Here is a 136,021-nt window from a genome sequence, read left to right as displayed (position 1 = left end):
CCCGTTGCATAAGCAGAGCTGAGTTCAAACCCTTCTCCTACCGCAGAAAATCAGCTCACCCAAAGCTGTCAGCAGGGAAGCGTGCAAAACCAGGGCTACTCTACCTAAACCGCAGGGATCTCAGCCCAGTGCCCATCATCGGTGGCAGGATGCTGGGGCAGCACCTCTGGCAGCACTGGGTCCTGGTGGGCATGGGAGCAGGAGCAGGAGCATGCCCAGCATGGCTGGAATGGAGCCGTGGTCTTTCTTCCATTCTGCCTTTCCTGCTGGTTTTCCTGCCCAGCTCCCTCCTTGCAGCCGTGCGAAGTGCCCCGGCCAGGGACAACCAGAAAGACTTCTCTTGCTCCAGGCTTAGGGCTGTTCCCTCCCCTCCCCAACACCCCTTTTCAGGCATAAAATAGAAAAAAAGAAGGGGAAAGAAATGAGTTTGAAAATCCCGAAGCTGCCTTGTCAAAGCTGTTACCTAGGCAGAGAGCCACGAGCACACAAAGCATGCTGAAGGAAGAGGATTTCAACTTTTTTTTTTCCAAACCCCAGTTAAAATCGATGTTTCCAACCCCAGGCCTGGCACGCCACTGCCCGCTGAGTGTCCCAGACCGGCTGTCAGGAAGGTTGCTCCCCGGCCAGCGGCATGGTACAGGGGAGGAGGGCGAGGAAGGAGATGCAAGAAGGCTACTGGGCTGGTGGAAGGCAAGGGAGGAAGGGAGGTTGGTGAGGAAGAGGCAGAGGATGGGGTGTCCCGAGGGACTGCCAGACACCTGCCTTGGACTGTTCATTCCAGCAGGAGGCCGAGCTGAGCTCCCTCTTGAGCCTGCACCCCCAGCAACCTCTCCACAGCCACCCCACGCACCCCCTGGTGCATGCCTGGGTGATGGGGACCACCAGAGGTTTGACCCATGTGAAACCCCTGATGGCAGCAAGGAGGTGCTCTGGCAGGGCCGGGGGCCAGTGGGACGCCGGTTCTCATAGCCAGCGGGAGAGACTCCAGCCCACGAGCGGAGCGTGCATCTCTCCCACGCCCACTGCTTCTGAGCGAGGTGCTGCAGCCAAGCGCCTGGTAGGGAGAAACCAAAACAAATGATTCACTGCTTTTAAACTGCTCCTGGGATCGCATGGGGCCGGGAGCAGGCAGCGGCGGCGGCTTGCAAAACCTCACCTGCCTCCTAAAGCTGGGAGCTAACCCTGTTTAGATCCCAACCCTGTTCAACCTGAATTTCTGGCATTCGGGTGCAGACTCATGGCTACCTGGAGGGAGACTGACGGGGGGCAGCACCACGAGCATGCCCGGCCGGCTCTGGGTGGCTCGGGTGCACTGACCAGGCGAGCAGCATCCCTGTTTTTCCCGGAGGAAATTAAGCGGGAGAGCTGGGGCAATGCTGTTGTGGTCAGGCAGGCAGAACAAAGCAGCCTCACGCTCTAAGCTCCCATCTACCAGATGTGAATCTATTGTCTCAGCCCCAAGGCCGGCATCCCCCCCCCCTCCCCATCGCAACCATCCTGAGCCAAGCAAAAATTATTTAGCAAGTTGGTTATTGCTAAAGGAAAGCACTTTATTTCAGGTAAAGCACTTAAAAAATAATTCACTCCACTCTGTTTTTTCCTATTTCCCAGATTTCAGGCGCATCCAAAGATGGATTGCATCCCAGCTCTGTGTTTTGAATGCGAGTTACGCTTGTACGCTCAATAGTTCTTGCTAAAATGTTTTCCAGGCCCCCTAATTGCCATGGCAGGCCGAGTGCAGAAGAGCACAGAGAAGCCTTCTGCATCCTACAGGGATTAAAATCAGAACCTGATCACGAAGGAAACTAAGACTAGGAAAAAGAAATTGCTGCCGAACCAACTTTCTTACCCATCAAAAAGGAGAGACTTTTTGCCCACCTGCAATTACTTTCAATGGCAGAATAATTTTTATTTTGAGCCCTGCCCGGTGGTCAGACGCAGTTCCTCGCGCCGCCGGCTGAGCCAGCCTCCCGCCCCCCCGAGCCGGCAGTGGCGCAGGGGGCTGCTGCATTCCCACCACAGCAGGTATCGCCACCCCCAAAACTGCGCTGATGGCTGATGCTGGAGCCAACCCTCAGGCTGCCCTGGCTCTGCTTCTGCCAAGGGTGGTTGTTCCCACCACACGTGTGCCCGTCACCCTGGCCGCGCTGTCCCGGCGTGGGGCACGGCAAGCTGCTGGACGAAGGGGCTTGCCGGGTGCCGTGTCACCCTGTTTGGTAAAGGAACAGATTGGCTGCGGTGAGCTGTGCGTCCTGCTGTAGGAAGGGCATCACCGCTCCCCTCTTTGGCTCCTGTGCTCTCTGGGAGCAGGTCTCCAGCTCTCCCACCCCATGGCTGGGATGGAGCCCAGCAGATTCCCGGTGAATCCCAGCACACCATCTTCCTCCTGCAAAGCCCAGAATGGTGTCACTCCTTTAGTGAAGCGAGCTGACATGCTCGAGCAGGCAAAAGGCACTTCCAGCATCACCAGGCAGCTGCGTTTCTCACACAGTGGGCTGTCCTGGATTGGTCTCCATTTTTCTGATAGAAATATCTGCCCGTGCACAGCGTGGCTCAGCGCTTGCAGGGTGCGGAGCTGCGCGTGCATGTCGCAAAAGCAGCTACCGCGCAATTAATTGCAGAAGTAGCAGGCTGGAGGGTTGCGTGCTGTGCCATTCAGCTCAGCGCATGCTGCAGAAGCATTCATTCTGCGGCTCTGACTGTGCCGCGGGGCGCTCCTGCCAAAGGGAAAAGGGGAAAAACCCCATCATATGTTGAATAAATTCCCTCTGATTCCCTCCACCCCGGACATGTCTGAGAAAAGCCGGGCAGGAGTGTGCGGATGTGCCAAATGCAGGGCACAGTTGCTGGGTACTGGCATGACGGGTCGAAGTCAAGGGATGGGAGGGGCAGAGGAGCAGGACCTTTGCACCGGCCGCAGGAGCAGCAGCCAAGCCGTGCAGAGGCTTTGTTTGCACTAACACCCCTCAGGTGTGGGAAGCATGCCTGCTCCTTGGACCCCAGTGCCAAAACAGCGTGGCATGTTGGCACAGACGGGCTTGTCCCAGGCAGTGAGGGCGAGCGAACGGCTTTGGTGTGCCTAGAGCCATCTGGGGTCAGATTTGCTTTGCTGAAGGCAGTGGGAGGGGGTGGAGAGAGAGGACTGGGGAAGGGGAGAGACACCAACCGGTTTCATTTCAGTATATCTGAGTCTTAAATAATAATCACTGCCCAGTGCTCCGGGACAGGGCATGGGTTTTCTTCGCCATATGTGAATGGGGGGTGGGAAAAACAGAAAAACATTACCCCGGGCCAGAAGGCAGCATGGAGTTAGGTTCTGTGCAAGGGTCCATCAGGTCTGGACCCTTTTTCTCTACCCCTGTGCTGATTTTTGTTAGGCTGCTCACCAGTTGCTAGGGTTTTTTGTTTTGTGTTTTGCTTCAATCATTTTCACTGATGAGAGCATCTGCTGCCATCTGTGCCTCCCGCTCCTCCCCCCGGCAGACCCTCGCTCACCGCCGTGGTCTGCCTGCAGAGCTGGGTGCTCCTCGCTGCCCGCCACCGCACGTGTCCTGCACAGCCTGCCGGCACCCAGTGATGCAGTGGAAGGAAGGGGCAGCTCCATCAGCCCCCTGCTCTTTCCCTGGGACCGCCGCCCGTGTCTGGGCACTGCTGCAATTGCAGCGGTCGCAGGACACCTGCGGTGCCAAGGTCCCAAGCGAGCCCAGGACCTGTTGGCGTTAAGCAAGACTTCGGTTCCTCTTCTGAGAAGCCAATGGCCAATGAGATGGTGTCGGAGGGGAAAACAGAGAGGTGAAGAGACTTTACTAAGGTAACCCAGGACATCAGCACACAGCTGGGAAAAAAGGCAGAAGCTGCTACTCACTGGCAGCGTGACTCTGCCTCCCGGCCCCCGCAGCGCCTGGGAAGCAGGGTTATGATGCTACAGCTCCATGCTGGGTTTGCTGGTGGCTTACACACCCTGCCGAAGGATGGAGCTTGCCGTTCGCATCTCTCTGACTGTTAATTTGGGTATCCAGGCTGAGGGCTGCTCCAGCCCTGACTCGCAGCGCTTTGCCCGCACGCCTGGCAGCTCGCCACCGGTGTGGGAACCGGCGGATGCCGGCGCGGGGCTGGAAGGTCGTTAACAGAACTAGCTCCACCTCGCCGTGTTTATTCCCACCAGCCCCTAGACCTAGGAGACCTGTGGGGTCACATTGACTGACCAAACCCAAACCCGTCCACCCCAGCTGGGATCCGATGCCAACCGGCTCGGCAGCATTTGTGCAGGGGCGGCATCACCGAGCCCTGCGTGGCAGCTGGGGCAGAGCTGTGGGTGAGCACGGTGGGGTTTGCTCACAGGCGGGTGGGACGCCCACCCCTGGTGCTGCTGGCCCCCCAGCCACCTCCCCCTGCCAGCGTGGAGGGTGACGGCAGGTGGGCCCTTGTGTCACACGTGTCCCGGCTGGCACCAAGGGGCTCATCCCTACGGGGAGCTGGGGCTGCCACGGGGGCTCGCATCGACCCGGCGGCGGGGCTTGGGGCGGGGGGCGCGTCCCTGGGCTGCTTGGGATGGGAGGGGATGGACCCGGGCTCCCTACCGGGGGCCAAAGGGCCCGAGGGCTGCTGGGCGCCCAGAGGCGGCGGGGATGGGCGGGCGGCCGGCGGCGGAGCGCGGGGGCCCTCTGCCTGCCTCCCGCAGCACGGCTCCGGCGGGGCAGCCCCGGCCCGGCTGCCTCCCGCCGTGACCCGCCCCGGGGTGCGGGGCTGCCGTCAGCCGCCCCCCCCCCAGCCATTGCACCCCCCAGGCAAGCGCCCCCCCCGCCCCCGCCTCGGTGCGCTTTGCCCAAACGCCTTTCGTGTACCGGGGGCACAAACCCGGCAGCCGTATTTTAAGCACAATCTCACAATGTCGGCTAAAAGGAACAATCACCCCCCCCCGCCCCCTTCCCCATTTTCCCCCTCGAACTAAAGAAAAAGTGAAGAGAGATCCTCATCAAGCTGTCAAGCTCAGTTTCCTGAAGGAACGCAATTAAATCTCTATATGGCAGCGTGGCCGTCAGTTCTTCCCCATCTCAAAAGATGCTTCTCAAGCATCATTCGGCTGCTCCTCTCCCACCCCCTCTCAGCTTCCCTTTGCCGCCGAGTGCAACAGAGGCTGCAGCTTCGCAGCCAAGAAAAGGTGCGATTTGGAGAGTGCGGTGCAACGCTGTGAGTGGCAGAAGTGAAAAGGCAGAGAAGCAACCCTCGAAAGCCTGCCTTCTGCTGCAGCGGGTGTCAGCCTTGGCAAACCTGAACTTCCAGAATTTTCTTGCAAAATTTAAAAAAAAAAAAAAAAAATGAGGAAAAATAAAAGGCAATTAGAGGACCTGTCAGATTTGGCGGCTGCTTTTCTTTCCCTCGTTCCTTCAAAATGAAAAGAAGTTCGTTCTTTTGCTTAACAGCACAGTTGGTGTAATCTGGGGTGTACTTGCCTGCCAGTATATGGGGGTGCAGCTCTGCCACCTCAGTTTGGGGTTCCCGACACCGGCAAGGTGAAATGAATGCTAAGCACCTTGATGCTGCTGCACTTGGAAGACCTCTGCATGAATAAATTACTTTTATTTTCCTAAAGAAGCTTGGAAATCTATGTGTTCCCCTCATTTTTCCCATCTGGGGAGTGCTTTCCTACTGCCATGAGTTTGGAGGGGCTCTGCCAAAATGAAGGGAGGCACCAGGAATGAGGAGGGGAGAGCGCGGGGGCTTTGCAGCTCCCAGCCCAGAGCTGCAGGTGGGGCCGAGGGAGGGCTGTGGCAGAGCTGAGCATCTGCCTGGGGTCCATCACCCCATCCTCCAGCCACGGGGTTACTGCATCCTCCTCCGCTACCCTGGTCTTGTCCGAGGCAGGTCTGGGTGGACCTCCAATCTGCTGCAGCACAGCAATTTCAGTCTTCACACCTCCTACAACGTGGGCAACAAATAATAAATATGATGATTACTAATGACAGCCAACCCTCTCCATCCCTGATGGTTTACACATGCAAAAATGCTGCAGAGTCAGTTCAATATCCCCCTGGTTCATTAAACCAGCATCCATTTTCCTGCAGATAAGACGGTCCGTCAGGGGAAAGGATGATGGTAACTCATTTGTCACACTTGTTAAATGTAGGAAAGGCTGGCTTTGGGTCACTTCCAATTTTGTGTCAGCTCTGCCTTTTATCTGAGCAGCCCCATGCCTGCATGCCAAGCAGGCAGCTCTCTCCCACGTGGCAAGGGAGATGGGGACAGCAGCACTGTCCTCGCAAGATTTCAGAGTCAGGGGGGTCTCTGAGTGCAAAAGCACCTGCTACATGGCTCCGATGGGTCCCAGCTCATAGAAAGGGACACAATTGTTATTGCAAGATGTGCCAGGCTCGTTGTTCCCACAGTGACCTAAACCCGGGACTCTGAGCCCTGGGCAGTGCAAGTGGGGTCACCCTGCATGAGTTACACCCGGGCCCATCCTGCTGGGCTTGTGTTTGGGCTGCAAAGCTTGAGAGGGCACCGGGTGGGGAAGGGTATGGAGCCACGACCTGGCTAGCGGCCAGCGGGAGCTTGGTGCAGGTGCAGGGGAGGGAAAAGTGATGCAACCCCACCTCTGCGCTCCTCCTAACCCTCGGAGGATTTTGGGGTGACTGGTCCAGGTCTTGACTAAACTAGCACCATCCCAGCCAGCTTTAATTTGCTGCAATTATCAGGTGCCAGCTCAGGGTGGCTGCAACGCGAGTCATTGTGGCTGCACCCTCTTTGGAGGCATTGCCACTGTGACAGGCCACCTCCTTCCTGTGCCAGGGACAGGGACCGGGTACAGCCCCTAGGTATGTTGGGGTGGAAATGCAGATGGCTGTGACCCCTCAGAACTTGCTTCAGGGGAGGGAGCAAGAACAAAGGTTGGGAGGAATCTTGCCCTCTGGATAGGTGACTGCGGTGCAGTTCACGGCTGAGATACCTCCCAGGGCAGGAGGTACTGCACCACCAGTGGACACTTCAGCGCAGAACAGACCGCTCATCTGGTCTGGTGTGGAAATGGGGCAGGTCCTTCCACCCACAGCTTCCCCCACAAATGAAGCCCAGGCTGGGGTTAAGGCGTGGAGACCTGGGAAAGAAGGAGGAGACATCTCATGAGGCTTGCAGGGAAGCATCCTCATGGTCTGTCCCCGTGGCTCGCTATGGCACAACCCTCACTGAGCACAGCCCAGAGACAGCACGCTGACTTAACCATGCACTCAGCAGTAGATGAAGTGTCCTACCATGGCCTGCCTTCATTCCCCATCTCTTGCTGCATCTCTGCTGTCGTGGTGGGCACAAAGGTGGGTGCTGATCCCTCCTCCCGGCTCCATGGCTGGTCTGCAGAGACTGGTTTCCCTCTGCCTGAGGTCATCTTACAGCTGGAAAAAGGTGAGACGGTTGTGGCATATGAGACGAGACAAAGTGTCAGAGGGGCTAAAACTATCTTTCAGTCCTGGTCTTGCCATTAATTTGTGGTGTTTCCAAGCCAGGGTGCGTTGATTTGCAGCACTGCAGGCAGCCACGGGCAGCTCTCAGGAAGGGCTCCAAGCTTCTGCCTCATTCAGCAGCAAACGTGCAGCGTCTCCAAAATCTGGCTCTTGGTGATGACCCTGGGAAGCGCCGTGGTAGCAGCAGGTTCAGACTGCGGCGATTTATTTCTGTCTTCGGCGTTGGTCCTATGAGGGGAGGGGGGACCTGCCTGCTCAGCTGCCTTTGCCTGCTTGCCATTGATCGACCATCACGGGAGTTGCTGAGGTTTCTGCTCTTAAATCTGGACCTGTGCCCTCCTTCACGGCCGCATGCGGCCCCGACCTGCAGCAGCATCCCTCACTCTGCTTTAAATCCCTCCCAAGCAGCTGCTGGTGACACTAGCATTTTCTCTTGCCAGCCCATAGGGACTAGGAGCCCAGCCGTCCTAAGGAAGGAATTAACCCAGCAGTGTCTGATATCAGAGGTATCTTTTATTGACCATTTACAGAAATACAGTAGCACTCAGTTTAGGGGACTTAGGCGAGTTCTCCAGAAGGTGCCTTCCTTCTCCACTCTGCCGGGAGATCCCGAGGAGAAACCTGCCCTTTACGCTTTGGGGTGTCTCTGGAGGCTTTGGGGCTTCCTAGCATGAACATCCTAACACCCTCAGCTCCCCGGGGGTTGGGAGTTGTTTGAACCAGGGGATGAAATCCAAAAGAGGAAAAGAAACCCCCTCAGCACTGGGGGGCAGTGGGACGGTCTGAACACACCTGATATGTTGTGAGCCAGCCCTGCCGTGGTCCCCAGTGGTCCCCATCCATCACCGCATGTGCCTGCCGCTCAGCAGGACCCCACCGCTCCTCCAGGCAGAGCTCAGCTGCCGGCCGCTAGCTGCGCCTCGCTCTGTGCTTTGCACACTCTTGTCACACGCCTTGTTGGCCATAAAATAAATATTTCTTAGTCTATTTTTCTCCCTGTACATGTGTACGAGTAAGACCCTTTCCTACAGCAGTTCACGTACTGTTTGGGGGCAGGCAGGGTATGCTCAGCTGGGCTGATAAAACTCATTTAATTTTTATTTATGTACTTTTTTTTTTTTTTGCAATCAAGATGGAGTGTTTGTTTTTTGGATCTTGTTTGTTTGGTGGGTTTTTTTTTTTGCGTCCTTGCTACAAGAAACAACCGCAGACACTTCTGGCATAGAGGCATTTTGGCGGTGGCCACTGCTGTTGGCCTCACTCTAGTAGTCAGTGAGGGGGTATCGCAGGAAGATGAAGATAAGGATGATACAGAATGTGGCAAGGGCTGAGCTGGTGATGTTAAAAAGCCGGGCTGTCTTGGCATCTTCGACTGCCCCATTTAAGTCATTGAGGAGTTTCTTATCCCGGACCTGAGACCAAGAAAAAAAAAAAAAACCAACAAAAAAAAGAGAGAAATAAAATAACTGGGAGATGTATAGAAGACATAACTTCTTTCAAGCAACACCCGCAAAGCCCAATGCACTCGTAGGGTACCTGTACAGCGGATGAGGGCTGGGCTGGGCCTCTTTGCACTTGAACACTTGGGGTGCTGTAAGACACCCCCAGGTGAGGTTTGCATCCCGGCTCCGCTATGGGCTGAGCTTGCAAAGCCAAGCACTGTAATGCCGGCAGGCTGTAAACCCCTGGCAGTGGAGGACACCTGGAAGAGTGACCCGTTGCTGTTGCCAACCAAGCAAACCAGGTCCCGGTGACCCCTGGGATGGGGCAGTGTCGTTTGGAGCTCGAGGGCGCACGAGGGAATGGAGGTGCCGTGGTGCACCCCATGCACGTGGGCACTAAAGCATCCTTCCCACAGCGTCACAGCCCCCTGGCCCTGCAGCACCGGGCTTTGGGCCGCCCGGCCCGCGAGCCAGAGGGCTGGCTGTGGTTTTGGTGTGCAACCCCCCCACCCACCTCCATCTGCGCCGAGGGGCTGCGCGGGTGAAACCTGGCACAGCATCCTACTGCAGCTCCAGGGCTGTGCACCAGCCTCCAGCATATTAAGCAGTCCTGGGTTAATGAGTTCCTTTTGCAGGTCTGATGCGGCTCATGTAGCGTCTCTGCCGCTGGCAGTTTTCAATCCTGACAGTGTGGTCTGCTCTCTTCATTATCCTGCGGGCTGGGACTTACGTGTGCTTGCCTTGGGACAGCTCTGCAGTGGGTAAGGACTGTGCATGTCCATGTCGCTGACCTGTCCCCACCTCCTCCAGGCTGCCAGGCAGCGGTGGCACCAGCAGGCAGTTGATGGCAGAGGATGTGATGGCGTTATGAAGCAGCAGATGGCACAGCCAGGCAGTGCGTGGCACTGCGAGGCAGTGATGCCACTAGCAGGAGGGGATGGCACTACCAGGCAGTGGGTGGCACAGCCAGGCAGTGCACGGCACTACCAGGCAGCAGGTGGCATCGCCAGGCAGCGAATGCCACTAGCAGGCAGCAATGGCACTTCCAGGCAGCAATGGCATCATCAGGCAGCAGATGGCACAGCCAGGCAGCGATGGCACTGCCCGCCAGCAGCAGCTCTGCAGTTCGAGCCCAGCAGATGGGGGGTCAGGCTCCATCCCTTCCTAGCAGGGATGTGTCCCTGTCCTCGCACTGCCCCTTCAGCCAGCCCTCAGCAGAGCCGGGCAGCTGGAGCTGCGAGAATGTGGGAAGAAAGGACCAGGAGACTTTACCCCTCCTCCCTTCCTGTACCCGCGTGGGGTATCCAGGGTGGCCAGAGGGTCGCAGGCCGTGGGGCTGCGCATCCCTCGTGTGTCCTTTGCTGCGGCCGCGTGAGCCCTGCCCGGTCACTGCCGGCCCAACACTAGATGTCGGTGGAAGGCTGCGAAACCCAGCCCCAGGGTCCTGCCTGGGAAGATGAAACAGCTTTTATCAACTTGGAGCTTTCCAAAGAGACCCTGTGATGGATTCAGACCACATCTGAGTGACTTTTCTCTCTTCCTCCTGCAGTGCTTACCCGCAGGGCTGTCTCAAAAGCCTTCTGCGACTTGCCTGCGTGTGGGGAAGGGTTGCTGAACCCCTCATGCCCACGGAGCCATGCTGGTTCATGGGGCCTTCAAAACCACATCTCAGACCCTCCAGCAACGTCCCCTCCTCCGTCACACCAGCAGGGACCTCTCTGCACACATACCCCTTGCTCTTCATTGATCCTGGACCATCGGTAGGGCAGCTGCTGCTGGCATTGGGCTGGCAGGAGCCGGCGCCAGCAGGCACTCAGGTGAGAATGAGAGCGCCGTTTTCCTCCTTGTATTAAATCCTGCGGTGCCATGTCCTCAGCCTCTGTTGTACCCGGCTCCTGGGAGCCTGCAGCTGAAGCTGGGGCCATCGACCCATCACCCCGCGGCTGGGCACTCAGCAGCCGCAGGGCATCCTTCTGGGAGCAGGGACAGAGGACAGCCACCGACGGTGGGTGGCTCTGTGGCATACTTGGCTGGTGCCCCCAGTAGCGGAGATGACCTCTGGGAGGGCAGCAAGCCGGCAGCCTGGGAGCCTGCACACCTTTTTGTGTCAGCTGTGTGGCCGGGATGACTCACCTTTGAAATTATTCAGTAGGTTTAGCATCCTGCCAAAAACCCGTGGGCACAGCAGCACCAGGCGGCTGGCACCTTCTCATCCACCGGTGAGAAGCGTGGAGGTCCCTGCAGCCCCAGCCCCAGGAGCACTGCATTCGGGCCAGAAATCCCGCCTGCTGCTCCCACAGGTTCTTTGAAGCTCTCACCTGCTCTCCTTGTCCCAGCAGCAGGGAGGCAAACCCTGCTCAGGGAGCAAACGCCTTTTGCCCCTTCCTCCGCCATAACCCAGCTGCAGCTGGGAGCGGCCGCACTGCCGCGGGCGAGCCAGTGTTTGCTGCTGGTGTTCGCCAGGCAGACGGAGGTTTCTCCAGCAGACGAGGTTTGTCCAGCAGACCGGCGCGGCCGGCACGCTGAGCTCTGCACCCTTCCCGCGGCCAAACTGCTTGCTTTGCCTTTGTGGGGCCAGTTCCTCTTGGGCCCAGGAACACTTTCCCACTCCTCACCTCCTGCTCCTCCTGTCCCCGGGGCCCTGTCACCCTAATTTCCATGCCCAGCCCTCTCCCAGTGCCCCCAGCGGCCTCTCCCTCCTGACACCACCTCACACTCAGGAGCGGTGCTTAGCTCTTTCCCAGGGTACGCTTCAGTGGCACCTGCTCTTGACTTCCCAAGGCTCTTCCTTTGGCCCTGCTCCAGTCCTGCTGCTGCTGAGCATCCCTGGCCAGGGGTACCCAGGGCTGCCCTCTCCCTGGTGCCACTCCTCCCTCCCAGTTCCTCTTTTTGTCCTTCACATCTCTTTTCTTTCCCGCTCTTTGGGCTCAAACGATGGTAGGACAGCCACCTTCGACTCCTGCCAAAGGGCACCCAGCTGCCTCCTCCCCATGCCCCCCCCCGTCCGGTTCCACCCCTCTGCTCCCACACACCCCTGTGGCACACAGCTCCTTGCCCCATCCTCACCGAGTCCTCAGTCCCTTTCCTCTTCTCCCTTTTTATTTCCGCACACCCCCTGTGGCTTCAGCGGTCACCCTCATGCAAATGATCCCTCATTGCCCGTTCTCATTTATATTGCAATGGAGCCTCTAAGCCAGGGACAAGTGCCAGGGCCCCTGCGGCACACAAGCCGATGGAAAGGTGTTTCTGGCATTTCTCCTCCCAAAGCACTCACAGCCCTGGCCTCCCGCATCTCTCCAGGGCGGCCTTGCCTCCTTCTGCCTGGCCTTGCACCCCCAGATGTTTCCAGATGTCTCCCTTTAATGTCCTGCTGCGGCATCCAAGCCTGGCTTTGGAGGAGGACCTCTCCCGGAGAGCGGGCAAGTGTTTCGGCTCCTTCCCCACTTTGTCCTCAAGGAGATGCAGGTGTCTTTCTTATAGCCCAGCCTCAGCTTTTCTTATTCCCATGCTGCTGTGGCCACCACCGCTGTAACGTGCTGGCAGCGGGTGCCCCAGCTTCTGGGAGCCCTGGAAGCTGCTTCCTCCCACAGCCGAAGAGGTGAAGCAGGGTGAGGGACAAGGCCCCAGGGTCACAAGGCTGAACCCCCTCCAGACCCAGGTGTGGTGCTTCCTTAGTCACACACCCTTTTCTCATCATCACTTGGACTCTTCTCCCCTCGCCTAAAACAAGACAGGGATTTTTGGCCCTGCTTTGCACCGAGATGCCTGGCGTGTAAGGAGAATTACATCTGCTGACTGCAGGGTGCCCCCAGGTACCCCAAAGTACCGCGTGGTGGCCCCTTTGGAGATCCCACCCTGGCCAAGGCAGACCTCACCTCTGGTCTGGCTTGCCAATTTATACGGTTCCTTTTCCTCTTCCGTGCCTGGCCTTCCACAAAACACAGCCTGCTTTTGTGTGTTAACAAAATTAACAGTGTAAACCTTCCTCCTTTCCTCTCCCACCAGCAAAAGGCAGTGGTGGCCTTTCCCTCCATGCCTGCTTGCCTGTCACCTCCCTGCTGCTCACCTTGTCCTCCACCATCTCCAGCTCACCTTCTCCTCCAGTGCCTCCAGTGTGCCAGTGCCCAAAGGCTCTTTCCTCCCTCTGACCACCATCCCCTGCCTTTCCTCCCCTTGGGGTTTCACCTTCAGCTTCCTCTCCAAGCATCCCCCTTGGCTCCTACCGCCCCACTCTTTCCCCAGCCCCCCAGCGGGACCTCCCCTCGCTCTGTGCTGGGGCTCAGCCCCTCCTGTTTTTGGGAGCAGGGAACTTGCTGCATGAGTACAAAGTGCTGCCTCAGCTTGCAGGAGGAGACAAACGGTTTGTTGGTGATGAGCCTAATGAGGCTGTATTTAAGGCAGCCTGGCTTTTAGCATGCAGCCTGCAGCTGGTTGTCTGTGAACCCATGTCTGTGAAGAGCTCTGCATCCCTACACACGAGCTCTGGGGGGGATCCTTGGATTGATTTGTTCTGTGAATTGGCCAAGAGCTCTCCAGCCCACATACCTCTACCACGCCGGCACCAGCGCCATGGGACTGTCACCCCTGTCTCACCCACCTCCAGAAACCGTTGCTGCTCCTGAAAAGCAGGCTGAGAGCCTGCCTGAGGGGCTGGGTGCCGCAGCCTCCCTGCTTCTTTGGGTTACCAAATAGCTACGGATTTGTGCTGGCCTGCTTCCACTCGAAACGGGGCAGCTCAACAGGCGGTGAGGGGGGAAGGCAAGGAGCTGTGCCCGAGCTGCGTGCTAGGGGCCAGGCAGAGAGCGGGCAGGACGGCTCCGCTCTCCGGGGCTGCTACCGCACTGCATATTTTGGTGGGCTTGGGGGGGCAGGAAAACTCTGAGCAACCCCATGGGCTGCTGGTGGGACTTAAAAAGCCAGCAGGGCTTCTTGCCATCTTCGTCTCTATACAGGCTCAAGGAGGCATCTGTACCACGGCTCGTATCGGATGCCGGCTCCTCCGAGGTACCACCTCTTGGTGTGATGGGTATTGAGCAGGTCTTGGCTTGCCCAGCAGTCCCCAGAGAATGACCTAATGCCTGGAGCGAGGTCTCCTGCCACCGGGTGCTGATGCATCATGCGTTACCACTTGGAGCTGGGAAAGAGGGAGGGAGGGAGCTGCCAAATACCGGGCCACGGCATTTGCTCGTGACCAAAACCAAGGGAATCCAAAGCATTGCTGTCGGAGCGATCCTCGCAGCTGTGCTGAGCTGGGGTTAAGGTTACTCCAGGGTTTCTAACTTCCCTCGTCCTGCTTTTTATCTCTTCTTCCCCAGCACCAACACACACTTACAGTTACGTGCGAGCGCCTTGCTTGCGCTTGGGAGGCTGACCTTGAGAAGCCTGGGATGCTAGAAACAACACCCCAAGGGATACGTGGGTCGGTGTGACTCCGTTGCAGCCCAGTAAGCTGTGTCTGCTGAGGATCTGGCCCGCTATGGGTGTAAATAAAGATGAGGCATGCCATCACGCTCTTACTCAGAGCGCTTGGCTGGGATGTCTGTCACACAGAGTACTTGGCTTGGACGTCACAGTCTCTGCCTTCACCTGACTTCAAGTGTTTCTTTCAGTAAGAGCATAAACTCTTTGGTGCTGGAGTGGGTTTTTAGCATTTTTTTAGTAAATGGTGGTCACCACGAAATCGCATTTCCCTGCAGGAAGAAACCTAGAAGGCTGTAGCTCACATGCAAAAGGCCAGGCAGGCGTGGAGGTACTGTTCTCCCAGCTGTAGCTGAAGCCAATAAAAGTGGGCATGGGGAAGGAGACAGATTCACGGCAATATTCAAGTGTACCTAAGCATACATCTAGCTTCCAGTGTGGGCATTATGCTGCTGAAACCACTGGAAATATTAGGGTGTGCTAAGGTATGTAATGAAACATCTCATGGACTTGGGGTACAACGGCACTACTGCTTTATTAACAGCATGAATCTGGCAAAAGCGATGACGGTTATGGCAGGGTATTGAAAATGCCATTTCTGGTAATGAAAATGATAATTCCTGAGATGGCTAGACGCTGCTTAAAGGAAATGTAAAAACGGTAACCCAGGAATCATTTAATGCCATCAGTGCACTGATAGCCCTTCAGCCAGGAAACCTGTGCTCCACTGGCTGAGGGCTCTGCCCTCCAAGGTCCCAGAACAGGCTCAGGGAGGGGAAGGTGCTCCCCCCTCAACTTGGTCTCTGCAGAGCAGAGACATCCTAGATATCTGCGGCATCCTAGTATCTGCTGCTCAATTGTCCTTACATTTAATTGCAGAGGAACAAGAGAAGTCTGTTTAAAGGGACATCTGTCCCCAGGGCATTTCTTGCTTCTGCTTTCTCTGAACTTCTGGGAAAAACCTTATTGACTGTAGAAGAGATGAAAACAACAAGCTTCTGGAGAAATAACCCCAACATCCAGCCTGTCCGGGGTGTTCTGGAGGGCTCTGCAGCAGCTGCGCGTGAGGAAGGATTCTGTCTTTCTTAACATCCCAGTAGTCTTTCCCAGGACAGACCTTCTGCTACTGCCCCAGTGTCCCTGTGGCCTCTCACCGCCTATCCCGACAGCAGCCTGCGAGGACACCCACCATCCCTGCGGCCACCGTGCCTCTGAGGGATGTTTTCCCCCTGCCAGAGCCACAGCCGGTGCGGAGCTCCAAACCCGAGCAGGGTTATTTCTACCCGCTCAGGTCCACGTCCGTTTGGGTGCCATCATTACACCCGAACAGCTCCTGCCTCCGCAGTCCGGAAGCCAAGGCTGGCTTTTGACAGCCATCTTCTATTTTCCTTCCCCTGATCTGGAGCAAGTTTGCCCGTTTGCCTTCCCCCCCCACTGCTTCTTTTTTTTCACACTGGAGTTTATGTCCTCTAGATCTTTGCAGGCAGGTGCTGAGCCCACACTTCTGCCTCGGCACGAGGCTCCAGCCCCGGGTTACTTCTGGGCTTTGCCCTTCCTTCCACCTCGTGTCAAGGATAGTGAAGAGTCCAGCCTCTAAAAACTTTGTAGGTGGCAGACCCTACTCCATCCTGTCCCCTGGGGATGGGTCAGCCTGCTCCTCAGGCTGTCCTGACCCCACTGTTTGCTGCCCACATCTACCCAGATACCCGCTGCAGCTACCGCCGTGTCCTGGTGATGTGACAGCCTCTCTTAGTCTGCTGTGACAAGCCTCTTGCACGGAGAAGACACCGATTGTGAAAGGCAAATTCAGATGAGCAAAGACATGAAAAATAGGGAGGAAGCCACTTTCTTACCTCGCTGGCTAAAACAGCGGGGGGCGTTAAGGGACTCCTTCCCCCACTAGTGTTAGGCTGCTGCTGCCTGGATTTGCCCTTCGATCAGTCTCGCTTGTAGTGATGCTCAGCCCTGGTGTGATATAAGCCATTAAGTGCCTTGCCCAGGCAGCAGCGAAGCCGGCTGCACGGGTGGTGGGTGGGCGCTCACCTTCCACCTCAGGGAAGGGGAAACGGAGGCAGGCACCGCAGTGCCAGTGCTGGGGGAGCCCAGGGCATGGGTGGCTGAGCCTCTCTGCCAGAGACCCCGAGGGGCTGGCGCGGTCCAGTTGGAGCTGGATGGGGTTAAATGACCTGCTTCTGTGAGGAAGCCCATGGAGCCCTGGCCTTCCTCTAAATGCTGCCTGCCAAAACAAATCAGCAGCTCCTCTCCAGGGCCACCCAGCGCCCCGGGCTCCCTGCACATCCATTCAGGCAGTTCTGCGTCTGGCAGGCTCCGGCTGAGGGGCTGCCTGTGTGCTGGGCCCCATCCCTGCCCTGCAGCGGCCCGCTGCCATCCCCACCGTGGGCCACGCTCCACGCCATCGCCCCCCCCCCCCCCCAGCAGCACAGCTCTATCCCCCCAGCCCCGATGCTGTGTGAAGCCCCCCTGCACTCGCTTCCACCTCGTCAGCTCCCTGGCGCTCGTTCAGTGAAGCTGGCAGGTCTCCAGGGCTTGCCTGGGAATTTATAGGGCTCGGGGCGGGGGGAGCCGGCCACCAGCATTAGTGTTTTAATTAGGGAGAGGGCAAGAAGGAAACAGCAGGGTTGCCCTGCACTTTGGCAGCCTCTCCCCCCCCAGCCAGATGCCAGCTGATCCTGGCTGGCTGCTTCTTACTGCTCCTGCCCCACCATCCGATGCTGCTGGATCCTATCCTGATGATCTCTAACCAACAGGATCCCGAAGAACAGACCGAATGCCGGGGTGCCTGCGGGCACAGCACGAGCCAAGCCAGCCCCACGTTTTCTGCCCATCACCCTCCACCTCCGAGGGCACCGGAGCAAGCCAAAGCACCTCTTCCCCACCTGAAACAACATCCCCCGCTCCCAACCACACCGCGTCTCTCCCCATCGCCAGCAGCTGCAACCTTTCATTTGGGTGGCAAAGATGTGATTTACACCAGGCGCGACCCCCAGGCACCCCCCTCCCCCCTCCGGCCACCCCAAACCCCGCGCCTCGCACTCCGTACTCACTTTCAATGAATAGGCCAAGGCGATGAAGCCGAGGCAGCAGAAGTTGAGGTATACAAAGTTGAAGATGGACCAGAGATAGTAGTCGTTCACCTCGGTGGTGTCGGGGTAGATTTCGATGACGGTGGTGGGGTTGGTCATTGTCTTCTTCTCCACCGAGTGCTTGCACGGGACTGCCGGCCGCAGACTGTCCCCTTTGCAGCTCTTGCTCTCCATGAGATAAACGGCAGAAGAAGGGGACAGGATGGGCGAAGCTTGCCGGAGAGCGGGGGGCTTGGCGATGCAGGCAAAGCAGCCCTGGGGGGGGCCCTGGGGGGGTCTCGGGCTCCAGGCCACCCCCTCGAAGGGGCACGGTGGGCCCAGGGGGGGGTCCTGTGTCCTCTCCGTGGTGGCTGCCGCGGCGTCACCGCGCTCTGCCCTGGCAAAGCGAAAGTCCCCCCGTGAAAAATGGGGGTGAGAGGATGGAGGGGGCGGGGGGGGGGGGGGAGAAGAAATAGGGGGAAGGAGCGGGAAAGAGGAACCGCGGGGGAAGGCAGGAGAGGGACCGGGAGCCCGAGGGGAGAGCGGGGAGAGGAGCGGCAGCGGGCAGGAGCGGGAGGAGAGGCGGGAGGCGGCGGGGGAGGGGGCAGCGCGGAGCCCCGGCCGGGCGCGGAGCTGCCGGCGGCCCCGGCCCCGCGGCGGGAGCAGCGGCACGTCCCGCCCCCCCGCCTGACCCGCCCCGGCACGGGGGGTGAACACAAAATAACGCCGATGAGGGAATAAATAAAGGCAGACAGAAACGCTCGGGAGGAGGCGGGGGGTCCGGGCTGCGCCCCCGCCGCCCTCCCCGCCCGCTGTCGCTCTGTCGCTGCCTGTCGCGGCCCCTGTCCCATGTCGGGACGGCAGCGGGTGGCTGGGCTGGGGGCGGCGGGGGAGCGGCCCCCCCGGGGCGGCAGAGCAGCCCGGCCCCTCGCCCTCCTACCTCCTGGGGGGGTGGCTTTTTCGGGGGGATTTTTTAAAATGTATTTATTTATTTTTTCTTTGGCTGAGCCCTCGTCTCTGCGGGATTCCCAGTGGGATTGCATTGCCAGATTCCTTCCACCTGCCAGCAGGTTCCCCCCTTCCCCCCTCCCCCCCTCCCCTTTTTTTTTTTTTCGGGGGGTGGGGAGAGAATATCGTGTCCGGAGAGGAGGAGGAGGGGAAAGAGGGGATGAAGGCAGAGGATGGGGAAGGGTATGAGGGGACGGGGAAGGGGTGAGTGGGAAGAGGAGGTGAAGGCGGAGGATGGGGAAGGGGGTGAGGGGATGGGAAAGGGATGAGTGGGGAGAGGAGATGAAGGTGGAGGACGGGGAAGGGGATGAGGGGATGGGAAAGGGATGAGTGGGGAGAGGGTCCCCCATCCCCCAGCTTTGCAAATAGGAGAGACTGGTCCACCTCTGGCTGCCCGTCCGTCCGTCCATCCGGCTCCCGCGAAGGCATCAGGAGGAGCGGCCGGCTCGCGCGGAGGGCTGCGGGGAGCCGCTGCGCATCCGGCTCAGCGCTGCCTCCGGCTCGGCGTCCTCGGCGCGGGAGGAGGGGGGGGGGGCACCCATGGGCTGGGGGGGGCAAGGGGGGACTTCGGGGATGGGAAGGTCAACCTGCAGCCCCCTCCCTCCCCCCCCGAACATGCCCCGCGCAGGAGAGCTCCTCCGTGTCTCAGCCCTTCTCCCGTGTCTCCCCCTCCCCGGGGACGTCACCTCCTGCTTGGAGCATCCTGGTACTGCTCAGCCGGAGAAGGGCATCTCCTGGGGGCCGGCCGAGGGGCTCCCCGGCCCCCGCAGGGGATGCTCGGCCCGACTGTCCCCAGCATCACCCACAGAGCCCCCGTGGTGGGGGCTCGCTGCAGCCAGGGTTGCGTGTTTGCTCCCACGGGCCTGGGGGAAACCTAAAGCGCGACAGGGGCTGTGGGGGCAGCTGGTACTGCGGGGGGGTGGTGGTGGTGTGGGGGAGCAGCAATGCAGTGCCGGGGCGGGGGGGGGGGGGGTTGGGGAAGTGGTCCGGTCGTGGGGGATGAATGAAAAGGGGATAAATCCCGCCTGTGGGGCGATAAATCTTGCCGGCACTGAGCAAATCTCAGTGCGGGCAGGGGCGGGAGCAGCCGGCAGCAGGACGCAGGGCATGTGGCTGCTTCAGGGGAGGGAGGTGGGGATGTCACGAAGGATGGACGAGCCAGGGAGGATGTGGCCGTGCCCAGGCTTGGCACAGGATCAAGGAAATGCTTGCTGTCTCCCGTTGCCAACTGCCCGGGGAGCTGCCTGGAAACCTGATTCTGGGGTGCTGCGGTAGCATCCCCCCGGGGATGCGATGCCCGAGAGCAGCTGGTGCCGTGCAGGGACAGCTTGAAGGTCATTTGGGAGGACACAGCTGTGGCATGGCAGGGGGTGAGGACATGAAGACATGCCATGTCACCCCACAGTGGCAAAGTCTGGCCCGGCGCAGGTGGCCTTGAGGCAGCAGCCAGCTCAGCTGGGGCGCTGGGAGCAGAGAAATCCCAGAATACTGGGAACAGGCTGGGTAAAACAAAAGTTCATGTGAGCAGTACCTGCAGGGGAAGGGAAATCCTCTGGAAATGCCTTAAGCCTCCCCACAAAGTGCTGAGCTAAGAAATAAGGATGGTAATTCACTCGCTGTTCACAGGCGGGTTTGGCTCCCGTGTAGGGACACCCACACTGGTCCGTCCCTGTGGGTCAGCACGATGCAAGGGGACTTCTTGCGTGCCCGCAGCGCTCCCAGCCCAAAGGGGGTCCCATTTCCATGAGGCTGGTTTAAGCCCTCTGAAGGGGCCTACGCTGGTCAAAAAAGGACAAATTGCCCTCTGGTTGGGGATTTATCACTGCTGGAGTGGTATTGGGTCTTGCCAAAGCAAAGGGGGGTTTATTAGTGCTACCGCCGCCTGCGACGAGACCCAGGTCTCCCTCCAAGAAACTGCTGAGAAGCAGAAGCAGCGCCAGGGTAAAAGCGATGTTCCTGTGGGATTAAGAGGTTTGCAGGGAAGGCAGAGCTGCGGCCAGCTGTCGTCAGCTTTTCTGGAGGGCTCGGACAAACCTAGGCAACCCGCAGCTGTGCAGAGGATCCTTCCCGTAGGCTCAGGAGGAGCAACGAAACCCCTTGGGTGCAGCTTGCTGCCCGCCACAGGAGCTGCTGTTCATTGCCTGTGGAAAGCCACGTAGGCAGGGCTGCTCCTCAACGGCAGGCAGGGACGGCGGGCGAGCAGGGAAAAAGGTCAAAGAGGGGGTCTGAAGGGGGCAGGAGGAGGCAGTAGGGTGGTGCTGGGGCATGTGGGATCCACAGAAGCAGGCACATTCCCCGGTAGGGAGAGTGTTGAAAGGTCAGGGAGGTTGGATGGCTGCTTTTTCTCTTCTCCAGGTACCAGGTCAACCCTACAGTTTGTCGAGCATGTTTGGGTTTTTGGGATGGTAACTCATCATCTTTCTCAACGCCAAGTGTGAGCTGTGAAAGGTTTATTACTGTGGATCACAATGGCATACATGCGGCATCACTGATTCAAAAACCGTTCGTGTGACCCTTCAAAATCAGGGAACGGGCTTAAAAAATAATGACTCAAGGAATAATAAACCTCAGCATTCTGCACTCATTTTAACACTCCTCCAGTTTTCTGGGGGTCTTTGAAGGTCATCAGCGCAAGTCCTCAACTGTAAGGTCTAGAACCACCTTCCTTTCAGATAAAAGCTGGGGTGAGTATGAATAATCAATCGTCAGTATTACTGTGGCATCAAGGCCCGCAACCCCTTGTGCTAAGCAGGGGACAATGAGAACAGAAAGATGTTTCCTGGCCTAAAGCAATTCTCCTGTAATCGTGTTAGAGACATGTCGGCTGTAGCATAATCAAGCGCTGTAAGACCCGTGAGAAAGTCTTCCATCTCAAATCCTACTCCAGCTCCCTAGAAAACCATTAGCAGGACCTGTCCCTGCCTTTTTCTGAAGGGAAAACCCCCAGCCTCCTGAATGCTTTTTCCTGTTCCCCCTATAAAATTCCTCAGTGGGTTGCTAAGCCCCATGAGTAGTAAGGCAGCCTGAGGCTTGGAGGGGTAAATCCCATCTCCCCACTCTCCCGTGATCTCCGTCTCCTGTCCTCTAAGCCTTCAGTCTGCACTCCACTTCTTTTCCCTCCCAAAGGAACCTAAAAATAAATAAATCCAAGAAAGAGCAGAAAAAGCCACCAGCCCCCAAAACAACGTGCTTAGTCATTCTTGATGAGTAAAAATAGTTTCGCAACTGAACAAACTGCTGAGCCAACCAGATGAGCAAGTCCTCTCCCATAAATGAGGGGTCTCATCCTCCCTCTCCCTGGGCAGCTCCTTGTCTGAACGGGCTCTTGGCACAGCCCTGAGCAGAGCTGGCTGGGGAAGGATCAGACCCGTAAAGACAGCCCTGAGGGTCAGCGCCAAGCGCCCTGCTGCTCAAGGGGATGTGTAATGAAAATTTTTATCTTCTTTGCATCAGTGGAGACGTTTAATAAAGAGTGAGTTAGCAAATTGTCACGTGCACGGAGTCCTGCAGAGACGGTGCAGTAAACGGAGGGTCTGGTGCAAACTGGGGCTTTGCTGGGCAGCACAGCAGGGGCCATGAGCAGGCTGCTCACGGGGTAGGTGTGCTCTGCTCCCTGCTGGAAAACCACGGGTGGACAATCCTGGCTCTTGGCTTCTCCAGCTTCTGGCCAAGATCAAGCCTGCGATTGTTCCCGCTGAGGTGTAACGTTCAGTACTGACAGCACGATTAAAGGCTTAGGCACAATCCCCCCAGCAGAAACAACGCCCTCGTATTCCTGTCGATAAGTATTTGGCAGCGGATGGCTTGTTCTCCCCTTGGGCCATGGAGGAATGGTGGGCTGCATGATTGATTTTCAGGACCCAGCCAGCCCTTTTGGGTTAAATCCATCGCTTTAACGGAGGAGAACAGCTGATTGGGGTATTAAGGCATCCTTGGGGGAACAGAGGCTCGGGACGTGCCAGTGGGGAAATCAGTTAAGCTCTCCGTGTGCTTAGATCTGCTCTTGGAAGATGGGATGGGACTTGGCTGCATCCATCTTGCTTATGTAGATGATGCTTTTTTCAAAGTAGGGATTAGCTCTTATCTTCCACCTGGCACATGGGGCCTTCACTCTGCATTGGAGTCTCCAGCTCCTCTACAGCAGCGCTAGGACTAAAAATCGCACAGCCAGGCAAGAGGGATGGATTTTTCCTATGTTTTGAACTCCCCCCCTCCCCACCATGTTCCTCATCACCGGGCTCTGGGAGCATAACTCCACATCCTAGTGGGTTTCAGGCTGGACTTAGAAACTGGAGTCCCGCTTTAGCTGCTACAGGCCCCCTGTGTCCCAAGCTGAAAAGGAGCTTGTAGCTGGCGCAGAGGACCAGGGGACAGCGTGAGCATCCTGTTGGAGGACTACCCTTGGCAATACTCGGCCAGGGAGATGTGGCCCCAGAAGGCTGTAGGATAGGAGAGATGCTGGGTCAGATGGGTGACTGTCACGTCACCCTGCAGAGGCTGGGTTATGTTTTAATACATTGAAAAAGACAAACCCAGCAAGCTGCCAGCGTGTTTCCTTACCAGAGAGCAGGGAAGGAGCCTATGAGTTCACACGAGTGGGTGACCAGACGTACTGGGAAAACAGGTCAGGGAGGCACAGTCTCTGGACACCAAGAAAGAGTTTGGCATCTCAGCCTGCTTAAGGAAAGACACCCTCAGAGTTAAGGGGGGAAATACTGTATTTTCTTTTCAATTTTCTATGATGAGACAGTAATTCTGACAGCAGATTAGATTAAAAAACCCACACAGTTAAGAGTTTGGTTTGAAAATGCAAATAAAAGAACAAGGGGAGGAGGCTCATTCAGGGAAGACTATGATGAACCGCTCCTCTGACCCATCCGAAGGTCTGTCACTCAGGGCATTGCTTTGGGCTGTGCCGTCTCCTGACTGCCCAAGGACAGACACGGGCCCAGCCTCGAGCTACCACGGAGGCTACAACACAGCCGATGTACGGCATCGCACACCCAGCAGAAGCATGGCCTGAGGGCTTGATCAGGGGCTGCGATGCACATCCTGCTTCAGCCTGATGCTGGAGGTGTTCAAAACCTGCTGCCAGCTCCATGTCAGGCTTCCCCCCTCCCTGCATCACGTCTGGTTAGCAGGTACCCAAAGGGCTGTCTCTGTCTTGCTGTGCTGAAGAAATCCTGCAGTTGGGAAATGATGTAGCAGGACTCGGAGGAGCTCTGGGCACTTAATTGGTGTGAAACTGGGGCTCTCCGGAGAGGTGCTGGGTATCTTCTGGTTTTGGAGTACCTACTGATGATTTGGGTTTTTTTGGTAAGATGCTACTGTTCTCTAGCCAGTCTGCAACAGATGTCCTTAGGCGTCCAGATGCAGGGTTGCAGGTGGAGATTTACAAGCAGGCAGAAGCAAGCTTTGGAAGCAGCACTGGTCACGTCTGGGGTTGTGGGGGACAGTGAATGTGTCCCAAGTGTGCCCGGGCCTGTCCCCACTGCCCATGCCAGACCCCTCCAAGGCACGAGGCACAGTTAGAAAGCCAAACGGATCAGCTGCAGCAGGTGGGGACAGGGCATCTGCAGGCTGTGTCCTCACTGCTCTCCCACAGCTCACCTTGGGACCTCTTCCCCACCTGTGCCTCTGATGCTCGTGGTGAATTCAGCACAGGGGATGACGCGTATGCATTTCACTGGGCATAACCATCCATTCACCCACTACCCAAAGACCCTTCTCGGGAACTTCCTTGGCCCCACCTGTACTGCTGGCAAGTTTTTCAGTGAATTTTGGGGAGCCAGGATTTTACCCTCTATTTTGCCTGGTCTGGGGTCACGGCTGGTGCTGATCTCGCCCCCTTACCACCCTTAGCTTTGCCCTCCACCTGCTGCCACTCCCTAACTGGAGGACCTGTTCCAGCGCGCTGGGAAAGTGAAGAGTCTTCTACTCCCAGCACGGGCTGGGACTCTTGGCAAACTCTCTTCTGCTTTCCAGTACTGCTTGTAACACTTCATCGTCCTCCTGGCTCCACCAGTATTTGCCTATTGACGTCAGCCCAGTGAAGCAAAAGGCTCCATATGCACTCATCTGGCCCTCCGGGAGGATCTGCAAGCACAGCTGAATCAGCTACAACCCCTCCAAAGCAGCACTGCGCCTCACTCCATCCGCAGCATGGGGTGGACATGAACAGAGCTCTCACCAGTGTTAGTAAGGTGGAAAGCAGGTAAGGAGGGTGTTAAGGGCAGCTGGGTTTCAGAACGGGGCAGCAGGGAAAGCGAACCCAAGTCCAGCAGCTGCCACAGCACCCTCCTGCCCAGGAGGCACGCTGGCTTTCTCAACTGTCTCTTGAGTTTTGGCCAGTTCGAAATGTTGCAAATGATGTTTCCAAAAGGTCTCAGGTGGCTGACAAACACCTACAGATTTTATTGGTGTGACGTCAGCTTGAAGATCACTTAGTTGCTTTAAGAAACATTATTCTCAACTCACTGGCTGTGGATGAAGCTGGGAAGATCTGCGGTTTGGGGAACCTGGGAGAAGTTCACTAAACTTGAGGGAACCTGCGTCAAGTGACTTTGCTCAGCAGAAAGATGGGTCTTCACGGCCACAAATTCAAGTGACCTCTTTTAAAGCCTATCCTGACCCCCTTTTATATTCATACTCCCCGAAGAGTCCTGCTGGCTGGAGCTCCCCTACAAATCCCCGTCCTGTTAGGTCAGGCACGCAGATGTCATGCCTCCAGCTCTCTCACTAGTACCCTCACTACACAAAAACACAGCACCAGAGCCCTTGGGCTCTGAAACTCAACCCTTGGGGCACACTACTGCAACCCCCCCCGTCTCTCCAGCCTGGGATACAATCTCCTAGCACCCAGCCAGCGCAAACCCGCTGAGAAGTGACCTAGCAGTCTGCACCAACCCGCTGTAGAGGGGTGATGAAGACAGGCTCTCCCCTGCCTCCCCGCTCCCCCACTTCATCAGTGAAAAAGCAAGTAGTAAACATGCTGGACAGCCTTCCCCGTCCCCTCTCCAAAGCCCAAACCCAAGAGCAGCTGTACAGCTTCTCTGCAGAAACAGAGGTGCTGGGTGCTGGCACCAGCCAGCTGTCCCCCCAGAAAGGAGACCAGGGCTGGGAGACGTGAGAGGGTCTTGTTCAGCTCTGAGAATCATTCTTAAAAACAAATACTGGAAGACCTAGCAGTAAAGCAAGGGGCTACTCCTGCTGGAGATGTCAAATAGAGACCTCCCAGCACCACTTACTCAACAGAGGGGAAAAAGTAGCTAGCAGGGCCCTAATGACTATTTTCCATGTAATTTAAAATCTAGTTCCGTTTCTTTTTCTTTTTTTTTTTTTGTTTTCCTTTCCACTCACTGGATTTCTAATCCTCGTAATCTTTCTCTACAGCTCCCGTGCATGTGTGTAAGTGTGTGTGTGCAGCAGAGGCAGTGGGGGTCAGGCGCTTAGACACATTTGGCAAAGCCAACAGAGTCATTATCACGGTCAAAGACGGTGTAGTAGGGACCGATGAAGACATCTCCCAGGATCCAGAGTGGGCCCCCGGGGGGTGGGATGTCCAGGCCTGAAAAGCCGCTCAGGCAGATGGTCTCTCCTTGTACAGAAACCTAGACAGAAGAGTGAGAGCTTCAATCCGAGGAGGGCCTCCCCTTCCTTCAACCCTGTAAGCTTGGGAGGAACACCTGCCAGTGCCGGCTGCGCTTCAGCCTCTCCCAGCCTGAGCTCCGCAGCTTGCAAAAGTAATTCCCAACCTGCTGCTCCCATGGCTCCAAACCCAGCTTCCCTTCCCAGAACCTGTATGCAGCGAAGGGTCAAGTAAAGCCACACCTGCCCATAAACCTCCCAGTCCACACAGCTCTTGAATTACAGCCACTGTTGAAATTCTGCACAAGATGGTCCTGCAAGTTGACTCTGGTGGCTTAAATGCCAGGCTGGTGGCCTCTGCTATGATAAGGCTGGACTCGCAGCACCAGAATCCAGCAAGAAAGGGCAAAATATCTGTATAAAAAGTGATGCAAAAGCCTGCCCGCCCTTCCTCTCCCATCCTGCTATCCCTCATGAGCATCAGGCAGTGGGTCTCATTCCTGCAGGACCTTTGGTGAGGTTGCCTGGGTCCACCAGCAGTGCCACCACCCTGTCACCTCAGCCCCTCAGGCTTTTTCCCAAGTGACAGCTCCAGCCCTGCTTTTGCTGCTCTTGCCTTTTGGGTTTTGTGGTTGAGGTTTGAGTGGAGGAGGCAAAAGTCAGGCCTTGGGGGAGAAGCACAGGGCTGGCAAAAGCTGCCTGGGCATACCTTGAAGACATACTGCTCGCCGGTGAGCTGGTAGGGCTTCCCTCCTAGCGTTAGCGTGACGACAGGCAGAGATGACACCTTATCACAGGGGATCACGTACTGAAACAGCAACAGTAAAGGCTTTAGATGGCAGGTCCCACACCCTCAGGAAAGGACACAGTCTCCCCCAGGCGCAATCACATCTTTGCTGTGGTCTTCCCCAAAAAAAGCTCATCTCAGGGTGCAGAAGAGGCTTGAGGTGGGGTAAACGGGTTGCTCCCTGCCCAGGGCTGCAAACTGAGGGACCTGAGGGTTTTATGGATACGGGTGGAGCCAAAGGATGCTGGGCTTAGCTTTTGGCTCTGCTGAGCCCTAGGGCACAGCACCCTATGCAGCAGGGCTGAGGTCTTTGTCACTGGAGGGGGAGACGTGGCTCAGTACAGCCTAGAGACATAGACAGGGCCTTGCAGTGTGATGAATCGACAAGGATGATTTAGTTAACACTGGCAAGTCTTGCGGAGGGTGGCAGGTCTAAGCCAGCTGTTGCTGCAGCCCACGGCCTTGTAACACTGCAGAAAAGTCCTAGAAGTGTTCATGGCTCTGTGATTTGGGAGGGCTTTCAGAACAGAGCATCATTCCTAGAGGGTCTTTATATCCCTGTCCCTCCACAGTTTCCGGGAGGACAGATGACCTTGTGAGGTTAGCTACAATGGTTAAAAACTTGGCAGGGAAGGGTTGTTACTTGCATTAAATATATTTGTATTAAAGTGCCTCTGGACTCACATTAATGTGAGTCCTTGGCCTCAGCTGCAACTCACACCCCTTCCCCTCCACCTCCCAGAGACAGTGTCAGAGGTGACCCAAAGCCTCCTGAAGTTCCCAAGACCTGGCCCTCTCCTGAGAGCATGAGCGGGGCGGTGAATGCTACCCGGGGTCAAAAGACTGCGGGGTCCCTGCTATACCAGGGGCTTTTCCAGGAGCACAGGCTGGGAATGGAGAGCAGAGGGAACAGAAGACCGGGGTCTCTAGAAGCATCTGGGTGCAAAGCAGGGCATCAGTGCAGATGCCGCAATGGCCACGGACTCCCACTTTCCCAGCCCAGCCTCACCTGGCCTTTGATGAGTGGTTTTGCGCCGATGGCTGTCTGCAGCTCCTTCACCTCCTTGGTGGGGCCGGTGATGAGTGAGGTTCCTGTGTCCACAATAGCCTCGCAGCCCCCTTTGCACAGAGTCAGCCCATTCGCAACATCCACCCTGGGGAGAGATGCCCAAACAGAAGACAACCCTTAGAGGCCTCCCAGCGAAGGCTGCAGGAAAGCGGCAGGCAAAGAGCTGAAGATGGGTGCGCCTGGGCAGCAGGCAGGCACAGAAGGGAGGGCTGTGACAGATACCTGAGAAAGACAGGTGCCTAGAAATAGATGCAGTGCAGACCTCCCAGCTCTCCCTCATCTGCTTCTGACTGAGTGGGTGCCTTGAGGTGTTGCTGTGGTTCTACAGAGAGCCTGGACCACTGCCTGCCTACCCTGCCTGCGACCTGCACCCCAGAGCAAGCACTGCAGCTAACCTGAGCAAGCCAGGGGCAATGCACGAGGGACTCTCGGGACCTGTGCTTCTGCAAAAAGCAAAGGGTTAAAGGGGTGGTGTGACAGCTGAGAGGGTCGTGGGCCAAGGAAGGGTGCGTGCACCTCAAAGAGGCGTGACAGGAGCTGCCATCACCCACAGCACGTCTGACAGCAGTGCAGACGGATAAAGCCTTCCAGCCAAGGGTCTGCCACGCTTTGCCAACGCGGCAGGGCTGGGGGAAGATGAGAACTAAAACCCTGCACTGGGGAGGAGATGCAATCCCCGAGAAAAGGATACACTCTGATCACACGCCGCTTTTAAGTTCCCATCACGTGGCAGAGCTCAGAATAGACCGCAGGGCTGGCGGCCGGCAGCTCAGCCTGTTCTCCTCCCCTCTGCCTCCAACAATGCACGCTGATTGCCACGCCATGCCCTTCAGTCAAGGGCTGGCTTCCTGGGGCCTCATCCTGCGCCTCCGGAGCTGCGTGCAGGGGAGCCACGCAGCCTGGGCCTTGCTGAGAGCTCAGCAAAGCCGGGGTTTAATCCATGGGGTTCGCCCTGCCTGCAAGGAGGGCACACCAGCATTTTTACCCGCTTGGCAAGGGTGCAGCAGGCATTTTCAAGGGTCAAGCCATAAACAAGAGGAAAGGATTTTGCAGAACATCTCCTGCAGTTTTCTGCCTCTCCTCCCTTTCCAGCAACAAACAACCCAGATTTCCAGCCTTAGGGTGGGAATTTAGTCTGCTTTTTTTTGGCGTGATGTGTTGCAGGGATAGATACGATTCTTTTTCGAGGAGGGTCTCAGCCCAGCCCCAGGTGTGAGCTGTCTGCATGTGTGTCCCCATGCACGTAGTCAGGTGGAGGGGGAACTTACGCATCCATGTGGACCTGCCAGTACGCCTTGCGTGTGACGTTGACCCAGCTGAAGTCACCGCTGTAATACTTGGGGTCGGTCCCTCCCAAAAGCAGCTCACCACCAGGCTGAGCAGTGGGGTCTCTGAAAAAAAAAACCCAACAAACCCACAACCAATCATCCAACCTGTTAACATCAGGGGCAGGACAAGCACACACCCCTCCAAGTGCCCCCAAAATACACGCCGGGGTGCCTGGGGGTGAAGCACGGCATTAGCAGCATTGGAGACAAATGACTTGCATCACGCTACAGTATGTCAATGTAAGGAGAGCTATTGTGAGATAGAACGGGGTGGGGAAATGGGACTATTTTAGCCCAGCCAAAGCATCCTGCCCTGCAGCTTTTCGCCTGGTGCTTTCTCACGGGCACCTGGAGAAACTCGCTGCATAGAAAGGGGATGGCAAAGGGGAAACGAGCACTGACACAAGGACTCCCCCAATAATTAGCTCGTAACACATATCTGTGCAGGGTCGGACACGGCTGATGCAGCGTTAGGTTATCTGCACTCGACTCCGCGCCAGCCAGCAGCCTCCGAGCCGAATCCTCAAGGTTATTGTCAGATACAAGCTCACTGCCGAGCAGATGGGAAGAAATATGGTGATGGGGGAGGGCTGGTGCTTGAACGGCCAGCAGCAGCCCTCTCTGCCCTCCCCACTCCCGGCGCACTACTTTTTGGGCTGAAGTAGTTCAGAGTCTCCCCTGCGGTACCAGGAGGGTGATGGGGTGTCCTGGTGGGAGCAGCAGTGGGTGGGAAGGTGCTGGGAGCCACAGAGGAGGATCTCCCCAAGAGGTGAGGGAGTGATAGCCCCATCATTACTGGTGACTGGTGGGGGCATGCTTGCCTGGGGGGTGACATGGTGGTGGCCACGTGGCTTGTGTATTTTGGCAACAGGCCAGGGCTGTGTTTACCCCCACAACGGGGACAGCACTAGCAGCATGTAATCTCATGATCGCAACCCTGTTGTTACTTCTCTTTCCTCTGGACACATCTTCTGTCTCTTCATCATTTAAGAAATCCAGTGGCAGATCTACCCAGCTTTTTATCAATAAAACGGCTGCCCTTCTACTTCCCTTCTTCTTACTTCACAGCAGTTAAAGGAAGAGATTCTGGCCTGACATCTCCAGCAAGGAGACCTTGCTGAGACCTCCCCAAAGGTGCTGGTCAAGGGTGTAAACCAGCACACAGCAAGAGATGCTATGGGGAGACACAGAGAAATCCCTAGCTGGGCTTGCCCTTGAAACGAGAAGTGTGCCACCAAAGCCAACACTACCTGTTCAGGTAGAAAGAGAAGATGTTTTTCTCAATCAGCTTCTGTTGCATGATGTTATCGAAGAAAGGGGTGACCTTGTCCACTGAGATCTTCGGGAATGCCATGCCCAGGATGCCGTCGAATTTGGCAGCGATGAATGTGATGCCTGGCTGCTTCACGGCCTCCCCGAAGATCTGGTTCTTGATTTTCAAGTTACCGAGCTGAGGGGAGATTGGGAGGGAAGGGAAAAGCAGATTGTAAAGAACACTGACTCGGGACCAGGGTGCAAACTGAACCCAGTCAGTTCCTCAACATGCTGCCACACTCCTGCCTGCTTTCACTCTTGCATTTGTGGGCAGCTTCAGAAACCAGATACCCTGGTGCCACTCTCCTCAGGTGGCAGGGGGGTGGTGGGACGGACGCAACGAGACAGTCCGCTCTGTCAGCACAGTGGCACCTCCCGAGTCCCTGCAAAGCTCAGCGCACTCCTAAGGGCAGGAGCCCCCTTTGCTCTTTGGCCACCTCACTCTGGCATTTCAGCCTTTTGCAGGCTCCTGGCACTGGCCATGACATTTTGCAGCCCCTCCTCTTTGCACAAAGGGCCCTTTATCACTTTGTCCCCGCTGCATCCCTTCCCCTATCACCTACCTCACCCTTTCCTCCCAGTCTGAAAAGCTTTGTGCTGCACCTTTAATCCTCTCCCCCACCCCGTACATCTAAGTTATCTCTGTGTCCTGCCTTCTTGGGCACTGCACCCGTTCCCAGCTGAGAGCACAAATCCCTCTCACCTCTGCCAATAACCCCTGTGATCTCCCCTACATCAGAAACATCCCCAGGATATTGCTGCATCTCCCAGAAGAGCCACAAGCCTGCAGAGACCTCCCATGGGAGGGGAGAAGATCCAGCCAGGGAAGCAAGGTTGAGCCCGAAGCACAAAAATAGCAAGCGGAGTACTGTGAATGCAAAGGTCACCTCTCTTGCCAGCCATCAGAGGGACCGGCGTTCCCTGCTGGAAAGCTGAAACGCCTTGCAAGGGCAGATCCCCGGAAAGAAGGAGATCGCAAAAAGCAGGATAGCTCTGCTGACAGGGAGCAGGATGTGTCTGCTGGCTCTAGCAGTTCAGGAGGTTTCTGAGCTTCTGGCTGACCACAGGCAATTTCAGCATCCGTGCTAGGACAGTTTCAGCCTCTCAGCCTGCAGCTAGCAGCCCTGTAGTGAACCGGGCTGGACTGAAAAGCTGGCCTCTCCTACCTGATGGCAGATAACGATCCCTGTAAATTACTAATATCCCCCCAGGGTTAGACAGTACAAGGCTGGGACTGGCGGTGCTGGCTTTAATGGTATCAAAGGCTTGTGCTAGGAAAGGGCTATCGAGCCTTGCAAAAGCGAAAAGCCACAGGGCAGGATGTGGGGCGAAACAGCTCACAGCAACGCATCCGCGCGCTGCTGCATGGCGAGCGCCCCAGTTGTACGCCGCAGGTTTACGAAAGCCACCGCTCTACCACTTGGCACAGCTGGTCCTGCACCTCAGAAAGTTCGATAAAGCTTCCACTTAAAAAAAAACACAGTAAAATGCGATGGACTGATACAACGGAGCACTAGGTTCGTCTGACTATTGACCTGGCTGCACAGCCCAGGAGGAAGGCATTTATCTGCCCGGTGCTGGAGCTCCAGCAGACCCTGCCCGCGCTTGGCCCGCAGCAGGACTGAAACGCAGTATTTTCTTCAGCAGAGTGCTGGAGCCAGGTGACAGGTCCTTTGTCTCTGTTCCTCGGCTGGCTCTCGCCCAAACACAGTGACCAAAAATCATTACCAGTGGATGGCTGTGTGGTGGCTGCCCTCCAGCACTGTGCAGACAAGTGTCAGCACCCTGCAGCTCGCCTGGCCTCCTTGTTGGTGGCCCCAGCCAAGCAGGCAAGCGCTGGATGGCGAAGGCAGACTAGAGGTGAGGGCCTCCATGGCACAGTTTGGCACCAGGGCTCAGGGCTCCCTCTGCAAAGGCACAGAGGAGAGGTGAGGAGGGGCATTTCCTCCGTGGCGTATCTGTACAGCAGCCCCAGGAGTGACTTCATGCCCCATGGCCAGCAAGGTTTCCTCTGCTGTCCTTGACAGACATCCCAAGGTCAGGCTGTGATAAAGGGACGAGATGTCTGAGCAACAGGGGGCTGGCTAAGCCCACTGCTCTTCGGACAGCAAGCAGCACCAGGGAATGTGGTGCTACAGTGCATCATTCCTCCACAAAAGGAGAAATGATGTTCCATATGAGCTTGTCACCCCCTCCAAAAAAAAATTCAGGGCTGAGGGACTCTGGGCCACCTGCCAATTAGTGCCTTTCAGTCGGATGTCAGTGCTACCACAGGCTGCTGTGGCTGCTTCCACCCATCAGGATGGCTGGAGCTGAGAGGGTCACCCTGAAGGCTGTTGCAGTGTCTGAATTTCCAGACTACACCTGACTGGGAGCTTGTCTACAGGATGCTGTGCATCAGAGGAAGCATCTTGGTGCTCAAGCTGAAGGTCCCTGACCTGCTGAGTTGGCCCTGCTCCAGCATACTGCAAGCGTGACACGGCTCAGGCTCCATGCATGAGGTTTCTCTTGCTTCTGCCCAGACCGAAACCAAATGCTACAAGCTGTGCTGGCTGTTAAGAGCCATCTCCACTTCACGAACAAGCTCAGGCACAAAATCCTTCCTCTGAGCCGCCGGGAAGTGGAGAGCTAATTAGCAAGCTGGCATTAGGGTGATAATTACAAACCATGAAAAAAAAGAAAAAGCTGCAATTTTACTTCTGACTCACTTCAGCCCCTGCTTTAAGCGAGAAAGTGCCTAAACCAGCCCACACGTTCACAGGACAATGAAGTTCACTGTTTGCCTTGCTGCCCCACTCCATTACTGAGATGAACGCAGATGCCTCTGCCTGCTCCGTATTTTGCAAACCTAATGTATGAGAACCCATTAATGCTCCATACACAGTGCCTTCATTTGGCGAGAGCTGTGGGAAGGCTCAGATGGGTGGAGGTTTTTTTCTTTTTTTTTTTTCTCTCTTTTTTTTTTTGCAGTGGGGTGTTTCTAAGAGAACCAAGGGATGCAGGAAATAAACTGCATGAAACAAAAGCCAAATGGTCCCAAGGCTGGGTGGGCTGCAGGAGGCAGAGAGTAAAACCAGAGGTGCAAAGCTGCTGGCAGCCCCTGTGGCTCTCCCCTCCAGCCTTGCCTGCACTGATTTTCAGGATTCATTGAGCCTGTCAAAGGCCCTCTCCCCCAAAGAGGGTCCCGCACCCAGCCTGAGCTGTTGGTACCGTTGGATGCAGCACAGAGGCAACAGCTACTGCTTCTATGCTAGCCTGAAATTTTCCTGCTGTAAGAATGGGCCAAAGAGTGCTCCTTGCATAAGCCACCCACTTTGGGCTCCTCTCAGATATTTTTCTCTTGACGTTGATGAAATTGGTAAGCCAATACTTTTCAGCTGAACCTAACATGGAAAACCCTAAATCCTTAGATTTACGTGCTTATTCAAAACTTTTGCTTTGTCTCCCGCCAGCAAAGCAAACTTATGCTCTTATACCTGCCAAGAGACCAAGTAATCTGGGGGCACGTGCGCTGCAGTTTGGCAGCTGGCAGACTCTCACGAGCATCTGTACCTGGGGGGCAGTCGTGAAAGGTGCCCACCCTTCACAGGACAGAAAGCTCACCAGCAAGCAGGGCCCACCTCAAGCTGGCAACCCCCCCTCCAACGTGTCACGCAGCTTTTGCAAACATAAGCACTGGTTCTCGACACCAGGATGGGGCAGGGAAGAGCCCATTTCTCACCAGTGTTTGCACAGCTGCCCTGCGTGGATGTTGGCCAGGAACAAGCTGGGCACCACCAGCAGCCTGTGCAGCGGCGCTGGCATGTTCCTGGGCTGGGAAATTCCAGAGTCAAGAGGAAGAGGGTTGGAGGGATGGCCAGAGACCATGCTCCTAGCCTGCTGACCTGCTGATTAATACCTTCCCCCTTCTCTGCCTGCCTTGGTCACTGTCACTGCCTCATTTCAAAGCACTTGGAAACACGGTGCTATGCAAGTAGGACACTCAAGAAGGGGGACCCATGGAAATCAAACGGCTTGGAGCGTTCTGCCGAAAGCGGGGTGGGGCCTGTGGGGGCAAGGGCAGCTGTTACTCACCGTGACGGTGTCCTGGCTGAGGTACCCAGAGAGGCTGCCTGTCCCGTAGTGGATGGCAAACTCTGTGCCGTTCTCCACGTAGGTGCTAGACTTAGAGGCATCGTACTTGTGGTGCAGCACTGCAGCCAGGGAAGGGGACACAGAGGGACAGAAAACATTAGTGCTCCTTGATACCTAGGGCTCCCCAGTACCTAACTCCACACCCCCTAGCTCATCTGGACAAACGGACACTCAGGGATGTGAAGGTGGGTCTGAATCCAGCATCTGCCAAGTCCAGACTGCTTAACAAAGCACTTCCAACATCTGGGGAATTAGGTGGGCAGATCCAATTTGGCTGTGAAATCGGATTTGGCCACTGGGTATTAAAAGGCTAGAGGCTGCATCGTTGGTGTGTCAAGGTGCATTAGCCAGCAGAGCAAAATGTTCCCCCCTGTGCCATGGAGTACCAGGGTGGCTTTAAATATAGCCTGTGCATTCTTGTTACTTTTGCCAAAACTGGCTAGAAATTGTTTTTTAGATGGTCATTGCTTTTTGCACAGAGAGGGCTCAAAATATTTTTTTATTTGCAGAGAAGGGCTTTCCCCTAGTCTAAGCTGCTTTTCCCCTTGGAAGGGTTTGGAACTGTACGATATGCCTGGTTTTATCGCTGGGCAGATTCCTCCTCCACAGATTCCTCCCCAGTCATGAGCTGGGCAGCGGAGTGTGGCGAGCTCAGCCAGCCCAGCCCCATGGCTGCTGGCTGAGCAGGGCAGACAGTGGCTGAGGACCAACCAGCCAAGCCCTACAGAAACCCACATGCTGTACAGGGACTTCCCTGGCTGGGCTGTCTGGATGCTGCTCTGGCAGGAGGTTAAGCCCGCTGCATACTCACAAAACGAGTCCTTTGCTCCCAGCACCTCCCATGCCACTGCCTTGAGAAACCAGCTCCCTGCTACAAATCAGGAACCTCCAAGACAGCCCAGATCTGGATCTCACCACCTTGCCAGTATCCTAAATCTCATTTCACATATGCAGGAAGGTGGTCCGCCTCCTCTCTGGGCACTACCAGGGCCATACAAGGAAGTCCAAATTTCCTCTTTACCCCCAGTGCTCACTGCGGGGCTGCCTTTCATGGTCGCATTTGTTGGCTCCCACAGGTTTCTCCATTCTGCTTAAGCAACACTGCTGGTGGCCTTCTAAATGGCATTTTGCCATAACTGGGTTTGACACCTTCAACAGCGGAGGCTGATTGCATAGGAATGCCACTGAGCAAAAAACCTTGTAGTCCCCAAGATGTTTCATCTCACCGTGCCTACCTGTCTTTTGTTAATTATAAATCCGTAAGCATGCACGCACATGCTCCATGCATTAATAAACCAAGACTAGGCCAGTTTGTATCAGATCTGGCAAGAGGCTGATTTTTTTTTTCACTAGCCTTACGCAATGGGGCAACAGCAGCATCGGTCTATAATTTGGGGAGAAACATCACAACCTGCAACGCTGCTCCCCAGCTGCAGGGCTGAGGCTGTTGGGGAAGGTTCGAAGCTGTGCGTGGGTGACGCGGCACGGAAAAAACAGGGATGGGAGTAATGAAGGATGGATGGAGGAGGTTGGGATCCTATTTTCAAGCTCTGACCCTAAAGAGTCCATCAGCCTTTGGCAAGCCCTTTCAGGCTGCTGCCTCAGTTTCTCTTGCCATGCCAGGACCTGCCTTCTGCAGGGAAGAAGCTGTTGAGCCATGGCTGGCACTGGTGACACTTACAAGGCAGGCGATGTCTAGCAGGTGACAATGCACAGATGGCACCCAGAGGTTGGAGGAGCCAGTGTCAAAGACCACAGTGAACTTCTGTGGGGGGAGTTCCGATACCAATCTCACCATAATACTGGGCCTGCAAAGGAGGAAAAGGGAGCCAGGAGCAGAGGTAGCTGGCTAAAAGCTGGGATTAAAGACCAAAAAATCTTAGGACTGAAAAAGGGGACCAGCTTCTTATCTAGACACTGCCCTCCTCTTGTTTTTGGCAGTGATGGGCCTCCCAGCCTTCCTCCTCTTGTAAGGGAGGCTCCCCTTTGGTGTTCAAACCTCATTACAGCAGGTGTGAAAAGATAGGCTGGGGTGGAGAAGAGGGAAAGGTGCTTGCAGGGAAGGACTTTTCAGGCAGGGAGACAGGACAGAAGAGAAGGGGGAAGGTCTGCAGGCTGGCATGCAGTTCAATATACGAAGAGAAAAAGGATGGGGAGGAAGCCAAGCAGAACACCTGCGTTATTGAAAAGCTGAAACTGGCTGGGAAGCTGCTTTGCTGGCAGGTTTGCCGAGAAACTGTGGGTTGCAGCGAGCAGCAGCCCTACTCACTGCAGGTGGAGGTATAACTGCTGGGGCATTTGGTGCATGCCGGAGAGCCCCTGGGGTGGCAAGGAATAAACAAATGCTCAGTCACGGGTGTGGAAAGACTTTGGAGGAGCTGGAGGGAGAAAAGGGCATCAGCAGCACCACCACTAGAAAGGTATTCAGGGCTACAGGGTGAGAGCTTGAGTGAAAGGGATAACCCTCTGCCCTGCAAGCCCATCTTTGCTGGGACTAGAAGAAACCCGAGTGGCTGAGATGTTTGTAGGGCATTCCCTCTATCCAGAGGGGAGGGGATGAATGGGGAAGATGCTTGGCAGGTCCTGGACGAACCTGTTTTTCCCCAGCCCTCCCGAAGAGGCAGAGAGCTGTGTCTTGCTTGACGAGCAGCTGGATCAGGGGCCCTGGAGAGAAGGCTGCTAGCAAGGGAAGTCAGCCTGTGGCCTTTCCAACCCCCCCCCCCCCTCCCCCCCGTGTACTTAATTAAGGGGGGGGGGGGGGGGGCAGAAAAAAATAAGGTTATCAAAAGCGGCTCACCTCCTGTGAGCTTACTTTGCAAGCCTTGCTCGCTGAGTAATTTATAATCCATTGCGATTAGGCGTAATAGGGAGGCAGCACTTCTTTCAGCGATTCTGCAATTATTGCTGGGGCTTGAAAATTAACCACTGGTGCAGGGGCCCTATGTATCAGATACACAGACCCACAAGGGGTCCCAGGGGCGTGGTGGGACCGTACAGGGCAGTCTAGGTTGTGCTTTCATCTCAGCGGCTCCTCTGGCAGCAGGAGCCTTTTCAGCCAGGCTAGGAGGGACCCAGCAATCCCTTATCTCCCACACCGCAGGTTGGGCCGGTCCCCCTGTGACAAGGGAGCAGAAGCCTTCCCCGGGCGGTGGCCTGAGCTGTGGTCTCAAGAGACAACACTGTGGCACAATGACTAGCGTGCTGGCTTTTGACACCACTGATTAAAACAACGGTGGCCCCTTCCAGCACAGCCCCAGCAGGACAGTGCTGGCTGGATGACAAGAGCCCCTACAGGAGGGGAGCAGGGGGGAATATTCTGAATTAACACCCAAATTCCGGCACCAGATTTATTCTGTCGGCCAGTGTTTACATGCTATCCCTGCAAGAGCCATGAAGGTACCCAGCGGGGAACCCAGAAATAGGAACCCCCATGTGTATCTGGCAGGCTGGGTGAGGGCAAACCTCACATCCTTTATCGGGCTTTTCCTTTTATTGCTGCTTCCACCACAAAGCTCCCTTTTGCTCCCTAAGCTGCTTGAGAAGGTGGTGGCCGGTGCACAGCGTCGTTTCCCCGAGGCTGTGCAGAAAATGAAGGCTAGAGAGAGGAAGGGTCCTGCATCCCCCATCCCATGGCAAGCTGGTGCCCAGTGTGAGCCCTCTTCCCCTGCCCCATGCTTGCTCTTTTATGCCCCAAGGAGCGGACCATGATTTTTATGCCAGTCCTTGCAGAAAGTGGAGCCGAAACAGACCAGAAGATGCTAGGAAAGACCGCCAGTGAGCAGGTCCCTATTTATGATTGTTAATTAGTGACAAATGGGAAAGGACATAGGTCACAGAAGCTGCAAAGCTCCCGCTTGGATAGCAGTGGGTTGTTTGTTATTACTATACAATTATTATTAGTAGTATTTTTGGTTTAGCAATGATGGCAAGCAAACTTTCAGCAACCACCCATCAAGCCGTGGGGGTGCACAAATCTGTCCTTACGGGATCAACATCTCTCCCTCCTTCACCATCCCAGCTGGGCGGGAGGAGGATGGCACGTCCCACCCCCCCCGGGATGGGCACCCCCCAGAAGTGACAGCCACCCGGCCAATATCAAACTGGGGTCTGCTGGGTGGTGTTGGGGGGTTGCAGTGGGGCATTACTCACATCCATGTAGTTCTTCAGGATCTCCGGATGGGCTCATCCACGTCGGCAAAGCCCAGCTTGAACTTGAGGAGCTGGGTGAGGGCGTTCATGTCCGGATCTCGCTGCCCACCTCGCTCAGGGACCCGCCGCATGGAGGGGAACTTGGTCAGGGGGATCCTGCGAGGGGAGGGCAAACGCCCACCTCTTAATAGGGGGTGGGGGGGTTCACCCAGGGATGGGGGTAGCACAGCTACACCGAAACCAGGGGACCCCACCTGCATGGGATGGGCAAGGTTTGTGCTCCTGCCAGCACCCTGCGCCAGATCCCCTGTGCCGCGAGGGGGGTGGCAGGTGGCCGCCGAAGTCCACCAGAAATAGGGGAAACTAGGGTGAGACCCCTCCATGGGCCCCGAACCCCACCGGGGCAGTCCCCTGCCCTTCTCCCCTCTGCTTCACCCACCGGGGAGCAGCCCCGCCGGGGGCAGCGGGGCGCCTGCGGGAGCAGCCCGGCGGCCAGCACGGCACGGCACAGCACCTGGGGGTCCTGCCCCAGGGCATCCCCCCAACCCGAGGGCCCGCCGGTGACTCACCGGATAAGGGCCCGCGCAGGGCCCCGCCAGGGCCAGCAGCAGGAGGAGGAGGAGGAGGAGGCGGCGGCCGCGGAGCGCCATGGCGGCGGCGGGCAGGGGACGGAGGCCGGAGGGTCTCGCCGGTGCAGGGCCACCGCGCCCGCTGCCTTCCCCGCTTTTGTAGGCGCCGAGGGCCCCTCTCCGCGCTCCCTCCGTCAGCTGACGGGCTGACACCGCAGCCGGCCGCGTCACGTGAGGGCGGGCCGGGCCGGGCCGGGCCGGGGCGGGGGCAGGGGGCGGGCGGGGGCAGCCGCGGGCGGGGGGCGCCGCCTCACGCCCCCCCAGGCCCCAGGGCCCGACCCCGCCGCGCCGCGGCCCGTGACTCAGCCGCGGGGAACCGGGAGCAAACACCGCCCGGCGCGTCACGAGGCGCCCGGCCGCGCCTGCTCGCTTCGCTGCGGCCCGGAGCGCCTTTGGGGCGCTGCGCGCGTCGTGGCTGCCGCTTCCCGGGTGTCCTGGCTTTTCTCCATTCCCTGGGGAGGTGTGGGGGGGCACCCCCAGGCAGCAGCCCCCCCGACACCGCAGGAGCGCAGCCCCCCCCAGCCTGGCAGTGAGGGGGCTCAGTCCCCAGCCCCATGCTTGTCCCCAGCAATGTGACACACACACACACACACACACACACACCCCGACTGGGACTCATTCCTCCGGGCTGGGGTTATGTTGTGGGGGTGGCATTCCCTGGACATAGTTTAGGAGGGGCCAAGGGGGTGCTGAGCCGGATGTGGCCCCCCACCCTCCCAGATGCCACCATGGTGTGGTACTGGGCTGCCCACAGCCACCAAGGAGGTTGCTGGTGCCAGGGCAGAGCCTGGGGGGCTAGGCCCACCGGCAGACGCTGAGGTGCCCCCCCCCCCAAATGCAAGGGCAATCATGGGGGAGCACTGGGACAGGGTCTTCGCCACCACCGGGGGGTCACGGCAGGGCTCAGAGGTGCCACCCCGCTGCTTGGGAGGCGGCAGATGGGGCTAATCTCTGCCCGGTTTGGCCTGAAAGAGCGATGGGCCTGACCGAGCTCCTACAGAGCCCACGAGACCAGCTGGGAAAAACACGAATAAAACCAGATTTGCAGACACTTTCCCTTTCAAGTCCTGAGGGTTGAGGGTGTTTGTTTTGTGTTCCTGCTTGTGCCCAGCTCCCGGGGTGGGAGAGCCGCAGGCCCCGGGACAAGGTGGGCACTGACTGGGGTGAGGGGACCCCTGGCTTCGTGGCAGGGTCCCTGGCCCTCACCCACCTCCTTCCTGCTCATGCAACTTCTAGAAAATTGCTGGGTCATGCTGCTGGCGCCTCGCTCACGCCACCTCTTCCCCACCCTCTGCCTCTTCCATCCTCCCGTGGCCTCACGCTGTACCCCACTGCCCCGGGTCTGTGCCTGCCCACCCCCCCCCCCACGGGCCGTGCCGGCTGTGTTTGGGGCAGCCCTGGGCTGCACCACCTCTCCAAATTGCCATGCCTCGGTCAAGCCAAGGGTAATCGGGAAACCTGCCGTCTCCCTGTGGTACGCAGCACCCGATGGGATGAGGTGTTCTGGAATGATGGCCGGAGGGCGCTGGCTGAGTCCGCTGCATCCCGTTATTTTCGGCCAGCCCCCGCTTTTCCTCCTGCCCCTGCGGGCATGTGGTCAAGGCGGAAGTGCCACTGACCCTGAGTCAGCAAAACCCGGCACCCTCCCACCCTGCGGTGCTGCGTGACTCAGCAAACCCCGCGTGGCTCTTTTCGGGCCAGAGGCCAAGGCATGGTGGGTCCCCAGCATCTCTAGCACTGCTGCTGCTGCTGCAGGCTCCAGCTTCAGGGGTATCCTCCCCTTGCCCCGCCGGGTACCACCGGCGCTGAGTGGCCCCCAGGTGGGAGCGGGGTCAGACATAAACTAACCAACCAGTCCCACCCAAGCAAACCCACCCTCCCCCAGGTCTCTAAACGCCTTTGCATATGTGCTTTGCAGACAAAAAGGGTAGTCCTGATGCCAAGCCCCTGGGCTCCCCTACACCCTTTCGGGCTCTCCTGGAGCCCGCGGTGGAGCCAGGGAGTTGCCAGCCCTCCTCCCTCCTCTTTGAAGTGGTAGGGAAGACCATAGCCGGCTGGGCAACTTGCCTCCCCAACCCCTGGGGGCACCTACAGCAGCTCCCCCACCAGCATTTCCACTCCGGCCAGTCTGCCGTGTTTGTCCCATACCATCACACAGTGCAGAGCAAAGTCTTTCAGCAGGGTCAAGCAGTCCAGACCCAGTCTGCGTCCCCTTTATTTAATCCCAAGGGATTAAGGGCAAGCTTTGCTGTTCACAAAGCTGTTATGAACGAGCCTTTGCTTGGGCTTCGTGGTAGCAGGGCTTGTGTCTGCATTCCGAGCCGCGCTCATACCAGTGCAAGAGAGTTGCTGCTTTTAGTCGTGCTTCTCTAAGTGACTTACATGTCCACTGTGCCCATCAGCCCAGATGCTTCCCAATGGTTTGTTGGGAAAAAGGGAGGATGGGGCTGTGTCAGGGAATGTTATGATACTGGTCCTCTCCTGGGTGCCCGCAGGGTGGGAATGGACTAGGGGATTTATCTCCAGAGTGTTTAATTTGGCTCCAGCCCTTGGCACCATTGGTCTCAGAGGTGACACCGCTGTGCCTGAGCACTGGGGGACCAGTGGGCCCAGCACGGAGCCAGGATTTCTGTGTTCGGGCTCCCTCAGCACCTCTGTGGGATGTTTGCCCTGATATCAAGGCCCTGAGAGGCGCAGTGGGGATGTTTAACCAGGAGCTGGGAGCACATCTTGGTATTTATAGGCTGGGACCGTGAGAGTTGCATTGTGTTATCTCCAAAAGATAGGCTGGCATGAGCCTGGGCTCAGGGCTTTTTACACATTTTTCCTTTTTTGCAGAGCAAGACCTGGAGCACCGCGGCTGAGGCATCTGGAGCAGGCAGACATGTACAAGAGATGTACGAGGGACCTGTCCCCCCTCGCTCCTATTTTTGGCGCAGTGGATGAACCCCTTTCCTTGCTGGTCTGTCTCCTCAGCCCCCTGCGTCCCCTCAGCTGCCGGGGGGTGAGCCGGAGCGCTGGTCCCCGCGGCCACAGCCGTGGGCGTGGGGTGACGCACCCCTGGGATCGGGCCATACTTTTCGCAACCTCGATCCTTGCCAGAGAGGATTCCCAAGGGTCAAATGACTCAGTCCCAGTGGCTCCCACAGGGAGGAGCATCCCAGCCCCAGCCCTAAGAGACTGGGGTCCCCTCCATGGATGTTGCTGGCGTGTTCCACCTGCCCCTTGCTGCACGGTCAAGGACCTGATGCTGCTTAGTTTCAGGCTCTATTTTTTTACAGGGCTCTAGCAGCATCCCCATCTGCAGCCTGGCAGCACTTGGGCAGGGATGCTACAGTGGTCTCTTTCTCCTTACACATGGCCATGCATTTACCTTTGCCTTTTCCTCGATGATTTTTTTAAAAAATTATCTATCACGGTGGTAGCCAATGCCCTGAACTGCAATGAACTAAAGGGCCTGAAAAGCTTCAGTTCAGAAATGCTGATTATTTTTTGGCCAAGAGGCGTCAAATGCAAAGCTGCAGCTGGGATTTCTAGAGGACAACCATCTCTTCAAATTCAGGAAAAAGTGGTCGAGATTTTGCAGCTCATTTCTAAAGGACAAAAGAAAAATATTCCTTGGTCTGAGCTGAGCAGAGCCTACAGGCACACAAGCCCAGGCAGGTCTGGTTGCAAACATCCTGACTCCAACTTAAGGTCCCGGTGCTGGTGTGAAGCTGCTGGATGCAGCTAATTAGCGGAGCCTGATTCACCAGCTCTGAGCCCCCGAGGGAAGCGGCGGTAACTTTTTCCCGGCGCAGTGCCAGGACCTCGACCACTCCCAATGCCGTTTCCTAAACCGACGTACAATTCACAGGTGAGGGTGCATTTTCCAGCAGCACGGGCACATCCCAGATTACACCCTTTTTCTGGGCGACACCTGCAAAAGAAAACTTGAAGGTGCTTTAGCAGCAGCTCCAGACGGTGGGAAACTTGGGAGCAGGGGAGGGGCTGCACTGAGCACGGCAAAGGGACGGATATAGGCACTGGCCACCACGTCCCAGCGCTGCAGGCACTGGGGGAGATGTCCTGGGCATCACGGGCAGTAGCAGTCCCTGGTCCATCGGAGCTGGCTGAGGCTGGTTTGGAGGCAGAGCTGGCCAGCAGCCTGCTTAAACATTTTTTGGCTCTCAGCATGGACTGCAGTGACCTTGGGGAGACACTAAGTGGAGTTGCAAAAGGCTTAGGCTGGGTGGCAATTGTTCCCTTGGTGTCTTCTCACATCGCAAACCCTGATCTTGGTGGCGGGCGAGTGTGGCTGACTGGTGGCTGGGTGGCGTGGCTGCGTGTCACAACGGGCAGGAGCCCTGAGCGTGGCTCCATCCTCATCAGGGCCATTTGCAGCAGCCTTTAAGCACAGGGTGCTTCCACCCCGGTGGACCTTGTCCATCAAATCCTGCTCTTCCAGCTTTTCCCCATGATATTTAAAAAAGAAAAAAGACTTTGTGCAGCAAAATGTTGATGGTCTTCAAGCCTGTGAACTGCCCTGGTGTCTTCACTGGGATTTACTTGTACACTGTCCTGCTTTGCTGGGCTGCTGCCAAACTCAGCATCGCCCATCCCCATGTCCCACGTACTCCGTGGCCCTGCTCAAATCCCTGCCACTCCCATGCCACCCGTCCGTGCCTGACCCCACTCAGCGTTGGACATCCTTCCGCATCCCCCGTCCCGTCCTCCCCCGCGGCTGGGGACACACCTGGTACCCACTGCGGGGAGGAGGGACCTGCCTCACCCTGGTTGCCGGCCCTGTCTGCTCCTCAGGGCAGGGATCTCGTGGTGTTTGCCTCACCTGAGTTATTTTGCAGCAGGCTGAAATTGCTGGGGATGGGCAACAACAACCCCAGCAGGCGCTGGCAGCAGGCAGCGTGACCGGCGGCTGACGGGATGGGATGGTAAGTGGCAACGATGGCATCGAGTCATCACCTCCCACGCCAGGATGTGATGGGGAGCACCGGGACCCGACTCACCTTGTTGCCTGCCTTGAGCAATCCCTGCTGTGGTCCCAGGGGCCATGTGAGCCCTGCTTGGGGCAGGGGGTTATCGGCTCACCGGTGGGATTTCCATGCACAATGCAGAGATGTGCCTCTGGCCACACCTGTCCATTTTCTCTGCCAGCACTAGATGCCACTTAATTATTTCCTTTCATTTCCAGCTGAAGCTTCCCCAAGAAGGCCATCATTTATGCAATCATATATCATCCATGTGACAAAGCACCAAAGCAATTGAGCCTTCTAGTTCTGGGAGGAGGGTGGTCTCAGGAAGACAAGGCTCAACACCCCACGGCAACCCAAGGATTGGCTTAAAATTGCAATGTGTTTCCTTGGAGAGGGAACAACCATCCAGCTTCCACTGGAGATCTGTCACAACCTCCTAGGGCGGTTGCTGCAGTGTGAATAGGCCAGGAAATCTCTTAATTCCTACCTATTTATTGTTGCCTTTCTCCTAAGCTCCAGCTTCACTTGATGCTGCAGCCAGCATTTTCCAATGTGCCTGACTGGGGTTAAGATCTTGAACCCACATTTAAGCACCTTGGCAAACAAAACCTGCGGCTTTGCACACCCTCTCTCTGAGCTCCCGCACGCAAACCACCCTGTTAATGATTATTTGCAGCGTGGGACTTGGCATCTGAGCCTGTCTGGCTGCGAACCCCTGAGTGTTTCTGAAGGAGCTCTGCCACCAGGGTGGCTTAGGGTAAGGGTTATGGTCAGAAATGTGAAGATGCTTCACTGTGCTTGCAGCTGCAGGTGCTTGTAGGCTGTGGGTAGAGGGAGGTGTGGGAGCATCCCTGGTGGACACCGCAGCTGTGCCTGGGTCCTGCAGCCTCCAGCATCCTCTCCCGCTGCAGCCAGGAGTCAATAAAGCTGAGAACTGCTCGGACACTGCCAATGCAGATGTCTGTTAGCAGCTAAACACCTGCCAATCTCCCCTCCCTGCAGTGCCACCATTTCAGAAAAAAATCCTTTCTCTCTCATAGCGCTAAGTTTTTCTTTTTCGCATTGCAACCCTGAACTGACTGGTGCAGTGAGTGGGGGATTAAGGGCAGCTCCTGGGCAAAGGTCTCCTGCAAACTCCTTGGGGCCAGTTGGCTGCAGCCTCCGATCCCTGGGGTCACGCGCACCCCCCCAAACAAGGGTTGTTTGTTCGGCACCGCTGCAGGGCTGGGCTCGGTGGAGGAGGCAGCCGGCCGGCCTGCGGCTGGGCAGAGCAGGGCATTGCCTGCTTCCCTCCCTGCACCGGGAGGGGGTCCTGGGGTGGCCCAGAAAGCCGTGGGTCAGTGCTGGGGGAGCCCCTGACACCAGGCAGCTTTGGCTGGCGTGGGTTGCTTGGCTTTGGCTTTGGCTGGTTGCTTTCCAGCAGCCTCTGTCAAGGGGTTTCTGGAAAACAATGGTCAGATTCAAGTGCAGGTCCTTGGAGCCCCCTTTGCACTCCTTTGCACGGCAGTGGAAAGGGGTGAAACCCAGCAGGGCTCAAAGGGATCCTGTCCCTGTGGTGTGACCTGCTCCTGCCTTGCCCTGGCCCCCAAAACCTGAGATGGATATTGGAGAAGCATCCCACGGCCAGCCCCAGCAGCTGCAACCCTTTGAAGAAGGGAGATTAAAATGCCTCAGAATGCCAAGACCTGAGGAGCATCCCAAGCATTAATGAACTTATTACAGATGCCTCTAAGACAGAAATGACAATTTACCCTTGCAGCAGGCGGTGAACTAGCAGTCCTTGCCCTGGAGGATGATTTTGATGCTCCATCTTCAAAGCAGGGCAGAAAAGGGCAGTTTCTGATGCCACATCTTTGGAGCAGGGTAATAAAGGGCAGTTTTGATGCTACATGTTTGAGCTGTGGCCTGAAGCAGCTGCACTTAGCCCCATATGTTGCACTTGGCCCCATATGTTGCAACCCTACAAACCCTGAGTTTCCTTCCTTTTTTCTCATTTTGGACATGTTTTGCCCTGTCATCCCCCGCTGTGCTGACAGTGCTGGAGGAAGGCACGTGGCGCCTTTCCCCTGCCTCAGCAGCTTGCACCCTGTGATGGCTCACGTGGGCCTGTCCCCACCACCATTGACTCAGCCAATTCCCCCTTGCCCAAGGCACTGACCAACCTCCTGCCAGTGCTGTCCAGGCAACGGCAAAGGCAGTGGGTCAGTGGTGGACGATGTCCAGGACCATCACCACCACCACCACCACCACTGGGTCTGTGTTCCCACCGCCGGCTGCCACCGAAGCAGCTGGTCGTACACAGTGAGTGGGGCTGGAGATGGGTGCTTGGATCCCCGTACCGAGCCCAGTGGTATCCGACCTGCGTAAATGTGGGACAAACATCTGTACCTGGTTACCAGGCATGTTTTGAGCATCCTGTAATTAATGTTTGCTCGGTGACAGAGGTTGATGGGTGCTTATCAATATTAGCAAATGATGAGTGGCTGATGATGTTGATGTCACTACCTTGAAACTTCTAATTTCAGCATCTGAACTGAGTAAAAGGCCTGGGGGCCAGACTGCCAGTGCCAAGATCTTGCCTGGCTTAGCATCTTTGGAGGTGGCTTGCTACCAAAGCCCTGCACGCCTGCAACCCTGCCCTGCCCTGGCAGCCCTGAGTTCAAACCCGCACGGTGGCTGTGGTGGCAGGGATGGGACCTGTGCTGGTGGCACATCAAGGCCAGCATCTCCCCTTGCTAGGGCGAGAGGTGCAGAGTCCCCAGGCCCCAGATAGTGGGAGTGGGCTTGGGGACATGGATGCAAGAAGATGTTCAGGGGCCAAATCCAAATATTTATTGTGTATTGAACCTATCTTGATGTACATGTGTAAGACAAAAGAACTGAGTGTCCATAAAGGAGCGCCGAGTTATCGCAGCCCTCCTCCCACACTGCTGAACACAGGTGCGATGGACAAGTGCTCACACAGGGATGCTCGTTTATTTATTTATTGGGGGGGAAAAAGCATTGGTGAGATTGATGCTTGCGAAGCCTTTAAAAAATTTACTTTCTGATTACACTGAGATTAAAAAACTAAGCCACCATCGCCTTTGTCTCCTCCATCCATAATCCCGCTGCCATGCAGCAGGCACTGCCCTGAGCAGCCAGTCTCTGTTTCTTTGCGAGGCTGTTCTGGGGAGCTCCCCAGGATTCGGGGTGCTGGGTCCCTGGGCAGCACAGTGGTCTCTAGTGTCGGCCACTCACATCCAGCCCTGGGGAAAGGAACCTGCCAGTGAACCTTGGGGGGCCGCTTGCTCCCGGGGCAAATGAAAAGCAGAGTCCAAATTGCCAGAGGAGAGGCATCCCCCCCCCGCACGTGGGCTGGCTTGGTGCCAGGCAGGGTTCTGAGCACCCCTCAACGGACCCAGCTGCCCTGAGCAGCTGCACCTGGGACCCCCACCTGGGACCCCCACCCCCACGCTCCACCCACAGCCCTGGAGACCCATTTAAGCTCAGGGCACGCAGCCCTGCCCTGCCTCCCGCCGTACTGGTCTGTGGCTCTGGTCCCTGCGTGGCTTGTGCTGGAGGCTGCCCGTCTCCAGTGCCCTCTCCTGGTGGGACACTGGAGCTCTGTGACAGCGCTGTCTCCTGCAGGGACCTCAGAGCTGGTCCAGCTCCAGCAGCCAAGTGTCCTGCATACAGGTCTGGGTCTCCAAAGGGTGCTGTGAGCAGCCTGTATGCCTGAGGAAAGGTGGCTTGTGCTAGAACCCCTTCTGTAAGGTGAACAGCTTGGCCTTGCTTTCTTCAACCTGGTCACCCATTTCCAAAATGTTTGCAGGTCCTTTACAGCTTTGAAGTCTTTCTTCCTCTGCTGAGTTTGGCTGGAGCTGCCTGAAGGATTTACTAGCATCCTCCTTGGGAAACCAAAGCTGAGTGTGTCTGATGAGGCAGGGACTTGAGGGCTTCCTTTGGGCAGAGGTCCTGAGACTAAATCTCAGGTGCTGCCTGGGCACAGCCAAAGCTAGTGTTTTTATTCAAAGCTCAGTTTCATGCTCCCTTTAGCTCATGTGTGGGGCAATAGCTTCGTTTATTTCTTTGCAGGAGAGAAATGCCCCCAGGTCCTATGGGGCAGGTAGGTGGTAGTCCTCAGTGTCACAGCAGAGGTGTCCTTCCTTCGTGGAGCAGTTGCATCTTGGCTTTACTCTATGACCTAAAAGACCTTGTATTGGGAGCAGAAATGAGCATCAAGTCTTGCCTGGTGGTCAGTGCTCTCCTGCAATGCTTTTACCCCCTTTCCCTGAGGTTTGCTCACTGTAGGTTAGGAAATCCTTCCCTCTCCACCTTCAGCTGGCCCAGTCCCCTGGGCTGCAGGCCAGCAGTCCTCCCTCCCATCAGCAGCAGGAGGGGACCCAGGCAGAGGGTACACCCACATTTTGAGCCCCCTGGATGTTGTAAAGCCTGTCGTCAAAGAAAATGTGAGGTTGGATCTGGGCGAGGATGGGGCCCTTGGGAGCCCCGTCCATGAAGAAAGCCTCGTCGATGGCCAGACCCCATTCCTGGAGTGTCTTGATGGCTCGGATGCCCATGTCCCGGCCACTGCGGGCGGTCACCAGGTAGGTGCGTATGGGGGATTTTTCCTGGCTGAACTTCTTGCGCATCTTCCCAAGGTGCATGGCAAAAGCCTTCAGGGGCCCCTGGAAGCATGGGAAGACACTTGGGAGTGGGTGGGAAGTAAGGAGACATCTATTCTGCCTGTACAAGCCACTTGTTCCTCTTGCAGGGTTTCTCAGGGCTCTGCAGAGCACAGGAATGCCTGTGGGGTGCAGGACTGGGCAATGCTGGGACTGGTGCTGTGCACTGGGGTCCTTGGGAGGAAGGTGAGCATTGTGGTGCTCATCCTAACCCCAAAATGACCAGGAAGGTACATCCCAGCAAGCAGCAGTCCTGCAGGGACTCGTACAGCAAGAGGTCCCAGCCTATGAAAGGTGGTGTTGGGGGTAACCGCAGCCCTGGGTGGTTGGGAGCTGAGGCTCCCTTATAGGAGTTACCAGGCCAGATCTGTCTCCAGTGGGTCCCCAGGTCAGGCTCATGCCAGGGACTGAGTGGTGGTTGCAAAGGGAACCTGCAAGGATTTGTGCTTTTTTTGGCTACTCATGGCAAAGCCATAGTGGGAGAGATGCTCATGGTGGGTGCAGAGGTGGTGGGGGCCCACTACAGCAAGGTGGCTTGCTCACCTCTCCCATGGGCACAGCCTCCATTGCCCGCTCGTACTCCACCGCCCTCTCCAGCCCCTGTTCCTGGAAGACCTGGTCCGTCTCATCAGAGAAGAGCACGGCATCCCCGTCGAACACCACGCGGAGCGGGTTGCTGGGGGTCTGTACCTCCTGCTGGAAGACAAGTGCTGCCGAGACCCCTGTGAGACAGCAAGGTGGGGCTCTGGAGGGACACCTTGCCAGCAGCTGGTGCATGGCCAGCGCCTCCTCATGCATCTGCTGTGGCCCCATCCCACAATGTTGGGGTCTCCAAGCCAAGGGGCTTTCTAGGGGGTCATCTCAGCTTTTCTAGGGCTGTGTTATCCACCCATGGAAGTGGACAAGAAAGTGCTGCTGATCAGAGATTGATGTCTGGAGGGATACTGAGGTCTGCTAGGAGATGAGGGGTGGTTGTGTAGGCACGAGCAGCCCTCCTCCTGGTGCTTGCTCACCCTGCCATGCCAGGTTCTAATGCCCAGATTTAGCACTCCGTGTGGTGAGTAATAGGGACTGGCACCTCTGCTCGATTGGGTAATTGGCTTAATTACAGGTCTTTTCCTACAAGCTGCTCTCTGCCCACCCTCATCTGCAGACCCAGGTCCCCGGGTGAGAGACACTTGTCAGAGCGATGATGCTCTTCAAGGAGGCTCCAGGAATGTGCTGTGCAGCAAAGGACAGCCCCGGCTGCCGATGGCTTCCTCCCAACTTTGAAGGCCTTTGGCCAGCTGATGTGCTCATACCCAAATGAATTAATAAGGAGGCAATTAAACCTATTAGAGCTGTTGGGGAGAATGCACTCCTTCTGATCCAGATCAAGCATGTGCTTGCATCTATCACTGAACACACAGTAACAGCCTCTACCAGGAAAGCAAATTTCTGTGGCATCCACGCAAAACCCCGGGAATTGTCCGTGCACTCACACCGATGCAGGGAGTAGCCATGGGCAGCATCTCTGGTGAGAAAGGCTGAAATGTCAGCCAGGGAATGATCAGCCCATGGCAGAGTCATGGCCAGAATTATGCATGAAGTACTTGGTGACTTGTGAAGGCATCTGGGAAACCCTGGTGTGTTTGCAGGCTGCTGTGGGGACAAAGAGGAGATTGAACTGGTCAGAGGTATACTGGTACTCAGTGTGCCATTCACCCCCTTGCCCCTGTGAGAGCTCTGGCATTGCCTCTTGGTACTGAGCTGCTTGGGGAAAGCGTGGTGGGTTTGGGGACGTGGGATGGAGGGGAGAACGCACCTCTGCGGAGGGCATTGCAGACATCTGCCCTGTCAGCTGAGAGGAAGAGCTTGACCCCGTGGGACTTCAGGTACTGTGTGGAGTCCTTGTCGCTGACGAAACAGAACTTGGAGATCTCCAGTCCTTCGGGTCAGGGGATGTGAGCAAAGTCTGTTATGGGGCAAAATCGCAGCCCTCCCACCTCCCCTCCCTGGGTCTCAGCATGTTTTGCTGAAGAGCTCGGGGCAATCCATTCCCCAGTGCTGTGTGAGGAGCCTGCCCATGTTTTTGCTGCATCATCTTGCCCTGGTGCTCCTACGAAACTGCAGAGTGCAGTTAAATATTCCTTCATCCCTCCCTTAAATGAGCCTTCCTGACAGCACTCTGGAATTTATTTATTTTTTTTTAAGAGCTCTTTTCTTTAGTAGCTGCCTGAGGATGCCCAGGCTGTGCAAAATGCTGCCAGACCCCCTAGTGCGGAGGATACGGCCGAGGGGAGCTGGGCTTTGCTGAGGAGCCTGTACCCTCGGTGTGCATGGGACTGGGAGGAATCGGGCTTGGTTCCATAATAACCCCCTCCCCTCGTATCCCCTGGCTCTGCGCTTGCTGATGCTCCACTGTGGTGCCTTATCCACTTTGCAGCCTGGTTGGGGTGGGGGGGAAGCAGGCACCCCCTTACCGTAGTGCTTGGCGCTGTTGATGATGCGCACACCGCTCTCTGGGCTGTTGTTGGAGAGCACCAGGATGTCAAAGAGCTCGTCCTCTGCTGGGTTGCTCTCCAGGATCATCTTGTTCACGTACTGCACTGCCTGCGAGGAGAAGGTGAGACTCTCTTGGTGGGTGTGACTGCCGTGGCTTTGCCAGGGCTCTGTCACAGTTAGGGTTAGTGGTTTGTGCTGCCATCAGCTGTGTAACGGAGAGCCAGACAGAGCAACCACCCTGCAAAAAGCCATCGCCAGGAGGGCAGGGAGCAGAATACTCCACCAAGGGGGAGGTGGACATATGGGATGGGTGAGGAGCACAGGTCTTGATGCCCTGCAACGAGACCAGGACAGGCATATCTGCACCCTGTGATGGGAGCTGATTCTGAGCTTTTGCCCTGTCCTGTCAGTGTCTGCATGTGCCCCTGGCCAGGCATGGGGCTCACCTGGATGAAGGTGAAGGCCGTGCCCGGGGGCAGGGGCTTGTCCTGGTTAGCCTGCTGGTGCCTTGCATACTCCTCCTTGCCCTTCTCCAGGTAGAGCCTGTGCTCCTCCTCCAGGTTGAAGATGGCTCTGGTGGTCACCGCAATGACCAGTGCCTTGCTGGGGTCTTTCTGCAGGACAGGGAGGAAAGAGGGGTTAGGGCACAGCAAAGGAGGAGTTTGTTGGGGGTGGGGTGCGCAGGGGGGCACAGGGCTCCACCGACTGGGGTGGTAGGGTTGGGCATTGGAGGCATCACCCATACGTCATGGTTCCTGATGCCAGAGGGCCTTTGGAGACGAGCTACCAAGCCCAATCCTCATCTTTAGGCCACCGAGGATGAGGCAGGCTGTTGTGAAACCCTAACCTGTCTGGTAAGTGCCATATACTCTGAGGACAGCTCACAGCAGAGGGGATTGCTTCATAATTTTGCTGTTTGTGAGCACAGCACAGCCGTGGTTATCTATTTGTGCTGAGCTGAGCACTGCTGGGTTTCACTGCACATACTGGTGGCTTTACCCTTTGCTTGCGTCTGTTCTGGAGAGTCTAATAAAGTCACTATATATGTACAAAAGCTGCTGCTTTCTCCCTGGCCACTCCAAAATTCAAATGTGAGCAAATGCACCCATCCTGCCCGTGCAACTGGAGGTTCAGCCCTGGAACCACTTCCCATGTGGCAATCATATGGACCTCACTGGGACCAGGCACCCAGCAGCCCTGGGATGTGCCGCTTCTGCTGAAACCTAGGCACAAGCATTTCAGGCCACCACAGCTCCAGGTTGTGGTGTGTCCTCCCCTGTGGTGGCATTTCACAATTTCCTTTAGAAATACAGGGTGCATGTTTTGTAATGAACAATTTTTTACCTGTTTCACATCGGTGTTTATGACCGTGCTTTCAGGGTCTGCCATCTTTGATTTTCAGCCTCAAAGAGAAAATATACAATTAAACTGTTGCATTATAATACAGCCAATCTAGAGAGGGGGAAGAGTGGAAAAGACAGGGAATATCCTACCCACCAAGTGGAGCAGCCCAAATGGACCTGCTTCTGTTGACAACAGCTCTGCTTTGAGAAATCCTGCTCTAGTTCCAAATAAATATGATGGAAAAGGAGATTTTTCAACCACAGATCACTGCTTTATTCATTCCCCCCGCCCTCCTCCCTGAAGAGCATTTTTCTCTGGAGGGAACGGCTGAAACCAGTCGTGGAGCTCTTCTCCCAGCAAAGTAAGTCTGTCTTTTAAAAGCCAAAGTAGGTCAGATCTTGTGGGTAGGCTTCTAGTTCACATCCTTACCGCTTTCTTGCTATTTTTGCTTGAATGGTGAACTTGTATCCACAAATAAGCAAGTTCGCTGCATGAGTAGCTCATTAGCAGCTGTAAAAGGCCTGAATAAGTGTGGCGAGGGTGTGGGTGCAGATGGGACACCCCCCCAGTGGGGCTGCCCTGCCCCCCCCAGCCCTGTGAGCCAGCCAGCCCCTACACTGGAGGTCTCTGTGCAGGCTGTGCTAACCCAGGTCTGGCAGATGGCACTTTTAAGGGTGTTGCATGGTCTGCCTGTGCCCAGCAGCTGAATCATAAATCCCATTTATTTCTGTACACTTAGGTTCTGTGGCTTCTGTAACCACTGTGCTGTACCCCTCATTTCTCCGCCCTAGTCAGTGTTAAAGCAGACTTCTAAGATTCAGCCTGTGGGATGGGAGCCATTCCCATTCCTGCTGAGAGGGATCCCGTGGGGGTTATCGCCACCCAGCAGTTCCTACAAGTACACTGCAGGGTTTCTCTGGAGGGCAGAGGCAGCGATGACTGCCCCACGCAGATGTGCTGGGAATGGCAAGGGGTTTAAAACCTCACTTACCAGTTCATGCCCCACCTGGCTACCGAGTTGGGGGGCTGTGCAGGCATAGAACGAAGCCAGCATGAAGTGTAAAGGGTGAGTCGGGGTCTCCATAGTGCCTTTTCTTTTGCCTCCGTTTTCTTTAACTCATTTTTATTCTCCAGGGACTGCACAGCATCGCCTGGGGTGGTAGGAAATGCTGCCAGAGCCCTGCCGTTGAGGGTTCAATGCTCGCATGTGCAGCCCCTGACTGCCCCTGGGGTGGAAAGCCCTGCCCGCCCTCAGGGCTGCTCCCCCGCCCTGCCGGGGCATGCTTGGAAAGCCAGGAGATGCTAGGCGTCCTTCTGCCTCCTCCACACATGCCCCATGCTGGGAAGGGGTCTTCTCCCAGAGAGCAGGAGGGAGGTTGGCACCCCCAGCCCAGCCAAGCAGGGAGCAGCTTTCCTCCAACAGCATTTCAGCCGTGCACCTTTCTGAAAGTGAAAATCAGATGAGTCAGCAACGGGGCTGAGCAGCCCTTCCTGGGGGGGGGGGGGGGGAGCACCCCCTCTAATTTCTGCTCTGTTCTTCTGAGAGCTGCACACCGAGCCCGCCTTCTCCCTTCCGTCTGCCAGCCTCCACTAACGGCAGTGCGGTTTATGTACAGATACGCGTACACGGACATACCCACGGTTTATGTACAGATACGCGTACACGGACATACCCACGGTTTATGTACAGATACGCGTACACGGACATACCCACGGTTTATGTACAGATACGCGTACACGGACATACCCACGGTTTATGTACAGATACGCGTATACGGACATACCCACGGTTTATGTACAGATATGCGTACATGGACATACCCACGGTTTATGTACAGATACGCGTACACGGACATACCCACGGTTTATGTACAGATACGCGTACACGGACATACCCACGGTTTATGTACAGATACGCGTATACGGACATACCCACGGTTTATGTACAGATACGCGTACATGGACATACCCACGGTTTATGTACAGATACGCGTACATGGACATACCCACGGTTTATGTACAGATACGCGTATACGGACATACCCACGGTTTATGTACAGATACGCGTACACGGACATACCCACGGTTTATGTACAGATACGCGTACACGGACATACCCACGGTTTATGTACAGATACGCGTATACGGACATACCCACGGTTTATGTACAGATATGCGTACATGGACATACCCACGGTTTATGTACAGATACGCGTACACGGACATACCCACGGTTTATGTACAGATACGCGTACACGGACATACCCACGGTTTATGTACAGATACGCGTATACGGACATACCCACGGTTTATGTACAGATATGTGTATACAGACATACCCACGGTTTATGTACAGATACGCGTACACGGACATACCCACGGTTTATGTACAGATACGCGTACACGGACATACCCACGGTTTATGCACAGATACGCGTACACGGACATACCCACGGTTTATGCACAGATACGCGTACACGGACATACCCACGGTTTATGCACAGATACGCGTACACGGACATACCCACGGTTTATGTACAGATATGTGTATACAGACATACCCACGGTTTATGTACAGATACGCGTACATGGACATACCCACGGTTTATGTACAGATACGCGTATACGGACATACCCACGGTTTATGTACAGATACGCGTACACGGACATACCCACGGTTTATGTACAGATACGCGTACACGGACATACCCACGGTTTATGTACAGATACGCGTATACGGACATACCCACGGTTTATGTACAGATACGCGTACATGGACATACCCACGGTTTATGTACAGATACGCGTACATGGACATACCCACGGTTTATGTACAGATACGCGTACACGGACATACCCACGGTTTATGTACAGATACGCGTATACGGACATACCCACGGTTTATGTACAGATATGTGTATACAGACATACCCACGGTTTATGTACAGATACGCGTACATGGACATACCCACGGTTTATGTACAGATACGCGTACACGGACATACCCACAGTTTATGTACAGATACGCGTACACGGACATACCCACGGTTTATGTACAGATACGCGTACACGGACATACCCACGCCTCGGTGAGCACCCCGGTGCGCGCAATGGCAGGCGCACAGGAGCGCATGTCAGGCGACGCTTGTGCTGCCCGCAGCCGGCCTGCAGCTGCGCACCGTGGGGCAGATCCTGCCCCGCCGCACACGGATTTCGCTAGAGAGCAAAGCCCAGACTCACCCCGGCGCTGCCTCCGCTCCCCGGCGCAGCCTGTCCGGCGGCAGCATCCCGACGCCGCCCGAGATGCCGGTGTTTATATTTCCCCCGCCCCGCGCAGGCAGGAAGCAGGCAGGAGCCAGGCTGGGGTGCAGCCCTGCTCCCCGGCACGCTGGGATTTGTAGGCGGCCGGGCGGCTCGGCCTTGTGCCCAGGCCAGGCTGCATTTCCCAGCCGGCGCCGCACAGGCGGTGATGGCCACCGGGCCTGGCCGTGGCCGTGCCCTGGGGAAGGGGCTCAGCACCGCTCCTGCTCCTCAGGCTCCCTTGGTGCTCGTGCTCAGCCGCTGCCTGCCAGCGCTGTGGCGGTGTCTATTTTTGCAGCCGGGGTATTTATATAGTGTGCCTGTAGCCCCCTCGTTTCCCAGCCCTTGAATACATAACTGCTGTGGTTTCGACTGAAAATACAGGGGTACCTGTTCCAGAGTGGTTTGCAGCGTACGCAGGGAGCTGGGCCAGGGAGAAAGGTGGTGCAGAGCATGGCAGGGTGCAGCAGGGGCTCACCACGTTTGCAATTTTACTGTAATTTTGGGTCCCCATTCCCTTTTTTTCTGAAAGCTGCCTCTTACACGCTGCCCCGAGCAGGGGTTAGTTTTGGGCTGGGATCTTGCTTTTCCAGGTGGGCTCTGCGGCACCCAGCCCTGCAAGGCTCGTGCTGCCAGGGTATTTCAACGCCTCCTTTCAGCCCAAGAGTGAGACCTAGGGGGGTGGGCAGGGGGTGACACTGAGGAAGCCATCCTGCGGCTTGTCCCTCACCCAGCTGGGGCACATCCCTGCTCCACTGCTGGAAGGTGGCCCAGAGCAGCAGCTGCCCAGCCTGGCTCCTGCCAACAGAGACGGAGCTCACCTGCATTGAGGCTGGGCAGCTGTCCCCCTGCATGGCACCAGGTTGCCACCAGCATCACCAAATTGCCTCCCAAAGTGTGGGCTGCAGCCAGGGTCCTGCGCAGCTTGGCTTCACCGAGATGCTTGTCTCCAGCAAACAGCCTGTCGAAAAGGCTACTGATATGCTCAGCTTTTAGCATGCAAATGTGAACCTCCTTTCCATGATTGATTTTATTGGGCCTGTTGCTTTTTACCCCTGTCCCCGTTCTGCATTTCCCCTGTACATCCTGTGGGACCGCCAGTTTAGAGCAAAAAGTGTTTTGGCATCTGTGTTTCCACCTCAGAAGTCTGCTGCAGCATCATTCCCGCAGCATCTCCTGCTCCTGGAGATGATGCTTCCCTGAGCAGCAGGGTGCTTGCAAGCAGGCTGTGTTTCAGGTGGCGGAGGGGCAGCCCAGGCACCTCTGCTGTGACCAGGCACCCAGTGTGACGCGCCTTGGTGCCCATGTGAAAATCTGGCAGGACTGGTGTGCTGGGGCGGCCAGGCAGAGCTGGGACGGGTCCGGTTGCTGAGGCCTCTCCCCCCATGCCTGCGTCAGCCGTCGGGCACCAGCGGTATCGCTCCCTGCTGCCGGCACCACCCCAAATTTCTGCAGTGACAAGGCAGGTTTTGGGCTGACTTTGCAAGGGAAGAAGTGTGCAAGCATAAATTCAGTGTGACAGCGATGACGGTGAAATAGCTCCTGTGCATGTGCCTGGTGCTGCTGCTGTTGGCGCTGGGAGATGGACCCACCCAAGCAGTGTCGCCTCATCCTGTCTGTCCTCCCGGCTGTGTTGGAGCGCTGCATCCCCCTTCATCCCCACTGCACGCATTTCCCGAGCCCTCACACGATGCATTAACAACTGTGTGCCGTGTGGGTCAACAAGCTGCACTTGCAGAGCCCACAGGGATGGATGCAGCCCTGCACCCGTCCCCTTGCAAGTGCCTGTCCCCTTGTGCTAAGTGCCTACAGCCACGCAGTCCAGCCCAGCATTGATGCAGGGGGAACACGGAGAAGTGAATTTGCTGGGGCACAGCAGCGATGCCCGCTGGCTTCTCGCAGGCAGGAGGGCAGGTTTTGTTTCCCAGTCCGGCAGGGAGTTCCCCGCTGGCTTTTCGCCTGCCTGAGCACCGCTTGGGTCAGCAGTGAGGTGGGGCTGATGGAGCTGCTGGGGCCGCCCGGTTCCTGGGCTGGCAAAGCAGATTTTCCTGTTTTGGCCGAGCCTTGCAGCCACCAGCGCAGCTGCACCCTGGGCTCCGTGCCTGGCGGGGTCCCATCTCACCCCGCAGCATGCCCCTGGCACGTGTGACAGCAGTGGGGAAGGGAGACTGAGGCTGGGAAGGACACTCACCGGTAAGTCCCAGTTCGTGAATGCGGTCAGCGCAGGCTGGGAGCAAGAAGCAGGGCTCCCCCAGCCCCTTTTCTGGGAGCAGGGATGCTTGACGCTCCCTGCAGAGCCCACTGAGGCTGTGCTGCCTCTCCCAGACCACAGCAGGGCTGTCCCCATCGTCTCCAAAACAGCAGCTCGGGTCACCCTGTGGGGCTGGGATGAGCTGGTCTTTTAAACCAGGGCCAATGTCAGACTGATGTGACACAGCCCATGGGGGTCTGGTGGGGAAAAAGTGCTGAGACACCTAATTCTGTGTTGGGTGGGTGTCTGCTCACCCACGCTGTTGTGTCTACCCACTGCCACAGCCTGAAGCCAGGGCTGGGCACCTCCTGAGTATCGCAGGTGTGTCACCGGGCACTGAATTCCTCATGTGGGGACAGGAGAAACTGATCATTAAAGCTACTGGTGGCAAGGCTGTGCGTGGAGCTTGCGTGTCCTATGGGACAGACGTCCCAGGTGGCCCTGGGCAAGTCACTTAACCTGCACTGCATTGCCCCAGCGATGATGCCGCAGGCGCGGCAGCAGCTCCCACATCCTTCCAGCCCTATGCCTGCACGTGGCAAAGCCCGCTGCTGGATAAATCAAGGGCTCTTGCTGGCTTTGCAGACTCAGCAGAGGGAAGCGCAGGGCTGCTTTCTCCCTGGGAGGATCCCCGTGCAAGAGCCAGGTGGTGTTGGCAGGGGGGCAGGCGGCTGGGGCAGCAAATGGGCACATGCCTGCCCACATCGGCCACGGCGCCAGGGCTGGGTGCCACCAGCGCTGTGACGGCTGCAGACCCGCTCCCTGCACAGCCTTGCTCCTGGCACACCGTCCTGCTGCCGCTCCTCACCCGAAAGGAGGCAAGAAGGCTACCAGGAAGCATTCATGCTAGAATGAGAGCTTGCTATGGGGAAAGCAGTTAATGAAGGACCGTTCTGCTTTAAATGTGAAGCCTTCCCATAAGCCACGTCAGCGTTGCCATGTGCACAGGTTGGGTTTACGCAAAATTTCCGAGCTAGTGTGACCCCAACCTGGTGGCACCACTGCCACCTGCCCTGCTGCAAGCCCAGGAGCAAACCCTCCTGCTGCTCAGCCCCAGAGAGGCTGTTAGCTAATGGTGGGGCTTGCGTGGGGCTGAGCAAACCCAAACCCTTCCGCCGTGCTGCCTGGCCAGGGAGGGGCCAGCGCAAAACAGCTCTTGGTTTTGTGGGGATTTCCCCCCCCCCCCTACAGCCAGGTGATTCCACTTCTCAAAAACGAAGGAAAATGCCCCAATCCATCCTTCCTGCTCCCTTCCCTTTCCTAAGGCAGGCTTGCAGGGTACAAATGGCAAGGCTGTAGGTGAGGGGCCAGCTAGTGCAGAGCACTCCCTGCCCACAGTTCTAAACCTTCCCGCTGGGCTCTGCCTTTTAATTGTGTTTGCTCTGGTTAGAGCCCTGGGCCACCAGCACCTACTGGGAAGGAAATCCTCAGCTTGTTAATTTTGCTTGTGTCCCCAGGTCACCCCAGTTTAGCCATGGCAGTGACAGCCAGGAATGGCAGGTCAACAGCCTCCCCGCTCGCTGGCAGCCCCGTGGCCATCAGCACCACGGCTCGGCCGGGCTCCCTGGGCGGCTGGCTTAGCCGGATCCCACGTGAGTACGGCGGTGCTTGCTCTGCTCTCTCGGGCAGCATTATCCAGTGGGGTCCTGCACTCTGTGGCTCTGTATCCACTTCTCCCTCTCTCCAAATCCCTTTTTCCAGTGGGGTCTGTCAGGGTGGGTATGCTGTAGAGCGGTACCGTGCCACTCCAGGAGTGCAGGGCATCCTCGCTACCCATTTGGAGAAGGGTCTCCAGCTGCAGCCTCTCCATGGGACACTTGCCCAGGATTATAGGGGCAGTTTTGAAAGTACAACAGGAACAGATTTAAATCAACTCTGTCGTTTTTTTGCTTGGATTTAACTCTTCTGTCCATCTCTGCTCCCCAAACATCACACCAGTACCCAAATGGGCACTCATCGCTGTGGCTGTGGCAGTGGGTGTTCTCCTACTCCTCTTCCTCATCTGCATCATCAGGTGCTGCTGTGGCAAGAAGAAGCCCAGGAAGAAGGAGAGAGTCAGCTTGCATGCTGTCAGCAGCAGCACCACCGCCAGCCTCGTGCGTCCTGCTCTCCCTTCTCCCCCATCTCCCTCCCCTGGGTGCTGCCTGGTCCCAGGGCGGTGGGAGTGCAGCATGGTCAGGGATGTGGCTGAGCACGTCCTCAGGGTAGCGCTGCTCTCTGTTGCAGGTCCAGCCCGAGGCGGAGGACCTGGAGCATGGTGTGGAGCAGACAGGGCGAGGAAAGCTGCAGTACTCCCTGGAGTACAACTTCCGTGCGCAGGAGGTAGGGATGCTCGTGGCCGCAGCACAGCAGGGAAAAGGCTTTGGTCCTGCATGGTCCCTCTTTGCTGCCCACTGAGGTGGCCCATACCCTCTTGCGCCTCACCCCCTGCCCACAGCCTGCCAGCTCTCATGCCTGCACGGCATGGAGGTATCCTTCCTGCTGCACTCGCTTGCTTCCCACCAAGCCCTTGGTCATCTGGCCCCATCCCCCTCCAGCTGGTGACCTTGTACATTGCTCCTTTTAAGTTGAAAGTCGGGGTGAAGCAGGCAGCTGAGCTGAAGGCCATGGACAGCAGTGGCACATCTGATCCCTACGTGATCACCTACCTAACATCTGATGTGAAGAAGAGGTACGAGACCAGGGTTTACCGCAAGACCCTGAACCCTGTGTTCAATGAGAGCTTCACTTTCCAGGTAGGAAACTAAAGCTGCTGATGGTTTTTTTTGTCCCATCAAGAATGTTGCAATGTTGCTCCCTGGGAAAAAAACCTCTCCAGGGAGGGAGATGTCTTTGCAACTGGGATGTGGAAGCACCAGGGAGAAAAACCTATTATCGCATCTGCTGCCCTATCCTGTGGGGCAGGGCTGCCACTGAGGAGTGAGTCCAGCTTTCGGGTCCTCCCCCATAGGTACCCCAGGCAGAGGTGCCTGAATCCACGCTGGTGATGCGGGTCTGTGACTTCAACCGCTTTGCCAAGCATGAAGTCATCGGTGAGGTCCGGCTGCCCCTGGCCAGCGTCAGCCTGCAGCACGTCATCGAGCAGTGGAGTGACCTGGCAGTGGGCAGTAAAGTGAAGGTTGGTCCTGGTGAAGAGGAAACTGTTGGGAGGGATGCGCTGTTGCTTCACTTGCCGCTGCCCCAAGCACCAGGTCCTTGGGGGCAAGCACGAGGGTGGGGGAGACCCAGCAAACCTGGGGCCAGCCTGGTGCTTGTGTCCCAGATGAGCCTGCTCCTTTGCCCAGTGCTCATCACTGGCATCTCTCCATCAGGAAGAGCAGCTGGGTGAGATCTGCTTCTCGCTGCGCTATGTCCCCAGCACTGGCAAGCTGACGGTGCTCATCCTGGAAGCCAAGAAGCTGAAGCGGATGGACTCCCATGGGCTCTCAGGTCAGCAGGGGCTGCTCATGCTTAGATCGCTCTGCTCCTGCCCAGGCCTCAGTGATGGCACCAAGAGCTGCGAAGCCTTGTAAGTGCCTCTTAGTGTCAAGCCCTGCTTCTTGCTGCCACCACCATAGCCACGCCTCACTGGCTTCAGCCTTCCCCAGCACAGATACTCCAGCTTTGGGCAGAGCTGGAGGTATCTCCCAGGAGGAGATGTCGTGGCTGGATGGTATGGGAAGCTGGTGGCAGGAGGAGGTGAGCTCTGGGCAAGAGGAAGAGGGATGGATGTTCGCTACAAGGAGCGACACATGGGATGCTGTGCTCTGCTTGGGAATCGCCCAGGGAAGCTGTTTCATGGCTGAGCTCCTTGGTCAAAAATTGTCACTCTTGCCAGTTGTCCCCTCTCTCTGTCTCCTCAGATCCTTTTGTCAAGGTACATCTCATCCTGAACAGGAAGAAATGGAAGAAGAAGAGGACAAGTGTGAAGAAAAACACCTTAAGCCCTTACTTCAATGAGGTGCTTGTTTTTGAGGTGCCTTTCAATCACATCCAGGTAGGCTTCCCTGTAGTACCCAGGACATAGCAGGTCCTCGCTGTGGCCAGCCCCCTCCCACTGATGCTCTTTCTTGTGTACTCCCCCCAAGAATGTGGACGTGGTCATCTCCGTCTGGGATCACGACAAAGTGACGAAGAACGAGCCCATTGGCAAACTCTTCCTGGGCTGCCGAGCCACAGGCAACCAGCTGCGGCACTGGTCTGACATGCTATCCAACCCCCGCCGGCCCCTCGCCCAGTGGCACAGCCTGCAGCCCCCAGATGTGGTTGACAAAGCCCTGGGGCTGAAGTCCCACCTCAAGCTGCCCCTGCCCCCCAGATAGTGGGGGGGTCTCCTCCTCCACCCAGTGGCAGGACAGACAGCTTGTGGAGGGGCGAGGGGCTTCTGCTCAGCAACATCTAGATGTGTTGATCCCAGCTCGGTCTAAGCAAAGAGGGGACCGGTGGCTCTTCTTGACCAAGAGATCCCTGGCTGCTGGCGCAGCTCATGCCCTGTGTAATGCCCGGAGCTGGGCAGCTCGGCCCCCCCGGGCAAGGCTGGGCACAGAGCAGAGGGTGCTAAGGAGATGGTGTGGGTGCAGGAGCTGGCTCACCCCAGCTGCTCGTGGGCCGAGGGGACAAATACACAGAACTTCAAGCTCATGCAAAACCACCATGTCCGTTGATGTTTTTAAAGCAGAGGACTGACATCCCGGCAGGCTGGGGTGGGCAGTTTCTTTGGTTGTGAATAATTCGGCAAGAGGCAAGTTCTTGGGAAGGCTTAATGTGCCCTGTGAAGGCTTCTAAACAAGACCTGGAACTTGAAGCCCCCTAAGAGGCTTGAGAGGAGAGAAAGAGGACGTGCTGATGAGGAAGGTGTAGAGATACAGGACCAGCTCTTCAGCGCCTCTGTGATAAGTGTGCTCTGTGTTCTGGCTAGAGCTTAACTGAGATGGCAAAATCAGCCACTGGTTGTCCACGTGGCTTCACTCTGCCCACTCTCAGCTGTGCAGCCCAAGATGTGACTCGGGCTATGGGGCTCCTCAGCGACCATCGCCATGGGTCAGGCAGATGAAGATGCACAGCGTCAGCCCCACGCACCCCGCACGGCCCCGCAGTGCCGGCGCAGCAAGGTTCGCACTCTGGCACCTGGAGGTGCTGCCAGGGTGGAGGGGCTGAGGCTCTCACTTTCATGCCATGGTCATGCTACCCTGATGAAGGCTGGGTTGCAGCCCTCACATCACTTCTGGGCAGGTTTCATGTCACCTGGGAGGTTTTTGTGGCCATGTGTCCCACCCTGCCCTGCTCTGTGAGGCCTTGGGTATGGGCTATGTACAGAAAGATGCCTCCTAGAAAGATGAGGGCACAGGAGAGGTGCCACCATCCCTCCCCATCCTTGAATATGCTGCAGTTTGGGGTGGCTGAAGAGCATCTCTGAGCCATCTGCAGGAGGAAGCTCGCTGCGTTAGGCTGGGGGAGGGAATCGCTCTTGCTCCAAAATATTTCTGCTACAAAGCAGCCATAGCACGTGGAAGATTTGGGCTCCTATCATGGAATTTCGGCCCTAAAGACAAAAGTAATTTGCACCGTGGGGAGCTGTGGGCATGACGCTAATAGCTATCGCCTGGGCTCTGGAGGGGAGAGAGTCTGGCACATTAATGAAGAGCCATTAATATTGAAAAGCGGTTAATCTGCAATTACCCAGAGCTTCATGGAGCGACCCTCTGAGAATTAAACAAACACGGCGAAGCTGAGGAAGATGCTGAAAACTCTGGATAGAGATTAATGACCTAAGCTTAACCATAAAAATCTGCTGTGTCTGCTTCTTGATAAATATGCTCCCGGCTTCGCCGTGGCTGTGAGGAGGGAAGAAATGACAGGATGGTTTTGAGATGGCTATAACAAGTGGAGTGTGGCTTCTTCTGGGGAAATAGCATCTGCTGGCAGCCACTAATGAGACAGAGGAGGAAATCAGTCACCTGAGAAAGACTTATAAAGGGATGCTTTAAAGCCTCAGCCTTCAGTCTCAGCCTTAAATCAGGCTGGAATGGGCTGTGCAGAAGGGAACGTCTCTGAATTGGGTTTGGGGTCCCAAATCCATCGCCAGGTTGGTTTTTGGGGATGCTGTGTGGTGATTTAGGGCCATGAAGGACCCAGAAGTGCTTTTGGAGGTGCTGGGAACAGGCATTTCTTATTTGTGTGTGTGTGTGCACTTTTTCCAGCCTGCTTTTTTGAAGTCACAGCCTTGAGGTTCGCTGCATAATTCACAGGGCCGAGCATCAAAGCACGTATTAGTCCCAAAACGGACAAGGCTGAAGAAGGTGCAGGTCCATCCCCTCCTTGAGAAGCATTACCCCTGACACCAGTGTCTGCCATCCTCTCTCCAGCTTGGCCCGGCTCAGAGCCTGAATCCCTGGCGGGTCCTGGGGGCGCAGAGCTGCCAGGGCAGCCCGGGGTGCCTTTGGGGGGGAGCCAGGGAAGCCGGGGGCGGACACCTGGATGCGCTGGCCCTGGGCACCCTGGGGTGAGCCTTGGTGCAGTAAAACTCAGCAAACCGATTTGTTTGCTCAAGAGGGAGAGGTGAGCGGGTGGGGATGATCTCCACCCAGCTCTGGTTTTTAATGCACCACCGAGGCTGCTTCCTTGCTCTGTCGTTGCTTTCCCTGCTCAGTCTGCCCGGTGCTCTTACACCGAGGCTCCGAGCGCTCTCCTCCGCTGGCAGGATCCTCTGCGTATCTGCTGGCCGCTGTTTGAAGCAGGGCTGGTGCAGCTGGGCTTTGCTTTGTGGCTTATTTCACCCAAAGTGAACGGAGCCTGCTCACGGGGAGGCAGAGAGCCCGTCTCACTTGCGAGCGCCTCCTCCCCTCGCCGTGGCCTTGGCAAGGTTAGCTGCCCCTCACCCACCAAGGCCAGATGTCTGAGCATCTTCTGCCTGACCAGCGCTCCTCATGTACTCGGGGGGCCGGGAGCAGGAGGTTCCCTGGTGGAAGATGCAACAGGAAAAGTTAAAGGAGGGGGAAACCAGTTCCTTCTCAGCTTGTGTCTGTGCTGGGTTCCTACGTCTGCATCTAGAGGGCAGGACAGGTACGTGCTCCGAGCTGCGTCTGAGCCAGCTGGTCTGTGGCCCCTGCCAGAGCCTCACCAGCCAAGATTTCTTCTTCTGGAGACAGAGCGTGTGGGCCGAGAGGGAGAGAAAGCGGTGATGCTGTGGTGCAAGCCCGTGCCCATTGCCGCAGAGCCGGCTGGCAGCCATGTGGCGATGCCGGCGTGTCCAGGTGGCTTTTTCCAGGAGGCAGGAGCCAGCTGGTGGGTTAAGGGGGGCACGAAAGCAGGTGTCCAAAGTCAATCTGCATGGTGCAAGGTGCCGGGGCAGTGGGTGGGGAGTTTTTTCCTCTGCTTCATGCAAGGGACAGTCCCTCTGCATTTAACTAGCAGCTTTGCAGGTTGGTGGCAAGGCAAAAAGCAGGGCTTGCGCCAGGCAGAGGTCTGTTAAAGGAGACACAAAGTACTGAAAATGGAGGCGTTTGCTATGAAGATTTAATACTTCAGTTATTTACATCCAGATCCAAGACTTCTGGCTTCCTGAATTCCCTCCCAAAGCAAATTGTTCCCTCGTTCAGGGTTTTTTTGTAGTATTTGTCCCTGCACTTCAGGAAATCAAACGGGAGAACTGCACCAGAAGAAGGCTGAGCTTTGTACGAGCTTGCCACCAGTCATCTGCCGTAAAGCTAAAATGATTATGGGCTGTCATCGTTCAGCCTGGGTATGGGCTGGCTGTCCTCCAGCCACAGATTTTTTGGCTAGTCTCACAGGTTTTGAGAACTGGAGAGTGTCTAAGCTCTTCTCACCAGGAGCAAGCGTGCCTGTTTTATAAATATTCGTTAGCTAACATCATTATGTCTTGCGATTTTATGGGCAAAACGTGTACTTTGCCATGCATGGGTTTCTTTCTCAAAAGCTCCAGCTCCTCACTTTGTGAGGTCTTATGCAGATTTGAAGCTTTTTCTTTTAAAACATGTTTTTATCCTTTGTGGTTGTGGTTGGGGAAATATATGAGGATGCCTCTTGGCTCAAAACCCGGAGGCAGTGTGAGGATGGCTGCCTTTTGATCAAGGCTCTTGCAAAAGAGCAAGGGCTCGCCCTGCCACGCTGCGAGCCTGGGGAGGCTGGTGGAGCACAACGGTGGAGGGAGACCCCACGCAAGAGTCATTGACCACCACTGAGGTTTGCAGGGTGGGTGGGAGGAAAGCTGATACCCCTCGGCTGGAGCAGGGGAAGGGTGTACCACTCCCTCTCAGGGGGCTCAGGGCCACACTTTCACCAAAACTGCATCTTCCAAGCTGCCCAGCACACCGCCCCCCGGCTGGCTGCCCAGGGGGGGCTCCCTGGAGGAGATGGGGGAAGCGTCTGGCTGTCCCTCTGGAGTGGAAGGGATCATTAAAATGCCTTGTTTCTCTTCAAGGCCAGTATTTATATTGAAAGCACCTGCATGTGAGTACTTGTACATGGCCATACAGAGTTGTTCTGTTCCTACAGGCTCTTGTCCAGACTTGGTGATGAGTAGAAGTGAAGCGTAAAGAGCAGGGTGGGGATGTGGTGTCCATAGCCCTGCAACCTGGCTGTGCTCACTCTGCTTAGTGCCATCAGCAGGAGGGGACCAACGCTCCGGCAAGCCGGCACCCCAGGACTGGCAGAGTGGTCTGCAGGTCCGGGGAGCCCTTGGGGTGTGCTTGTGCCTGTCTCGGGGCAACGGGGTGACTGGTATTTGGGCTGGTTAAGGGTAAGGTCTTCAGGGCCTCTCGTGACTTTAAGTGCTGCTGTGGGCAAAGCCAGCTGCCAGCTTGTGTCCCCTTGCTCATGCAGCAGGAAAGCTGTGTTTCTGTGGTCTCGCCAGTCCTTTCTTCTTTTTTTTTTTTTTTTTTTTTTTTTTTTTTTTTTTTTGTGGCAGACGGAAGAGGCTGAGAGCACAGGGTCCCTGGCACAGGCATCCCTTGTGCCCACAGATCTAGTCCCACCCCTGCTGCTCCCTGCCTTGTCCAGCTGACTCCTCTTCCAAGGCCAAGCTCTCCAGCTACTTCTCCCTCTTCTTGCCACTATTGTGGAGCTCCAAGCCCAATTCCAGCCTCCTGTCCCATGCCAGCTCCAAGAAACCCCTCAGGGGGAGCTGGAAAACCCCCCCCCACATCCTGCGGTGTCCACTGGTCCAAAACCAGGGGAGCCTGCGTGTTCCCCTTCACAGGACCCACCATTGCTCAGAGAACTGACTGCATCTACCCTGGGGAACCTCAATACTGCCTGCAGCGGGCAGGTGCTGCGCGTGGGCAGCACTGACAGCATCAGCGACGTGAGCAGCCTGCCCAGGGGCGGGTTTAGGCACAGCTGGTCATGCCTCAGGGTCGGCATCCAGGCTCTGCTCCATGGGCGTCATCACAAAATGGGGCAACCCTGCTTCCCAGACATTGAGTGCATCGAAGCCTCTCTGGAGAAAAGGAAGCGTGTCCTCATCCACTGCAGGGATGTTTACTCTCTGTGTCCTACTTGTGGCATTCGGTACCTGATGGTCAAGCACAGCATGAGGCTGCTGGCACTCTGAGTTTGTGAGCGTGCAGTACCCGCTGAATATCCAGGAGTGTCATCAGGACCTGCTGGTGAGTTTGGAGATGTCCCCGCAGCCTGGGGACATCAACATCATGTGCCTGAAGCACTCCCTGTCAAGGAGGATGGCATGGAGCTAAACAGACAAGGTGGCTGCCTTGTTTGGCAGCAGCCCTGGAGAGGAAAAAGCAAAAACCTAAACTCCATCTCACGGGTGAACGAGGTGACTGTAGCTGTGGGGTGTGTACGACAGCAGTGGCACAAGATGCAAAGGTGGTGGCCTTCCTTTGTGGCAGTTCCTAGAGGCTGGTGTCAGCAGAAGTAGAGTGTGGGGAGCTATTTTAGGAGTGCACTGCAGGGAATGTCCTGGGCAGACCTTGCTTTGCTTTGGCTTGATGTGAATTTGGGAAAGCAAAGGGCAGTCAGACGCTGGTTCCCTCAGTGGTCCTGCCTGAGCTTTTACCACGAGCACGGCTGCTGCTGAGGAGAAGGCTGTTCTTTTGCTGTCACCCTTGATATAGTGTCATCTGGTGTCACGTCACTCCATAGTGCCTGTCCACCTGGTGCTCATAGGATGCTGAAGAGGAGGCAAGGTGTAAGGGTGAAGGAGGTGCCCATGCTTGCATGGATCCATCAGGCTAATCCGTCCAACAGGTGGAGGTTCCCTGAAGGAGCCTGGCCCAGAAGTACCACGCAGGGCAGAATCTCCTGTGTATGCTAGGTCCTCCCTCTGCCTGGCCTTGCGGGATGGTGAAAGTCCTCTGGGAATGGTGGACCATACCCACGGCGCATTCCTCTAGCACAGGCGGAGGGGAAGGAGGGAAAGGAACAAGGTCACCCGTTCCATGGGAAAGGTACACAAGTGCGAATGGTGCGTTTGCTCCTGGCCCCTGCGCAATACCCTCACTCATACTTGGTATTCACAGACCGAGCTCCTCTCTGAAGGACTTGCCTTGAGCTTCTTATGTCTTCCTCGAGGTTTTCTGCAAGGAACTTGTTCATTCACCACTCGAACACTTACACTACTTCCTTTGGAAACCTCTGCCAGTCTTCACGTTAACCATAGCTCCTAACGTTGGGATGGTTTGGTTTTGCTGTTTTTCCTGGTCCTCTCTGGGTTTCTTCCTCATGATATTCTGGGTCTTTGGCATCTTTCTTTTTTTGGGAGAGCCGCCCAACAGCTTAACCTCTGTGCAAGGTGGCTCCAGGGAAAGCCCCACGCAGACTTGGAGGCTTGACCTTCTGCTCACTCCGTTACCACACTTACCATCCGCTCGTTCTGCATCCTACAAACACACCCGTTGTCCTGCGAGAAAACTTCTGGCTTGCTTGCTTTGAACGTCTTTATTCAACTGTTTCAGGCCAACACTTGCCTATGACAAGGTGATAACCAAAACCTTGAGCTCAGAGCAAACCTCTCCTGCTGTGCTGCATGCCAGGACCCCAGGAGGTTCAGAAAGCCTTCATGCCACCAGGCTGAAGGAAATGCCTTGGCTGTGGGGAATTTCTGAATGGAGGACTCCCCCAGTTATGATCCCTTCACCAAAAGCTGGGCTGTTCTCTGGAGTTCTGGTGGGCCAGCAGTAGCCAGAACGCCTGTAGCTGTGTTGAGAGTTAAAGAAAAGGGCTGTAGGGACTTTGGATAGAATAATAGAGTCAGTTTAAGTCCAGAGTCAAACCTGGCTTGTGGAACTGGCACTGAGAGACGTGAAGTGGCTAAGCCTTTCCTGAATGGGTGATTTTAGCTGTTGGCTGTTGAGCGTGGACACTGTCTGTCTGCAAATGTGCTTGCTTTGGTCTCTGTGCTTTCATTTTCTGAGAAACTGGCTTTAGCTGGGACAAGCAGACATTCCTCCTGCCAAACTGTCTGTTCTTTGCTGACGTCCAGATGGGAGGTGGATGCTGGGTGCAGTGATGCCTCTACCGATGAGCCTTCCTCCGCAGCTGCAGTGAGGGATGCTCCTGAGGGCAGAAACTGCTGGAGTTTGTGTTTTCTAGGTTGGCCTGGACCTGAAGACCCCTGTCTCCATTTGAGCTCACCGTCTGGGGGACATGTATGTGCCGGAGGTGGGTGGGGACGAGGGCTGGATTGGCCTGATCCTCGTTACAGCTCTTCCCAAGCCCAGCTGCTTACTAGGTGCTGGCCCACAGCCATTACCTGGGAGCCCAGCTGAGGGCAAAACCAGCCGGAGCCTCTGCCCTGCACCTCCGCTGTGCATTTCCAGGAGTCTCACTGTGGACTTGCAAGGGGGTAGCTCAGACCTACAGGCCATCACACATTGTCACTGCGATGTTCACTACCCAAACCGTCTACCTCTTGACGTTTGAGAGGGACAAAGCCCAGGACCCAACCTTGCCCACACCAGGGCTTTCTCCTTCTTCCACCTGCTACAGGGGAACCCCCCTGCAAGACACCAGCCCCCTCTCAAGGACACGCTCTTCCTTCACTGGCATCTGCAGCACAACTTGCACGATGCTAAAGGTGGTGAAACAGGAAGCTTGCAGCAGCAGATTTGCTGCTATCTATATAACATCTGAGGGGCGCCTGGAAACTATTGTCAGGGCCATGTCTGTATCAGCCTTAAAAAACCCCAGCTGGAAGGGGAGGGAGCGCCTGGGCTGGGGGAGGACGGGAGCTGTTTGGCCTCCTGTCTCCATGGGATCCCCTACACACATAGACTCCGTGTGCTGTGGCTGGCACTGGTGAGTATTTCCAGCTACATTTCCATCTGCCTCCCCTTCAGACCCATGGAGATAGGGATCTGGGGCATCCCACGGGAGCGATTACCTTTCTGCCTCTCCCAGCCCCTGTGCTGCTGTGAGCCTTGGGGCTGCCTGTAGTGGCTCCACAGGTTTGTTTTTAAAAAAACCTTGGTTGTGTTGAAATATTTTACACGGGGAGGAGCTGCAAATGCTTCCCGTGTGGTAAGTGAGGTTCGAAGAGCATGCTAATGATGGGTGGCTCACTCTGGGATTGCTTTTGCATGCACTGTCAGCAGTGGGTTGTGGGGTGCAGGCTCTTTCCCCCCTTCATTCCTGAAGGACAGAGCTGCTCCCAAGCCCTTGCAGGTGAATGGAGCAGTGCCCTTGTCCGCAGATGACCCACTCTGTGTCTCCAAGAGGATATTTTATTAGGGGCCTTGCAGGTGGATGGCTGCGTGCAGGGAGCCCAGGCTCCCCACAGCCTTGAAGCCCTGTCTAGTGCGGCTGGTTGGTGGGAGGAAGAGGGAGAGGAAGGCTCCCTCCTTGGCACTTCCAAGGAAAAGCCCCTCCCCGGCTCCTCCGTTCGCCCACTCCATGGGTAGAAGCTGTCCTCCCCCTCCCCACCCCTCCACCCCTGGTGGCTGCCCTGTCCTCGGGGGCTGCCTGCCCCAGCCAAGGGAGGTGCACAAGGGGCTCTTGCACATCATTGGTCTGAGAAGGTCTCCATGCCCTTAAAGAGAAGGTGGATTTTCTGCTGAGCCACCCGAGAAGCCCTTTTATACCTCCTTACTCAGCCAGCTGCCAGCAGCTCGCCTGTCCGGCCAACGGGACTCTGATTTTCTCCTCCAGACTTGGGTGAGCTGTTTTGCATGTCTCTTAATGACCCAGCTTGCTCTTAGGGGGTGATGGGGAAGCAGATTCACTCACCTGAGTTTTAGGGTGATAAATACCAGGTGGAGGGTGACCTGCTGGGAGAAACGGGTGCTAATAAAGCCTCCTCCATCCTTTGCCTGTTGGAAGGGGTCTGTGCGTCGGCAAGTCTCCCTCTGAATTTTCCAGTGACCTTTTTGGTTTTATGCCTTCCCCTCCCCTGGCTGGCTCTGCTTTCTGGCTTGAGTGGCGAGCGGAGCCGAGGCTCCCTAGCACCGACCTTCCCAGCGCCATAGGACGCAGGATCCTTGCGTGCCATAACGCAGCGATGCTGCCTGCCTACACCGCTTCCTCCAGCTCCCAACCCGGTCCTCGCAGTGCCCTCCTCCCCAAAAGCACCCTTGGACAGGGTCTGAAATCCAAGTTTGCTGTGTCCTCCCCCAGAACAGGTGATTTAAAGCCCACGTTGCAGGCAGCGAGCCGCAGCCTGGCGTCCGTCCCCTCGCTTCCTCAGCATCGCTGCCACCAAAGCGGCTGTGTGTACGCAGGGCAGGGATGGAAGTAAAAATAGCTGGCGTTCCTGGGCCGCCCTGTCCCTCAGCTGTAGCCCAGCCACCTGCGGTGGCTTTTGCTTCGCATCGCCCTGACCTCCCTGAGTCATGGGGGCTGGCACCGGGAAAAGGCTGCCGTCCGAGGAGACAGCTGCAGCTCCTTCTGCAGCTCCCTGACCATTTTTAGAAGCACTTTTCCCCCCTCCTCTCTAAAGTAATGTGATGGGCCTGCACATTTTCCAGGATAAAGTTTCCTTGGCCCTGCAAGCTGTGCCTCCTCCCTCGGGCATGAGCCCCCATTAACACTTTGCCTCCCGCCGGAGCCTGCCAGGTCTGCCGACGGCTGCTCAGGACACTGCCTGCTCTGCCGGGGACTGCCTCACCTTGGCCTTGGCCAACACTCCTGCATCCTTCCATCATGAGATAAGAGCAAGAGCTATTGCTCTGCTGGAAAAGTAAAATCCTATTTACGGGGAAATAATTTACAACAAAATAAAGGTGCTCTTCCATCTCTTCCCTAATGTGCTGTGTCGTACCTGTAAGATTTCCACTCAAAGGAAATGCAAGGAATTGTGTGGGGAAACTCTTTGTGCCTTTACCAACTCGACAAGAGCTTTCAACCCTGTTCTACATCGCCTGCGCTGAGGTCACTGCAGCAGCCCCCCCGCCCCGTGCAGGGGGTGCATACCCTGGTAGCAGCATCCCCTGGAGTCCTCCCTTGTCACCTGGGGTGGCTGCCAACCTTCCGCAGGCTTTGGGGTGTTTCTGGTTCATGAAGTGAGGCAAGACTGCATGGCAAAGGGAGGCAGTAAACTGAAAACAGCTTTTTCCTCTTCTTCCTTCATTGCATAGAACGGTTTCTTGGGGGTCAAACAAGAGAAATACCTGCAGGAATTACCGTCACAAATCTCTCTTCTTCTGGCTCAGCACCAGTTGGTCTGGCCCAGAAGTCCTACGGTGCTGAGGTCTGTGTGGCTGTGAGTGTGCACATGTTTGGCCCTCACCCACAGACTGCAGCCTAGTTCCCTATACGACAAAAATTTGGGGAAGTTGGGAAATAAGACCAAACCTGTTCCTCTTTTTTTTTTTTTTTTCTAGAGGAATCTTGCTTTGTTTTTAAACCCAAGAAAGTCACCACCAGCATGAATAATTGTGAACCTTTTTTATTGGTTTTCATTGCAGGCTCACAACCATCTAAAGCAAGATGTCTGAGTAAGTTCCCATGTTTCTGTCTCTAATACATTGTTGGCATTTAAAAACTTTTGTTCAACCGCCGACTTTTTACTCGTATTAAGATTCCTTCGCTTGTTTCCAGTTAGGATGCTAACTGCCTTTCTCTCTCCTTTCCCCTTTCTCTTCCTTCGCTTCCTTGTCCATCTGCTTTTCCTCAACAGTGATGAGGTAAGTGTGTTTCACTGGGGTTTTTCCTTTAGCGATGCTCATGGTATCATTCCTGGCTTCACCGTTCCTCCTTAGGAGAAGCAGCTGCTGGGTGTGTGTGTGTGTGAAGAATGGTTCATGGCAAGGCTTTCTTGCTGACTCCTGGCAAAGATGGGAAGGAGGAGAAAAATCCCTTTTGAAGGCCTTTTCTGCCTCCTGGCTTGGGGTTAGATGCTTTTTTTCCTCCTTCCCTGCTTCCCCAGCCGGCCACGAGATGGTGCTGGGAAGGCGGTGGTCCAGAGCCACCTCTCCTCCATCACCCACCTACCACCCAGCCCCAGGTCAAGCATCCTCTCGCTCTTCCCCACACCCAGCCCCTCATTTTCTGCCCACCAAGCACTGCCAAATCGCATCTCAAAGGCAATCCAGGGAGATCTGGATCCAGGGGAGCATAAGCAGGGTGGAGGTCGCATCCTTAGTACATTCTCCCTGGCTTCTGGCAGAGCCAGAGCAGGGATGGGCTCAAAGCCCAGGGGTGGCTGGAGAAAGGCAGGGGAAAGTGCGGGAGGGTTGTCAGTGGCTGTCAGTGAGCATCTCCTCTCAGCGTGTGTCTCCATCCTGCATCTCCGCTTGGCACCTCCCGCTACGTCCAAAACACCACAGGCTCAAGGTTGTCCTCGCTGAGACAAAAGAGGATTTCAGGGACCCACAGAAACTCCCCAATATGGTGCTGACGTCCAACAGGTGCTTTTATTCCCCAGCAAACCCAGTGCCCCCAGAAAAGGCTTGGAGGGAGCTCTTTGCTGAGGTACCAGTTTTCAGATGGAGAATAAGCCCTGGGCTAACGGCACTCAAGGGATCCGCTCTGTTGTGGCCCGTGCCTGGATTCATACAAGCAAAATCCTGCTGGTTACTGGTGCTCAGCATCTCTAAGCTGGATGCCTCTTCTCTGCAGAGTCCCCCAGCCCTGCCAGGAGGACCGCAGCACCATTTGCCTATGCAAAACATGTGAGATTTTGTTACGTTTCGCTCTGCAGATCCTTATCCACTTCCTCCTCTGTGCAGCACAGACTCACCGAAATGCTGCTTTCTACTCCCCCGCCACAACATCAGATGTCAGGGTGTGTTTCCCCCGTGCTGGCCATGCTCAGCCTTGCTCGGTCCTCTGGGCAAAATGCTGAGGGAGCAGCTGCAATGCAGTGGCACATCGAAGTTGTGGCTTCCTTTTATAAATAGGAGACCTGTTGCTGCTGTTCCAGCACATCACGGGTACAGAAGGACAGGCTTGGTCTTGCAGGCTCCCCAAATTGTTTCTCACCTGGCATGCCAGGGTGAAGCCAGTCTGCACCTTGCAGCGTCGTGGCTCTCCATCTCTCCTGGCCAGAACAGCCTCCAGGCCTGCAGACCTTCCAGTTGTGTCTGTCCTCCAGCTGTGAGGAACCCCCTTCAGCATCACGTGCACTGGGTCTTTTCAGCTCCAACAAATGACACGAGAGATTCATGTTTTCACCTGCCTGGCCATCCTTCTCACCAGGTGTGCCATGGACTGCTCAGAAATAAAACCCACAGGTCCCAAGTGCCCGGGGGCATCGGGGCTGTTAGCAAAGTGAAGCACATGTCTGAGTGAAGAGGAAATTACAGAAAAGGCCAAAAGTCTCAGGAAGCCAAGTTTGAAGTTATATGCACATATCTTCATCATCCTCATTATCTTTTCCTGAGGCGCTTGGTAGGTTTTAGCTACCTGAGGCTGGCAAAGCTGGGTTCAGCAGGGAGCTTCACCTTTGAGTGCCGCTGGCTTGGGGACCAACCGTGTGTCAAACCATCCACCCCAGCTGGAGCCTGGCAGGGCTGCAGGTCCTCGGCGGGATGCGGGATTGCAGGGGGAAGGGGAACGGGAAGGGGAATGGGCAGCTGATAACCTGCTTTTCTCTTGTTCCTCCTTCTTGCAGAAAAAAAGGAGGGCAGCCACGGCCCGTCGGCAGCACCTGAAGGTATGTGGCACTGCTGGGGCTGGGCAAGGTGTGTCCTGACCACATCCTGAGCCAGCCAGCTCTCATCACTCTCCCTCCTGGAAGAGGCCACGATGTACAACGTGCCCCCCTCCCCCCCCCTCCCCGCTCCTTACTGGGTCCCCACCAGTATCCCTTACCTGGAGATGCTGGTGTTGATGGAGAGCTCCCCAAGCTGCCTCTCCCATCAGAGCTCTCTCTCTTTTGCCAACCCCCTGTCCCCGTCCCTTGCCTCCACCCCATGCTGACCATCCTCCTGCTGCCTTCCAGAGTGCTATGCTCCAGCTCGCTGCCACGGAAATAGAAAAAGAAGCTGCTGCTAAAGAAGTAGAAAAGCAAAACTACCTGGCAGAGCATTGCCCTCCTCTGTCACTCCCAGGATCCATGCAGGAACTTCAGGTAGAGACTTCTTTAACCCTTTCGCTGTGCCACAGCAGAAAAAATTTGGCTCCATCAGTCAGCCTGTTGGTTCTACAATGGTCTTCCCATCTTGTCCCCCTTCTCACCCCGGGTGCCCTGGAGCTGGCTGGGTTGGAACTGGCTTGAGAGGCAGCTGGAAACAAACAAACAAAAATGAAAAAAGGGTCTGGCTGGCAGAAAAGCTGTGTTTCTAATGGTGTGTTGAGGCAGCATTTGCATCCAGCCAGAAGCATGGAGACCAGGAGCTGGCCTGCAAGCTGCCCTTTGCTACCTGCCCTCGACACCGTCTGGTTTTCTAAACTGAGGTCTTTCAGAGTCAGGAGGGAGGAGTCATGTGTGTGGGTCCTAGCAGTCGACATCCCTCTGCTTTTCCTCCCAGGAGCTGTGCAAAAAGCTTCATGCCAAGATAGAGTCAGTGGATGAGGAGAGGTATGACACAGAGGTGAAGCTACAGAAGACTAACAAGGAGGTGAGTTTCCCCTGGAGCCATCCTTCAGTGGAGTCTCCAGCCCATCCTTCGTGTTTCCCTGCATGGCTTGGGTCCATCTCATGAAACCCCCGACCCGTTCTTTCTCTGTCCCCCTGCATTTCATCCCCCCACAGCTGGAAGACTTGAGCCAGAAGCTCTTTGACCTGCGGGGCAAGTTCAAGAGGCCACCCCTGCGCAGGGTGCGCATGTCTGCTGACGCGATGCTGCGGGCCCTGCTGGGCTCCAAGCACAAGGTCTGCATGGACCTCCGAGCCAACCTGAAGCAAGTCAAGAAGGAGGACACTGAGAAGGTACTCCTGCCCTCTCCCCTCTGCCCATATGGAAGTTGGCCCCTGTTTTTCGGGGCTCACGCCCCACTGTGTGATAGACAGGGTTGAGTGTAAGCCTTTCTCCATAATGTTTTTCCTGCTCAATATTTCCTCCTCTGGCACTCACGATGGTGAAAAAGGAAGGTGCAGCCCAAAAAGATGTACAGCATGGGTGGAATTGGGCTCCTTTAGCTGCCACGGGGTTTTTCATGGGTGGACAGGTGGAGAGCCTTGCCTGGGTGGGTTCTCACCCTGGTGGGCACCGCTCACACCCCTGTGCCCATCCCTCCCCCAGGAGAAGGATCTCCGTGATGTCGGTGACTGGAGGAAGAACATCGAGGAGAAGTCTGGCATGGAGGGCAGGAAGAAGATGTTCGAGGCTGGCGAGTCCTAAGCACCTGCCTCTCCACACTCATCCTCCGCTCTCTCCTGTCCCCACTGTACCCCCGGGCTCGAGGGCACCGCCTGGGTGCCATTTCTCTCTGGTTTTGCAAAGAGCTGCATCCTGGCAGCAGCGGTGTAAATAAAGCTTTGGTGGGAGAGCTGGGTGTTGCATGCCTGGGGGACCAGACCCTGACCTGTGCCATGGTGCCGGCAGGGTCTGACCCTGCCGTGGGGGTCCTGGTCTGGACAGGGAGGCTTTGGCAGGGACCGTGCTGTGGGGATGGGGATGGGGGACCTCTGTGCTGTTGGTCCCCCTCTGAAGCTGGGGATGCTCATCCCCCTCATTGCAGAGGAAAGGGTGAGGCTGTGGCACCAAGCTCTGCTGGCATCCTTGTGCCAGGCTGTAACACTGGCTCCTGGCCACCTCGGTAAGAGTCCGAGCGCTGGGCAGGTTGTAGAACCTCCACCCGTGGTGGCAGCAGCAGGAAGCTTGGGGAGGGAGCAGGGCCAGGAGCGGTGCTGGCTGGGGGCGGGAGCAGACCCTTCGGCTCCATCGTGCTTTCAGAGGTGTGAAGCCAGGGCGAGCTCAGCAGCTCCTGCAGCAGCACCCTGGTCCTGGGGCACTGCAGGGCGCTGTGTTTGGCGCTGCTGGCTGTCCCCAGAGTGGTACGGGCACTGTGTTTGGTGCTGCTGGCTGTTCCCAGAGCAGTGCGGGCACTGTGTTTGGTGCTGCTGGCTGTTCCCAGAGCAGTGCGGGCACTGTGTTTGGCGCTGCTGACTGTCCCCAGAGTGGTACGGGCACTGTGTTTGGAGCTGCTGGCTGTCCCCAGAGCAGTATGGGCACTGTGGCGCTGCTGGCTGTCCCCAGAGCGGTACGGGCACTGTGTTTGGAGTTGCTGGCTGTCCCCAGAGCAGTATGGGCGCTGTGTTTGGAGTTGCTGACTGTCCCCAGAGCGGTATGGGCACCGCAGTTGGTGCTGCTGGCTGTCCCCAGAGCGGCGTGGGCGGCAGGGCCAGCAGTGGGTCACCCTGCTCCCTGCCGTGGTGGGGATGTCCGTGCCCCTTGCTTTCCCCTTGGGTTAGCCCAGAACTTCCTGATTTCGAGCCACCGGCAAGACCTTAAAATAGTCCTAACAGTTTTTTAAAAAAATGAAACCCCCCCATTTTGCCTTCCCTCTGCCCCATCCCCCCATGAAGCTTCCGGCACAGCTCACTTCTGCCGAGCGCAGGAAAAGTGAAACGCAGCCCTCGCACCCGAGCTGTCCGTGGGGCTGCCGCGCCAGCCAGGGGAGAAGATGTCAGACTCGGAGGGGTGCCAGAAGGGTGCGGAAGGTGTGAACCAAGTGGGAGATGAATCTCCTGGGGAGAGCGAGAGGTGAGGCCTGGGGACCCAGTACCCCAACACCACGTCTGCCTCCTGGGAAACTGGGAGGCTGGAAAACTGGGGGGGGGGGTGTGTGTGTGATGGTGGGGAAGGAGGCTGCGTGGCCGAAATGATGATGACCCATGAGGCTGGAATGGGTCAGATGCTCTTGCAGGCTTTTGACAAGCTCCTCCAGCTAGGGAGAGGCTTAGGCTTCCTAATGGTCTCATCTTTGAACTTCAAAGCCCCTGGGAGGGGGTTAATTAAGCAGGGAACCGCAGCTCCAGCAGCGGGCAAGCTCAGCGAGGGCTCTGGTGACCTGGACCTGCTCCATAGCTGCATCAGCTCCATCTCTAAGACCAGTGGGTGATCTGCTGCCTCCCCTCCTTGCAGCAAACGCCGGGCACATCTGCTTTCTTGCTGTGTCCCCTATGTCTCTGACCAAATTAAGCTGGCAATGTTTTAGGCTAGCTGCTGTCAGGTTGTACATCACCCTGTGACTCCGCTCTGCTCTGTTGCTTCATCAGCAGAGATCGTAAATTCTGGGGTCTGTTCACTTGAAAAAACCAGCTTTCCATAGGGGTTAGAGAGGAGAGATCAGCGGCAGAGCCCACATCTGTCTGTGGTGGAAGCAGGCAGAGATAAGCTCGGCTGAGGTGTATCACCCAGAAGTACTTAGGTTTGGACTGGATTCAGGCTGAGCATCCAGGGAGCTTGGGGGGTTGCCTGATTTTTCGCCTCCAACTTCAAAGCTTGCATTAGCATTTCCCTCCAAGGCTTCTGAAAGCCAGCGCAGTTAACGTCTTCGATAGGAAAAAAACCCCAAACCCTTGAGTGACAGCGAGAGGAGAAAGACGCATCACCTCCTGTCACTGCTGGTTGCAGTAAGTGAGTGTTTTGGCTGACACCTGACAGCAATTAGCCGTGGCTGAAGGCTTCACTGGAAGCTTCAAAAGGTGCTGGAAGGCTCCGTGCGCGCTCCCTGCCGAAACAAAGGGGAAGCCTCGGCTGCTGGGGGAGCACGGGGGCTTCTCAGCACCACGGATGCGGTTCCCAGCGCCGCTCCAGCCCGGCTGTGGCCTGCCGGCGGGCTCAGCTGGCCCTGGGGGGCAGGGGGCAGGCGGGGGTGGCCCAGGGCAGTGGGCACAGGTACGGCAGGAGCTGCTGCTGGGGCAGCGGTGGCTTGTTCCCTCCTGCGTTCCCTGCCTGAGCTTCAGCTAAACAAGAGGCAGCAAGAAGGACCTGCAAGGGGTCGTTCGGCAGCACTCCGATGGCCTTTAGAAACGCGTTTAAAAAGTGCGTATGTGAACAGTGGCAGCAGGGCGGCATATCCTCCCTAGCTGCATTTTAGAATTTTAATGGAATGTGAAACTTGATGGCAAAAGTAGCGAGAAAAATAACTTCCTTTTGTTTTTTTCTGCAGAGAATTACTTTCCCTCCCAATTTAGGTAATAGTTTCATGTGCAGCTCTAAACTTCTCCTGTTTTTACTTGTGCTGTATAAATACTTGCTGGGCTCTGGTGATTTCCACTCCCAAAATGGAGGAAGGAAGTGTTTACTCGCTGCTTGGGGCTACCTTTTGTCACTCTGTGGCTAGCTCAGCTCTCTCATCCCCTCTCCCTGGGGACAAAGCTCTTTGCTAGCTGACCCGTGTATGGATGGAGTCAGAACAGTGCTCCTAAGGCAGCTTGGGGCATGCTGGAGGTGTGAGCAGTGATGGAGCTGCCTGGAAAGTAAATCCCAAGGCTCCGTGGTGTAAATGCACAGTGAGGAGATATGGGGAGAAAAAAGGTGCTGGGTTTGCTTAAGCAATGAACCGTATCTAGCTGTGCACGTGTATACAGAAGAGGAGCTGGCATTAGAAAATGTCCTAGAAATCCTAATTTGGGTATAGCTTACTCTGTTTCCCTGTACAAACAAGGACATGCTGGCAAAGTCTTGGTAACACCAGTGTAACACCAGTGTAACACCACCTGAAGCAAACTGGTGTTACGCTCTCTTCCACGGCCTGGAGCTGTTCTATAGGAAACCGCTGCGGTGTGAGCCTGATGCGAAGCCTTCCTGCAACCAGCAAGAAGCTGGGGGGGCTCTGGGGAGGTGGCTGCTTGGGGTGTCCTGTCTTGATGGCGGGAGGTTGGGAGCCTGCTCGGTGTTGGGTCTGTCACTTGGAGCGCTCCCCACGGAGCTCTGGAGGCTCCAGCAGCCCCTGACCTGAGCTGCTGCGCTCTTGTCTCTCACGGATGCTTGCACCCGTGCCACAGCGCCGCTGCTGCGCCACGTCTCTCTTGCCTGTGGGGTCTGAGAGGAGAGATGGGCTTTGCCCAAATTCCCTGGGGCTTCCCGGCCGGTGAGCCGCCGGGAGCCTGGGCAGCCCATGTATGGTCACCGCCTGGGGACAGCCCTGCGGCGCGAGCCCTGGGCTTTTGCTTTGCCACGTCTGTCCCCAGCTGTCCTGAATTCTCCACATCCTTAGAGGAGTCTCGAGGGTCCTTGCTGGGATGACTGCTGTTGCTAAGTATACCCGTGGCTGGAAGGGGGTTGTCTGGGAAGACTGATATGTGGAGAGTCTTTGGACCCCTCAGCACAGCGGGTTCCTTGGGGAGGGATGGCTGATCCTTGCTCGGGGGTTACCGGTCCCAGTTTGACCCAGCTGGGCTCATTGAAGTGGAAAGATAGTGGGGAAACGAGCAGGGGAGGGCCAGATGGATAATGTAATGAAGCTGGGCAAGACTTTGTTTCCAAATTGGATATGGATGCCCTGGCAGGGGCATTAGGGATAAAGAACAGTCTCTAATGATAGGGAGGTATCAGGCGCCTTCACTGCCCCTTTCTCCTTGCAATAAAAAAAAAAAAAAAAAATAAAAGCCTGCCTTGCCTCTGAGCTTAGTTTGCAGTGTAAAGCTATGGGTGTGGAGGTGTGTGCATCAAAGTAGGGGATTGCCCAGCAGCCTTTATTTGAATTGCATTTTCTTTAAACCACAGAAGACTCTTTGCTGGCTGGAGGGCTTGCTGTTTTAAAACTCGTGGGGTGAAGTCTGGCTCCGAAACTTGTGGAATCCCTTGCCCCTGGACATTGGAGAGGCCTGGCTGTGGGGAAGGCTGGGCTGGCTGTGCCCGGGACCACGCTGGGGGCTGCCAGGACAAGGTTTTGCCAGACCAGCATTGCTGGCGTGGGGTGAAAAAGCACATCTACTGGCTGCGGTGGTGCTGGGGCTCCCGCTGCTCTGGAAGAAAGGGGGCAGAGGCACAGCCCAGCCTGCACCCCTGGGGTACCCAGCCCCTCTGTCTGGGGTGGGGGCAGGCGTCCCCCGGCTGCATCCCACGAGGGGGCGAGCTCTGCTTGGCCTGATTTGTTCAACAGCACCGATAATCCGCAGCACTGAGGAAGGCGATGTCCAGGCAGCCTGGGGGCACGGCAGGGCTTTATCGCTTGGTGGAGCAGGCAGGCATCCCTCGGTGCACATGTCACCGAGGGAGAGCTGCTGTCAGAGGGTGCTGTGGCACTTTGGTTCAGGGAGGATCCTGGTCTTGGGACCCCTCAGGGTCTGTTTGCAGCCCCCCTGCCCACACGGGTTAAGCTGTGTGGACTTTCCCAGGTTTGCTGCAGCTGACACAGGATGAGTGCTGCTCCCTGGGCACGGCTGAGCTCAGCCTAGAGATGTGCGAGGTGTGCGGGGGGCTGGTTTGGGAAGGTGGCAAGGGAAGAGGGCTTTTCTTCTACCCCCTGGTCTGGGCGTCCTCCCCAGCATGGGCGTTTTCATGGTTGTGCTGCTTCGGAGGGTTTCAGGCCTTTCCCAAAATCTGAAAGCCCTTTCCCTAGCAGTAACTGGAAGTGTAGAAGGTGGCAGCAAAGTGGTTAACCTTGGCATGCCCTGGGGATCCTGGGCCCCTCAGCTCTGACCTCCACTGACCCCGCTAACCCAGCCCTGGAGATGCTCTGCCTGCATCCCCCCCTGCATCCCCTGTCACATCCCTCACCCCCATGACCCCACGCCTAGCTGCAGGGTCCACACGGCAGCTGAGCGGGCTCCTTGCTGCCTCAGTGCTCTCCCCAGCACTGGGCTTGCTCCCAGCCAGGCACTCATCCAGCCTGGCTGCAGCCTCCAGCGGGACGCTGACTCGCAGCTGGGCAGACCTCCTGGCCGGGAGGTGCTCCGAGGCCTTGGTCGTGTCACGTTTTCATCGGGAACAGCTTTTTCTTTGGAGGTGGCCTGAAGAAAGTTGTTGCCCAGGTGGGGACTGGTGGCCGCCAGGCTTCGGGGAGTGTAATCTGGCTCCAATGGATGGTGCAAACCTGTTGTGGTCCTCAGGGGCTCGGAGGAAATGCCGCAAGGATTTGCTGCTCTCCCTGCAGCTCCCCAGTACAGTCTGGCTCCGTGAGCCTGGCCGGGGAGGACGGTGCCTGGCGCAGGCGAGGGAGGGCTCTGCTCTGCCCAAGGCAGCACCCAGCTCGTGCAGCAGTGTTGACTTCCCATGGCTGTGGTTCCTGTTCCCTTAACATGAGTCCAACAAGTTCCTCATCATGCAGAGTCTTTGGGTTCACTGAGGAGGTGCTCTGGCATCCTTTGAAGCCAAAGGCATGGGGTATGGGTTCTCCTGGGGTGGTTCTGTTCTCCTCAAGCCCTTCACAAGGAGAAACGCAGATCAATGCGAGGAAGCACAGGGGTGAATTTGTATGATGGGGACTCGGGGGCCTCCTTAGCCAGGTTGTGTTCTGGATCATGGTCATCTGGTGTGTGGGTCAAAAATATGTCCTAGGAGGTCCTGTGCATGCTAGGAAGGCAGCTGTCCTGCACGGCACAACTGCAGTACGATCAGTACTAGAACAGCACCTACAGTGCCCAAGCAAGGTCAGGGTGTCACCGTGGTGGATGCTCTGTAGCTATCCCAGTAGCTCCTGCCTCGGAGCAAAGAGGACAGGTTATCTGTACTGCAAGGCCAGCCAGTTGAGCCTGAGATGTTTAGGAAGGGGAGGGGATGCCCTAAAAGTAGGACTCACCCACTGTGGACTGGGTACCCAGAAGAGGTGGCTTGTCACATTGGGCCCATGTGACATCTACCAGGCTTTGGCAGGTGTCTTAGGTAACCCAAGCCATCCTCAGTGGCACTTGACACCTATGTTTAGGCACCTGAATTGCTCGCTGATTGCCCAATATTTCCTAGGAAGTACAGGACACTGCTGAGATTTGAGCCGAGCTCTCCTGAGGCTTGGCCAGGGATCTCAGCCTGTCCAGGTGCTCCACAGAGGCTCAGTCGCGAAGGGGTTAACCAGCCCTGCTTGGAGCCCGTGTGTGTTTTCCTTGCCAGTGTATCCATCCTAACACACACCAGATGTGTGAGGCAGCTGCTGGAGTGTCTTAATCCCAGGTTTCGGCACTCGGAGTGGTCTTTCTCGCAGGCAGGTCTGCAGTGGTTTTCGGGGGGCTCCACCGCTGCTCGTGCAGTGCCTGGGCAGGGAGGCCAGCAGCCCCCGTCCTCTGCAGGAGAATTTGCGGCAAGGCGGGATGAAATATCTTCTGTTATTTGCTGCTTGAAACAAGTCCCTCCTGGGATGGGCTGCTGGGGCTGGCAGCAGAGCTGATGCTGATAGCTCTGTCTTGAGTCAAATGGGGTGAGTATAAACCCAGGAGCTACTTGGGCTCACCTATCTCAAAGGAGCAGTGGTGGCTCGTACGGATGGGTAAAGATGAAGGTAGATGAGCAAACCCAGTTGGAGTTATTATTGAATGGAAATGGCAGCCAGTGGGCTTCTTGATTGGTGACTTGCACCCAGTGGCTTAAAAACTCGGAGCCACCTGGGAGCGACCGGTCTGAGATGTGCAAGACTGTCTATTTGGAGCTCAGTTGAGTTGGATTTCTCTTGCTATTGCACAGATGTGCAGACCTGAATGCTTTTCTACATCAGCACCATCCCACCGCCTGCCATAAATCTGTGCCAGTTTGCATCAGCTGGAGGTCTCCGGTTCTTTTGCTTACACTCTCAATTTGAAAATGCATCCTTTGCTAGGGGTTAATTCTGCGTTACGAGAACCTTCTCTCCCAGCTCTAGGTGTATGTTGCTTGCTGCAGCTAAATAGACAGTATGTGCAACGGCTTTTATCAAGCCCTTGCCAGACAGTTTGGAAAATATGATCTCTTCTTCTGTGCTTGTGCATGCATGTGCTTTTCTGCTGCAAAAGCAGTTTCCAGTGAAAGCTTGCTCCAGAGCCATTAGCATCGAGAAACACTAAACTATTGACAGACCCCCAACAATCACAGCCGCCAGCCGTTTGGGAGTGGCAAAGTTCTCCCCCAGTAAAATTGATGGCAATAATAATTTCCTCTTAAGAGAAATGCTTCCTTGCAGTTGCCACTTAGCTTCACGTACCCAGAGCCGAGAGCAGTGTGCCTGAGCTGAGCTGCCCTGAAGGACAGACTAATGCGGTACAGGCTGCGCACCCCTGCTGCGCTGCGGCTGCTCCTTCCTCGGGGTGGCATTTGTCCCTTCTGCTGCTTCTCCGCTCCAGTTGCCGTTTTCCTGCATACAGCCTTAGCCGTCCCTTGTGGAGAAAGGCTCATCTTGACTTTTCTTTGGGTCTCACTTGGGGACATTAATGACTCTCCTCCCTCTGGATGGAGGCACTTGTTGGTCTTCAGATGTCTTGGATACGTGACGGTACTTTTGCCCACCCTTTCATCGCAGCTCCCACCCTTTGCCCGGCTTGGTGAGGGAGCCATGGGTGGATATTGGAAGTTGAGATGAGATGCCTTTCCCCAGGACAAGGTGCAGCCTGAGGTGAGGATATAGCCTGGAAGCAGGAGCTGTCAGATGATGCTTGGGGGTTCCTTCTTATCCATTAGTCTACCCTGACCCCAGCCAGAGTAACCAGCCCGGCAGCATGAGGCAGGGATTGATGGTTGCTAAAACCGCCTGCGTTGCACAATGCGGTGCTACATCACAGCCCCAGGCCAGCTGCAGATGAGCTAATAAGTTTATATCGGGCAGAAGCTGTATTTCACTTCTTGAAAGCTGTGCCGCGCTGGTCAGCTGAGCAGTGTGGCTTAGGCACCGGGCTGTTCTCGCACAGCGCTGCTACCTTACAAATCAACCAGACGTGTTGCTTGGCTTTGGGTGATGCTGAAATGCATCGCACAGAGGCCACTTGGTGAAAGAAGGTGGTGCCTCTATTACAGGTTGCTCCTCTCTGACATTAAACACGGGAGAGGTCTGAAGGTGTCCGCGGCTGCCCGGTGTCCATCTAATCCACCTAGCCAAAGCGAAGGTCACTCCATTTATTTTCAATGGACATTCAAAGTTCAAATTCCTTCAGCAGCTTTCCAGACCTCGGTGAGCAAAGGCTAGTGACGAGGTGATGTGATGCTCTGAGAAGGCCTTTTTTAGTCATTTCCTACAGCATCTGCCGGCAGTGGGACAACCTCCTGGCAGCAGTTCCCTACAGCTTATTCATCCCGGCAGGAGCCCTTTGTCCTGCTTCTTGGCCCTAAGGTGGAGAGGCATCCCAAAGAGATGGAGCCAAGCTCCTCGGGGCCAGCAGTTCTCCTCTTGTCCTGTAATGACCCTCCTGCGTGGGCTGGGAGTGTCTTATCTGCAGCCATTGTTTTGTCTTCCTGTCTCTTTCCCAATGGCTTTGCTGATAGAACCTAATATATAGATATGGTGCCTGGTGCTGGCTGCGGTAGCCACGCTGGCTCGCCATGCCGGACCAGCTGCACCCCTCCAGGGCTTGGCTGAGTCACTTGGCCTTGGTCCTGGTCTGTAAAACCCAGATGGTAGCTCACCGCGCAGCTCAGGTGTATCCCTCCGCGCTCGCGCAGCACCCAGCGCATCAGGGGCTCTGATGTCCTTCAGCTGTGCTGGGCTGCCTGGTTAATGCTCACACCACCCCTCTTTACTTCCCTCCCCTGGCTTTTTTAAATCCAGCTTTTGAATGTTGCATTTGGTTCCTTCTCCCTCAGTCCCCTCATCCTTTGTCCTCGTGTGTATCACCCTTGGAGCAAAAGCACCTTCTCTTACAAGGCTTGTAAGCTCGTGTCTTCCCCTCCCTGGCAGGGGAAGTGAACTCCTGGGATATCAGGTTTATGGATGTACCCATGAGGTGCCCCGGAGGGAAGGTGCCTCCTCCATTCTGTGTGAGGGTGAAGGCAGCCGTGGGGTGGGTGAAGAGGGATGCTCCTTCTAGACCCAGCTTCCTTTCCCTCTCATTTTTGCCTCCTTGCATGTCACAGGAAGAAAGTCATCGCTGATCCCAAGCCAAGGACTTCAGACTTACTATGACACGGTGCTTGTTGACTCTTTGGACCCAGCCCACAATTATACATGTTCTTCGTGTTGTTCCTCTGAGCGCACGAGCCAGGCAAAAGCTCTGGGCCAAGACAGCCCCCGCCTACAGCACCCCTTCCCTGAACACCCATGGTGTCACGCGTTGGCTTGGGAACGTCCCCTCCTGACCCACAGCCTGGGCAGAGGAAGGCTTGCTGGGGAGCATCATTGGGACTGGGCTCCTTCCCCTGCACCCTGAGCTCATCGCACAGACGAGATGCCCTGACAGCATGTTTCTGGCACTTGTAACGAGCTGTTCTGGTGTGAAGGAGATAACGCGCTGCTTTTGGCTGCTAGACACCCTGTTTCCTTGGGATTGTCTCTGGCTGCCTGCTTTGGCCTCTCTGGCTGCTCAAACATGAGTGCTTGGCAGAATGAGCTGGACTGAGCTAACCGGGAGTTAGGGATGAAGGTGAGATGAGCAAACCCTATCCATCAGGCTTAATGTGGAAACCACACCATCGATGCAGCTGCCGTGCCAACCGGTGTGCCCCTTTCACTGAACTGGGGCTCCCAGGGGGCTGGACCAGTGCTGACATCTGCCAGGTTGGTTTCAAAGTGGGGGTTGCATGTGCATGGTGAAGAGAAGTTGGGGAGGCGTGACGATAGGGAGAGAGGTTTGGGGTGGCAAAGGGAAGGAGGCACCACTTCAAAGGCAAAACAAGGAGACCTTATCTAACCCCTCGTCCTGGGGGGGCTGCTGGTGGAAGCACAGGGTCTCTGGCTGAGACAGGGCTGCTTAGTCCTTGCTGAAGAGGTGAGACTGTTCCTGCAAGACCATCTCCTCTGGGTGAGATCCCGACACTGACATGCAGGCATGGACCTCTGGAAACCATGCTGGCAGCTGATGGCACCTATAAAGAACCGGCTCTGGAAGTGACTGTACGTCAGGGCTCACGCTGACAGTGCTCTGCATCCCAACGGTACTGGAGATTAAAATTGCTTGGGCTGCATTTCTTTGCTAGCAGGACTCGAGTCTGTTTGTTTCTTCTTTTCCTAGACCATGTGTTAGCCTCCAACTGATTTTGCAACTAGTCCTACATAGCAGAGTGATTGTGTAATTAACGGGAACTGGTGTGGCCCTATCTCTCTGGGACTCCCGCCCTCCTTCCTGCAGCGATGGAGACAGACTTGCTGCCTCCCGACGTGTCACCTTCTCGGCTTCCCCTGCTGCTGGGAAGAGCTCTGGGAAGCTCTCCGGTGCTCTGCAGTGTGTTTCTGGGTGCTCCACGCATCCCTGCTCCTGTAGTGGGGTGTGGTTTTGCTGCAGAGATTTATGGTGGTTCTCCTAGCTTAAACTGTGCCAAAAAATAACAGTTGAATTAATTCTTTGTTTTTCTTCCTGCGTCTGCTGTACTCCTACCCGCTTCCTGGTGGGACCGGGAGGTTCGTTTCTGTGAAAGAATACAAGCAGCTGTGGGACTGATGGTGACCTTACTGTTCTTGGATGCGTGGTATGACTCAGACCGATGCACCTGGGCTCGGCAGCGAGTGAGGGAGGCCAGGGGAGAGAAGGTGCCTCTGTTCTGCAGGGCGATGGTGTGGGTTTTCTCCTGCACTGCTCTTTCTTCCGTGGTCCCTCAGGCCCAGCCTCTGTGCTTTTGAATAGTGGGTTGAAATGCTCCCCACCCCACGGAGATGGGGACAGTGACTCTGTCCATGTGTCACTTAGTACACAGTTCCCTCCCCTCTTGCAAGCTGTGAGTTTAGAGTGTCCTGCTCTGCTCTCCTCCCCCGTGGTCCAGCAGGACCCTGCTGACGATGGAAGAAGGATGCGTTTTCTTGCCATATCTGATGTCTTTCTCCAAGATGAAAGCCAGGAAGAAGGGCAGAAAACCTTCCCCAGAGGTCAAGCAGCACAGCCACCTTGTGCAGGCAGGAGGATTCTCCAGGCAGAGCTCAGTACCAGGAATTTCTCTTCCCGGAGCAATGCAGAGCTCAGCCTGCTGCCTGTTGCAGTGTAGGGACCCTTTTCCTCACTGCTTTCACTTCTGGTATTTCCAAATGATCTTAGCACCTTACACCATAAGAGCTAATGTCAAGACCTCTCTCTGGTCCTGGATTTCATCACCCAGGCGTGGTTTTTGTCAGCCATGAAGGCCCCCATCTCTGAGAGGCAGGCAGTCCTGCACTTGGGGTGGAAGTCTGCCAGGCGCTTGCAAGACGAGGAGCTCACACGCTGGCACATTCCCGGAGACAACCCGGCTGTGGAGGCAAGGCGCTCTTGCTGGGGGAATCAACAGCTTTTCGCTCTGCCTGTTTCTCTGGAGGATCTCACCTCCAGTAGGTACTGGTGTGCCATCGCCTCTTTCCCGCCCCGCAGCCAGCAAGCTCCTGCCTTCTCCTGGTGACAGGGCTGCATTCCGCCTTGCCCCTCCTCAGCTCCTGCGGATCGCTCGGCATCCCTGCCTGAAATAAGAGTGCTGCTGTGATTTCATCTAGTCCCCAGTTGTTGCTGGCCCATGGCTGCCAGATTTGTCTCTGCCTGCCAAGGCACCTCCATCTTGCACCCTTGGCTGCCTTGGACCATGGGACTCACTGGCAGGTTTGGGCTGATTCTCTCAAAAAAGAAAACCCTATAGGTGCCTACTTCATCTCAGGTCTGTGGGCAATTGTGGTGAGGTCAATAGGAGTGTTCACATGCTTAAATCTAATTACTCCTGTAAGTACTTGCAGGGCTGGGACAGGCTCTTTTTCAGAGACGAAGACCTTTTGTGGTGGATCTCTTGCATCTTCTCACCAAATTTATATGGAAAAAAATGCAGTGTGACAGCATCTGAGCAGCCCACAGAGTGAGGCCAGCATCAATGTCTCTGCTTAGCGGTTTTTGTTGTTCCTGATCACTTAGGGGGTGCTTAGTAAATAACTGAAGAAAAATAAAAAGCTGTTTTGAAATGAAGAGACAGTGGGAAGGAGGGAAGGCACTTCCTTCTGATCTGGCTTTAATGACCTTCCTTTTTATTAAGATTTCTGGGTGTATTTCACGGGCACTTCCCCATTTCAGCTTACCAGGCAGCAAGAAACACTTCTGCAGAAGTGATTGAAAAGAAACATTTAAATGAGATGAGAGGGACTGAAAGCAGGAGGAGGGTAAGGGGCTAAGCAGGCTGGTCCCATCATAACTGCTCCCATCTCGGAGACAGCCAGAGGAATTGTCCCCCTTCCCGGGGGGGAGCATGGGCAGGCCATGCCATGAGCACCATGGTTTGCGGGTATAAGGAGGGCTGGAATTTGCTAGGTACAAGTGCAGGCACCTGCCAGTTTGCTAGAGCAGAAGATGTCATCCCCAGAAAAGGCAGATGTGGAGCAGGAATGTGAGTTAGGGAAAAATAGCCGCTTTTTTTTTTTTTTTTTCCCAAGACTGCTCCCATGATGGGGTAGCATGAAGAGCAATTAGCTGAATGCATGGCAGACGGGCATTTCGCTTTAGCAGGTGACAACGTTGTTAATCCTTCACCAAACACTCATGCATTTCTTTCATCTCCTGGAATATTAGTGTTTCATGGAGGCGAGCCAGATTTTTTTCTTTTTTTTTTTTTGCTTTTGCTCAAGTTGACAGCTGGGGAAACTGAGGCACGGGAGAGTCGGTCACTCGAGGAGGTGAGGAGGAGGTGTGAGAGCAGAAGCAGGGTGCCTGCTGCTTTCCTGCCCGGGGCTGCAGCCCGGGGGCTCCCCCCAGCCCAGCCGTTATCTCCATCCCAGGAGAAGGTTTCTCCCTCCCAGCACGAAGCCCCTCGGGCATCGGTGTCCGGTGGGTTCACCGGGGGCGCTGGGGACCCGCGGGGGGTGAGCCCTCGGCCCGGGGCTGCTGCCGTGAGCGGGGCAGGGGCGGCTCAGCGCCCTCGGAGCGCAAGTGCCCCCCGGGGCTCTGCTCGCGAGCGGCGCTGGGCGATGGGGAAGGCAGTGGGAAAGGTGGAGCGGGGAAAAAAAAAAAAAAGGGAAGGGGAGGGGGGGTGAATCAGGGGAGGAGAAGGGGAGGAGGGAGGGCGAGGAGAGTTACAGCGAGGAGGGCGAGGGGCAGGGTGGGAGCGCCGGGCTTTGTGTGGCGGGACCCCCGCCGCGGCTCCCCCGTGACACTTCCACGGGGCGGAGGGGGAGGGGGAGAGGGAGGTGGAGGCGCCCAGCCGGGGGTGTGGAGCGGGGGGGCGAGCAGAAACAAAAGGAAACCAGCTGCAGAACTTCCTGAGGGCGGGGGAGGGGGCGGCGGAGCGCGCAGCCGGGCGGGCGGGCAGCTGCCTGCGGCGCTGGGGAGGGGGCGGCAGCCGGGACCCTGCCCGCCGCTCGGCCGCGGCCACCATGACCAGCGCGGTTTTGAGGAGGAACTCCAGCAAGCAGGGCCTGCAGAACCTCATCAGGTGAGAGCCCACCTGCCGGGGGGGCCGGCTCCGGCTGCGGGGGGGGGGGAGCCCGGGGGTCGCGGCGGGCAGGGGACGCGCTGCGCAGCGCCCGGCTCCGCGTCCCTTTGCATCAGCTCGGTTCCCTCCTCAGCCCCGTTCTCCGGCAGATGGAAGAAAAATAGATCGGGGGGGGGCCCAGCTCCCCCTCCCCAGCGGCAGTATGAGAAAAGCAGATGGAACTTGCTGATGGCTTTTCCAGCAGCACGCACCGCTGGGGGAGCTGAGCACAACTGCACCGTGACACTCACCTGAGCCGGCGGGGGGCCCGGCCCCCCCCCTCGCTCTGCCACGGCTCACTGTGCCTTTTTGTGTCCCCTGAGCGCCGAAGGCTTCTGCTTAGAAAAAGGATTATTTATCCGTTCGTGTATTTATTTATTTAATTATTTGTTCGGGGAGGAAACGTGCGCTGTGCATGCCGCGATGTGCGTTTTCAATTCAGAGATCTGCGAAGGGCCGGATCCTTCCCGGGCTGCGCGCTGACCTAGCTCCTTCGGTTTAATCCATCCCCACAGTGCTCCGACCCTTTCTTTCGGAGTACAATTCCAAAGGCAGGGAGGCGGATGGTTCGGTTGGGTTGGTTCCCCTTGTCAGCCGGGGACAGCCACATTGTCTGCTGGCCCTGGGGTTCGCTTCCATGTGGTCACTCGGCTTTTCCCTGGGGCTGGAGATGCTGCTCTCCTTGGGAAAACCCGGCTGGTGGCTCCAACTGGGCAGCAGAGAGGCACTCCTCGCCTCTTTCTCTTCCGTGGGAGCAGCTGGGTGGGTGAGGGATGGCATTAAGGAGTGACGGACCCGCATCCTGCGTCTTGGGCACCTCTTGGCTCCCTTGTGCTTGCCGGTGCCTGCTGGTCTCCCGCTGGGAGGTGGAAGATGCCAGCGTGGGGGTTGTTTGGACAGCCCTTTTCCAGTTACTTTGGGATTTCCCTAGCTGGTAACGCAGCCTCTAAACCTCACCTCTGACATGAGATTCTTGCCTTGGAAGTGAAACTGGCTCCTACAGCCACCCAGTCCCTCCCACCATCTCCCAGGGCCCATTCCAGACCCAGGGGTGCCAGCAGAAAAGCTCCTGCTGGTGACACGGGCCCCTGGGATGGCAGGCGAGCAGGAGGAGCTGGCTCCGCTCTGTTCATCTCTGGTTTGGCCCGTCACGCATCTTCCCTGGTCTCAGCCTGGAGGGGCTGGGGTCTCAGTTACACATCCCTGCTTGGGAGCAGGGCTCAGGCAGGGGCTCGCGAGGGGTAAGGAAACCTCCACGTGGGTGTGCAGCGCCCAGGGGTGGGCTCCGACCTGGGGCCAGCTGGTACCGAGGAGGGCCAAGCAAGTGAACTGGGGTGGGAATCACCTGCTCGCAGCCGGGCGGCAACTTATTTTGCGGGGTGGCAGGTCGGGGGGAGCAGAGGGAAGCACATGTGCCTCATACACAGAAAAGGGGTGTCCAACGAGCTGTCCTTGGCACAGCCCAAGCCAGGGGTGTTTTCCTGCCCTTAATGGTGTCTCCAAGTTCTTCCTGCTGTGGATAAGGGACTTTTGGTGTCCCAGAGACTCACAGGGGCTTTTACCAGAGGAACTCTAAGATGACATTTGTCCCGAGTGAGGTTATTACGCTGAAGCCGGCTGAGGTCTGGCTATGTGGTTGTGTTTCCCAGTCCTGCTTACAGACAAGGAGGGAGGTGGAGTGTGAAGATGCGTGAGGGATTTCATCCATGGTTTGCACCCAAAAAGCCCACTAATGCTCGCAGGGGTCAATAGAGTAGGCACGATCTGCTCCAGGCACAGCACAGCCTGTTTTGCAGTTGTGTTTTCTCCTGGGGCCATTTCCCTCCTAAGCCTGGCCGTGGGGCTGGCTCTGCAAGCCCTGCCACCTCGGGTGTGGGAACAAGCTCCTTCAGTCAGGGGATGGCTCGAGGCTCCTGGCTTGAGGATACGTTGCTGGCAAGATTGCCGTGCTCTGTCTTTTGTCTGTCCCAAGGTGACCGCAGGCAGAGCGGTTACACTGCATAGGTCCTAGGCTCTTCTGATGTGCCCAAGTGCATCGGTGACCTGGAGCACAAGAGTGAAAATGGCTGCTCAGAGCCAAATTTGTGAGCACCAGGGATTTCGGTGTGATGCCAAGATTTACCTGGCCGCTCCTGCTGCAGAGCGTCAGCAGGGGAAGACAGGGAATTACCTTCTCTGAGCATCGCTTAGCCAAGGGAGCTGCTTGCTGGGCTGTTCTGCAGCTGCATTAAGGGACCCTGAGCTGGAACCAACCTAAAAGTATTCTGGATTTGGTTTGAAGAGCTGAGTCCCAACACTCAAGCATCCAGCCTTGTGCTTGAGGGAAACCCCCCAGCATTTCAGAGTGGCCCAGGCCGGCGTGTGGCGGAGTGCCTGGCGGCCATCACCTGAGCATCGCTCCCGGGAGCCAGATTTACGTGCAACGGCTTTTCCACTGGCCCTGCTGATGGGTTTAGCACAGGCGGTGCTTCGCGGTGGGTTGCTGTGCTTGAGAGCGGTGGGCCATGTCGGAGGCTCTGCCTGCTGAAGCGCTGAGTCAGCGCTCTGGGAAACATCCTTCACCTCTTCCCAGCCTGGAGGTGGGCTGGAAAAATGAGCCCTCCTTGTTCCTCGCTGCCTTTGCAGAAGGTGCGGGCAGGAGCGTGCCGCTTACGTCGGAAAGGCTGGAGGCTGAAAAGAGCCCAGGGTCATACCTTGCGGCTGCAGAGCACGAGTGGCTGGGCCAGGCATGGGGAAGGATGGGCAGCTGTGGTTTATCTGCCTCCCCTGCTTCGCCCTGCGTGCCCAGGCACTCCCCTCCTCAGCACAGTCTGCCGGGATGTCCCTGGGGAAGGATCTCTCCCTTTGTGGCAGGTTAACAGCGGTGATCCCTCACACGCCCACAAGACTTTGTATTTTTAAAGTCCTCTCCAAACATGAGCCCCTTTATCTTGCTATTGCGGTCTATTTTTCCTTATCCTTCTAATGGATTCCTATAAATAAGATAGGGATCCAGCGCCTGTCATGTCGATTCATTCAGTTCGTTATCTGCTCCTGCTGGAATTTTACTCTAGCCGTATTTATCAAGCCTCCAGTGTTTCACAAAAGAATATGGCTGTTTAATTAACCTACAAATCAGCCTCTCTGTAAATCAGCTGTGCCGCTCCTCGAAACTGGATTATCAGGCCTCTTGGTCGCTGCTGCTCCCGCTAAGTGCTGCGGTGCCTTGCTGCCGTCGCAGCCCCATAGCTGGGCTGGCGGTGCCTGCCTGGGGCATGCAGCCGTGGGGTGAAGCGTGCGTGCAGATGGGTGCGCGTTAGAAGCGCTACTGCTCTCCTCTTGGCTGCTTCGGTTTTTATCCAGCGTGTGGGGGAATCTCGGGTGTCATTAGGAAGCGAGCTGTGAGCTGTTCTTGAGGGGAAAGGACAGTTTTCTCTCACGCTGCTCGTATGCTTCCCAGCACAACAGGGGAGCTGGCCCAGAACAGGGGCTCCAAAGCACAGTGCTGCACGGGCAACACGTACACCAGTGCCTGTGATTGCGTGTCGTTGCAACACCATAGATGCTGGAGTACAAATAATGCTGCGGGGAAGGGGGACTGAATCTCGAGGGTGAAAAAGCTCAGGGGAAGTAAACGAGTCGGAAAATTAGATCGGGTGATAAACCTAATTATTTCCTTTGTAGGATGGGACTTTTGCTTCTTTATCTTCTGTGGAGTCATTAACATGGGAAGTCAAGCCATGAGATCTGAAATCATGCTTGCGCGTCCCTGCGTTTTGGCCCGCCATACATGATGAGATGCTTTCCACCTCCAGCCGATGCCAGCACTTGCGGTCCTGGTGCCCACAAAGTGGCTGCATGGCCCCTTCTTTCTCCTCACAACGCGCTGCTGCGTTGTCGAGCAATGCCCTGGTGATACTTGGAGTACTCCAGCATTAGGGGTAGCTTTAAAATTCCCTGAACTCCTTGAATTTTGGTATATATCAGGAGTGCAATATTGAGTTTGATGGGGATCCGGGGCTCTGCCCACCTCTGCGGGATGCCTTCCTTCCCGCCTGCCTGCATGCGATGTTGCCTGGAGCTTGCCAGGATGTGTCTCAGCAGGGAAGATGCTACTCCAGTATTTCTGTCCTGACCTCCTGAGCGCTGAGCTGGGAACGAGGAGCTTGAAGCGCTTGGGAGGGCTGGATGGTGCTTTGAAGGGGGAGAACATTTTTTTTGGAAGGTGGTTGATGCCAGGACACGGTCTGGGCACGGTTTGTTGCCTGGTAGGTGGCTGCTGTCTCTGGGGGCTGTTGCAGCACCCCTTTACTGCACCTCCCTGGGTCGTGGGTGGGCACAGGGAGTGAGGAAAGCTTGCCATGAAGAAGTGGGGCAGCTCTTTAGGGGGAGACGGGGAAAGTGAACGTGCAGGAACAAGCTAGCAGCAGAGCTGCTGCGTGGAGAGAGGAAGGAGGGATGCTGGCATGGGGCACAGGGCCTTGGTTGGTGCAATTCATACTTTGCAATGCTGCCTCAACCTTTCACAAGGAGCCTGTGGTCCCTGCAGTGCTTACCCACCATGGCCTTCCTGAATCCACCCTGTTTTGATGTTTTTATTAGTGGCTGGTTTTTTTATTCCTCTGCATCCCATCGCCGGGGCAGGGCAGAGCTGATGGGCACCTTTGTGGGTGGTGGGTGGGAAGGGAGCGGTGCCCAGTCACTGCTGGCAGGGAGCAGTGGCTGGGGGACAGATTGACCCTGGTGGGATGTGCCCAGGGGCTTGCCACATCCCAGTGTGGCTTCTGTGGCACCAGCTGCCTGCAGAGCGATGTCACTGTGTTTTGCAAGCCAGGAGGGACCAGGGGCTTTGCAGCCCAGCTGAGCTGTGGGGCGAGGTGGGGGTAAGGGGCCAAGCCAGTGTGTGGCGGGTGCCCCCTCCCTGGGTGCCTTGTGGGATGCCCACCCTCTGCTTTCCCTCCAAGGAGGGCAGCTCATCCTTCTCTCTCCAGTTGTAGCAGCTCATCCATCCCCTCTGAGTGCCCTGTGGATCCATTCCCAGATTTTCCCAGCCCTGGGGCTTGTTTCCTCCGAAGCACTCCACCTACCATCGCCTTTTCCCAGAAGCCAGCTGATGGGTTTTGTCTGCTTTTAGCCTTGCTTGTCTCAGACTTCTACCTGCTCTCAAACAACTGGATATTTGGCACTTAAACTTGAGCCCGTGGAAATTTTGAGGAGCTGTAACGAGCCTCTGAGCCCCCCGGGGCTGCAGCCACAGGTTACCCGCATCCTCTGGCCGGGTGGAGCAGGACCACCACGTGTATTTGAGCATGGTTCAGCTGGAAAGGGCACTGGATGGGGAAGCTGAGGTCTGAGGCTTTGCAGCTGGGATGGTGTGTGAGAACAAATTTTCAGCTTCCAGACTCCTCTTTTAAATTTTTTTTCCTTCTCCCGCCATTTGTATGACTTAACTCTTTCGATGGAGGACACTAAAACGCAGCAGCAGCATCACCCCTCAGCTCTGCGGTGGGCAGGGAGGCAGAGGGCAGCCGGGGTTGCCAAGTGCTTCCTTCCCGTGGCACGAGGCTGGGGTGGCCGTGCCCTTAAGCCACAGGAGTTGCAATCAGTATTTGGGGGCAAAGACTGTTTTTTCTCACGAGGGCATGCTGCCTTAGCGCAGCAGGGACTGAGGGCTTGCTGCTGACTCTGGTTCCTCTTGCAGCACAACTCATCAGCGATGGCCATAAGCGAAGAGAGCCTCAGCTCTCCCAGGGCGCAGAGCAGCATGTTCTCACGGCCTCCCTGCTGCCTTATGCCACTGCTTGGGTAGCAAACCCCCTCCTGCTGCCGGGGCTGCCGGGGTTGGGGGCACCACATCGCCCTAAGGGCTGTATAGCTAGTAGTGCTGTAAAAGGCAACGCGCCTGATATGAATCTCACTCTTAATCCCTGCTTGAAGCAGGGGTAAGGCTGTTGCTTGGCGCCCTAGGCTCAGACTTGTTTTCTAGTGTGAGTGTATCAAGGATTGCTGGCTGACTGTAGCCAAGGCAGGGAGGCTATGGAGGCACGCATCTCTCAGAAAGGTGAAAAGTAAAATACAAAAGTTGGGTATTGCAGTCCAAAACCTCTCGGACAAGTCTATTTTCTCCTCGGACGTGCTTCTTCCTTGCAAAAACAGAGCCCAGACTTCCTGCTTTTTAGAAAAAACCTCCGATTTCTTGAACCTTAGGGCTGAGATGGAGAGACCGTGAGAAAGGGCTGTGGTTCGAGGTTCTGTGCAGCACTGATTTCTCACACCTACTGAATACTGTGGAGCACTGGGAGGGCTCGAACTCCAGCTCTTTCTTCCCCCCACCCCCCCAGATTCCTGACCGGTGATGTTATTACATTACCACACCAGCCTATCTGTGCGCTAAGGACCCACGGTCCTGGGGGCGCAATCCATCATCTGGTGAGGGATTCTTTGGGATTCTGTCTGCCATGATTAAAACCAATAATAATAAAAAGAAGCAGTCGTTCCCATCGGCTGCCTCGTGCCTCTACGAGTGGGCTGTGCGTCACTCCCGGCATCTGGAGGTGTGGACTATCCCCTGTGCCTTTCTGGAGCCGCTGTCAGATGAGGCTGGGGATGAAGGACCAGCCCTGCCCGTATCCCTCCTCGGAGGCCGGCTCCTGCCATTCACCACCAGCTTTCTCAAATGTCTCTCGTTTCGCTTGTGGAAGCAGTAAATTACCAGCTTGGGGCTTTCCCTGCACGTCACGCCACAGTGACAGGTCAATTTTTGCAGGGAATTTGAGGAAGGCTAAACGAGACAGAGTTTTATACCTGGCACGTGTGGATGCACGGTTGCACATCTGCACATCTTTCTTTGGGCAGAAATGGGATGTGCTTTTGTGGAGAAACCCCAAGGTTCATTTAAAAAAAGAAGAGTTGCTCTTATTTTCGAGGGGGGATAGGTCTCTGCTGTGCTGCGTGTGGGTTTTCTTCCATTTCAGCTTGATGAAAGTTTGGGCCGTATCGTATTCTGTCCAGATGCCTCGGTATGCCCTTATCGCGCCAGGCGTGACGCCTTTGACACCCCCACTCGGGGGGCTGGCAGGGGCAGGCTCTGCGGCCGGCCGCGGTGGGAAGCAGCTCTGTCCTGTTGGCATCTTGCAGGCGAGCCGTGATTTATAGGAGAAATGGGGAGACGTGGCTGAGACTGCCCAGCTACTGGTGGGGTGGGGAAGCTTGGTATGAGAAAAAGGCTGAGGGTGAAGCATATACGTGCATTTTTTTTTTAGCTCTGCCCCCCTTCTTGCTCAGACTCCAGCCTGGACTCTGAAGGGAGCAGTGCAGCTGAGGAATTACATGAATGTATGGGAGGGAGAGGCTTGTGCAATGTCTCTGGCTGCCTTTGACCGACAAGCTTGTCTTTCAGAGCTACGATAACCATCTCCCCCGAGACCAGGCTGAAATAAACTCCAGGCTGTGACATAAAAATCTGTGATTTTATTTCTTTTCCCAGTCTCCCTGTGTCATACTGCTCTCCATGCCCCTTTCCTTATCCAATAGGATGATTACCCAGCTGTAGTCTTTGCTATCAAGCCACATTACTCCTAAGCCAGAGAAACCTGTCCATCAAGAAGCGTAACTGTTGCTTGCTGTCCGAGCCGGTGGTGACCAGAGATGCTTTGCCAGCCCGTGTACCCTGGTGTCAGGGAGCGCAGCTGTGGTTGCTGGTGCTCAGCAGCAGCCTCTTGTCAGGGCAATTAATCAGAGGGCTGGGATGCTACTGTGTAGTTTGTGGTGACCTTGGACAAGCCCTTGAGCTCAGGGACAGGTTTCTGAAGGTGTCCTGATAGGTGGAGGTAAACCTGGGTCTTAGAGGGATCTTTGGAAAGGACTGAGATGCTGAACCCTGATGCCTGGCACTGGTGCCCGTGGTGTGAGGTGTCCCCCTGGGACACTGCTTTGAGCCAGGGCGTACGTGATGTGCGGGGATGGAGAGAAACTGAGCCATGGCAGCATGAGCGTGCATTGCATGCTAATGTCCTCAGCCACAACTCCTGCAGTGGCCTGACACCGGTTGTCCTGAATGACGCGAGCGGAGGCATTATCTGGGTATTTCAGCATGCTTGACTCAGTCACACAGATCCATTATATGCTGTTTATAAGCGATAAATAAGTGATTGATTTCTTGGCGGAAGGTCAAGTGGGTGAGGGAGATGCTCCATTGTAGCCTTTTGAGGGTGTCCTCTTCCATTTCACATGACAGGGTGAGCTGCACATCTCTCTGTACCCCTGCCAGTCATGTCTGGACCCTTTATAAATGGGTGATAACTACAATATGAAATAAAGCCTGGCAGCTCTGCTCCGCCACAGGATGAACTTGTTGACAGTCCGAGGCCGTATTCTGTCACTGGGACAAGGCGATGGAGGCTGCAGTGGATTATGTGGGAAGGAGAAGGTCCCTTGCATAAGTTTCTGGCATCTCCCTGTCCCCTAACCTCACCAGAGAGGCCGGCGGGATGGCTGCTGGGGGATGCAGGGCTACCCTTCCTAGTTCTCCGCTAGTTCATGCAGCCCCCACCTCTCGTGGGTAATATTTTCAGCAGTGGTGGATGCTGTTGCTTTCGCAGGTGATGGGGCAATATATCTCCTGGGAAACAGCAGTCGTCATGCCAGGGGTCGCATATAGCTCCTCCTAAACCCTGTTCCCAAAACTTCTTCCCTCGTGAACCCTGGCTCTGTGGGGCAGCCTACCCGACAGAGGCAGCGACCAAAATCAACACTGACCTGGCCCGGTACCCCGGCGAGCTCAGGGGATAGGAATGTCCAATGTGCTGGTAGAGGGTTCCTGGATTTTTCTGGCACAGGTCTGCAAAGCCCAAAGCCTCCAGGAGGCATTTCATTTTCCTTTCTGGAATTAGCTTTAGTGCTGAAGGTTGGGTTTGGGCCAGCAAAGCTTCCTTTGAGCCATCGGCTGTGCAAAAGGCTCCTTGAGTCTGCAGCGTTTCCCTTAAACACAGCTCATCTGGTGCCAGAAATTTCCCTTGCCTGAATGTTATTATCTCCTCAAGTGCTGGTGAGGAATTGCCCAAAGGAAACGTGACCTTTGCAGCAATGCTGGCTTGTCTGGAGCGGGCGTTCGTGGCCATCTGCAAGGGTGCAGCCAGAGCGCGCGCGCCTGTAGCATTGTTGTGCAGCGGGAGGAGGCGTGTTGTGGGGCAAATGGGAATGAACCCCCTCCCTCGGCTGGGGGTCCAGAGGGAGGTGAAGTCAAGAAAGAGCTGGATCAGAAATGGGCAGCCAGCCCCCGTCGGAGCAGAAGTCTGAGCATCCCGGACGCTTGCCCAGCTGTGGCACCGTGGCCAAAGCTGAACCAAGGTGCTTTCAGCCCATCCTTAGACCTGTGGAATCTCCTCACCTCCTCGGGAAGAGATGAGCCCCTTCCACAAAGAGTGTTTTAGCCCAAAACAAGACCTCCCAAAGCTGTTGGCAGGGATGGAGGGACCACATAAGAGAAACGACCCGGCCCTGTGATGAGGTCTTGCCACAGCAAGCCTCGCCGCAGCTCCTGGCTGCTGGGACAGCAGAGTGGTCTCTCCACTCAACCTCCCTCCCTCCTCCAGTCCCCAGAATGGTTGTGTGAGGGGTTGAATTTCCTTTCACCTCACATGAAAATGCTTCAATACAGGCATGTGGCTGAATGCAGGAGTGTAGCACGCTGTAGCTCATCTTGCAAGCCTTCAAGCTTCAGGTCTTCTTGCTTTCCATTTCCACGCCCTGTGTGGGGTGAAACGAAGCGGGGAGCTCTCAATCCCACCAGCAGCTATCAGCCTGCTTCTTCCCAAAACTGCCCCAGCCTGGGACCGATCTGGGGCTGTGCTGGCTGGAGCTGAAGGCAGGGGTATGGGGTATCAGCCCAATCCTGAAGTGCCAGCTAATTATTTCTAGAAATGGGAAGGGTGGCTGTGCAACGCCACTGTGGGCTGAGCACGTCGAGTTACTGAATGAGACTGCGAGGAATTAGAGCAAACGGGAGACTGTGGCCCCTTCTTAGAAAACAAAACCATTTGGAAATTAAATCTTTCCACCCTTTAGCTTTGAAAGGCAATTTAACAGCTGACCCCTTCCTCATACTTGGGCTTGTCCCAACTGAAATGGCACATTCTGTCTGCGGTCCCACAAAACCTTGTAGCTGACCCAAACGCAAGGACTTTGGCAAGGTTTAGTTTCTCATCTGCTTAGGGCTTTTTTTTATTTTTTGCGTGGTTTGTTTTTTGCTGAAGACAAATATTTGTGCAGCTAGGACAGTCAAAAAGGTGTCATGCTTTTCCCTCCGCCTGTTGGTGTGACTACTGCACCCCGAAGCATCACTTATTAAACCTGTCTCTGCTGCCAGGCTGTTTGAGCATGAAAGAGCGCTCCAAATCTGCTAATAAACTGGTTTTCGGTGTTTGCTGGAGGGTGCTGATATTTCCGAACCCAGGGTGAATGAGGGCTCTGGGGGGGCTTATCCACAGCCCGTCTTGCTGAAAGGAGCAGACACGGAGCTCCCAGCATTGCAGCCCTGCCACGATGCTCAGTGTGTTGGAGCTGCATCCCAGCACGGTGGTGGGCAGCTCAAAGGCTGGTTTGCTCTGCGGCCACAGGAGCTGGGAAAGATATTTCCCTGCTTTTGCAAAAAAATCCTTCTCCCCAGAACGGTCGCCCCCGGCTCTGTCCTCAGCCGGTTCGGAGGATACAGGGACAGAATAGCGAGCCGGTGAGGTCATGGGGAGAGAGTTAGTCACATCCAACTGGGAAAGGGAGAGGGCTGCCAACCAAGGCTGCTCTTGCACCACGGAAAGCTCGTGTGGGTCGGAGCGGACCCCCCCTCCAGGCTCCCCTGGGCACCCCGGCCAAGCCAGGGGTTGGTGCAGCCTTGCCTCTGCACCAGCTTCCCCAGAAACTGGAGGGGGCAAAATAATTAAATCAAAATCTAACTTGTTCTGGCATAAGCATGAACCTTGCTTCTCATAACTGGGGCGATACGGGCTAGAGGGGGTTAAAAGCCTTTCCGAATCGGAGACTATCTGGAGCTGTCGCACAAGGGAGGGAGATCATGGTAGAGTTTAATGAATGACTTCATTTATATATTAAAAAAAAAAAACAACAACCAAAAACCCCAACAACACGGTGGCTTCCTGCCAGGCCCACAGACAAGGGTTTCTATGGGAACCTGGGGGAAAATAATAAATAGGAGTGTGGGACGAGTCGGGAAGGGAGGAGGGGAGCCCAGGCTCTGGTGCGGGTCAACTTTATTCCCCATGGAGAGCAAGGTGGCAAGGGGTGACGAGCGGGGAGAAGGGCGAAGGGTGGCTGCATTTGCTGCTTGCAGAAAGCCCCCACCCAAAATAAGGCAGGCAGGAATGACACCACGGTGGAGCCGTCTCTTGGCCTAGACCCAGGATGTGCTCGGTTCCCTGCTCCCCCATGCACTCAGCAGGGATGGGTGACCTGTCTCCGTCCAGCCCCGCATCCTGGCCCTGCCACCTCTGGGGAGGTGGGAGTTTGGGAGGGCAGGGATGTGGGGTCACCCCCAGCATCCTGCTGGGGTGGTGGTGGGACCGCTCCGCAAAGGGATGCGACCCGGGCTAAGCTAGGCAGCCTGGCTGGTGCTGCGGAGTAAAACAGGCTCCAAGTGAGCCTCCCCTGGAAAGGCTGACAAGGTTCCTAGTGGAATTACAAAAGCCAGATTTTTCTTGAAAAAAATATCTCAACTAATCCCAACTTTTTTCTTTTTCCTTTGCTGGGAGAAGGGGGCAAATGAAAATCAAATTAAAGCAGCATCTTGGTGAGGCCCCCTTGCACGGTTCATAGTCCAGGCTGTGGGCACAGCTGGGCAGGCTGGCAGAGTGATGCTTCTGGGGTCAGCTGGAACGTGCCCCTCTTTCGCTCAAATGAGGGATGAAACAAGTCTCAGCTAAGGCATTTCTGGTTTGTTTTTTTCCTTTTCCCTCTCCACAAGCCCTTTGCCCCAATCCGAACTGATGTCACAGCGTATCTCCTGCAGAGCATCGGGACTGCAGTCCTGGGGGTGTGCCCGAAGTGGGGGCAGGCGCAGGTCGGGCTGGGTCCTGCTGCTGGTGGAAGATCACCTTCCCAGCTCCTGTGTGCATGCGGCTCCCATGTGCATGCCTCGCACGAGAGCGTTTCTGCAGACAGGCATGCAAACACCAGGGGAAACAGCCCTTGTGATCTGGTTTGGACCTGGCTGAGCCAGGGGTGAGTGGGGAGAGGGAGCATCTGCCCCAGCATCTGCCCCAGCATCAGCCCTGGGTACCACGAGTCAGACTTGCCCCACTCCAGCTGCCATGACAAGTCTGTTGGGTGAGTGGTGGCCACACCGTGGTGGCATGTCCTTTTCTGCCTGCATCCCAGCCGGTGCCGCCAGCGGTGGAGCAGCAGCCGATGCTGGGTGGCGATGCTGGGTGGCGACTGGTGCTATCGCAGGAGGAGGAATGTGGCAGCCGCCTTATCGCTTCCTCGGGGATGTAAGAGGCCATTCTGCCGACAGAGGTGTTATTATCCAGCAGATGAGATGCCTGGGAGAAGCCAGGGCAGGTTTTCCTTCTCTGCAGGGGGGGAAGGAAGTTGGGCAGGGCAGAGAGGAACACAGCCGCTGCCCTCTGCCACCGTGCCCTCTGCTCCTGCTTAAGGAAACTCACCCCCAGGGTGCCGATCTCACCCTTCCTGAGCCAAAGCTTGAGACAGAGGGGTGGAATTTCTTGCAGCACTGCAAGACCCTTCACAAACCCTTCCTGGGGCGCAAAGCTGCTTTGCAGGGAATGGTGCTTCCCAGTGGGCTTCCAGCTTGCAGGAAAGCGGCTGCTGTGGGACGAGGGGGATAGGCACCATGTCTTCCTCGGGGTTGGGAAAGGCTCTCCTGCACCCCTCTCCCAGCCCGTGCATCCCACTTTATCCTTGCACATCGGCTGGTCCCGCTGTGGAGCTGTGCCAGTGGAGCTGGGGATGCCACTTGGAGGACCGCTGCTCACAGCGGGAGCGCTCTTCTCCAGGAGCCCCCCGCTTGCTGTGGGGAGCCCAGGCACCTCGTGGGGATTATTGCCAGGTTTCACAGGCACTGCCCGACAGTGTTAAGGATGGGTTTTCCTTCTGTCCTGGCAGGCTGACAGCACAGTGGAGCGTGGAAGATGAGGAGGAGGCGGCGAGAGAGCGGCGACGGCGGGAGCGGGAGAAGCAGTTGAGGTCCCAGGCAGAGGAGGGCTTGAATGGCACCGTCTCCTGCTCGGAGAGTGCGAGTCCGGCGCAGGAAAACCAGTAAGAAATACCCACAGATAAATCCTTCAGCAACACACTCTCTCCTTGCAGCAAAACCCTCCCGCATCCTTGGAGCAGCTGTCTGCCGTTTGGGGTGGTGTGGGGAGATGGGGAAGTTCCCTAACAGGTTTGTGTTGGGGGATTTAGCCCAAACGAACAAATATGTGTTTCTCATTTGGGCAGGAAAAGCCAGAACCTGTGCTTTACACGGGGGTTTTTTTTCTGGTTTTTGGTTTTTTGGTTGGTTTTTTTTTTTGTCTAGAGCCTGAGTGTTCTACTGCCCTGAGAGTTACAGTAGGACAGCTTGGGCCAGGCTGAGCTCAGGCAGGGAGTCCACATCACCAGGGCTTTCAGTGCCTTGTTAAAATTCAGCTTGTGAACCGTCCTACACTGAAACTAATGGAAGTTCCTGGTATCTGCGATAACAGACACATGCCTCAGGATGTGACACACAACCCTGGGCAGATCATGGTGCTGGTGGCCAAGCAAGCGATCACCTCTTCTGGCCGGGCTCCCCGCCTCTCCCTCGGAGGGGGCTGCCCTGGCAGTGGGCAGCGAGGAGCAGCTCCTGAGCTGGTGCAGTTCACAGCTCCAAGGGTTAAAGTTAACTTCATGCTTTAATGGGGCAAGTCCTAAATGGAAATAGCTCAGGAGGCATTTATGGAGATGCTGAGCTACCTGCTGTCAGAGGGGAGCCCCCTGGAGAAGGGATAGGATGACGAGTCACGTCCCCAGCACCCCACTGCAGCATCCACCACAGCCTCCCTGTGTCCACAGTTCAGCAGCCCAGGGGCTGTGCAGAACTAGGGCTGGCACAAAAACCAGTCTGCGCTCTGAGTTGACAAACTCAGTCTCCCCGCTAATTCTGTGTTCCAACTTATCTAAATACGTTAAGCACAATGAAAAGTGGCAGCAGGGTTTGGGATTACAGTCAGAGAGAAGCAGCAGCTTCATTTTACTGAAAAAATAGCAAAAGCTGTTTATAAAAATCTGGGGTTTTTTCCATGAAAAGATCAGTTATTTCTTAGATACTTTCAAAATTATTCAGGACTCTGTTGGTTTTTTTGTCTAAAAGCATTGCAAAGAAGCTTCAGAATCTTTTGTGGCAATACACCTGGTGATGTTCTGCAGACAAAATCACTGCAGTCTGCCCTAAAAGCAAACAGAAGATCTGGAAAGTAATAATAATTGTTAGCTTTTCCAAAACCCCTTTCACACAGGGCCTGGAAAATAATTCGTAAAGGTCTTTAAAACAGCAGACGAGATCTCTGCTTTGCCGGAAGATGCTGTGAGCGGCCCCGGCACAGAGCAGCGTGCAGCAGCCCCAGTCCCGTGGGTATAGGCACAGACACGCTGCTGGCCCCGTGGGACTGTTGGCGTTGCCCAAAATTAATCAAGTGTTTAAGCATCTGTGAAGGGCGGTAATGACAAGAACAACTCCTAAAATAAGGGGGTTTGCTCCCTGCTCCCTGACGCTCGAGCTCGCTGGGCCAGGCTTCACCAGAAGGATGTTTCTTCTTTTCTGGCCATCCCCTGGTTTCTCCTGCAGCTGCTGACAGCCACCTGGGCTTGCTCACGCAGCCAGGGTCAGCCCTGGCTATTAATCTTCCGAAAAGCTTCACTCTCCCTTGTGTAAACACTGCCTCCTCCTTCACTCGGCACTTCCCATGCCGGGACTCATCCTGTCCATGTCTCTTCTCTTTGTGCAAACCCACCCTCTGCATTTCCTTGCACCAAAGGGACAGAGCAAAGCTCCTCTGCTGCCTTCCCCCCGCTAAAAAAAGAGAAATAACCTGCAGAATGGCAGGTTTGCAGGAAAGACACGCATGGCCTTGGGAGCCAGAGGGATGGATGACAGCTTAAGGGACGATGCTGATGGGGCTGGGCTGGCTTAGTGTTTCCCCTGGGGCTGTGTTTGTAGAGGGGCACAGGGAAGGGACCAGTTTTCAAACAGCATTTGGCCAGTTTCCAGCGTTCCTTGGGAGCTGCTCAGGGCCGCAAGTAGCAGAGGGATTCTGCCTTGGGCATCACCAACACTGCAGCTTGCCTGAAGCCCTGAGCAGGGACCCAGCAGATCCCTGCTCCCATCCTGGCTCTGCATCAAATTTCCTGAGCGTTATCTTGTGGCATCCACAAGCTGCTGCCACACACGCAGCAGAAAATAACCCAGCCTGGGCTGCGATGTCCTAGACCTACGCGGCATCGCTGTTTGGCAGTCCAAGGGGATCCTGAACCGTGGCAGGAGCCGGGCTGTACTCAGGCGTGTGGCCGAGCAGACATTTTCGGTGCGCACCCCCCTGCTACCTGCCCTGGTGAGCCTGGTGCTTTTGTATACCCTCAGCTCCTGCATCAGTTCAATAGCAGATTTCCAAACCTCAGAGAAGTTTTCATATTTATTTTTTTTCCCCCCATATTTTTGCCCAGAGAAGTTTGCCCATATTTCAAGCCACCACGGTCATGGAGGAGACCAAGCATCTCCCGACACCACCGGAGAGCCCAGAAAGGCAAAGCAAGGACTCTTCCATGTTTATTATGTACTTTGAACCTTTGAGTTTTAAACTAATCTGTGAGTCGCACATCCTAATTCCAATTCACAGGTGATGTGACCGCCCTGTATCCCAAAAACATCTGCCAAGCCACCTCCTCAGGCCGATGCTCGCAACACCCCTGCCCACCCAGGACCCCTGGCTGGGAGGCGAGTCTCCTTCTGAATGCAGGGGGGAAAAATAGGAAACCCCCAGGGCTCCCCATGCATGGCCAGCTCGTGTCTGGTGCTGGGGGGCTGTGGCTCCCCACAGCTGTGGGGCGTTCCCAGGCAGGGAGCTGGAGTCACGCAAGCGCTTGTGAGTGGCTCAGAGCTGCAGTGGAACGTGAGGATCCAACCCCGACCTTGAGCTGGTGGCCTCATCTTCGGCTCTCGGTGACCTGTTCAGGCTGCTGCTGCTGTCTTGCCTGTGGGGCTGCGTACAAGCACAGGACAAGCAGCAACCAAGTTTGAAGCACGTCTGGTCCTAACAAGCTAGGGCCAGCTTTGGCAGAGAAGAAAAACCACACACTTCTTGGTGCTGATGTGCTGCTTTGCTTGTCTTCTGCTTGCCCGCGTGCAGCCCCGGAGCCCAGGCAGGCAGCAGGGTGCTTCTGCTGCAGACATGGGGCTGCTCCTTCTTCCTCTCCATCTTGCAGCGATGCCCTGAGAGACCCCTCTGTACAAGGGCGCTCTGAAACACGTGTCAAAAGCATCTTCTGTAACAGAGGACAAGGCTTCAAGTGGGATTTGGGAGTGGCCAGAGGAAAGAAGGTGGAATAACTGGGGGGAGAGGAGGATGGTATCGGGCTGGGGGCTCTTTCAGACCAGGTTTGGGTTTTTTGCACCACATCCTAATTTTCCTTCTTGCTGTGTTTCAGCTATGACTTTAAGCCATCTGGGACTTCAGAGCTGGAGGAGGATGAGGGGTTCAGTGACTGGTCCCAGAAGCTCGAGCAGCGCAAACAGAGGTGGGTAGGACACAGCCGGACTAAGAGGAGGGGAACCAATGCACCCAGCAGAAGGACTGTCCCCGAGGAGGGGTGCCCAAGCCCAGCTCAAGCCTAGCGTGCATAAGAACAAGGCCAGAGGCTGGAGCGTCAGCAGGGCAGGATGAGGCCCGCACCGCTGGGATGGATGCTCTCCGCCGGCCGTGCGGGCTGGTGAGGAGGAACAGGCTCAGGGGTGCTCCAGGCTCTGAGGGTGTTTGGATCGAGCTTGGCACTCCAAGCAACAGCCTGCCAGGATGCCTGGGTTTGGCAGAGCGACAACAGCAGATTTAAGTTCACTGAGCTGCCGCAAGGGTTGAAACAACCTCTAATATAATCCAGGCCAGCCTAAAGAGCTGGTCTAGGTTAGCGCTGCTTCCTTACTCCTGTCATAGTGGGTGTTAATGGCCCCAGCCCATCTTGCGCTCCAATTCTCTTTCCCTGGGGGAAAAACAGGCAGCAAAGAGCCCCGAGAGGGGCTTGTGTGTTCAGCTGTTTCATCCCCATCTGCCGTCGCTCACCCCTTGCTGAGCTGAACCAAACTCCTGCCTTAACCACTTCCCTGGGACACCGTCTACCTGCACGTGAACTCTGGGACTCAGCTGTCTTGGCAGCTTGATGGTGTAGTGAATTTTGCCCCTGTGATGACACAGCCTTTTCTTTACCCACAAGACTGAAAAAATGCCTAAGATTAATATTTAAGGCTGAACAGATAACTAGAGCTCTCCTCTTTCTTATGTCTTTCCACACACCAGAGCTAAACCCCTCTGCACGTTGGACCTTTGCAGCTCTGAGCCCACAAGCCTTGCTCAAGCACCTCGCTGTGCTGTTGATAATAACATCTGTGGGAGCAATTAGAAATCAGCCCCACCTGCTTTTTGGCATGCTGCCTCTTTTTCCACCCTACTTGCAAAAAGCTTGTCTGGAGAAAAAGGCTGCTGTTATTCCCTCCTTGGCCTTCAAAAGAGAATTAGCTGTAAGGGTTGCGTTATCCTCTCCTGAAATCGCTCCTTGGGTTTTTCTGTGATGCTTGTGTGTTTTTTCTGTAGCGAGGCAGGAGGGTGCTGAGCAGGGGAGGGAGGTGGCATCCATGGCAGGTGAAGCCCATCAGATGGGGTGATGCTTTAAGGCAGGGGCTGTAGCTGAGCAGTCTTTTGGCTGGGGGCTGGCTGCGAGAGGCAGCTGGAGCAGCTCAGACCCTGGGGCTTACTGGGAATGGGCCTCTGGTTCCCTGGTGGGTGGCTGTGCCCTGCAGGGTCCCGGCAGCAGCTGTGCCCTGGCTCGGGTGAGGGGCAGGCTGGGCGTGCGGTGCGAGCACAGGAGGGCTGTGCCCCACGCTTCCCGGCTCTCTGCTTACCTGGCAGGGAGCAAACCCTGATTTTTCACACGCAGGGTGTTTAGGTGGCGGCTATGGATGAGGGGGTGGAGATGGTTGCTGTCAGGTGGAGCTAAACCAGCTTGTGCAACCCCTGAGGACCTTGGTGTGAAGGTGGTTTTTTGTGGGTTTTTTTTTGGTTTTTTTTTTTTTTTGTTCTGGTTCCCTGCTTTGGGGGGGGAGGTCCATGCAAGAGGGTGGGAGCTGTGTCAGGCTGGCTGCCTGCCATACAAAGCTGCTGTGGTGCAAAAGGCATCCTATAGATTGCATTGTACCTGCTGGCCTTATTTTTTATTATGAGCTTGCGCTTTAGCTGGAGGCATTGCAAGCATTCTGGTGAAGAGAAACTAGTTTTCTGGGCTTTCAGAGTCTGTTTGCTGTTGGTGACTGCACTGATGGTGTGAGAGGATGGCCAAGCGAGCCAGCGTATGCATCAGCTTTTTCGCTGGGCATCAATGAGGAGGGCTGGATGGTGGCTGTCTGTCAGCTGCCTTCCTAGCAGCAGAGAGGTGTGGTAGAAAAGCCTTACTTGAACCTTTTTTCAGGTTTTGGTGCTGGCTGGTGAGGTGGAAGTGGTGAGTCAGCCCTGCACTTTGGTGGCTGCCCACTAGCCAGCTCTCTAGCCTTGCTGTCACAGGCTGGGTGATTTTTCTAAGAAATGGTTGGAAGGAGAAAGCTGTCCTCCAACTGGGGAAAGTAAGATGGCCACAACATTGTGGTGCACCGCTGTGAGCTGCTGAGAGCTCTGTGGTTACGTGCTCCCCTCCACCAACTGTCCCTGAAGGCACGGGCTGCTCTGCTTTTGTGAAGCTGATGGCTTAAACACACTCCTGGGTCTCTTCAGCCTCAGAGACCTGGGGGAATCCTCCTGTACAAACCCCACTGTGGTGGTTTGAAGCCAAGGGGTGGCCCTGGTTGCTCTGGGACGCCTTTGTTTTACTGGGCCATGGCATGGGTCGAGGTGTAATTTATTCCAGTGGGCACAACCGTGGTTTGGGTGCGGACAAGGCATCGCTCACGGAGCACTGCGCCTTGCAAGCGAAAACCCCACGTGAGCAGCTCTGCAGCCTTGCCCTGCTGTTTAGTTTCAGCTCGGGAAAAGGGGGATCTTGGGAAGCATGTTCATGTGGTGTTGGTGAGACCCTCCTCCAGCGAGAGGCTCTGCGATGTGCGAGACGCATCCAGGTGGAGGAAGGCTGTTTGGTGCTCCGCGCTGGATGGGTGCAGGGAGCCGTGGGGACAGTGTCAGGTCCGCGTTGGTGCCCCAGGACCACAGAGCATGCTGGTTTGCCTGGGATTTTGGCTGTAGTTGAGCAGACAACTGAGCCAGCACTACATCGTGGCGATAGTGTGCTCTCTGGGGTCTGAGGGGGGGTCTGATCCCCGTTTTCCTGCAGGTCTTGCCTGCAGTGGGGCTGGGAAGGTGAAGGTACCTTCAGCTCTGCCACAACTCTTAGTTGAGCTGAGTCTTGGACACTCAGTGTGGGAGTGTGACGGGACTGGTGTTACACCTGGGTGCCTGGAATTAGGTGGGACCACGAAGTGGCTGTGAGCCCTGGTGTCAAACACCCAGCAGGCTGTAGGATTGGGGATGTGTGTGATAAAACTGGATTTCTAGAGGTCTGAGGCACCTGTTGGTGTCTGTAGGCTCACAACGATTTTTTTTGGTGCTTTGATCTCTGTTCCCCTCCTCTAGGTCTCCACGACAGTCATATGAAGAAGAGGACGGTGGTGTGAGGGAAACTGAAGTCAAACTGGAGCAGATCCAGCTGGGTCGGGAAAGCCTGGAGGAGATCCAGGAGGAGAATGTAGTTATCAGGGAGGAAGAGAGGCTGTGCCAGGAGGAAGAACCGGTCCAAGAGCGTGAGGAAGAGGAGAGAGCTGAGCAAGAGGTGGGATCAGGAGGAGCTGACCACCTCCTCTTCACAGGGCTGCTGGGGGAGCTGGGGGCTGCTCTCCAAGAGCTCGGCTCACCATTGCTGCTTATGCTGCCGGGTGCTGAGCCCACGTAGATGTCCTTTCGTGGTGTAACCTGGGGCTGGTGCTGCTCTCGCCTGTGTCCCCTCTGGGGGTGGCTGCAGGCAGCCTCTGCCCGCTGTGCCTGTCCCGGGGCTCCAGGTGCCAACTAGTGTCCCTGCAATCCCGAGAAGGAAAGTGCTGCTATTTCTCCTGTGGTTTTGTCGGCAGTGAGCAGGTCTTCAGGAGAACTCAAATCTAAATTTTACTGCTTGTTTTTTCTCTTCTCCAGCCTTTATTGCACCTTTGGAGCACTTTGGCTTGATGTATCTCTCAATCTTGCGTTGCTCCCAGCTGAGGTTTTCTTGCCTTGCTCTTCTGACAAGGTGTAATTCCTGGTTAATGAAGGAGACAAACCTGGAACTTGAGAGGTGTGCGAGTCCAGCAGGGTGGCTGAGCTTCAGATATCTTTTGTTGTAAATGGATTTTGACTTGCTGAGGCTAGTATGCTTTCTGCATTTGAACCGTGTGTGTGACTCTCTCTAGCCCTTCATTCTAAAGGCAGCTGCTCTCTCTCCTTGTGGCCTCTAAATGAGAAATTCAGGTTTTCGTATCTCCACAGTGGTAAGAAATCTTTATAAACTGATGCAAGGATCCCTTTTCATATCATTTTGGAGCCTTGAACCTGCAAAACTTCTCTGATTCCCAACCCTGACTGACACATGAGCTTCTTCCTGGATGTTTCAAAAGTAGATGATGTGAACTCAAAGTTTCTGTGCTCACGTATTTATTTAGTGGAAAGCAGGAAGCCTGGAGACAGGGGAACAAAAAAATCACTGTTGTTGTGTAGTAAGCAGTTTGACCAGCTCACTTCCTGGCTTGTCCATTTTCTGCACTCAGGAAAAGAAGAGAAGGAGAAATGACGAGGAAGAAGAAGCATCAGAAAAGCGCCAGAAGGCCCCAAGCCCCCCCGGCGGGGAAGAGGAGGAGCTGGGCTCGGACCACGCCACGGTGTGCTCCATGAAGGTTCGTGTGCCTGCGCCCCTCTGGAGGCAGGGCAGCCACAGCACCTCACCCGTGACGAGGAAAGATGATCCAGGGCTTGCGGTAACGTAGGGTGTGAATCCTGTTATCCCACTCCTGCTACGGGCTGGGACAAGTGGCCTGATCTGTTCCGCTCATCCGCCTCGGTTGTCTGCCTCCCCTCCTCCCGCTTCGCTTGCGTGCGCGGTGAGGCTGCCGCTGTCTCTGTGTGGGCTTTGCCAGTCACCGTGAAAGTCTGGAGTTCGTTGAGGACTCCAGGGGATATTGTAATACTGAGAAAGATGCCTGTGCTTTCAGCTTGTGATCGTGGTCAAAGGTTACACATGAACTTAATCAGAAAATGAAGTTTTCCTTCCCTCCCAAAAAAACCCCCAAAACTGAAGCAACTAGAATTCCCCTATCTTTCTTAGAATAAAATCAGAAAGTATGACTTAAGCTTTTTAAACTGAGATTCCTGATCTCTGTAGCATTGTGTCCTCCCCAATCACATCTGTTTGCATTGATGCTCTTGCGAAACTTCCATTTTTAACGCCACCTGAATTGCATCTCATGACTTCTGTTGCATCGTCCACAAATCCCCGTCCTGTCCCCGTGCTTTTAAATACAATAGATACAGATAAGCCATTTCGGTAGTGAATGGCTCCTTGCCTTTGTAAGCCCTAAGCTTGTTAATTGTAGCATGGAGGGAAAAGGTGAGGAGCCTGTGTAGCCTGTTAATCTCTTGTTGGTACTATCTTTGCTTTTTTTGTGTTAAGATCTGTGCTATTTGCTGCTTAGTCAATACTTCCAGGATGAGGCGGATTGTATGGATGCTTCCTCTTGCACAAGTAAATAGATTGTAAGAGGAAGGTTTCATCACCTACAACCATCAAGTTCTTGCTCGTTATGGAGAAGCCTTTTAAAATTGAAATAAGAATAGGGGAGGGAGGGTGTGTTTGGATGCAGGCCATGTGCTAACGTTGGGTTTGAAAAGTGGGATGGGGGTGGCCAAAGCATATCCCTGGAGCGGAACTGCTGGGGAAATGTGGGAAACTCTTCCAGCACCTTTCATGTGCTGAAACTTTTGTCATTACAAGCCCAAAACACACATAGCTCCATGACCTGAGCTTAACTCCTGCTCCTAAGATTAGCCCAGGGAAAGGTTTAGAAATACAGTCTTCGTGTTTTAGACAGTGATGTCAGAGCTCACCAATACACAAAGCTGGATGTAGAGCTGCTCAGGAAAAATATGAGCTTGGGACCTTTCCAAAGGAAGGAGGATCTTTACACCCCAGCTCGCAGAGCTTTGTGTGAGCACTGAGAATTAAGCACATTGACCACCAAGAAGGTGTTTTGGCACGGGCTTGCTCAGCAGAAACACTGCTGGTAGTGGAAAGACAAGAGCATCTGCAGTGGGCAGTGAGCTCCCCAGCCAGCTGTGGCTGGTGGAGGCCAGGTACACATCTGGGGCAGGCAGATGTTGGGTCACAGTGCGATGGGGTGTTCAGAGGGCCAGTGTGACCTGGGGGCTGAAAGAGGTGTGCGGTGGCAGGGGGGAAACCTCGTACCAGCCCTGTTTTGTCCCAGGCTGCTTGTGAGCTCTGAGTTTTGAGGTTGGCCAGGTGAGCAGCGGTGGTGTCTTCTGGCCTTCAGAACATGCTTTGGACCAGAGAAATGCATGAATCTGCCTGCAAGGAATTGCCTTACAGGGCAGGGGGCGGTGGTCTCCAAATAGCTTAGGGAGGTTTGTTCCTGCCTTGACTGTCATGCTGAGATCTACTGTCACCTGCAGGCCCCTCTCTATTGAGCCTGTTGCTTGTTTGGAAGCACCTGTGGGTGGCTTGCAGCTGCACAGCATCTCTCTGGAAGGGTTGGCAAGGTTTTTTCCTAGTGATACCTTACCTACTTGTGATTGAGAAGCTGAGACATAGGCAGGGGTCTACCAGATTCCCCTTTCAAGTGCTGTTGTGTCCCATGTGGTGCCAGCCTGCCCATCAGTGCCCCAGGGGGATGAGCGACCCGCTCTCTGAAGTCACGGCTCGGAGGCAAGCATCAGCTCCTGCAGCACCGAGCGAAGGAGGGCAGCCTGCCCAGCAGAAGCAGCTGGCTGATGGGATGTGTCACACAGCTCTGCTGGGACCTTGCAGAGTGACTCTCCCCAGCACATCTCTTAGCCAGGGCAGCACCATTTCATGATTGTGCACTTCTCTAATGGGCTCAGTGCTCTTGGGTGCAGCTGTTAAATGTGTCCTCTCTGTGACACTGTCTTGTCTTGTGCTCAGCTGAAGTTTAGCACCAGCATCCTGAGAGCATCTGAAAATGAGCACCTAGTGCTGCCTTTTTTCTGCTGCCTTGGTGGGTGATGTTTCCAGCGGCGCAGGCAGCAGTGACACGGGGAGAGAAGGTTCCTTGTTACTTGGCTGCTGCTCCTGGGCTCTGTAGGAACTGCTGTTAAGAAAGAGCCTGCCCTTTTACTTGAAAGTGATTTTTTTTCTCACTGTGTTCTTGTTTTCTGGGGCATGAAAGGGCGGTGAGGTTTAGCAATGCTTCAGCTTTCCTTTATCCAGTGGTTGGGATGTGTTTGCTTGCCTTCCTGCCTTGGCCAGAGAGACCTTGCACAGGAGCCCCTGGTGCAGAACTCTCTTTCCTTATGGCCTGACCTGCAGGGCTGCCTTGCAGGTGGCTCCACGTGCTGGCTCGCCCCGTCTGTGTGCTGCTCCGACGTGGGTAACCTGAGGTAACTCCTGCCTGTGCCGCTCTCATGCTTGGCTCCTCCCGCAGATGCGGTTGGTAGGGCCTCTGGTTTCCCCCCTTGCCTTTCCACACTTGCCACTCTCTCTGTTAGGTCTGGCTGGGAGACTGAGCGCCCGAGAGAGATACCTGGCCCTTGAGCAGGGGGAGTAGAAAAAATAGTCTTGGTTGCTGTTTTAGCTGTCAGTGAAGCTGCACATTCTTGGTTTGCCCCTGAAACTGGTTGGGATTCTGCTCACCTGCCTCGGAAAGGAGGAGGAAAGGGGATGCTCCCTGTCTCTCTGACCTATGTGGGAACATGGGGCTGAGTGAGGCATTTCTAACCAAAATCTGGGTGAGGGATCAGGGAAAAGAAATGGTTGTATTACAGTCAGCTGAGGTGACCTACATCTGTCCGAGGTCCGTGGACAAAAGTAACATCTTGGCCTTTTCTCTCCGGTTTCAGATCACAGACAGGACCGAGTCACTGAACCGCTCCATAAAGAAAAGGTATTTCTGGGGCTGACCTTGGGGTGCCGCAGGTCCCTTCTTCAAACCGAGGGTGCTGGCGGGCCCTGCTGCGGGGAGGGGAAGGAGGGACAGGCCGCCTGTGGCCCTCAAAGTCCCCCCCTTCTGCTTGAGGCACTGGGGGATCACTTTAATCTTCTTCACTGCTTTCCAGTAACAGCATAAAGAAGACTCAGCCTCCCCTCCCCGTGTCGAAGATTGACGACAGGCTGGAGCAGTACACACAGGCTATTGAGGTGGGCTGCTGTGCTGTCCGTCTGCCCCGGCCTTCGAGGAGCTCCCTTTGCTGGGCGCTGCTCTCCCACCGTGCCTCTTAGCCTTACCATCTGGGAGGTGACAACTGAATTGTCTCCCCTTGGCTGGGAGCACCCCATTCTGTCTCCATCTCCCTTCACAGCATAAAGTAGGTTTCTTTAGAGACCTGTGCCATCCTTGTCTCATCATGTTCCCTGCTTCAAGGGTGGGAGCATCTGGCAGGAACTAGCAAGACCTGCAGGTCTCCTTTTACACCCCTCGTCCCTGAGGACCTCCAATTATGGGGAGAGGAGGGGGAAAAAGAACACACTCCCTGATGGTGATCTTACTCCATTTATTTTCCAGACATCCACAAAGGCTCCAAAACCTGTCCGACAGCCCTCTCTCGACCTTCCCACCACCAGCATGATGGTAGCCAGCACAAAAAGCCTCTGGGAGACCGGAGAGGTCACAGCTCAGTCTGCTGCGAAGCCCCTGCCCTGTAAGGTACGGCACTTGCAGGACTTGCCTTGCTCGTGCGGGGGAGGGGGGGCTGGCCTCTGGGCACAGCCAGCGTTACGCTTGCGTTAGCCTTGGTACTGCGCGGTGGTGGCGCCTACCAGCTATAAAGGCATCTGCGTTGGAGATCCGACCTCCTCCATCAGGATGCAAGGCTCACTGCAAAGACCCCAAAGACCTCAGAGCTTTGCTTTGTCTGCGCTAGAGTCCCAATTTTTTTTCTCTGTGGTACAGCTAGGAAAGCCTCTGTGCTGCTGGTTGGGGCTCTGTTTTGAAATGGGAATAAAATCAGCTGGTGGGGAGAAAGCGTAGGTCTGCTGCAGCGGCTAGAACTGAGCTCCATCTGCTCAGCGCAGACTTCCATCTAGTACCAAGATGGTAAATCTTGTAAACTTGGAAAATGCAAAGAGTATTTTCCATTGTGCTCTTAATTTCACTTTTTGGTCATTCTCAGCAAGGCTGGTTCTGTAACACATCAGTTGCAAACCTCTGTTTATGTGAGTAAAATTCCTTCCACGTAAAAAAAAAAAAGCCTTGATGTTAACATGTCCTAACTATTTAAGAAAATAAATATTTTGGACCTCTGATCCAGGCTTTTGTTGAGAGTAAGAGAGGGGAAAACGTAGGCCATACTGGGAATAGGAGTAAGTTTTCAGTCTTGGGTTTTAGCTGCAGCTGCCATAGGTCAGATTTTGTGATCTTCTAAATAAAAAAGGAGGTCAGATGTGTGGGTTTGGAAGGGACGTGACCAAAGACATGTTCACCAGCGTTAGCAGTGAAGGGTAATGAGAACATCATCTTCTCAGGATATCGTGGCTGGAGACATCATGAGTAAAAGAAGCCTTTGGGAACAGAAGGGCGATCCCAAGCCTGAGACCAGTATCAAGGTGAGTTTCTGTCTGTGTGAGCATGAAAGCACTTGCTCTTCTGTGAAAAAAAAAAAAAAAAATTGCTTCTGGCTGGGTTGTGGAAGCATTGAGCAGGTGTTCTGCAGGGACAAGGGCTGCCTGTATCTATCAATGCAACCGCATACCCAAGAGCTCTTCCTAACAGTGAGCTGCTGTTGCTTCAGCCCTAGTAAAAACGGGGGCAAAGTTGTTTTATAACCAGTAATATCGAAGGGTGTCTTGAACGGCATGTTGTGCTCAGCCCCCGAGTTGGGACCCCCAGCCTTCTAGGCTCAGAGGGAACTGCAGATGTGAGTTGCTTTGCTCTTGTTAGGCTTTTTAGTCTTGAGAGTAAAGAAAGCATGCAAAATTAAGCGAAGCCAAACCTGAGACAGTAGTAACACTTGCAGACGGATCTGGGGGTTTGTGCCGACCAGTACATTTGTGGGAATGCCCATTAAAATGCACTGCTTGAACTGTCCAGGCTGGGAGAGGAAGATGAAAATACCTTGTCTGTTCCCGAGCTGGTGCTGCTGCCAGCGTGGTAAATGGAACCGGCTCTTGCCACGGGTGAGAGCAGCCCTGGCTGAGAGCCCTCCCTCGTGACACCTGGTGCTGCATCTTCCCGTTCCTGTTCCACCTCCTGTGCCTGCTGCTTGAAGTGGTGGTTGGTCTGTGCAAAGAGCTTACGTGGAAGTGGCAAGAAGGGAGCACAGAGCAGGCTGTCTCCAGGCCCTCTGGGATTAGACGACTGTATCACATGCTCCTCTGGCTTCAATTGTGTGATCTCGACTGCCTGTTTGAGGAGGAAAATGCTGACTTTGACTCTCTTTTTCTCTCCTGTTCAGTCCACTCATTCTGGCAAAAGGTATAAATTTGTTGCAACAGGCCACGGCCAGTACAAGAAGGTGTTGATAGATGATGCTGCAGAGCAATAGCATGCTTGGAGAACTCATTAACCAGGTAGGTGGGGTATGACCTTGCACTGTGTGACAAACTCCTGGCAGTGTTCTGGCAGGACATGGGGGTTATTTCTGCTGGGTGAGTTGGAAGGTGCCGTACGGTAACAGCTGGAGCCTTGCTTCTGGGCAAACGTCTGACTTGCTGAGCTGGAAGCCAGTGGGCACACAGCAGGGGTTTGTTTTGGTTTCTGACTTTCTGATGCCACTAGGAAGCGTAAATACCTGTGTTAGTTTAATCTGCAGAATAAGTCCCTCAGCTACTGCTGTTTGGATGAAGATGTGTTTGCCTTTGCTAGTTTGAAGGAATAGTCTCTATCTGCTTTTTAATTTTTTTTTTCTTATGCTCTCTGATGTTGCAAGGACAAGTAGATAGCTGGAGGGCATTCTGGCTGAGTGTGGGGGCTGATGTACTCCTGAAATTCAGATGCTTCTGGGGTCTAATTCCCAGATTTACTGAATTAACCAGGGGAAAATCTTTTAATGATTTCAGCAACCTCTTGGAACCAGCCTGTAATTAGGTTGTAGAGGGGAGGACATGAGCATCTGCTGTGCTGGGTAGACCAACAGAGCAGAAAGGGCTGTCATCAAATGTGCAGAAAGGGCTGTCATCAGATGTGCAGCAAGGGGGAAGGCAGAGCTGGGTTGCTGTCTCTGTGCCCTCTTGAAACGATTTTTGGATCTCGTGCTCTTATTGTGGTTGTGTTAATAGATATCCCGGTGTTATCTTGAGTGGATGATAGTAGAGGGTTGCAGCAATAAGGAGGACTGGCATAGAGGGATGTGATAACTGGTTGGATCCAACTGGGCAGCATCTGGCACAGCGAGAGGAGAGGAAGTTGTTGGGGGTGAAAACAAGCTCATTCACTTTTTTCCTACTATAAAAAAGAAGCTTTATTTCATAGCCAAGCTTATAAATAGCTCCGTCTGCTACAAAACACCTTTTGTTTCTAAATTCTTCTTTGGGCTGTGTTCCTTCTTTCCTCCCCCCGAGGAGCTGGCTTTGAGCGCAGCACATCTTGTTTGGGTTTCTTCCTTTTGCGGTGCCCATTTACAAGAGCAGCTCTCCTGAATGCCGCTTTGAGGGGGCAGCAGTACGACGCAAAGCCTGCTCAGAGCTGTGGTTTTAGATGTGAAGGAGGAGGAGCCCACAGGACTTGTATCTTCAACTTGATTCTCTGCCTGTGGCTTTCAGGAACCTGTTTTAAGGTCTCCTCTTTGATCGGTCCTCTTTCTCCTGAAGTCTGTTTCAATGCACCAGGTGGGATCCTACGGAGCTTCAGTTCTTTATAGCAAGCAGGTTTTGGTTGCCCTACCTGAGCTGCTGCTAGCAGCTCTAAGGAAGATATCCTCAGCTCTGGTCTCTTTCCAGCACCCTTTCTTGAGAGGCCAGTGAGTGTCACGGGATGTCCCCCTGGGGCTCCAGACAGCCATAGCTTGACACTGTGTGCTCCTTCACAAGGAAGGTGTTACAGGCTGCGAATAGCCAAATGACTCTGATGGCTGAAGGACCTTGGCTTGTTTCTCTCCTTGGGTTTCTAGCTGGCTGTGTTGTGTGCTGTGAGGCCCCTGCTCCCCAGCTCCTCTCTGCTCCCCTCAACTATGTTCATCCTTTTTCCCTGCTGCTGGATCCCTTCGTGGTTGCCTTTTTGCTGCCAAACTCTTCTGACTTGCCCCCGTGTCACTTACCCAATACCACCGCATCAGCTTTCTAGTTGCTTGAGCACGGCTACAGTTTTTCCTCCTCCCCTCCCTCCTGGAGCTGCAGGACCTCTGAGCAGGCTGCAGAGCCAGGGCTTTTCTCTAAGTGGCAATTTGGGCTCTTAGAAGCTGCCCAAGGCCGTTTGACACTGAAAACAAACCAAACCCTGTGCCAGCAGGTTCCCTTCCCTTGCCCAGCGCGGCAGCTTGGCTGGGGTGTGCTGCAGTGGCTCCCAACGCGGGGGCACTGGTGGGAATCTGTTGCTCCAGGCATCTGATACCTTCTCTGTGATGCTCTCGTGCCAGGGTCCATCTCTGCAGGACTCACCGTGCCTGCTGTTTGCCTCTGCCCTTCACTTTTGGGACAAAAGGACTAAACCATGCAGCCAGACCTGCTGCCTTCTGCTTCCCACGGTGGGAATCACTCCCCACTGGAGATGCTTCACCTTCCACCCCTGTGTGGTGGGACTGGGCTGTGGACGCAGCCTAGTGGGAAGCCCGGCAGATGCAAAATGAGCCTTATGTGGGTGTTGCTGGTTTGTTTTGGGTGGTTGTCCTCACTGTAGGACAAAGTGGATTAAGGCACAGTTGCTTCTGAAACCATCTTCCCTGGCCAGATTCACTTCGTTTCGTAAGTGTAATCAGTGTCGGCTGTTCTGCTTTGTGCTAATGCTGTGGATCTTACAAACGCAGATTTGTGCACAGGCACCCATCTTGCTGTGGGATAGTAAGGCGCTGCTTTTGTGCTGTGTGGTAAGGTTGTCTTTATCTGCGTCAGGCATTCTACGTGTTTTACACTGCGTTCTCTCTGACTTTTGATTTTGTGTTGCTGTGTGCTACAGTCTTCTCTTGCAGCACGTTGAATTCTTCTGCAGAGGCTTACCTGGGATCCACTTGTGATTACTGGTGCGTTTCCAACCTCCCTCTGTTCAACTTTTTCTTGGGAAGCTGGGAGGTCAGAGATATCCAAACTTTAGGTACTTGGTTATTCTTCCTTCTTGTTTTCTAATTTTTATTCCTTGGCATAGGGAAGGTGTTATAAAACAAAGGGGATAAGAACAGCAAAGTGAAAAGTTCAGTAAGGGTTTGATGGTAACTGAGCTGCTCTTATAGCATCATTGCAAAATTGGAAGACTTCAGAAAAGCAAAAGGGGCTCTTGATTTTGTTTCTAAGTCTGTTCACAGTTTGGCTATGGAAATTTTGGTCAGGTCCATATCCTCTGCACACAAACAGTATGAAAAGGGCTGTGTATTGAGTTTCCTGTTTGGACTAAACACGGCAATCCTATGTTAGCTGTGTAGGAACATCTCAGCATATGACAAAGTCCCTTGTGAAACAGAAATAGCTGATCTCCAGCTTTCATGCTTATAAGCCCACTGGTGATGGAGGTGCAAAGGGTGGCTGTAATGCTGGAAAGCAGAGCCGTCTCTGTGGATGGACGGAGTTGGGGGGTTTAAGTACCCTTTTTTCAAGTAAGTATGCAACTATCGTGATGTTCCCCCTGAAAATGAGACTACATGCAGTTAGCAGACAGCCCCCCCCCCCCCCCCCCCCAAACACACACACCCCCCCTCCCGAGAAAAAAAGCACCTTGTTTAAAGACAGAGTTGGCGACCCACATGCTGATGCACGCTCTGGCTGTACTGGAAGCATGGTAAAATACACAACACAACTTGACTGCCGCAACAGAGTTAGTCTTCTGTGCGCTACGATTTAGTAGACTGACCAAGGAGGGCATCAAATGATGGTGCCTGTTTTTTTAGGCAGGGGAACTGCTGTGTGAGAGCAGGATGGATATCTTGTGCTGTGCCTTGGGTGGCAGGATGAGCTTCCACCTCGTTCGCAGTGAATGAGTGTGGGGTGCACTTTCAGTGGAGAAGCTAAAGAGATGACGTGAGGTGATGTGTGTTCTCTTTGAGTTCAGTTTCTAAGATTCCTTAGAGGAGATGTGGAGCAACCCAGATTCCTTCGTGTCTCATCTACAACTGCTTCTGTTTCTAGGATTTATCTTGGTCTTAAACACAACAAAATAAACTGATATTCCATCCTCCTCCTCTAAACTGGGCTTTTTCTACCCAGAATTTGTCTTCACTGTGTCCCTCCCCTCTCTTCCCCCTGTTACTGCAGATGGCGTGGCTTGTTGGCTCTTCTTAAAACAAGTGCATGTTTCTTTTCCTGGCTCGTGACCTGTGGATGTGGTGTATTAACACGTTTAAGCTTATATACGTATGGAGAGTAACTCTTAAAGCCACAGCATGAGGCTGCTGGCTTGGAGAGGTTTTATTTAATTTTATTTTTTCCTTACACTAGGCTCTGATAGGCAGTAAACCTAGTCATAGGTATTCGCTTGTTTGATGCCCTGTAGGAACCTCCAGAGGTGAGGGTCTGGTGGAGCAGCCTGGCTTCAGTTGACTGACCATCCCGATGCCATTCTGTTAAAGCTCTTGCTGTGCTCCTCAGCCACTTTGGGTCTAAACCGGCTCACCTCAAAGGCGGTGGTGATCTTTGTCATGGGTTTGGCAGCCAGTTCCTTCAGTTTCCGGGCATCGAAGCGTGGCTTATGTAGGAGGATGGGTAAGCGGCGGGGAAGAAAGATGCTTTCTTCTTTCCGTGGCTGTTTTTCTTCTGCTCGCTGCTGCTTCTCCTTGTTGACTGTCATCTGGTATAAAATAGCATCCCACATCCTTGTTGCCCTCGATTTAAATGGCCTGTGGTCTTGACTGATGATTGCTTGAGAGTTGTCCTTCTCTTGGCTTCCTTCCTCCTGTCCCAGCTTTTCCATCTTGGGCTCTGGGAAGTTGGATGCTTCTGGCTGCACCATCAAGTGCTTCTTGAGGCGATGCCAGCCACTGGCATTGGCTCCAGGAGGTCTTGCTGCTTCTGCTGCTGATGGTGCTGGCTCAGCTTTGAGAGGGGGGCTGGCATTTGGTAAGCTGGGGGTCAGCTGCGGTTGAGTTAAATGTTCTGTGTTGGTGTCCGTGGAGGTGGCCTCAGTGCTGTCAACTTGTGCAGGGCTTGCTGTGGCTGGATGTGCTTGCCTCCAGGGAGGGCTGGGTGTCCATGGTTTTAGGATGTCACCATCTTGCTTGGGTAATTCAGGAGCACTCTCTGATTCAGATATTTCAGTGTAGTTTCCATGGGTTGCAGGCTTATCGGTGTGGGTATCGGAGGTGCTGGGCTTGGGTGAAGGGGCTCTGATGGGCTCCCCAGTAGGAGCAGGTATGGGAGCTTGATCAGGAGGCTCTGCCTCTGCAGCAGAAAGGAGGGGAGGCTCCAGGGTGGGAGCTGTGGCCTTGCTGTCATCGAGCGGGGCGGGTATCTGCCCTGGAGATGGTTCAGAGTGGCTTGTTTCAGGTGCCGGAGAAGAAGGCCTTTTGTCTTCATGGCTGGTGGTGGTTGTTGCTTGGGTCTGATTTGATGTGGGTGTCTTAGCCCTGGGTGGCTTGACGCTGTGGAAATACGTGTGCACCTTGCTGACGTAGGTAACCTCTGGTGCTCGCTCTTTACTGGGTGTACTGGAAGGAGGAGGCTGGGGGAAAACAGCTATTGAAGGGTCACATGGAGTGGGAAGGTGGGTGTCCATGCCTTCAGGTTTCTGTGGAATCTCAGGAGCTCCTGGCTTGTGTAGCAGGGGCATGGCCGGGGAGGTTGTGAGTATGAGGTGTTCGGCAATGCGCCTCTGCTCGGTGACCTTCAGCGTGAAAGGCTTGCTCTTTCGGAAAGGGGAGGGGATGCGGTGGGTGATGGGCTTGATGGAGAGGTGGGATGGAAGGCTGGCGGAGGGGGGGGCTGTGGTTTTGGGGGGCTCTTCTGGGGGAGTGCTTTCATTGTGCTCTAGGTCAGAGCTGGCCTCGTTCACGGGCGAGAGGCAGGACCGAAAGGGCTTGGCTTGCTCTGAAGCTAGGATGGCGTTCTTCTTGGCTGCCTTCTTCAGCAGCCGCTGGAGCCGCAGGTTGTCCTTCCCAGGCTTTGGTAGGGTGGGAGGGGGAGAAAGGTGGTGGTGGATGGGAGCAGGCTGGATGGAGGATGATACTGTTATGAGCATTGTCATCTCCTGGAAGAAAACACAAAGCTTAGAGTTGGTGTGGGCTTAGCCCTGGGCTAGATTCCGAAATATGCACACATAAGGCCCCCTCTCCATCTCTCCAAAAGCCATAGAGATGGAGTCAGTATTGTGGGAGAAGTGCATTGGTCTTGGTTTTCTTAGTCTCCCAGGATAGCCTCAGAGGGTCGTGAGGGTGGTGTAGCAAGGTGAGAGATGTACTGGGAGGATGCTGTATTGCCAGACCTGGAGCTCTCCTGCTCCTGGCGTTAGCACAAAATCCGGTGAGAGTTCCTTGGGACCCCAGGTGTCCGTGTCTTGGCAAGTCCTAGCGGGATTTGAAAGGAGATGTCAAGAGAAACAGAGGAGGTTTGAAATTTTGAAGCTTTGAAACATTCTCCAGAGGCACAAATCGGGAATGTTTCATGGCTTTCCAAATTCCAGTTATTAATACTCTGATATGATGTAATGTACAACAAAACAGCCATGAACTCCGTGTGTCATTTGAGTCAGTCAGCACTGGTCTGGACTGATTTCAGCAGTGTAAAGACGTCCCTGTGAAATGCTGGACTTTTCATTTAAAGTTATTTATCTGGTGGGAAAGTGCTTTGTCACAACACTAACCCTGACTGTTTTTTGCTGCGTAAAGCACAGCAGCAACCTTCTCCTTCTGCAGTCAATCTCAGATTGACTAGTAAATCAATTTAAGACTAGTTTTCTCTTTCCCTTGGGGAGCATTGCTGCTGTCCTGCCTCTGTCACTCCTCCTTCAGTGCAACAGAAGTGGGTCGTGCTCTGCTGGGCCAGGTCTTATCCCCAGTGGCAACTGCAGCTGGACTTGCTTTGGCCAACACTGTGCTGCTCCTGGGGGGATGCACAGCGGCTTCTCCTGCTCTGTCACTAACTCACCACCATCTCCTTTCTAGTGAGCACTGGTTACATTTCCTGCACGGTGGCGCTAAGGTTCTGTGCTGGGGATAGAAAGATAAAACTAGTCTCAGTTCATCCCTTTTTCTCTTCCTGAGCTGAGGCTGAGGAGCACCAAACTTAGCCTCTGACCTGCAGTGACTCTTTGGCAGCCCCCAGAAAGAAGTCTGACTGTCCTGGCTCTCAGCACAGAGCTGCTGTGTTTTGCTATGGAAGGAGGAAAAGCTATAAATCGCTGCGCTGCTTAACCCCCGTGCTGGATGCAGCTGAGCATCCTGGAATGAGTACGAGGAGGTGGGGTGGTCAGGGTTGCCCAGTGGGGCTATTGCACGTGCTCTGCTGAGTTCCTCATGGCTCCCTGCTCTGGTTAGTGTGGGTATGTAGCATGATACCCGCTATGTGGGAGCGCTATCCAGAATAAAACTCTCAGAAGCGCAGAACGGCGATTTGTGGTTGAGTTTCTGGCGCTGCCTTTGGGCTTGCGGTGCTGCGGTCAGCACGGGGCTGGGAAGCTGATCTGGACTGCAAGCAGGTGGTGTATCTGCCAAAACTGGCTGTGGGTGGTGGGAAGAAGGATGGCTTTTTAAAAAACAATAATTGAAAAATAAAATTAGAAAAAAATCACAACAGCAAATGAAAGCACTGAAGAGAGGTGGCATGCGGGGCACAAAGCCTTCAAGGTCAAGCCCTCGCCGTGGTGGAGGAGAAGTCCTCCGGAGCAGAGCCTGCAGTGGGCAGGGTCTGGGCATGTCCAGTAAGCAGTGCGCTACTGCCAGCAGATTTCCTCAGCGCAGGACAGACACAGACCTGTTGGAGCAGGTCCAGAGGAGGGCACGGAGATGCTCAGAGGGCTGGAGCACCTCTGCTGTGAGGATGGGCTGAGGGAGTTGGGGCTGTTCAACCTGGAGAAGAGAAGGCTCCAGCGAGACCTTACTGTGGCCTTTCGATACTTAAAGGGGGCTTATAAGAAATGGGATAGACTTTTTAGCAGGCCTGTAGTGAGTTTTAAGCTAAAAGAGGGTAGATTCAGATGAGATACAAGGAAGAAAATTTTTACGAGGGTGGTGAAACACTGGCAGAGGTTGCCCAGAGAGGCTGTAGATGCCCCGTCCCTGGAAACATCCAAGGCCAGGCTGGATGCGGCTCTGAGCAACCTGGTTTAGTTGAAGATGTCCCTGCTCGTTGCAAGGGCTTGGAGTAGAGGACGTTTAAAGGTCCCTTCTGACTCAAACCATTCTATGATTTGATGATTTATTTCAGCTGCAGGCATGAGAAACCTCTTGCTATTTTGGCAAGGGGGCTTGGAGGGGATTTGTGCCAGCTGGGGGTGACAACTGTTGGGCATTCCCAGTGGCTTATCAGCCTCATGCCTTAGGCAAAAGCCTGGGATTAGGACTTGCTCTGTTCCAAGAGCTACTCTTAGAAACAAGTCTGAAAAAAGGCTGAGAGCCCATTCCTTCATCATATACCTGCTCTCTTCCCCAGCCTTGTGGGATATTCTAGATTATTCTTGGTCCGAAAGCCAAAATGCCTCAGTTGGAGAAGTGCATGCTTGCTGTTGTGCAACACTACTCTGATTCTGTTTGTACAGGATTTAGTGATTGCTTGTGTGATTCTTATCTGCTGCAAGGTGAGCTAATACATGCATCTGATGTTAGAGTTGATTATGGAATGATTTCATCTGCTGCTGTTTACTGTGGTCCCATGGCCAGCCTGTACTACCAGATAATAAGCTGTGGTCTAGCAGCACTGATAAACCAGAATTATAAAGGTTGACCTGCTTCAGGCCAGTGCTGGGAATACTGAAGAGGCAGAGCAGTGAACTTCCCAACTACTCTTTATTCTCCTTGTCCCATGGACTGCTGCCCCCCAGGAAAACGCAGCTTCCCAGAGGGGTCAGAGCAGGATCCTGCCTGGGACTTGCTGCGAACTGACAGGTGCCACCAAGGAGGGCGTGGGGGGTTCCTGCATGGGAAGTTCAGACAGAATCTGCATGCACCAGGAGAACTTTCCCTTTGTTCCTGAACTTAGGGGCTGTTTTGTGCCCTATACCCTCAAGATTTGTGGTCTCCTGCAATAGTCTGTGCTCTTAAAAGTCACTCTTGCTGCTATCTCAGCACCCCATCTGACTTGAAACCTGCTGTGCTGTGGGTCTTGGAGACCGCGTGGGTGGTAAGTCCCGTGGCATGCGACTGTGCCAGAGTCTGTGTGTTTGCCTAGTGAGGCAGAGAGATGCTAAGAGACAGCAAAAGGAAACCAGCTGTTAACTTGTTTGCCTTCCCCGTCATGCTTGCCTTTCATGTTTCCTTCAGAGCTTTGTGTGTATGCAGGAGAAGTTCTGCAACAAGCAAGTTTTGTGAGAGTCTTCTCCCTTACCGTGTAATGCAGCAAAAGCAAAGGGGCAGATGGACTTGCTGTATTGCCAGCAGAAAGGCTGAAAAACCCAGGGGCTGTAGGGAGAACACTGCCTGAGAAACTTGGGTGGGGTTGCTGTAAGCTGGAAGGAAACTGAGCTAGAAGCTGAGACAAGAGGCTTTCAGAGGGTTAAGTTTCCCTGCTGCTGGTTCAGCGCCCATGGGTGGAGGGGAGGTCATGACCTCTCGGACCCCCCAACTGTTCTCCTGAGCTCTGCTCTGTCTGCAATCAACCCCAAACCAGGAATGGCTGGAGAGTGTCAGCATGGAGGAGTCATTTATCGCATGATGGAAAAGTCATCTGCGTGCTGGAGTCCCTCGGCTGCACCAGCTGTCGCGCGTGGAGCAGATGGAGAACGGCAGGAACCCAATACCGCCGCAGATGGTCCCGAGCGGAGAGCTGCGGCTGCCGGGGGCTGCAGGAACGCTCGCCGCTTTAGTGACTTTCTCAGGCTTGGAAGGAAACCTGCTGATCCCCTCGGAGGAGGTGGCGGGGCAGGAGCACATCATCCTTCCCTCTGCTTGGGCAGCTGTGACCTCTGCTGGGCGCACAGCCCTCGGCCTCGGCTCTGCCGGGGGCACGTTGCACGGTGGTGTCCTGCAGTGCCGGAGCTTTGTTGGCTGGTCCACAGGGCTTTGTGGAGATGGGTGGGAGAAAACCACCCGTAATTGCTAGATAAGATGCAGCCTCTGAGCGGCCCAGGGTGTCGCTCATGGCAGCCCAAATGGTAGGCGTAAACTTGTTGTTTTCTTCTCTTGCAGCTGAGCTTGGTCCTGGCTCGATGCAAACCTCAATGCCACTATTTCCTCTGCTCCACAGAAGATAATTGAAGGATGTTTCTCTTCTCCTGCCTGATGTCAGTCTGCTTTGGTACAGCCTGACTCCTCTCGAGGTGTGAGCAATACCCCACTGCCTCCGGATGGATGAAAGGAACTAATCAGCTGGCAAAACCCACCCCTGTTTTAACCTTTTCTGTGACTCTCTGGCTTTTTTTTTTTTTTTTTAATATGGCTCTGCTATGGAGATGGGAGGCTGTGGGTCTGTTCCCTCTCTTCTTTCTCAAGTGTGGGAAGAGAGGGGTCTGCTGCCCTGCTGAGCTGGCAGGGCTTTTGCTACGTGATGAAGAACTTCACCCAGTGACCAAAAGCCACAACAGCAGTGGGAGAGAGTGGGCTCAACAGACACCCGCTAAAAGAACCCGTGTTTGAAAGGAGGGCCACGGGCAGATCCTGAGCATGAGGAGGCTGCAAGGGCCACTTGTCACCCTGTTGGTGCCAGCTGTGGGTAGAGTCTTCCCCTGTTTACAGTGCAGCCTCTGTCCCTCTTTGAGGGGCTTCCATCTGCTGTCTCTGTGTACATCAAATCACATTCAGCTTACTCCCGTTCAGGGGTGTTTTTTTCTGTAGTTCCCAGATCATCCTTTAATCACAGTCATATACCTGTGCCAAAATGTTCCTGCCACTTCTCTGTCTTAGCAGCATTAGCAGCTTTGTGTCAGACAGCTGCTGCCCTCCTCTCCCTGTCTAACATGGAATGCAGGTCTCCTTTCCCAGGGGAGGAGTGCTGACCGCTGCTGGTATCTCCCCCTTCTGGGAAAGGGATTTGCTTGTTCTCTAACCTGTGGGCTCCAATGCTGGTGACCAAAACACTTCGGAGCGTCAGAGGTGGTGGGCGTGCTGATACCCTGCCTGCTGTGCTCCTGGAGGTGGGCAGGGTCTCTGGGTTATTAATTAATCTAGGATATTAAGGCTGCTGCTTAAGGATGAAAGGGCATCCTAGTGAGCTGTTTGGGGAGGTCAGCGCTTGCTGTGAACATGGGAAACTGAGCCCCAAAGAATGGCACTCTGGCCTTGGGCCTGAGGTCTGGAACTCAGCTCCCAGGGCTGTTTCTGAACTCTCCCACATCTTCATGATGTTAGCCTGCCCCCCATCCCCTCTTTAAAGTCTTACTCCTACCCTCTTCCCATGTCAGCATAATTTTGCAGCTAGTTTCTGCTCTCCTGGAGGGGGGGCAGTTTTTCTTTCCTCTTGCATCAGTGTGCTTTCTGCTTAAATTTACTGCGACCTGGATATTTTTTTTTTTTTGGTAAGCATTTAATAAAATTTGAGGAAGATGTTGTAACACTGGCAACTCTGAGGATTTTGTTGATGTGGGAGTTCCTGCAGCAAAGCTGTTTTCCAAGACCTTGCAACTCTCTGCTTGAGCAGTAAGAGGAGGACAAGAAACATCAGGCTGAGTGACAAGAAAAAAAAGAGTTTGACATATACAGGAAAAAAGCTTTTTGTGTGCCTGCCCCATTTAGGAGATCCTTGTCATCTTGCTGCATTCTTTGTTGTTACTGAGGGTAACTGACTGTAAAATGGAGTGAGCAGTGTTTGGGTGAGAGAGCGAGCAGCATGCAGAAGGCTTCCTATGGAGTGATCAGCTAGGAGAGGCACAGAGCTAGCTTCCACAACTAATAGACCTGAGCAAGGTCACAGCTTCCACCAAAATCACTGGTGATGTCAGATATATATATATATATATAAAAAAAATAATCTATAGCTTACTTATACAGCTTAGAAGAGTCAATGTAGCTGTCTGTGTAGGAGCTCAGCGTTCTAATGAACTGACTACCCTACCTGGAACCACCTAATGAAAAACGTTTTTATGGAGGTGACCTTTCAAGCCGTAACGTTTCTGTGCTGTAGAGACAGCAAATGGTTTGTGCTATCCTTACCTATGCTTTCCTGAAGTGTTAGGAAGTGGAAAGTTTTCAGATATCCCTTCTTGCTGTCATCTTTCTGCTTATCGGTACCTTTGTCCTCTCCCCATCCTCTGCTGCAGCTCCTTTTGGAGGTGGGAATCCAAGGTGCTTGTGTTCTGCAGAGCGCACTGGGGAGCACAGACACCATCTGGCTCCCTCCTCCTCCCACCAGCCCTTCCTCTGCCAGACTGGGGTTTTCAATTGAGACCAGAGTGGTAGCAATGGGGTCTATAGAGATGGCCTGGCTTGAGATGAAAGCAGGGCTACTGTACCCTTGCATGTGTGCAAGCTGGTTGCACGAATTTGTTTCAACTCTGTTCTGCAGCTGGCTGGCAGAAAGAGATGGCCAGAAACTTCTGCTGCTGCTATGCCTGTGCCCTACCAGCTTGGGGAGCGCAGAAGAGGCCCCAGAAGCTGCTTGTATGAGATTCCTCCTCTAAGGAGGGTTAATTTGCAGGGCGTAGCTTCCCCACCTAAAGCCCATGTGGACCTACATATGGTTTCAGCAGAAACAACTGCTGTCCTTCAGGTTCTGGTCCCAGCACAGAAATGAGCAGGTTGGGTGAGAAGCTTCCCAGAGGGACCAGAGAGCTCTAGTGGTGGTGAGGAGCCAGGGAAAGGCCTGGCTCAGAGCAGATGTGCGTAGCTCTTTATATGTTTGCCAGGAGAAACTTTTCCACAATTAAATTGACTTTATGATGTGCCGTTTCTCCTCCCAAAGCAACGTGGTGTGCACATGGTGGTGGGAGTGGCAGTGGGGTTACCAGAATGGTGAAAGTCTCCCTGATGCCAGGGATGCTGCAGCCCAGGTGCACTGGATGTGCATCCTGGGTGATGCTAAGAGGGGATGAAGGCTCATTTCTCCCCTCACCAGCAAGCACGGGTCGTTGTGGCTGATGATGTTGCTCATTTCAGAAGAAAACGTGGCATCTGTGAAGTGCTTCTGCTCCTCTCACTAAAATGGAAAGCTCCTGCAGGTGGAACTTGCTGTGGAGAAACAGCTGTGTGTGGTGGTGGAGTTGTGCTGCAGCCCTTGCAAAGCCAGCTGCTCCCAGCTCTCCTGCGCAGCTGCGTGTTGCGGGGACCGCTGCGCTCCCAGGGATGTGAGGAGCACTCCTGGGGACCCATCCTGCCCATGTGAGTGACGGAGAGCCGGCTGTGCCTCTCTCTGGCAGTTACTGCTCTGGTCTTACTCAGTAGGTGACTGTTCCACATGTTTCCTACATTAGTTTTTTGCAATATCGTAATTTTTGCAGCATTGGCATCCCTGAGGCTTTCGTTATGAGACCTCAGCGCGCTCTTTTCCTGGGGCTGTTGCATTTTGAGCATAACAAGGACAAACTTAAGGACTGAGTGAGTCTTTTTGGCAGGATTAAGTTTACCTTCAAAGCCTGGCGGAGAAAAGCAATGCTTTCCTGGTCCCTATATCTGTTGGCTGCCTGTGTTCCCCATGCTATCCCAGATTGCTATCCCAAATTACCATCCCCTTGGCAGGCCAACAGTGCCCAAAGAGAGAGGCCACAACCCCTACGTGGGCTCTCCATGCTCCCACCTTGAGGTGGGAGCCTCCAGGTGTTGCTCCTCTGTAACTCCTTCCCTGTCCTGTTTAGGTTATTCAGAAGGGGAATGTCTTTTCCTACAGCATCTACTCCTACGTAAATCTGGGGGGGTACGGTAGTACTGAAATGTGCTGCTTTTCCTTCTGTGGCAGGCTTCGGGGCTGCTTTTTTTCCAACAAGGTTTAACAGATGATTCTATACAAGCAAATGCAAGATGGGATTGAAAACCATGGTCCATGAGCGCTGCAATGCCTGTTTCCCACAGGCCATAAACCAGCCTTATTTAAACCTTGGGAAATCTTAGCTGATGGAAAACTCCAGCCTGGTTTGAACACTGTATCTTTATGTAACATTTGTTCTGCCTTGAGACTGGGGGCTAGACTTCAACTGGTTCCCTTTCCAGGTATAAAATAATTACAGGCTCATTTTTATGACCACCCTTATGTATATGTGCTGGCTCATTTAACAGATCTCTGCTCGACCCTTGCTTGCAGCTCTGCCCCGCGTGGGCACGAGTCTAGAGTTGCCAAATGACTTTGTTCCTTGAAATGTGCCTGCAGTTTCTGCTCTTTGAAGGAAAGGTCAGGCTTGGAGACACCTGGGCCCGAATGTCAGAGCTTCCCCTCCTGCCACTGCCACCTTAGGGAAGGAAAATAAACAAGCTCCGAGAGCGGGGCAGCTATAAATACTGAGGTGGCAGCTGATACGCTGCTGAGCAAGGCTCTGAGCTTGCGCTTTTGGTAACTCTTGCCAGCTCAACACGCTTTCCCTAATGCTGCATGATACATATATATATATGTGTGTGTGTATATATATATATATATATATAAAGCAGGTAAAGAACTGATCTGGTGGTGAGAAGTGCAGCTGGAGCTGGCATTTGCTTCAGAAATGATGGACCTGTTACAAGGGTCCTGATAATCGTAATGAGACAGCACAGGAGATCTCCCTGTGGTTTCGCATTGGGTCCCCTGAGGGTTTTGCTTGCAGTGGAACAATTTAATTTAGATCACAAGTTTCAGAAAGGTGCTTAATCTCTTCACGATAACTGTAAGTAATAGCAGTTTAGCAATACTAAAGACGTGCACTCTTCATCTTTCAAGTAAATAGAAAAAAGTGCATTGGGCTTGGGGCTTTTGAGGGGGATGGGAAGAAGCGGAGTGGGGGGGATTGAAGCAAAGTAAGGGGAGAGTGTCATTGGGATTTATATGAGCAAGCACTTTAAAGCAGAAACCAGCAAACTACAAGTGTAATTACTGGATTGGAGGTGCCTGGTTAGGTAGGTAGTCCTTCCTAAGGTTGCAGGTGGCTATGGGTGGTTGCTACGAGCATCTCAGCTGGCCTCCTGCCTTGCTCATCTCCTCTGGGGACAGCCAAAACAGCAGGTCCAGGCACTGGTCCTGGCTCCCATCCTGCGGCTCAGTCCTCATCCTCACCGTTGGACTGTCTCATCCATTTAGGTGTAAATAGCCTGAGGATGAGACCCAGGCTGTATCTCCAATGGTCCAGTCTGATCCCTTCTCTTCAGAGAGACATCTAGCCTAGACCCAGGGTGTCCGCAGAGGGTCTCCTGAACCCACAGGGAGCACGCCTTAGCTGTCTAAAGCAGACGGAGCCAGCACACCTCCCAGAGCAAACAGCTGAGTGATGGAGGAAGAGTCTACCACAAAAACCAGGAATCAATATTAACTGAAGAAAGGTGAAATTTGGTACTTACTGATGTGTAATTTGTTTCCATCTGCAATCACTTGCATGTTGGGTGCATCATGTTACCCTGTTTGGTTTACAAAATTAACAGGTCATTGTTCCTTCAAGATCATTTCGGGCGCTGTTTTCTTGTGACTTTTCAAGCCCTGCAGGTAAGTACAAAACATCAGATGGACAAGAGTGTTTACAGTAGCCAGTAAGTCCAAGAGGTTTCTCAAAAATAAATAAAGTGACTTCTTTTTGAAAGCATGAAAAGGTCCATCATTTAAAATTAGCGTGAAGAAGGGCTCTCAAGTAACACCATTGCATGTCCCCAGCTTTGCTCTTGCAAAGTTTGGCATCTAAAGTACCAGAGAGGTGAAGGGCAGATGAGGGTGACGTTGCCAGGACAGATATTCTAGCAGAGTAGCTCCAGGCAATGAAACCAGTTGGAGGCTTTTCAAGTTTGCTGGTCAGATTTACTGTTTTGCAAAAGTCAGGGTTGCAAAATGCCAATTTGGGGCTGTGCTTTTGTTGTTCGCACCACCAGAGAGGAAGAGCACAAATTCTGTCTCTGCTTGTTCCTGGCGAGGGATGTGCTGTATGCAGAGGGTGCAAGCGTGGAGAATGCTGCGGAGCAGAGGGGGCTTGGACCTGATCGGTTTGGCGAATTTTGGTTGGTTGTTTGTGTGCATTTTGACTCAAAGATCAGGGCTGAGACTGCTCAAGTGAGGTGGTGAGGATGGCACCGATACCCTCCTTTGCCCTGGCCGGAGGTGTGAGCTGGCCGAATGCCACGCAGTTATTTACTGCCTCTTGGCCCTGGGGCATTTCATCCCCTTTTCCAGCAGCCATCCCAGTTTGGGCTTTGTTTTTTCATAGCGTTTCAGGAGCCTTTTAGCGTGGGTGGCCAGGCAGGCAGTAGGTTAACCCTGCTCACAGGGAGACAGGGGCATGCAAAAGCAGTATCTTTGGAAATCTATACCATAAAAGCAGCTTTATACCCGGGTTAAGCTTGGTCTGTTCCATCTGACTTTTGAAATGCTGGTGAGCTATGCCAGAAAGCCAGCTCTACAGGCAAACTCTTGCTGCTTCTCCAGTACCACTGGGTGAAGCCTTGTCGCTCATTGATCTGGTGTGCTAATGCATCTCTAATCTGGCTTTGAGTCACTCTGTTGTGGATCAAGGTAGCAAAGCACCAGCAGCCGTCAGAGCCGTGGGTGAGGCCAGTTCTCATGGAAGGGATGCAGATGCTGGTGTTTTGGGGTTGGTCTCAGAGGTGAGCTCTTGGCTTTCTCCCTCTCTGCCTCCCCGATGACTGATGAGATCATGCCTGGCTCTGCAGGATGCATTGCTCTTTAGGGCAGCACTGACCCATGGAAGGACTTGGGGGGTAGGTGCTCAATCCTTCATGCAAGTACCCTAATGCAATTAATTCCTCTTTGACTGATGACTTCAACGTCTCAAAACTGCCATTGTCTTTTAAGAGTGACTTTGTGTCTCTCCAACACTGAAAAAGTTGCTGGGAGAAAAAACAGACAACAACAACAACCCGACTGGAAACTTAGAAAAAACCCCGTTATGAATAAGAAAATTTCAACAGAATTTAAAATGCTCAAGGACATGTTGTACCCTGCTCTGCCACTGTCACCACTGAAACCACACCAGTCTAACGAGTGCACTTGCAGTGTATGCTGCACAAATGATGCACAAGGCTGGCTTACATTTGCATCTGATGCTGAAGCACAAGCTGTTCAGATCCCTCCCTATTTCTTATGCAAAGATGTAAAGTTTCTGTTCTTACAGGCTAAGAGGGGATAAGAGGGGGCAGATTCTCCTCCTGAACGAGTTTCACAGAAGGGGTAACGCACTAGAGTCCTCTCCAGAAGTGCTGATTGACTCCCTCCCTCCAGACGCAAGGAGGAGAACAGCCGTATCAGGAAGGCAGATGGAGGCATAAGTAGGTAATTTGGTCATTAATGAGAGGAAGCTCATTTGCTGCCCTTTACTCCCCTTTATGTGCCTCTGAACGTTTGAGATGCCATGAAGCCACCATCAGGAGAAGGTGTTGGCCCCTGCGGCTCCCCAGCCACCCTCCAGGATCCAGGTGGGTGATCCCACAGCCCGGCGGTCCCTCGCGCTGCCCTGTGCCAGCGCAGCTGCCGCCAGCGGTGCAAGCACTGCGCCAGCGCTCTTCCAGCCGGGGGAGCGAGAGACAAACCGAGGACCGAGGTCCTGAGCCCAGCTGCCGAGCGGGGTATTAGAGGAGACAGGGAGGAAGCGTGGTCTTTGCTCGGCCGGCTTGAGTTGTGTTTCAGATGCCTCAGGATCCCATCACTGCCAGCGAGATGGCAGCAGCCTGCTGATACTGAAATAGAGGAGCCGGTTTGAAAGTTTAAGGCTATTCTGATCTCTGCTTGACTGGCTGCATAAAACAGGTCATTGGATTTACCCAGGAATAGAAGATATTTATTTTTTATATATATATGCATATAATTTTGTCTTTTCTCTGAGTGTACTTTCTTAGTGACTGTCTGATCTGCCTTTTTATTGGCAGCTACTTCAATGAAGTTGGAAAGAGTGTTTCAGTGAACATAGGACATCAGCAGTTCAAGGTTAGAGTAGATTAAACCCTGCTGCAGAATCCGTTTCTTTGGGGGGGGGGGCGGGGGTAAAAAGAAGAAAGGGGAGGAACTGGATGAGAATTGACTTTTTGTTCCCAAATGGCTTTTGTGATTCCCATTTCCCGCCTGCCCCGAATCACGGTATAAGGTTTATAATTGAGTGTC

The 136,021-nt window shown here is 55.1% G+C and overlaps 7 protein-coding genes across 21 annotated transcripts; 3 read left to right on the top strand and 4 right to left on the bottom strand.

Moving 5' to 3' along the window:
• Positions 1–7,947: 7,947 nt before the first annotated feature.
• Positions 7,948–19,054, bottom strand: IFITM10 (interferon induced transmembrane protein 10). Its single transcript, XM_055814667.1, has 3 exons — positions 18,790–19,054; positions 17,380–17,794; positions 7,948–8,866 (listed from the first exon to the last, which is right to left on the bottom strand). The coding sequence occupies exons 1-3, from the start codon at positions 18,813–18,815 to the stop codon at positions 8,717–8,719; spliced, it is 591 nt and encodes a 196-aa protein (XP_055670642.1). The 5' UTR covers positions 18,816–19,054; the 3' UTR covers positions 7,948–8,716.
• A 4,051-nt stretch (positions 19,055–23,105) lies between these two features.
• On the bottom strand, positions 23,106–39,585 carry CTSD (cathepsin D). The gene is given in 12 exon segments (XM_055813995.1): positions 23,106–26,015; positions 26,702–26,800; positions 27,789–27,933; positions 29,117–29,239; positions 30,427–30,626; positions 34,565–34,683; positions 36,308–36,398; positions 36,400–36,432; positions 38,774–38,802; positions 38,805–38,929; positions 39,343–39,353; positions 39,355–39,585. Coding segments are annotated over 12 exon segments (1,206 nt in total). The 5' UTR covers positions 39,424–39,585; the 3' UTR covers positions 23,106–25,853.
• A 7,747-nt stretch (positions 39,586–47,332) lies between these two features.
• LOC101917341 (cytosolic 5'-nucleotidase 1A-like) lies at positions 47,333–56,247 on the bottom strand. 11 transcript variants are annotated; one of them, XM_055814467.1, is made up of 8 exons: positions 56,111–56,207; positions 53,020–53,087; positions 52,871–52,929; positions 51,973–52,140; positions 51,505–51,634; positions 50,847–50,969; positions 49,586–49,764; positions 47,333–49,045 (listed from the first exon to the last, which is right to left on the bottom strand). In XM_055814467.1, the coding sequence occupies exons 3-8, from the start codon at positions 52,913–52,915 to the stop codon at positions 48,743–48,745; spliced, it is 948 nt and encodes a 315-aa protein (XP_055670442.1). In that variant the 5' UTR covers positions 52,916–52,929; positions 53,020–53,087; positions 56,111–56,207; the 3' UTR covers positions 47,333–48,742. The 11 variants fall into 11 exon arrangements, with proteins under 11 accessions (XP_055670442.1, XP_027642396.1, XP_055670441.1 ...); XM_027786595.2 differs by having other exon boundaries at positions 53,024–53,087; positions 56,111–56,206; XM_055814466.1 differs by lacking the exon at positions 56,111–56,207 and adding an exon at positions 53,862–54,495.
• A 1,988-nt stretch (positions 56,248–58,235) lies between these two features.
• SYT8 (synaptotagmin 8) lies at positions 58,236–63,255 on the top strand. The gene is made up of 9 exons (XM_005237334.3): positions 58,236–58,363; positions 59,879–60,013; positions 60,360–60,517; positions 60,648–60,743; positions 60,989–61,156; positions 61,372–61,539; positions 61,733–61,850; positions 62,264–62,397; positions 62,489–63,255. Exons 2-9 carry the CDS (start codon positions 59,896–59,898, stop codon positions 62,720–62,722), a joined length of 1,194 nt encoding a protein of 397 aa, XP_005237391.1. The 5' UTR covers positions 58,236–58,363; positions 59,879–59,895; the 3' UTR covers positions 62,723–63,255.
• Positions 63,256–70,658: 7,403 nt separating this feature from the next.
• TNNI2 (troponin I2, fast skeletal type) lies at positions 70,659–77,246 on the top strand. Of its 3 annotated transcripts, none has more exons than XM_055814748.1 (7): positions 70,659–70,676; positions 73,280–73,309; positions 75,427–75,468; positions 75,757–75,885; positions 76,286–76,375; positions 76,510–76,686; positions 77,000–77,246. In XM_055814748.1, exons 4-7 carry the CDS (start codon positions 75,763–75,765, stop codon positions 77,096–77,098), a joined length of 489 nt encoding a protein of 162 aa, XP_055670723.1. In that variant the 5' UTR covers positions 70,659–70,676; positions 73,280–73,309; positions 75,427–75,468; positions 75,757–75,762; the 3' UTR covers positions 77,099–77,246. The 3 variants fall into 3 exon arrangements, with proteins under 3 accessions (XP_055670723.1, XP_055670725.1, XP_055670726.1); XM_055814750.1 differs by lacking the exon at positions 70,659–70,676 and adding an exon at positions 71,494–71,531; XM_055814751.1 differs by lacking the exons at positions 70,659–70,676; positions 73,280–73,309 and adding an exon at positions 75,065–75,203.
• A 1,051-nt stretch (positions 77,247–78,297) lies between these two features.
• Positions 78,298–129,362, top strand: LSP1 (lymphocyte specific protein 1). Of its 3 annotated transcripts, none has more exons than XM_055813944.1 (11): positions 78,298–78,463; positions 104,279–104,431; positions 107,837–107,926; positions 111,016–111,211; positions 112,176–112,382; positions 115,495–115,538; positions 115,711–115,792; positions 116,157–116,297; positions 117,116–117,196; positions 118,045–118,159; positions 128,002–129,362. In XM_055813944.1, exons 1-10 carry the CDS (start codon positions 78,384–78,386, stop codon positions 118,132–118,134), a joined length of 1,164 nt encoding a protein of 387 aa, XP_055669919.1. In that variant the 5' UTR covers positions 78,298–78,383; the 3' UTR covers positions 118,135–118,159; positions 128,002–129,362. The 3 variants fall into 3 exon arrangements, with proteins under 3 accessions (XP_055669919.1, XP_055669921.1, XP_055669920.1); XM_055813946.1 differs by having other exon boundaries at positions 78,299–78,463; positions 112,176–112,301; XM_055813945.1 differs by lacking the exon at positions 78,298–78,463 and adding an exon at positions 90,971–91,126.
• Positions 122,262–123,902, bottom strand: PRR33 (proline rich 33). The gene is made up of 2 exons (XM_055814167.1): positions 122,589–123,902; positions 122,262–122,414 (listed from the first exon to the last, which is right to left on the bottom strand). Exons 1-2 carry the CDS (start codon positions 123,900–123,902, stop codon positions 122,262–122,264), a joined length of 1,467 nt encoding a protein of 488 aa, XP_055670142.1.
• Positions 129,363–136,021: the final 6,659 nt, after the last annotated feature.

This window comes from Falco peregrinus, chromosome 9 (genome assembly GCF_023634155.1).
Source record: "Falco peregrinus isolate bFalPer1 chromosome 9, bFalPer1.pri, whole genome shotgun sequence".
NCBI classification, from domain to species: domain Eukaryota; kingdom Metazoa; phylum Chordata; class Aves; order Falconiformes; family Falconidae; genus Falco; species Falco peregrinus.
The sequence above is the reverse complement of the archived record's forward strand: the minus strand, read 5'-3'. Positions and strand labels throughout refer to the sequence as shown.

What these genes read in the sequence shown, in the direction of transcription:
- IFITM10 (XM_055814667.1), bottom strand. Translation starts at nt 18,815, where the DNA reads ATGGACGGACGGACGGGCAGCCAGAG. An exon ending in GGACGGACGGGCAGCCAGAG is followed by an intron (nt 17,795 to 18,789) that starts GTGGACCAGTCT and finishes TCGCTTTGCCAG; the next exon opens with GGCAGAGCGCGGTGACGCCG. An exon ending in CCTTGGCCTATTCATTGAAA is followed by an intron (nt 8,867 to 17,379) that starts GTGAGTACGGAG and finishes TCTTGGTCTCAG; the next exon opens with GTCCGGGATAAGAAACTCCT.
- LOC101917341 (XM_055814461.1), bottom strand. Translation starts at nt 52,915, where the DNA reads ATGGCAGACCCTGAAAGCACGGTCATAAACACCGATGTGAAACAG. An exon ending in CTGCAATGCCCTCCGCAGAG is followed by an intron (nt 49,765 to 50,846) that starts GTGCGTTCTCCC and finishes GCTGTCTCACAG; the next exon opens with GGGTCTCGGCAGCACTTGTC. An exon ending in AGGCTGTGCCCATGGGAGAG is followed by an intron (nt 49,046 to 49,585) that starts GTGAGCAAGCCA and finishes CCATGCTTCCAG; the next exon opens with GGGCCCCTGAAGGCTTTTGC.
- SYT8 (XM_005237334.3), top strand. Translation starts at nt 59,896, where the DNA reads ATGGCAGTGACAGCCAGGAATGGCAGGTCAACAGCCTCCCCGCTCGCT. An exon ending in GCAGCACCACCGCCAGCCTC is followed by an intron (nt 60,518 to 60,647) that starts GTGCGTCCTGCT and finishes TCTCTGTTGCAG; the next exon opens with GTCCAGCCCGAGGCGGAGGA. An exon ending in ATGAGAGCTTCACTTTCCAG is followed by an intron (nt 61,157 to 61,371) that starts GTAGGAAACTAA and finishes CCTCCCCCATAG; the next exon opens with GTACCCCAGGCAGAGGTGCC.
- TNNI2 (XM_055814748.1), top strand. Translation starts at nt 75,763, where the DNA reads ATGCTCCAGCTCGCTGCCACGGAAATAGAAAAAGAAGCTGCTGCTAAA. An exon ending in GATCCATGCAGGAACTTCAG is followed by an intron (nt 75,886 to 76,285) that starts GTAGAGACTTCT and finishes TTTTCCTCCCAG; the next exon opens with GAGCTGTGCAAAAAGCTTCA. An exon ending in AGAAGGAGGACACTGAGAAG is followed by an intron (nt 76,687 to 76,999) that starts GTACTCCTGCCC and finishes TCCCTCCCCCAG; the next exon opens with GAGAAGGATCTCCGTGATGT.
- LSP1 (XM_055813944.1), top strand. Translation starts at nt 78,384, where the DNA reads ATGTCAGACTCGGAGGGGTGCCAGAAGGGTGCGGAAGGTGTGAACCAA. An exon ending in CTCGAGCAGCGCAAACAGAG is followed by an intron (nt 107,927 to 111,015) that starts GTGGGTAGGACA and finishes CCCCTCCTCTAG; the next exon opens with GTCTCCACGACAGTCATATG. An exon ending in AGTACACACAGGCTATTGAG is followed by an intron (nt 115,793 to 116,156) that starts GTGGGCTGCTGT and finishes TTTATTTTCCAG; the next exon opens with ACATCCACAAAGGCTCCAAA.
- PRR33 (XM_055814167.1), bottom strand. Translation starts at nt 123,902, where the DNA reads ATGCTCATAACAGTATCATCCTCCATCCAGCCTGCTCCCATCCACCAC. An exon ending in AAGAGAAGGACAACTCTCAA is followed by an intron (nt 122,415 to 122,588) that starts GCAATCATCAGT and finishes CTCCTACATAAG; the next exon opens with CCACGCTTCGATGCCCGGAA.